Source organism: Falco rusticolus, chromosome 12 (genome assembly GCF_015220075.1).
Source record: "Falco rusticolus isolate bFalRus1 chromosome 12, bFalRus1.pri, whole genome shotgun sequence".
NCBI lineage: Eukaryota > Metazoa > Chordata > Aves > Falconiformes > Falconidae > Falco > Falco rusticolus.
In genome coordinates, this window is record NC_051198.1 from 2,342,250 (window position 1) to 2,486,428 (window position 144,179).

The following is a 144,179-nucleotide window of genomic DNA, read 5'->3' on the forward strand; positions in this document are numbered from 1 at the left end:
AAGTGATTGCATAGGCAAAATCTGTCTATGAAGTTGCGATCTTCGTGATTTCTGGTCTCCAATCATTGTTGTCTCTGGATCGTGGCAAACAGATGATGTTCAAGTTTTATTTGAATATCTGACTGCATTGGAAATGAAGCAAAATGAATTCAGCCATCACTAATAATAATAATGCCAAACCCTTAGGAAGTTTCTTTCCTTCCCTGCTTTTCCATAGTCTTGTTTATAACTTACTTTGTTACACAATTGTGTTTAATCTGAATAGTTTAACGAATGGCTTTGGAGATGAACCTACAAAATGCTTTGGTATTTTGTGAGCTGAATCACAATGATTATAGTTACCGTACATATAAATGTCCCTTTAGACTGTAGATCTGCCCATCTTGGTGCATACAAAAAAGTACAGAAACTGGACTTGATGAAGAAGAACATGTCTCCACAAAATAGTTACTGTTCTGGCTAGGTAAATGCAGCATTTTAATTGTATTTATAATTTTTGCTCAACCTGTTGTGTATTAGTAACTTTTCCTCACAGCAGTAACCAACAATAACCACAGGCACTGAGCTTTATATTTAATCTAATTTTTGGAAAAATTGTTTAGCAATTAACGCTAATAGCTGGCTGATACTTGCATAGCATCCAAATTCAACTATACATTTGCTATTCACAGAGCAGACTTGCAAACAAGATCTGGCACCCAAACAGGCCTGTGCTAGACTGAAATTATTCATGTGCAGTTGGATAAGTAAACAAATAAGGAATTTGGAGACTTTTTAGATTATTCAATTTTTTTTTTCATTTGATATCTGCCTTTTTAACTTGGAGCCTCCTGGGATGGTCTTGAAACTAAGCTTTTAGGCTTAAAAGGTCATTTATTTGTTTCTAGGATATGTTATTGGTACTCATAATAAACTAATGAGATTTAATAAACTCAGAAGGATCTCAAAAGGGGGAAACTATTCTTCAGTATGGTGGGTACATCTAAGCAAACAGGTCCTATACACTGCTGTCAGGCTGATGCCCCTGCAGAGTTGTGCTATATGGCGCTGATGGCTCGGTTCTGCTCTTTAGTGAAATATTATTTCCTTGAATTATCCCTTTGATATTTTAAAGTCCCAGAGAAGGTGTGTGTGAGCGCTTAAATGGGAATGAACACCTTTACAAGGGTGACATGAGGTGAAAAGGGGAAGAAGTACACAGGCTGTGCCGGCTCCTGAGCTGCAGAGCATAGAAAATGCTCAAAATATCAGATGTGTAAGTTGAAATTGCCTCAAGGCAGCTTAATCTTATACGGGAGGAATTGGCATAGTGCATAAACCAAGCAGAAATGGGCCTTGGCAGCAGTGGAGGAGCAGCAGAGTCTCTGGGACAAGTTGTTCTGAACAGTTTATCGCCCATGTGAGCTCACGCTTGCTGCGTTGCTGACCTAGGGAATGCATCTCCTGATTTGATCTCAGCCTGATATTGTCCTCGGCAGAGCAATCCTGTGCTCTACTCAAAACTGAACTGGCCTTTCAGGGAAATCCTCGATGGCTGCTCCCTGCCTGGGCTTTGTGGTGGTAGGAAGGGCTGTGGCATCACCCCTGGTATGGTGGAGGCAGGCAGCAGGAGCAGGCCTAGGGCTGGAAGCGGGAAGAAAACAGTTTAATGAAAATACTGCTTTCTCAAATACAGGTCATTCTCTGCTTTTTGTCTCCCTTTCTGTTCCATCCTGTGTCCCCTGCCCCCCTTCAGGATGGGGCAGACAGGTTTTGCAGTGGTCTGAGCCTTGGACGGTTTGGTGCCTCAGGATTTATTTCTGCTTTGTGATCACTTCATGCTGGGACGTTGCGGTGGGGTTATTTGGGGGAGAATTAAAAGGTTTTTGTTGTTCTTCTGGATGGTTTTTGGCGCTGAGAAAACCTGTAGCTCTTGCAAAACGTTCAGCATCCTTGAACTTAATCACTATCGTAACATCAGACCTCACTGGATTTTGGCTTGAGGCTTGCATCCGGAAGTATTAAAATGCTTGTGTTAGACAGGAATGTTACCCTAGATATAAATTTCCATATAAAAACCTCTACTTGTCGTTTCTCCGTATATTCCCCCTGTTTGTCTCACCCTTATTTTTTTTATTGCTGTTTCTGCTTGGCAAACACCGCCACGGTCCTAGCTGCGTGTCAGTCTTTGAGGGAGCTTCTGCAGGGCAGTGAGGTATTAAAATTAATAATAAAAAATAATAAAAAAATTAACAGTCCTGTGGGCTCTCTAGGGCTTTTTGTCTCCCTTGTCTGTGCCTGGTGGAGGAAATGTGTGAGCAGTGGGACAGAGCTTTGGGTTGGGGGTGATGTGGGGAGAATCCCACAGACTTCTCCCTGTGACTGGGTGGCCACAGCTGCAGCTTTTCCCTCTGCAATAGGGCACCCTGTCCCTGCCTGGTCTCCCCTGTACTCTCCCAGTCCCACTGTGGCGGGCAGGATGGCATTTACACCTTTAAAACCTCCACAGCTTTGTATTGGCGAAGGGCTGTGTGGTTGTTGGCTCCAGCCTCGGAGCTTCAGGGCATGATTTCAGCCATGTCCATGGAGACCAATTTTCAACATCAAAACAAACCAGCGTAAGTGGAATTTATATTACCTTTTAAAAACGCAAGTCAACAGAGCTGAGGACTCTGCTTCGAGGAAGCCTCTTGGGTTTGTTCAGGGAATTACTACAAATATTTTACATCCTTTTTGAGACTCTAGGCAACCTTGGGAAGTGTCTGCAGAGGACAGCTGCTGAAACACCTCGGGTTGCATAGCTGATCAGGGGATTTTTGGGCCTGTGGTGTGAGAAAGCACCCCCCCAATCACCAAATATTTCACACTGCTTGAAAGCACTGTCTAATTTTCAGAGCCAGGCTGATATTTATAAACATCTAGGTAGTGTTTTCCCCTCTCTGAAGCACAGTGTTTTCAGCTTTGGTGGTGGTGATGAAGAGCAATCAGAGCAAAAGCCTGGTCCCCTAGTGCCTTAGTGTGTGCTAATTTGGGTAAGCCCAAAGATGAAGAAATATCCTACTGTCCAGAGATGGAAGACATCCCAGCAGCAATGTCACAACAGTGGAAGGGTTGAATTCAGGTAAGAAAAGGCTGCAGTGGAGGATGTGTTGGGATGCTGCCCAAAGCCCGCAGAAAAAGCAAGCTAAAGATGGGTGAGAGTGGGGTGTGGGTGCTCCACCCCCTCCAAAATGTGCCTTGAGCACTTGGTGCTGATTATCTTTGAAACTCAGTTACAGATGCCTCAAGCCAGAATCTGGAAATTTTAAGAATGTGTTTTGGGTTTTTTTCCCAGGCTGGTTAGAGCTTATATCATCACACAGTATGGGGAAGAGAAAGACATACCAAGCTACTGGGCTTAGCACTTGACAATGGCCTGGTTTAGGGATTTTGGCCTAGGTACAAGCATCAGATTATGTCAAGATGAATAGTGACTGAAGTGCTGACGTTATGATAGGAAAAGGCTATGCCAACAAGCTGCCAGCTTAGGGGTGAATTTTAATTATCTTGGTACCTTGCAGGCAGGAGGATTTGAGTGGGAAGTTGGTACTGGCTGGATCCTAGTTTCTTTAAATATCAGTACTGCATGTATGTATCATACATCTGTAACATGTATGTGTACATAAGCTTTCTGGAGAGCTTTATTTTTATCTTTGATATTGGTGTGATGTGAATGTGGTGCCTCTTTAGCTTTTCTTTGTGCTTGTATGCAAGCAGCCTTTGTGCAAAGTGCAAGCTGAAGTTTCACAGGAATGTCACCATGGCCTCTTAATTTCTGCCATCTCCAGAAACAGGGGAAAAAAATTCTTAAACTAAGCAAGGAAACATATTCCTGAAAGATGTTTATTTGTTATGGAACTGGGCAGCTTTCAGTCTGGTGTGATGGAAACTGTAACAGCCAGCAATGTCTCTACTGTATAGTGGGAGGTGGGGGGGAGAGGGAGGATTTTCTGGAGAGGCGGAAGCTTCCTAATAAAAGTGGGAAGCTGATCTATAGCCAGTTTGCCTAGAGACAGTGGGCTCTCAAAATGGTGATGCTCCTGCAAAGGTTTCACTGCAGTTTCAGGCTGTTTGGGAAAATGATGCACAGCTCTGCCTTGCAGTAAGACATAAGCAGCTTGATCTGCTCTGTTTGCAGAAAACAGAAGAAACTGTGGCCTTTTGTGATATATTAGAAGAAACTACTGCTTGATTGTTCATGAAATTTCAGTGCTTTGAGATGTTCACTGTATAATTTAGGTCTTCCCTCTTCAGCATACCAGAGCAAAGGCAGAAATCTTCCGACCCTATTAAAGTTTCATGTTACTATTTTTTAGAACAAAATCACTGGCCTCACAGTGAGCACTCAGCATGTTGCTTCATGTTTTCCGCTGCCTACCTACCTTTGCCAGTTTTTAAAGCTCTCATGAAACAAAATAGCCCTACTAAATATTGGGGGGTAGTCTTTATACTGACCCTGGGTTGCAAAATTATGTGGAACCTGGTTCATTATAGGAAGAGAAAGCAGCAAATACAAACTTCAGCCTCAGGCTTTAAATCACTTCAGGGGTCAATTCACATCTAATAAGTGTCCACAGATGTGTGTTCCTAGAAACAGCATTACTTGCAAAGATCTGATTCCTTCCACCTTCCCCCAGGCAGTGCCTTTAAACTGGGCAGAAGTTAATTTTTTTCCTCTTCAAGCTGATTTTTGTTTCTGCAATTGTTTGCTGGTCATGGAGTTTGCTTCAGTGCTTTTGCGGCCACTGCTGAGCTGGGTGCAATGGTTGGTCACCAAACCTAGCGATGGCAGTTCACCATGGACTGACTGCAGAGGTCACACAAAATATCTTAGTAGTGCAAATGATGGATGTAGCATCAAAATGCTTTGCGGAGGCTATCTCCCTCTCTTTTGGGTGTGATTTTTGAGGTTTTTACAATTTGGTGTCATAACAGACTGTGCTGATGGTAGAGTTTCTGACAAAGGTGTGTAACAACTTTGGAGCTGATAATAGCAAACTGCAAATACTTCCCTTGTGCCTGCAGGTGCCAGGGGAAGAGCTCCTGTCCAACACAGCCATATATTTAATGGGTCTTGGGAGGCTTTTCTGTAAGCTTGTACAGTTATTTTTCAGACTGATCTGAGCTTTAACATTCTCAGCATCCTGCCATAAGAAGAGGCTGGGAGGGGATAGGACCAAAACTGCATGCTGTGTTTCAAGATGTAGTGGATTTACACAGCCATGTAAATGTTCTGCTTCTTTCCCTGCTCCATCCCCAATGGTTTCTGATGCTGGATTAGGTTTCTGGAGCTGTGGTTTCCTTTGAATGGTCTGTCATAACCTTGACAATAACCTCCTGAGAGGTAGTGGTCGGTTCAGAGGCCTTTGCTGTTCAGATAAAGCTGGGATAACTTTACCCTTGTGTGTGTCACTTTGTTTATCTCCTTTAGATTTATTTGGCATTTTTTGCTTAATATTCAGAACACTGTAAAGACCCTATTTTCCAGAGGATGCTGATCTTTACCTGAACAACTGGATATTGTTAGCAAAATTTGCTGTTCCCCCTCTTCTATCCACTCTTAATTTGAGGCAGGTCCTTTCATACGTTGCCTGGAAGAGAAGCTCTGGCACAGTGATATTGCCAAATTCTTCCTCCAGGAAGATAATAGAAAGTTTCACTTCGATTTTCTGCTGTGGCATTATCTTTTTTGCTCGTTCCTCTAAAGTGTGGGTCATTCCTTGGCCCCATCAGCCTCCTGGGAGATTGCTTCTGCTCTGATTGGAAGAGGCTTGATTTGCTAGTCCAGGCATTTGCAAGTTGCTCTTTTGGCCTGCCTTGTTTATTTTAACGTGTGACCTTCCAGATCTCAGGAACATTTATATTTTACTCATTCTCATACAACCTCAGCTTCTCAGAGGATGACTTATTGATTTTAATAATGCCTTTTACCCTGCTGTTTTGGTATGCTGGCTTTCCCTCTGCAGCCCTTGCTCTGAGCTTCCAAAATCTGTTTGTTTTCCTAGTTTCCATGCCGCCTGCAAGAATTTCACTCTTTTGACTTCCCACTTGGGTGTTTGTTGTATATATTCTGTATAGGAAACATTCCTATATATTGCACATAGATACTTCAGAAACACTCAAAGTGCAAAAAGAAAATGTGACCCTCAAGAGGAGGTGGTCATAGATTCAGATGTTTCTAGAGTGGCATTGGCAGGATTTAGACCTTGAGGTGTCTGTGTAAACTTTCACGATTGTGGTTTCAGAGTTTAACAGCATAAATATGTTGCTTTTGTCAACCCAGCTGGCAGGCTGCTAAATTTGAAAGCCTTTCTGTGTGCTTGTTCGGGTGTATGGGTGGGAATGGTGCATGCCTTTACACAGGGAGTTCTTGTAAAGCAGAACTGCAGAGGCTTTAGGGGGTATCTTTGGGGAGGGAGGAGGGAAAAAAAAAAATGTTTCATTAAAGTTATGCAGTGAAGTGCACCAGAGTGTGTTTCCAGGGCAGGAGCTGCTGAAGTGCTTAGCTGAGAGCTGTACGTTTTGATTTGAAAGGTCTGATCAGAAGCATGTTAGCAGTAATGTTTCCCCTGTTTTAATATATATGTACTGTGTGGTTATGCAGAAATTACAATAATATTATATTAAAATTAAAAGATACTTCTTATCCAGACATATTTCTGGGAGGGAGCAGAGATGCAGAGTGCTGATGTCCCTTCTGGGACTGTTGGGATTCTGGATCAGAAAGTGAAATGGTTTCTCTCTCAAGTGAGAGCAGAAACAGTGTGTGACTGTGGTGACTAACAAAACCTGGAGCTCACCGAAGTCTGGTGTTCTGATCTGCAGGAAGCATTGCGGTGTGTCTTGGCCATGCAGCCCCTAATCCAGTATCAAGGTGTCTTCTGAGATACCAGAGAATAAATCAGGGGAAGGCTTTAATACTGCTTTGTCATATTGTTGCTACACTATGTTGGCAGCTTTTTCAGCTGAGAGAATATACACAATAAATGGGAAGCTTTAAAAAGAGTTAACTCAGAGATCACTTAAGAAATTTACTTGTTCAATGTACATAATATGTATCAATATACAATTGGACTGGTTTTTTCCCATGCAAAAATGATAAAAGCTGTTGTACTGTCCTTCAAATTTGCTTTGGCAACTATAAGCCAATTCCATTTTATTAAACAGCTCTCTTTCCTCCTAATATATACAGAAATGTTTGCGGTATAAACATCTTAACTAGACATCTGCTTTTCCCCAGATATAAAACACAGTTAACTTTTTGCCCTGTTTCTGTTCACTGGGGCTGATAACTTTTTCTGCTGGCCAGATGAAATAAAATTGGTTTTTGTACCAGATGCAACACAGTTCAGTTTTGCATTACGCAGGTGTTCCCCCAGCTGGGAAGTGTGGAATTGTGCCATTTTGCTGAGATGATGGTGAGGTTTAGAAATGTGAGGGCGTTAAAAATAATTCTCTGTGTTAACAGTGGGCTTTGTCCCTGGTGGGCTCCATATGCTGAACAGCTGACTGGGGCAGCAGCTGTTCTATATTTTAATAGGAGAGTTATAAAGTTAGAAACATGGATGATCATTCAAAACATAAGCAACTCTTTGCAGTCATGGAAACAGGATTCAACAATAAACTTGCATTTGTGAACCTTCCAAACAAAATAATCCCACTGCACTGTGTTCAGGTGGTCTTGGGGAAGTGAATGAACTTGCATTTCTATTTCCTTAAGTTCTGTTTACTCAAAGTCCTATTTTTTTTTACTTTTTTCTCCCTGTTTTCTATTTCTGAGAAGATACTAAACTTTGCATGTGATCCTGATTTTAGATTATTCTCCAGCAGTGACAGGGATTTATATGTGAATCTTTCCTGGAGTGCGTTATTGATAATGGTTGTGCCGGTAGAATATAGCAAAGGCTGAGCAAACACTTTGCGCTCATATAATTTCTTGGGATTTCAGTGTCCTTTTTAACCCAAGAAGCTGTTCAAACTCTTGTTGTGTGTTTGCTGCAGCTCAGTCTCCTTTACAAGGAACACATGAAGTTATGCTTTTTTGGAGAATCAGATGAACCTGTGGGTTTTCCTCCTAACAACACAGAGGTTTTCTGGCACAGTGCAGTGTACAAAAGCTCTCCTTGTTTGGGCTCTGAACTATCTTCTCATTTTGATTATGGGCTTCTTTCAGACACTCACTCCATCAGGTACCGCACCCCTATCCAAAACAATACCAACCACCCCCTTCCAATTTTTGCACAGCCCTGCTGTAGTCCCTGGATTGCTCTGCTTGCCTGCTTGTGTTTTGTTTTGGAGGGGCTGCTGTTATTTCAGCTCCTTGCTTCCATAAAAGTGCTGTGATTAATGTCATGCATTGGAGAGTGGTGCCCACACCCAGTGACTACGTGTAGGTATCAACCAACACATAGCAATACAATGGCAAGCGGCTCCTGAGCCCTGTGATAACCTCTGATGTGGCTAGCTTGGGCCATAAATGCTCTTATATAGCCCTGAACACTGCAAACAGATGGGGAGCAGGATGGTTGACAGGACAGTTTGGGGGGGGGGGGGGAAGGGTTAAGCACAATCTATGAGAACAATGAGATATGGAGTAATGAGTGGGCTCAGTATGGATTGGGCATGTGCATAAGCTCCAACTATCTCTGCTGTTTGTGCCATTTCATAAGTATATAAATGTTGTGGTTTATAGGTATATAAAAAAATAATCAATTTTGGGTCATTGTCAGATAAGCAGAGATTGAAAAGCGCTGGTGATAAAACTGGCAGAGAATGAACATAGAGTAATTCCTCAGGGCAGAATCTAGCAGCTTGGGGATGTCAGGGATGATTTGTGGGTGCTTAATTCACTACAGGGACCAGCCTGGTGCCCTGAAAGTTCCAGGACTGAAGGAGGTAAAGCTACTTCAGCCTCCTCTGGGCACCTACCAAGAGAAAACTGCCCATCTTAAACCTAGAAACAACAACAAAATTGATTGTTTCTTGGAACGGGCAATGCTGAATTACACAATTTGGCAAGTTAAAAGTCAGTGTAAAAGAACAGTGTTAACGCTGAGGGCAGAGAGGGGGATGCTTGAGGGCCAGGGCAGCTTGTTTGTGAGGACAGACTATGTAGAGAGAAAATGTTAGTTGACAAACTGAGTATGGAAACGAACATGTGCTGTTTGCCACAAGAATTGTGAGGAGGAGGGGGAGGTGGTCAGAGGCGTTTTGCTCAGTACATGTGTGGGCTGAGGAGCTGCCTTTCAAACCAAGTGGATTTGTAGTAATGATGAATGGGGAGGAATCCCTTTGGGGAGAGGAAGGAGCTTCCTACAAGCCAAACTGATACAAAGAGTTTTCACCATAGAATACACCAATTAAATCCCTCTACGAAGCAGCTGGGGCTGTATTGGTGAGCTGCTCTCTACAGAGAGGGATGAAGGCTACCTGGGTCTCACCCCACAGCTCTGGGGCCTCAGGCAAAGAAACGCAACGCAGCGCCAGCACTATTTTCTGGTCTATGCTACAACCATGTGCTTTGACCCTTTTGGCAGATGAAGTATTTGTTTAAAGCCACAAATGACTGCCTGAAGGAATGATCATTGGATAATAGGGTCTTGCTCTGCAATTTGTCTGAGCGTGGGGGATGTGTCACCCTAAACCAGAGCAGTTGTGGCCTGTTCTAAGTTTTATATTCTGGAGTGAGTTTTTGCTTTCTTGCTGTGCAGGACTTCTGGATGCCAAGTCCTCCAGCAATGCTTATTGCCTCTCTGGGCACATCCTCTGAAAGCAATCACTGAGGGTGACTGTAAATACGAATCAGTGGGTCTGCATCACAAGGGGGTTTTTTTGTATAATCTATGCACTATTCACAAATATGCAAATATTTTCTACAGAAAATGAATTTTAAGTAGAAAAGAGGCTCCTTCCTGTAAATGAGCAACTAACTAGCATTATATGTATGTTGGTGTATTTTTTCTTCTTTTAATGACGGTAAACCTGCAACTCAGTAGGTAGTATGTTTGTCCCTCTACAAAGGAATTGTGGTTTTAGTCTTCCATGAACTAATACCATATGGACAGATATCTGGTTCATTCTGACTGCAGAACTTGACGGGGCTTTGCTGACTCCCACAGTAGCTGACAATTCAGCCCTCTAATGCGGCCTCAATAATAAACTACCTTAAAAAAGACTAAATACAATATGGTAAGTGATCTTTATTAAAAATTTTGTACATCAAAAGATTAACTACTATGTTTTAATCAAGAAAGATTTTACATATTACAAAAGATGTTATTAGTTCTTGAATTAGAAATAAATTTTATGAACACTGTACATGATAAATCTGAGTTGTAAGAGCAGGAATAGGACCGAGTGCCTGAAAATGATATAACTTATTATTGCAAATGCACTCAATTATTAGTATACAACATAATATTTCTGGAAAAATAGCATGTTAACTTCTGTCTGAAAATGCTGTATTCCTTTAACCAGTAACTACCAACAGTGCTCTGTCTGGAAACGCTGTATCCCTCTAACCAGTAACTACCAACAGTGTTTTCAGGAGAAAGCATGGACACATGTGCCCTGCGTGCTGATTTTCCATTTGGAGTTTCTTTCCCTGTCGGAGAAATTTTCTTCCTATGGTCTATTTTTCTTGGAGAGAGCAGAATGTTATTCTGTGGTATGGTTAACGCAATCTGCATATAAAAACCCAATGCAAAATGTTTCTCACAATGTAACTTTGCCTCCAACCCAGATTACAAAAACCAACTGTGATAGCACATAAATGTCTACAGAAATAGATTTTTATTGACCATTATCTTTTGTTACAAAATAGTTAAAAAGAAATATATTTTAGCTTATCAGATAACCATTACTTTGTGTATCACTCATACTACATTTTTTTTTTTCTTTTAGAGATTGTCAGTGTAGCTGCATTAGCATTTGAAATAAAAAGAACACCTCATAATTGAATGACCTTATTTGGCTAGGAAGGATGTGTGAAGTTTTACAGGATAGTATGAACGTACAGTTTTCACACAAAAGTGTAGTATGTATCTAGTCCAAGAAAGGTAATAAAAAAGATTTAAATCTTTATACAGAAAGTGACAATGCCCATGTTATACTATGGAACACATCTACTAATTTTGAATTACAGGTGTAATGTGTGGATTAAAGATATCAACTTACTAAACAAATCTTAAAAAAAAAAAAAGAGCAGAATCTATAAATAAAATAGTAAGTGCTTTCTTTAAGATAATATTCTTTGGCTGCTTTAAGTGCCAGTGAAGGGTTATTGAAAACCACTAAAATGCATAAGGTCCCACTATTATTGTTAATCTTAACACCGAGCTTGTACGATAATTCAAACTGTTGACTGTTAGCATCTCCAGGTCCACAATGTGTTCTCTTGGTCCTGATAGTGATTTCACCAGTACAAGCATTGCACTTACGGCGCTTGTTTGCTGGAAGAACAACAGAAAAAAAAAAGTTTAATTCTGTCGAATCTAAAACGATTTCCTAGTTACTAGCATGAAGAGAGTGCCTGTGTCTTACTACACAGTAAAAATGCTCTGTCTCAGCACAGAGATATATAATGCAAGTATTCTTTTAACATTTTTAAATGGCCATGACTAATCTCACACCTGGCTTTGCTGCAGGGAACACTTTACCTGACTAGGGCTCAAAGGAATAAACTGCACAGCAAAATCTGTTTCTGGTTATGCTGCCTCTTCTAAAGGACATGAAAAGTGGTAATCTATCCCAGGATGGTCTTTGTTTTTATCCCCATCTATCAGCTTTTAAAATATATGGAGAATAAGTAAAACAAGAGAGATCTAATATCTTTAACAGTGATGTAGCTTGTTCAGTGGAGGGAAACTCTATCTCATGGTTTGTAGTCCAGAGGAAGTCGTGCTCCCCTTATAAACACTGGGAATTTTTGCAACTGGTATGCCTATTGCCATCCCCATATTGTACTGCTCTGAAGCTCTTTTCTCAGTCTGGGATCGTGCTGCTGGGGAACATTGACAGGCCTTGTCTGTGGCATGCTGCTAGTCCATTAAACAGTTTTGTAATATACTGATGATAATAAAAGGGTAAACTCCATCTCTCCCTTTACCTACTACAAATATTTTCTCACCATGTCAAATAAGGGCATACAGATGAATCCAATCCATCTGCTGTATCTGAAACTCAGCTCAGAGTTTTACTAAAACAATGGGAATAACTTTTAAGTAAGCCTTTGTTTACCACAGTCCCTTAGCAGGAATAAACACACGCTTCCTTATTTAAGGCTTGCGATTTCTTGTTGGGTGGCAACAGAAGATTGGAATTGTTAGTCTAAAGAAAGTCAGTCTGAAGGAAGGCTAGGTTGGGGTTTAACCCAAACTAGAGCTGGAGTGATCTTTTTTTTTAAGCAAATAACTGCTTGTATTTTTGGGGTAGGTATGGGGTTTTGATCTGTATTAAATCCAGAGAAAAGCACTGGATTATAAATTATACCAGAACAAGTGAGATACACAGATGAGTAGTTCCTTGTTCCCATCTTGGGGAAATGTGATTTACATAGGCAATGCCATATCTTGGTACACTTTGTGGATGTACTATCAAAACTTCTGAATGTTCAGATTTGAAGAAAAATAAACAAAAGTGAAACCCTTCCAATTAATGTAGTTCTGATTGAAGCTTTTTGTGCTGATTGTTTTACTGAGTGCCAAGCCACATATGAAGCAAACAGGATTTCCCAGGAATTTGTAAATATTACAAGTGTCCAAGAAAATCAGATTTCTTCCAAAAAAATCTTAAAAAGCAGATGTTATAGACACTTTCACTCATGTGTATCTACTTGAATGCGTTATACCAACAGGAAATACTGCTATTGTAAGTAATTTAAACTTTTGTGGTTTTCTGGATTAGTTGCAGCAACATGGGGAAACAGAGGTTTAAGCATGTCTCAACACAAAACCTTTGTAAGTTGGCCTGAACTTAGCGCTCTAGAAATCAGTGCCCCATCTCAAGCTACTATTGATTTCTTTACTTTTTTTATAAAAATGAGAAATGTGATTAAAGTAATTGTAAAACTTTCTTTTAATCCTCCCCTAAATACAGGTATGTGGTGTGTTAGTACAGAGTGAAAAGCACAGAGATATCTCATTTGAATCCAACATGGGTGTCCCAGGATTGCTAAATGTTCGTGATCACTACTAGTGTTAATTTGAAAGAAATATTTGGCTCTCAGTTCAGAGGTTTCAGGTACAAAAGTAAAAGGCTTTTCAATATTAGGAAACTAAGCACATTTAATAAGGAAGCATCAAAAAGCTGATAAACCTTGGGATGCTGTGATAATCTTACAGGGGATGTTTGATGGGTTTGTCAAAATGGCAAGATGCTATAACACTTAGTAGCACTGGTGGTTTTTATAGCCCGCTCAGGGTCCAACTCCCACTGATACTTACTCTCAGGTAAAATTCTCCATTTTCGTTTCCAGACTTGATCCGGAATGTGTTAATAGTATTAGGGTAAATAGTGGTTGCCTGAATCTGGAAGATATCGGAGGGTACTGTTCTGTCAGAACGGATGCTCATGTATTTGTACACAACAGAGTAAGGCAGCTCTCGGCAAATGGCATTTGATACAGGGCAGACACAGCGGCTGAAAAACAAAAAAGGATGAAACTGTGATAGCTGCAAACAAATGGTACTTGCTTTCTGTTGTATTTGGTCATATTGCCTGTTGAGGAGGATCCTGAAAAATGAAAGACATCTTTCTCTTACTTCTCAGATGTAAGGACGTAGGGCTCTTGACAAGGATTTCTTGGGTAACAACGAAATCCTCCATGGTAATTCCAGCAAATTTCATCCTCTCTGCATTCATTCGTAGTCTCGCATTCATTTATATCTAGGAGGAAGGAAAAGGGGCTGTGTCAAAGCAGATGGAAATGGGTTTGCTGAAAACCCACAATGTCTTCAAAATAACAACAAAAGGTACCTGCTTGTCATCTTTACCCTGCTTTTCTAGGGCCTGGCTATAAAGGATTTCTCTATGCAGACATGTTTATTGAGTGTTAATTAAGCCTGAAGATTTTTTAGTTGGCTGAAGATGCACGTTAAACAAATGTAATGAAACTGTAGAAATACTTTGGCAAACAATGATGTTATAGCAGCAGATATCTTGTAGACAGAGAAAGGTTTGAAGGAAGAATTGTGATTTCCTGCCTTCTGCTGGTTCTCATCTTTAGTTAGATGATGAAACACTAGCAATTAAAGTGCTTAGTTAATGGATACATTTTAACTAAAATAGCCTTGAAAGGAATAATGAAAACTTAAATTATTGTGTAAAGCAGAGCTGCTTCTTTTGCTTGGGAAAATAACCCTGAATAGAGGTGGGGACTGTCAGACTTGCACTACATTAATGCTCTATTATCCTGAGTGTCAGAACCCCACTAGTGTCTACATATATGGTATCCTGAAATTAACAGTGTCATAGAAAGGGTTTACTTAAATGTAATCTCTCGGAAGGCACAAACAGATTTTTTAGATGGTCAAACTACCCAGTCCACAATATTAAGTATCAACTGTGGTTCTTAGGAAGGGATAGAAATTATTCTGGATTTTTATAAAAAGCTATTAATAAAAAATGAGTTATTTCCTCATCCCTTCTGTCAATAATTAGCACACCTATTTATGTCTAAAAATAATGACTGTTAAATTGGGTTCTGGATCACAGAAGCAATAATTCTTGCACTTAATATGTTGTTCTGCAATATTCTCTAATAAGATGCAGAGATATTTAACACCAGTGAGGAAAACCTACAAACTTCAAAATTTTGTCATTCAGTGGCACCTGACCAGAACATTTCTTTTTCTAAACACAAATTATCTAAGCTGCACAAGTCTTGCTTTTTTCCCCTCTCCTGTTATCAGAAGAGCTGTATCTTTAATTTCTACTGTGGCTGGATTTAGGAAAAAATGAAACATGATATAAAGCTGTGTTTAGTGTCTGAAAAAACAAACAAACAAACCACAAAAAAGGCCTGATTTTTTTCCGAGATATTTATCTCTGAAACTTAGACTTGCTACCTAGACATCCAAGACAAGTTTTATCTAAGGGTTTCAACAACTGAAATTTTCCTAGTAATCTCAAGGACTTAAGAGTTTGAGCTGAAGGAATCAAATAAGAATTAATATAAGATAGACAATTAATCATCAAATGCTTTATCAACCTATCTTTTGCTAACATAATGATAATTCTGTCCTGACAAATATTTAGATAGCAAGCATTCTTAGTCTTGCCTGAAATGGTGTGATTAATAATACAGTATTGAGACTGCTAAGATGAGACACTTACCTTGACATGTTCTGCCTCCTACTACCTGGTATCCCTCAGGACAGACACATGAGAATTTTCCTGGTTCATTGACACACTGATATTGACATATATAACTTGAGGTTCTGCACTCATCAGTGTCTGCAGAGAGCAAGCGATATTAAAGTTCTTGGGTTTTTTTAACATCTACCTTGTTACAGAACTAAATATAATAGCTAAATGCTGGTTCTAACAGGAAAAAAAGAATGAATTCTGTCTAAAAAGAGTAAGTTATCAAAAACCTGAAATATACTGCTTAATGCCTCAAAGTTGCAAACAGAAGGGCTAGTTCTACCTGTGTTTTATTGATAAACTTCCAAATGAGAATCTTGGAACTGAGGAAGCAGAAGCTAAACTAGACTTCAGAACATATTTGGGAAAATAATTCTTGAAAGAATTTATACTTCTAGTATTCCAAAATGTGAGTACTTTCACAACAGACACACATGTGAGGTTAGTTCATAAGGCAACAATATTGCCTTTGTACTTGTGCCCTATGCTAATGGAGTAGCTCTTTGGGAAAGAGAGGAAGGCCACTTTCTTATCTTCAAATAATATTCAGTGTATACCATTCTCCTTTGCTTTTTTTATCCTTGTGTAACCCTCCGTCCCTTGCTAGAGAAGTGTAGGGTGAAACAGATTTTAACAGTATATGTCTTTAACAGGAAATTAAATTAAACCCATCAAAACTAGGGAATGGTTTGGAAAAAAGCATAACTCCCTCCTACTACCTCTGAGGTTTGAGCCCAGTTCTTGATTTTATGTCAGGGATGTCCTTGGAGGCTGCATACTTGCTGCTCCCTGTTCTGTTCACTTGCAAGGAGAAATAGCTTAAGAAGCTTGGAAAGGGAGCATCTGTAATAGGTCTGCTGGCTTGTTTAGGAGGGCAGTGGTAAACCAAAACGACCTCTTTGGCTCGAAAAGACTGGTAGAAAGGATATGGGCTTTAAGGGTGAGATCATCATGTATCCAAAAGGAGATTAGAGGACCCCTGTGGAGGCTCTGGCAGAGGAAATAGTGTTGATTGTATAATCGTCAGGAGACACGCTGTTTGTATACACAGGCTTGAAAACACCTCAAAAGCACAATTGTCACTTCCTTAAAATAAAAAATTTGAGGTTTTATTTTCAGAGGAACCTAACAACACACAAAATTACACTTGTTTTTGGTTTGCATTCCTTTCAGATTCATTTAATGGTCATCAGCATTAGACCACACACAATTCAAGTGAGTTTGTGAAACAAGTATTCAGAAGCCTTATTCTTCCCAGCTGTGATCTGAAATGTAATGTCTGTCCTGTTTTGCACTTACTATTAGAGATACCCATATCTGAGTGTACCTGAATGCAGCCACTAAGGTGTGCATAGCAACCACATTTGCAAAAATCAAACAATAAATTTCTTAAGGGTTTTGGCTACAAACTGCACCCACAGGGTGGCTCCACTTGAATTCTATCCCTTAGCTCAAAGAAAGACTTCTGAGAAAATAATTTAAAAAAAATAATAAAATGCTCTTCCAAGACAAAAGAAAAATTGCTTACCTTCACAGTTAATTCTGTCACTGCTTAACTCAAATCCTGGATTACACTGACAGATGAAAGAACCCAGTATATTGTAACACTGTTGTGCACATGGGTTATTGGCATCACATTCATTTATGTCTGAAAGGAAAAATTACAGATCTTTATCTTGTGTAGCTGATAATTAGGCTGATTAAAGGGATTAGTCCTCAGTCTGGGTCTATTGCTTAGCAGAAGCTCAGTTGACTGTATCAATACAGATCTGCAGTCACTGGAACAATGTCAGATCTATGCTTTACATTCCATGTAGAAAAAGAGTGTTTTTCCAGGAATGAGAGTTATTCTAATGTGTGATGAATTCTTCCAAAAATGTTTAGTGTGGCTATTAAACTCCACATTCCAGTGTCTCTTTTTCAGGTATGAAATGCCAAGTCTCTATAAATAATTGATATAAGGAACATATACTGATAAGGCCTCTCAGCATGCCATGGTTAAGATTTGAGCTATTTATTACTCTAAAATTTGTTCTTTTAAATTCCATTACAATTATAACATAAGCCTTTGAGGCCAGTAGAGTTTTGCAATGCTGTAAGGCCTAGACCATATTGGGGGAAGGTATGTTTCTGTGCTAGACTTTTTCCATGATGTGTCCATCCTAAGAACATATGTGAGAACACTATGGTATGAGAAAAGCAATTTTTAATAGGAAGTTTATATAACTGTAATCATCTCTGGAATCTGTAACACTTGTTTTTCATAGGCTGTTGACTAACTGCTGCTCCTCTGTAATTTTCTCTGCAGATTTTAGTGTATTTTCCCTTGTATTACTTCCCTGCATGATTTTAATTCATATTTGTGTTTATCAGATATAACCATTAGTAGAGAGCTGTGTCTGGAAAAAGATAGAGTTCATGGCTTTTGCAAATGCTGATATGTCAGCAACAGTCAGTCATTTATAGATACACCTAAAAACTGACAAAGACGACTAAGATCAGGCATTCACAAAAACTAAACCAATGAGAAGGATATTAATTCTCTATATGATGAACCTCCTAGTCTTGAAAATGAGTGGTAATAGAGGAAAACCGATTACAGCATAGTTTTATTTTTTCTTCCTCTCTTTAGTTAATTTCTGGCAAGAGTGCAAAGAATGTACATCATGACAATGCTACCAGAAGGAAAAAAAAAAGCTAGGCAAAGCCACAATTCTGTTTGTTTTTCTTCCAAGAAATATTGACCCACTTTCAATATATGCAAAAGCTGTAACACAAGTGCAATTGGTGCAGCTGTCAAGTACCTCTTCTGCCAGATGACTGTTGCAGATGTGAAAGTCTGTCTTGATGCAGCAACCATTCATGTACAAATTTTCTTCTTAAGATTTACTTCACCTTTCCTTGTATGAGTATGCTTTACTAGGCTGGGAGGCCAGCAGGTTAGAGAAGGGGTGTTTTGGTGAAGCACCTAACGCATGCGCAGCTGTCATGGATTTGTGAGTGTAACTGAAAGAATACACCTTGCATTTGAGCCATGGAAAGGGTCAAATAAGTAACAACTTGTCACATGATTACGTTGTATCCACGTGCAACTCTTTTTATACTATCATTTGGTGAAGAACAAAGTTCCTCTGGCTTCTGTGCTATGCAGTGTGCCAGGGCACTTGGTAATACATGGCAACACTTGGAAGTAATGGTAGAAGTTGGAAAACCCAGACTGGTTTTTTATATAAAAATATGTATATAGTATAGATTTTATATATATAAAAATTATAGCCATAAAGGAATTCTGACCATCTCCATCACCAACCTGTTGATTTTTTTTAATGGCCATTCTCTCTGTACTTCAGCAGACAGTTACTTTTTATTATTAGTCTAATTCTTCTAGAACAGAACTTAGTTTCAATCTTAACAGAAGTCTTAGTTTATTGCAAGGCTTCCCTTAGTGTTTGCCTTCTAAAGGGCCACTGTCCTTAGTGACACACATTTTCATTTTTAACATTATTTTCCAGATAGTCTAATGTGACATACATGCTTGCTTTCCTCACCACGTTTATCACGTGCTGAGGATAATCACTTAACTGCAGAGGTACAGTATTGCTTCTCCTGGTTTCCAGTCCCACCCTTTGTTAGATGAACTGGCAATAATATCATGAAAGCCAATGACAATGCAAAGCAATCCAGAAGTGAAAGAATAATTAAATCTAAGATTAAATAATTAATATAAACTTCCAGGGTTCCAGTTGCCAAACTAGATGCTCCTCAGAAACCTGCTATGCAAACAAAGTAAGAGGCTTTCGATAAGGCTCCAATTTTCTTTCTAATCCTTCTGTACTACTTGGATCACTTGCAGTAGTGCCTGTCAATACAGCAACTGATATGTCTTACTCTTTGGTATTTTTTTAAGGGATGAAGATACTTAAATTTTAACTGTGGCAAGTCATCTGTCAGTATTTGTGAACTCATGTGTAAGTACATGCAGAGAAGTTCTTACCTACACAGGTGTGGTTGTTGGATGCTAACTGGAAACCAGCATTACACTGGCAATAATAGGAACCAGGAGTGTTCACGCATCGATGGTGGCAATATGGAGGCAGGGTGCATTCGTCAATATCTGAGTAATCAAAAAAGAGAAATTAATTCAAATGGAGTTATGGTAGTTCACTGTTGATGTCTTGTATCTGAAGAGACTGTAGAGTTTATTGCTCTTCCTGAAAAGATGGGAAAAAAGCTTATGTGAGCTAGGTACTGCTTCCATGGATATTAACAGGAATGGTACTTTACTTTTTCTTCCAGTAACTTTTGTAAATATCAGTTTTATGCTGATTGTCTTCCAGCCACTGAGATCAATTTGCATTCTAACTCTATTTTTATATTCAGCTCCACAATACTGCTTAGTCTTGTTTATTTTAAATAGGTAAAACTCCAGAGCTTTTTGTTCTGCTTTTCAACCAAGATTTCTCATGATCAGACATAATGCTGACCAATACAGTGAATGTGGCTTGTAGGTCTCGTTTTTCCAAAACCTTGCATCCAGCACTCCTAGCATGTGCTAAATCTTTTCAGCTCCATTAGGAAGAGTCCACATTTTCTGTGCAAGTACAGGGGAATGGCGAGGATAGAAGATTAATGGGCCTGAAAAGGAAACAGGTTACGCTTCCACAGGGATTCCCCAGAAACAGGCTTGCCTCCCCAGGGGGCTGCTGTTGCTCCGTTGCCCCTCCGTGCCTCTCCTGCATACCTTTCCATACAGCAGCACTAGCCCCTTGTGCCTGACCGAGGAAGGTGAGCAGACTGGCTGCAGTTGGTGCTATCTCAGGCAGTATTAACTGTCCACAGGCTCTCCTTGCAGATTAGCCCTAGTTTTGAGGTGGAGCAGGCTGCTTTTCCAAGTTTCAGCATTCCTAATGTGCATTGGAGCTGGGTTTTCACCTGCAAACCATACAACATGTGCAACAGCCCATTCTTGTACCTGTCTGCATGTACTTGCATTCTCGAGGAGATGCTGCCTCTGTTTTTGTCTGAAAAACTCATTATTTTTTTATTATGCCATAATGCTGAGGGTGCATGTATGTGCAGCAGCCATCTTTGGTTGTGACCTGCTTGAGCTTGGTGAAGAAATCCGTGCCGTGTTCTGTACATGTACACAATGTGAATTTCAAAGGCTCAATGCTCAGACAAATAAGGCCAGTTTTCACTGGAACAAAGAAAGGCACTTCCCATATCCATGCCAGATCTTGAGTTTCCTACCTCCAGCTGTTTCCACCATAGATGTGTTTAAAAAGAGGCCAAGACTTCTTTTATAATGAGGAAAGTGTTTGTTTTAATATCAAGTGAAAAAATAATCTTTAGAAGTTAACCCTTTCTTTGTCAAATTTTCAGTCACTGTTTGGGGCTAAACTTAGCAGTGGAGGGTTTTGGATGGTTCTGAATGAAAAGGCTTATGCTGGAAAATTCCTGGCTATCTGTACAGTAGCAATTGTTGCTGTAACTCTCTTGCTGCAGAGAAAATTTGGAAGTAGAAATAGACTAAATTAGGAGGCACAGTAAATCTCGTCCATCCTTGACTTTTACAGGACTAAGCTCTTACAAATTGCTGTTTAAAGATCTGATTATACAATACAGACACATGAGCAATGCTTTGCTGCTTAGGCACTGCATTTATGCACACAAATGCTTCCAGGATCTGACTTTAATTCAGTGGGAGTTTTCCTTGCAGGATTAGGCACATCAGCTCCATGCACATCTACAGGCAAAGCATTATCTAATCAATTCAGCTAAATCTTCTGTTTGAAGTAATGCTGGAAAGTAATTCATTCTATCTGCAGTCTCATGTTTCAGGAAAGACTATTTTGCAATATGTGAAGAAGCAAATTTTACAATAAAAATCTCTCAAAAAAGACAGAAATTATTAGTGAATTTACATTAAAATAAAATCAGTTGTTAGAAATGAATCCTTTTCTCCCTCTACCTTTAAGCCAAAGTAGTCTGGAAAAATTTCTTTCAAATTTGAGAAACATTTCCTCCCATATGGAGAACCTCTATCAAGATCTGGCCCCAAGAACATTTTCTGGCAAAGTTGTTATAAAAAAATCCCCAAAGACAGGCTTTATTCTGAAATGCTGACAGTACTAAGTGTAGGGATGGACTTACAATTTAGGTCAGTGTGTAATATGTAACACAGGTGTTATTCTTGGTTTTGACCTAAATAGGAGAAGGGAAATTTCGCTTTCCAGACACCTTCATGTATAGATTTAGATGCATAAATGTATTCACATGTAGATAAAAGGATGTATCATTCTGCTGCTTTTCTTTTCAGTGCTGTAATTGTCCTGCAAAACTTTCAGTTAGTGCCATGGGTCTTGACATTAAATGTGCTATTGCACAGCATTAGAAAAATCTAGATAAACCCCACATTTAAATAGGAAAAAAATAAATAATCAATGACCTATCAAAACTATTCCTCTACTTACATTCCAAACTACTCATCCTATTCTTGCACAAAGAACTGAGAGGAATCGGATTTATCTGTGTTTATACCGATTTGACAGGCCAGTTCAAGGCCTGATCCACATCTCTTTAGGAAAGAGATAAGAATTTTTGGGTTGATTTCTATGGCCTTTGGCTCAGAACCCTAAAGAAAGAGCTGTGCCCAGAAATGTAAGTCAGTCTAGATGTGTACTGAAACTTCCCCCATTTCCTTCCTGCAGCTCTTGTTAGGCAGTGACTGCTTATGCAAGGCTTTTTGTATGAGCTTAAAATTAAAAATTCTTAAACACTTGCAAATGCAGGATCTCTAATGCAAAGAAAAAGAGGAAAACCTGAAGTTCTGTTGTTCCTATTCTGCTGAACAGGAAAAAACCCAAAGCAACTGGAACATGTTTCTTCTAGGCTGCAGAAAACCAGTCTTGTGTCTTATAAGAGGCAGTCTTGAATGCTGCTTCATGATGTATATATTTGATTCTCTTATTTCATAGTTGGTTTTATTATCTCTGACAAACCTAAAGCTTAAGGCTGAAGTGCCTATAAAAGCAATTCGTCGATTGAAATAATGATTAAAGAGGTGTTAAGTAGAGGCTGAAGGAGGACTGAAGGAACAGAATAATGGCACCTTTGCATAATATCAACAAATAAGAATGGAATAGGAAAGATGCAGTGTTCACCCTGCACTTGGATTTAATTTAATGCTATACTTATATAGGTCCCAAGGGTGCTAATAGTTTATTTTGGCACAAATAATAAAGTGTAGTGGCTTATAAGTTGCAAATATCATATACCTGCATTCAGAGTTTCAATCTCTTTCATTTATACTTGTAAAACTGAGTACTGAAACAGACTGTGCAAGGGGACTTTGCAGAGCAGGGATTAGGTCTGTGTGAAGGTGGTGCTTTGTCCTGCATATCTGTCAAGTCTCGCTGAGGTCAGTGCAAAGACATCCTATAGTTTGCTGCTGCAGTAGACTTAGGACGATATCTGGGACACTAGGCAATACCCCAATGCAAACAATAAACACAATGGTAACTATTAGGAAAATAAATCTTGTGAAGTTGAACTCAGTGTTGATTATACTTCAGATAGTCTCTAGTTCTATGTTTTAGTGATTAATTACTGTGATAAAGTGATTATTCCATTGTATTTCAAAGTTATATAGCTATTTTACAGTATACATACCTATACACTTTACAGTTGCAAACTTTATTTTGATTACAGATAGCGAAAGAAAATAACTTAATCTAGAGCAACACTTACCAATGCATTGGTCCCCTCGTTTCTGATAGCCTGGAGGACACTGGCAGCTGAAGGACCCTCTTAAATTGACACATACTTGATCAGCTCTACAATTATGGGTTCCAGTTGCACATTCATCTATATCTTTATCGAAAAAAGCAAATATTAGTCATAAAGTTTACTTAAAATATTTAGCCTGTTGAAATGCTTTACGCATCTTCAAGCTACCTATAAGTGAAGGCAGCAAAGTTCAAATATACTCCAAAGTTGTCATCTTGATGCTTATTCCATTTGCAAGCAATGAAATGTTAACAGATTTCTAATAGCTTTTAATTCTGACACTGCATTTGTAAATATTTTCAGATATGGTTATTTTAAACTATCAAATACTTCTATTTGTCAAATGCCGTTACTATTTTTTACTTCTAACTACAGAAGTTTCTGTAAACTTCTTGCAACTTTGTCATGTTTTAATAATTTGACTTTTTTGTTTTATTTCCCATGCTGATTGGCTGTTGCATGCTGAATTACTCTGGAAAATTCCAGCAAGCGTAGTTCAGTCCTTTCTCAAGAATGAGATGAATTAGAAATATGTTATTTTGCTGATATTAAAAAGGCTCTGATCTCTTTTGCGTGATTCCCGTACTCCATACTTTGGGCAGGGGCTTGGAACTTGGTATGTGGTGGCCTTCTCATCAGGAAGATATCTGCCTCTTGTCATTCCCCTGAAAACTCTACTAATTCAGTCAATCTGTTAAAGTCTTTGGAAACAGTTTATGTATGTTTATATTTGAACAGTACAGCTAAAAATGCAAATACTAGACTGATACTTTTCAGTGTAATTCAGGCAGCTTTTAGTTCACACTAAATGCAGGTTTATACAAGTATAAACCCAACATTTTGATTTTGCCTGTTCATTATAACTGCTGGAGGTACTTGATTATAATTAAACTGCATGTGCTGACAAACAGGTTGCTTAAAATGGAATTACAGTTTGCTTTCTCATCTGAACATCCAAAACGCTGGAAAGCTTTTTATTGTAACCTGACACAGTAAGTGAAAGAACTTTTTAATTTTGGCATTGTACACAATTTGGAGACTCTAGGCTGAATAAACAAATTCCTTAAAACTTATGATCTCTAGTTTACAAATCTCAGCTGACCTCTCTATTTGTATAGGCACTGGGGACGTTAGAACATCACCAGTGGCAGATTCTGGGTGGTGCTTTGGAAAAAATGATGGATACTTTCTCATAGCAAATGAAAACAATTTTGACCACAAGATTCAATAAAAAAAAAAGCCATCAACAGTTTGAATTCTCAGTATTGGCCCTTTCCACAAATGCCCAAATATTTTACATATATCTTCTCCTTATCTGACAGGAGACATAAAGTCCTTTTATGTTAGCCTGGTCTTTGTATTTCTGCGTAATATCGGTCCTAAAGCTGCTGTGTTGATGCAGGACTTGCTGACTGCATTGTTCTGTACTGACAGCTGAAAAGCACATTCTCAGGTGTAAAGACTTTCAGAGACTATAGCTGGCTGCCTCATACCAGCCTGACACATCATTAAATGTTTAAGCCAAAGCATGGTGGAGTTCAATGCAAGTCTTTGCAGGGACTTCGCTGGGCTTTGCATGTACTCCTAGTTTCTACAAAAGCTGAAAATAAAATGGCTATAATATGCATGCAGTTCAAATCCTTTTTGTCACAGAGTGTGCTGGAACAAAGCACGCTTGATCTTTAGGAACTTCATATGTGAGTAAACTTAACTAAGCCATCTTAAAAGGTAACTCAAAATGTATTAAGTCCTTGTGTTTATCCATGGCTCGATTTCCACTTATTATTGTATAGAAATTAAGCTAAGCTACTCCAGCTAAAATGAACCAAACTAGATTGACTTATGTGCTCAGGGTCTTTGATTTTTTCCCAATGGTAAGTTCAGTTTGAAAGAAAAACAGTTATTCAAACATAGTGTTTGACTGCTAGCTGCCTCCTTGTTTGGAAACCTTTGGAGGATTTGATGTTGTGGCCAGGAAGATCTGTGTTAATGAGAACAACTTTTTCTTGAGACTTTTTGAAGGAATCCTTTAGAGCTCTCCTGATCAAGTTAAGATCCTGAATTAGGTTGAGTATTAGCTGTGACTGTATGTCCTGTCTCTTTAGCATGCCATGAAAAGGCATACAGCTATGTGGCATACTGTTAGTGGACTTCAGCAGAGTTTTATCAGTGGTGTTAACTCTGCATTTGCATGGTAGTTTATTGCTATTTGGATTGTCTTTTGGGTGGCTTTTGTTGAAATGAGTCCCTAGGCAAACTACGGAAAAGATACATGGAATGAAGTATTGCTGAGAACTCTCAGAGAACTCCAATTCTCTTCCATCCCCCCCCCCCCCCCCCCCCCCCCCTCCTGTGAACTTTACCAAACTGCCTAAGGTGGGGAAGTGATGGACAGGACAGCAGCCTCTAGCCTTCACTGGGGAAGGGCAGTAGGTTGCCATGCTTGGAGCAGTTCTGCTCACATCTGTGCAAAGAAATCAGTAATGTTAGAGGAAGGCTGATGGCCTAAAGATCATGTTTAAGCGCTTCAAGGAAAGTATCGTGGGAGAACAACAGGCAGCTAGAAAGGTTTCAGTGCTGGAATGTTCGGTTCTGAAATCTCTAGTACTGTAATAATTAGATATGCCTACTGTTGTGACTGATGCAAGGGTGAGGAAGTGAGTGGAAGACTTCAGCGCTGAAAGCAGTGCCAAATGTGAATTGAATTGGTGTGACACCAGAAGCAGCCCAGCCATTGTGGAGTACTGAAAGAAGCACTGGTGGATTTTGCCATATGATGTTGCTGCACAGATCTCTGCATCTATGCCTTTGAGTGAGGGCCAAAGAGAATTCTCCTGCTTCTTGGCACTCACTGTGACCTGAATTGTCCTCCGTTAGTGAAAGTCTTTCTTTCTAACTGTCCTGAGAGTTATTGGAGCACTGAAGAATTGGAATTCATAGGAAGTAAGCAACATCAGCATTGCAGGTCTCCTTGGGATAATCAGCTCCATTTTTTTTTTTTTTTTTTTTTCCTGAGGTGGCAGTAGTTATCTATCATACATGTGTGCCCACACACACACTTCTCTCCCTATATGAAATAGCATTACACTGGTGGTGCCAATATTCATCTGGGATTCCCACTTGTGTTCGTGGTTCTTGAATGGGTAGACTGTCTAACTGCAGTTGTTTAGGATGACTGAATGCTGATCAGAAGCTCCCAGATTGTTTTTCCAGTTATGTCCCCTCTGTATGGCAGCTGGTAACTCCCAGGTCTTTGTTCCATTACTCTAGTAGCTTTTTCCAGTTTAAATCAGGCTCTTCCAATCCATTAGATTCCTTTCTTGTTCATTGCAACTTGCACAGTGCCCTCTGATTCTGTGACAGTGAGCTGGAAGATTCATCAATTCCTGCTTTTAAGTCTGTATCAAGTGCCATAATGTGGGGATGAGATAGTGGTTACACAAAGCACGTTTTCCCTTAAATTCTACCATCTCATTCCATTTGATCTTCTGTGACAAAATCACTGAATTTAAGTGCGAACAGTAAATGAGGGTATTTGGGATCCATACTTTTGGTTTCTGCTTATCATAGACACCCATGACCAGACTGATGTGGTATCTGTGAAGACCCAGCAAGCTGGGGCAAGGGTGTGACAGAACATCACAGAGCTCACCAGCCTTAATCCTAAGAGCAGGATAAATTTTTCTGACCTTTCCCCTCTAGCATGAATACTTAATAATGTGTTACGTGCATGTGTATTTATAATAATTAAAAAAATTAAAACAAGACACTCCACTGCACACACTTATGTCTCTGGGGAGAGGGTGAGAGAACAAACATGTGACAGATGTTTGTCATGTTGCTTAATGCACTACTGGAAAGCACTCAAGATACCACAGTGATGAGTGCAGTATAAGAAACAGATCTAGAAAGAAAATAATGGGCTTTTACAAGCTCATTCTTGAGCATCTTTCCTCTGTATCCTCTTTTCCAAACTTGGTGTCATCATGATGAAGTTTGTTTCTGTAAGTGTTTCAGCAACTGATGCCATAGGCTGAAGCTTCTATCTTAAGCGTGTATCTTGTAAGCTATACCTGAAAATACCCTCAACTTATTCCTCATCAACTTTGTTTAAATTTCATTTCTAGTGTTACACATACATTTGTTCATCTAGGTAGGCAATGTAAATTACCTTGGTAACCAGTAATGAAAATTATCTTTTTTAACATTCCCCTTTTTTTCTAATAATTTCTAACTGATATTTTCCTAATAGTGGTTAATATTTTAAAAGGTTGTACTGTTGACTACGGATAAACAAGAGCTGTAAGTTTGTATTAAATCATTAAACAACCTGACTGGTATTTGATTATTGATGCATGCAACCTGTGAGATACTGATTAATTCTTAACTGGTTGTATCTCTGATCCAAGATGTTGCTCAGATCTTTATTCCCAGACAGTTATTCTCTGGACAGTTACAGCCTATGTAGTTGGAAAATTTCCTCTGAAACAGCCTGGGTGTCTGCAGATTGATCTTAATTGAAAATGGAGCTGGCTTACCTTCAGTGTCTTGATCACTGTAATAACTGAACTCGGATAATTATGTAGTCTTTCCATAAGTCACTCAAAAGCAGACTTCTTATGGGATTTATTTGTACTTCAAATTATAAAAATTTAACAAAATTTGTCAAATGTGTTTGGATTGAGTTCTTTAATTTCCATATGTCATGGGTGTTACGTCCAGAATACTACACTGTAAGAATGTGACAGTTTCAAAGTCAAGTACTCGAGGAATTGCAAAACACAGAATTCAGGTTCTCTGAACAGTGTGAATTTAGATCCATTAAGTATCATCACGCAGTCTTTCATTATGTAAATCTCATAGTCTGTCTTTTTCCACAGGTTTGTGCTCAGTCAAAGCTTACCATTCCCAAAATGGGTTAGGTGGTATGGACCTCTATAAATTGTCATGATTACTGTTTTATTAAAAACCTTAAATTTGATTTAAAGAGTCAGAGTCAATAGAGAAGTGGGGGGAAGAACACTGAATTAAGGACACTGGTCTCTCAATTAAATTACATGTAAGCCCCACTGCTCTTTCAGAAAGGTTTATGAAGTGCTCAACTCTACTATGGTAAATATGGCCATCAGGCCCCAATGACTCATTCTAATACAACCAGGGCTATTCTAGAAAGTTCATTTTGGAAGACTTTCAGATTGCTAACTATCTGCAGGCTAAGATAATACTCTGATTTGCAGAAGCTATTGTCTGAAGTTTGCAGGGTGCCACAGAAATGATGCGAGAACCACGGAGGGCAGCAGAGCTTGCTCCTGTATTCCTTCAAAATATAAATTGACTTGCATTTCATAGTTCTAATTCCACAAGCCTCACTAATAGCTATACCCAGTGATTCCCTCACTTTCCAAAAATGTACCCGCACTCCCTCTTGAAGTGATTTACACAATTATGTCCTTCCATTGCTGATGTTGGCAGCCTGCTCTGTATTCAACCACCAGTTGTGTACAAAAAATTGTCTGACCTGCTTTTTAGTTATAGCTTTCTCTAAATCTTGTGTATCGTCCCCTGTTTTAGAGCTAGTTAGTTTTTCCACTTCTCTACAGCAGTCCATTCTGTCAGGCTCTTATCTACATCCATAAAGTTCTTTCCTAGTCTCTCTTTCTGAACTACAAACCTGGCTCCATTCCCTTCATGCTGTGACTCATTTTTCCCAAACCCCCTGACTCATGCTGCTCACTCACTTATGCAACCGCTTAATCTCTGTAATTTTCTTCATATCATTATAAGAAGTACATAAATTCACAAGATGCATTTCACTAGTGCTTCAAACTCTTGCAGGAAAAGAAAATGCAATCGAAATCTACCCTTCATCTTATTTAACCCACTTAAACGTCTTCTCCTCTAGCGTATACCTGTTACATTGTGCTCAGAGCTGGAGAACTGTATTCTTAACTCGCTCAAGTATGTCTTGCTCCTGTGACTGGAGTGCTCAGCTTCCTGCTGTTCACTGGCTCTCAACATATTGCAATTTACTACAGAATTTTCATGCTCTCCTTGTTTGGGTATATATTCATCTGTTCAAACAAGTCACAAAATCTATTCTGGTCTGTAGAAATTTAGTAAGCAGAATATTCCATCAGATACAAAAGAGGGCTCTTAAAATGATCTTATGGGATTCAAATTCTTATTTCTGCCCACACCAATGGACCAGCTTCTGAATGGCTTATACAAATCTAAACCCAGAATGATTCCACCGATGTCACTGTTGCACTTGTCATTGACTCCAGTAAAGCTGTTCTCAATTTGTTTTGAATGTAAATGATAAATATTTAAGTTAATTGTTTAAATTTTTTTGAGTTCTCAGTATGAGTGAGAGCAGAAAATGACTTGGTCTGTTTTTTCTAATAGATTCATCTGAACTGAAAACGCTGCCTCCTACATAAGCAATGGCACCAGTGAGTCTGATATCGGACATACAATGACCTGCACAGTACTGCAGGTGGTATGGACAATTTACTTCTAGATTCTGTAAAAATCTTTCACTTTCTGTCCACTTCATTAGTTTTCCTTCTGTCTGTGAGACATTCTATATTAGTATTTTTCGGAAATAACCAGCTGAAGGTAAAATACTTGAAGAAATTAGACCGCTATAGTTCTTCCATGCATATAGGCTTACTTTATTTTACTAAATTAAGTTTTCTGTCCCTTATTTATGTTTCTTATATTGTTCTTGCAACTGAAGCCAAGCTCACTGCTATGTCGTTTCCTGGATCCTCCCTGATCCTTTCTTACACATAGGAACAACATTAGCAACCTCCAAATTCCCTGGTTCCCTCTCCAGCCTTAGCAAGCTATCAACAATTTCTGTCAAAGGCTTTTCTATTTCCCTTGCTACTTCCTTCAACATTTGGGATGTTATTCATCTGGGCTGGATGCCCAGACAACTTTTAACTCATTGGTGTTGGGAGGCTGCGCTTTGCGGTGGTAAATACCAGCACAAAATCTGTTACATAACATCAGGTCAGCAGGTACCAAATGACTAAATATTTGGAGAAATTTCTCACTTCTGGAGCAGCAAAACCTGTTAATATAGAGACCCACACTCTAACAGTGCAGTCACTATCCAGTAGTGTCATGAGGTAGCGTCTATAATTCTGTATAACTCTCTAGCAGCCCATAAACTCCCCCTTTATTGCTGTTTTTTTTTTCTCTTTCCCTTTTAAATTTTCCTTTGGCCCTTTCATGTTAAGTATATTGGACTGATTGCCCTGGTAACAAGTTTTCACAGTTGAGCGAAGGTAACCTGCACTAATACTTGTTTGCACAGGAAAAATATATGTAAGAGCCAAGGCCTACATTTAAGCAAATATGTGAGGCAGAATGTTTAAATAAATGAGGTTTTCATGAAAAATAGCATGACTTCTTTTGGTGTGCTGAAACATTTACCCTCTTAAATTTGAGAGTACAGCAAAGCAAGTTCCTTATAGATTTGTCTTTTAGTACTCCTGGACATCATGGCACAACAAAATAGACCTAACGCAAATCATTAACATAGAAAATGTACCAAAAACCCCCTTGAATGCAGTGCAACTTACAGATCCTCATGTGATTTCTGTATTTGGACTGCAAAAGGGTTAGCAAGTACCATGAATTTGGAGAAGTGACCCAACCATGCTGACTTCATGAATAGGATCCTTTTCCTGTACCTTCCTTCCATTAACTCAACAGAGTTAAAAAGGGATCAAGCTGTAATAATCAAGTCTGGACTGCAGTACTTTGTCACAGTTATGTATTGTCTTTGGTATGTCCAAACTGAATTAACTTATCAGATAGAATAGCTAAATAAAGGAGCGAGCCATAGCTTTCAGCGCTAGAACATCACCCACATGTTTGTTTGGGAGTGGCAGGCAGCTGAAAAGGGAAAAAAAATAATAAAATCAATGACTTTGAATTAATGCATTACTTCCTTTCTCCTCCACTTTGCCTCCATCTGTGGTGCTACTACCTTCCTTCTCTGGTGTATGTGACGCAGTCTGTAAATTACACCACAAAATGTAAACGGCTTTTACTTCTGAGGGTTGGTTTGGTGGGGTTTTTTTGGTTTTTTGTTGTTGTTTTTTTTGGTTTTTTTCTTTCAAGATGGAGATGCCATGTGCAAATGAACATGCTTTTTCTATTCTGTACCTTAACTTAAGATCATACTTATAATGGTTACGTTCAGGACATTTCAGTGGTGACAAGGCAAGGGTGCTTAACCTGAATCAGTGCCCAAATGTGTTCTGCTCCTATGCCTTCTGCACAGTAGCTGTCCGTGCTGGAAGTGGCATGGCAAGTTGAAAAGCCCAGTGCTATATTACAACGTTTTCTATGTTGTGCTCTGTACTTTTCCAGGCCCCCACCACTACAAGCTGTGGTTCAACACAGCTTGTGGGAATGCATTCTGATAAAACGATACACTTCATTACAGAATCACAACCATAGTGGATTAAATGAATGTGACACATAAAATACTGTTCAAGTAATACAGTAATTAAAAAGATTATTACAAATAGAAGTGGTATGGCTAATATGACAACAATCTTAATCTGATATAAGGCCATAAAAACTATTCCCAAAAGACATTTAACAATAGTACTTTCTATCCAATGTTACTTCAATGTGTATTCTTAAAACAAGAATGCAGAAATTAACATATGTCTTTGTGTTTAAAGTGTCTCAAATGGAACAGTACTTTTTCCCAATAGAAGACCACAATGTTAACTATTAGCCTTCCTGCTCAATAAAAAGAAAAATATTCCATGTTTTTGATGGATTTATAATAATTTTAAATTTGTATTTTTGGCTTTACTTCTGCTGGGATCATAAATAGGGCTATATTTGCTTTCAAGTTACATTACACTTGATTATCGGATTGTATCTGCAAGTCTCAGAGTGCTTCAAAATGTGAGTTGTCACAATGGTAAACTGTCTGATTTATATTGCAATAGCTTATTTTTACTTTCAGTGGAGTATTTCCTGCTGTTGCTTTCTTGTGACTTTATGCTAGAGGTCTCACAACTTGTGCTTTTTGGTTCATGCCTGCCTAAGTGAGGATCACCCACCCATGATGACCAATACACTTGGACTATACTCAAAAACAACAAGGGTGGATTAAACTATTCCATTATTGCAGATGAAAGAGTTCTCCCCGACATCTGGCATATCATCTTCAAAACTGATATGGAACATTTCCATAAATTCAGCTTAACATTGTTTTTGTGAGTGTTCCAAAGTATTTTTAACATGAAGAAATAGCATGCAAACTAATTTCCTATTTGAAAGTAAATGTCTTGTTCTTATTTCTAATTCACCCAGTTATTAAAAAGAAAAAAAAAAAGAAAAGATGTTCACTTAACTTGAAGCATACTGTTTTGTTTATTTAAGTTAATGGAAAAGCTAGTCAGTGTTTGATGTAAAGCTGCCCCCTTGCTTGAAAGAAAACCAAACAACGGGTTATGAATTATGAATACCTCCTAATAGTTTCCAGAATTATCTGAAGGATGTATTTTTTTTCTTAATTACGTACACTTAAAAGTTCCAAGTTCCCTATTCATTTCCATTTTGTTTATTTCTCTCCTTGGAAACCTCATAAGTATTTTCCTTTAGCTAGGCTTGACTGAACAAAAATATTACTGCTACAACCTGTAATATTAGGGAAATAAAGACCTGAAAGCTCATTGTGGTTTTTAATTAGGAAGTTGAAGAATCGCTCATTAAATCTTGCAAGCCTTTTCACAGCACTTACACTGGCAGCTGCTGGGTCCTTGCAAAGGAAACCAAAAACTTCCACCCAAAAAACTGTGCTTCAGAGCACGCTTTAAAAAGCAACTTTTATTCTGAGACAACACAGAAAACAGTTCCAGCAAAAACCTCTTGCTTTTCTTCTATGTTGGCACATCTTCAACTGCTTTAGTCCTAATCAGACCATTCCTCTTGTGAGGAACCACAGTGTCTCCTCATGGTGAGGGAGGCATATCCATGTGGGAGTTGCTGGCAAAGGTTCTGCAGTGGGGGATGCAGTCAGGTGAAAACCTCATCAGTCTGTGTGGCACTACCATGGTTTGCATGTCCTTCCGCCAGTAAAGGCAGCTAGTGATCAGCTGAACAAAATCTAATTAACACAGCAAGCAAGCTGATGCATTGAGCATAACCCATGTGATATCCAACCCTAGCCTGAAATACAATAGCCCAATTTTTTGCGTTGGTTTTTTTTTTTTGGTAGTGAATGCATAGTTCATCAGTGCACAATTTGCTAACTTAAGAAACAAGGGACCTTAGGATATGAGGGACTTAAGATGTAAAGGCAAAGGACTTAAAGTATCTGATATAAGGGTTAATTTTATCAATAAAATCTTATTCTCCTTCAGCTTTTGCAGGCTAAACGATCTGTTCTAGGAATTGTAACTGTGGTTCCCAAGCTGAGAACACTTAAGTTCAAGTCAAGTTCAATAGCAGCTATCAGAAGGAGAAAGCTTATCTAAATGATGATATTGTTTTTAGCACTAATCATCCTATCTGTTGGCAGTACCAACATGCTGCAATCTCTACAGCTCCCTACGTAAATAAGCAGATTCCTGATACCGTTCCAACTTCAGAAATGCCTTTGAAGGCATTATTTAGTTATGAATTTTTCCTACATGGTTATGTGATACTTTTAGCATGTTCCTGTATGTACCCACAGATGCCTTGTTTTGAAGAATATATCTAAAGCTTATTCACTTTCAAAGTATAATTGCCAGGCACTGGTCTGTATTTTAGCTTCTTGTGAAATAAAACCTGAAATGGTTAAAACAAATTCACTTTCATGCCTTCTACAACTTTTAAATGATAGAACAATGAAAGCAAATTATGGAAATAGTACTTAAAAAAAAAATCAGTTGATTTCGTCCAAAATATACTCTAGGGATGGGAGGAGATTGAAAGAGCTGGGATAGGAAAACACAATGTTCAGGTTGCACAGTTCAAGCAAAGTGGATGTGCAAAAGTTAAGATTTTTGTGGCAATATCAATTTGACTATGCTACAAACAAGCGGTGTTATATGGTACTGATCTAACAAAACTATCAGAAACAGTATCTTGTAAATTTGTCTGTCTGGGCTTATAAATTCACATTAGTTGGCTCTCTGTTTGAACATAAGAGGAAAATCCAATTTTCCATGTAATTCCTAACATGAAGAGTGCTTAAAATGAAGTTTTAAAAATTCTTTGTTTGAAAAAGAATAGATACAAGAGGCAAAGCCAGGATCAAAAGAGAGGCAGAGGCACCAGGGGGGAAAAAAATACTCTATTTTTTTAAGGTAAAAGAAAAAAAAAAAAGGCAGTATGAATATTTATGAAGGACAAAAAATGAACATCAAAGTTAAAAGATGTATCATGATAGAGGTGACTAAGTGGGCTCTAAAGAAAAAAATGGGAAAAAAACCCCAAGGCACATACAGAAGAGCCGTACTAATGTAGCTGCTTTTCACTTATAGTGCTTATTAAACACTTTATTAAACACTCAAGACTAGCAGTGTGATCTGATTAGATCACCAAGGTGTTTGCAATGCTCCCTTTTTGATCAGAGAGCTGGCAACTACCTGCCAATGTCTGTATTTTGCTGCTGTTTTCCTGATTTACAGTATAGTTGGAGCTGTTAGAAGAATGCCTAAACTGCAAGTGCTGAGAGGGTACAGTGCACGCTGTGAAGCACAGGAGAATGTGTCCTGCTGTGATTGATACACGCCTGGGACATGGCAAGAGCAAGACAGGAGCCCAGGGGAGGTTATGGTGGGCTGTGGGCAAGGGGAAAGTGGATGAGAAGGGTAACTGAAGGAAGTTGAGGGTGTGCAGTCTACCGAAGTTTGTAAGTTGGATTGGTGCTTGGGAAGTATTTGTTGTTCTTTCAAAAACCTGACAAAAAAAAAATCTTAAAACTGAAAATTATTATTATTTTTGGCCCCAAACTAAGATTTTTCTGGGGTTCGGCCACTTTTTTTTTTTCTGTGTTTGGGAACAAAAAAGAAAAAAGACACCAAAACAATACTTTGTTCTTTCAATGAGCCAGCAATAAATAAAAACTAACATTTTAAAACCCAGAAGTTTCCTTGGGAAGAGAGTGCTATTTTTTCTTCCAAAATTACTTTGCCTTAACATTGGGATTGACTCTGCTCTCAGCCTAAGGATGCGACTTCCCAGCTGTCTGTAAGCAATCTAAGTAGCAACTGAGACAGCTTTTCTCTTTTTTTTTTTTTTTTTTTTTTTTTTTTTTCCCCCCCCATCTGGTCTTTGGCTTGGAAGTTACATGGGTTTGCCTCAGAATAGATGCTCTGCTACCATAATCCTGGCACCTTCTATTGAAAATAAGATTTCGGCAGTGTTTCCTAGAGTTAGTAGGCTATTCTTGAAATCTGCTTTGCAGGACTGTTGGTCCAGTGAAATGCAGCAACCTGCTTTGGTTTGCCTGAGCACTTGATTTTATTTTATTTTTTTATACCTTGTGATATTCACAGACTTCTGGCGAAGCTTAAAAGGTTAGTTTGAGAAGGGAGTGGCTATCATTTGTTTAGAAAATAAATAGAAAAAAGTAGGCCAAATACCAGTAAAGTTCCAGTTTTAAAATATTAACCTAACACACAACATTGCTGACCTGAAAAGGTCACATGAAGTAGGAGAAAGGATGTATTTAGACTGATTGCCAGGCAGGACATGGAATCTCTCACTGACTTGGCGATAGATACTTCAGCTCTATTTGCTATTAGTGCTGTTTCTAATACTCCTTGTTTGCTAAGTTCTTAAGTTTGACAAGATCCATGCTTTATTTTCCCGTATTTACATGTATTAAGCAAGTGTGTAAATCCATGCAGAGAGTATCCAGGGCCTATACCACCCCCTTTTTTCTGCTTCATCTTTGGTTAGTAGACAAGATGCTCAGAAACCTGGGAAAAATAGAAGTTTTGAGGGCTTTTCCTTTGGGGTATGCTATCAGATAACAAGGTTATTTGTAACATGTTTAAACTTGCTAAACACGGTGGAATAGGGCCCTTTGCTTCCAAATTTGTCAGCAAGTGTGAAGAAAGAAATGACTACTTAAACTATGATAGAGCTGTTAAAATTTCTTCGGAAGAAATCATGAGACTTAATGAAAATGTAAGCAAACTTTTCTAGGGTACTTGGCTAGCATAAAGTAGAAAACCTAACAAGCAGATAAAAAATTGCTGCCACATCATCTAAGCACATCATTATCACTGCTGGATGAGATGAAAGGTATTTACAAATGAGAGTCTGCCAGAACAGTCAGCTCAAGCTTGATCCAGCTCCAGCTGTAATCAATAGGAGCCTTCAACTAAACCAGAGCTTAAAGAACAAACTAACTTCTTTTTGAAATGTATTATGCTTCGAATTTTGCAAAGTTAAAGCTGGAGCTCATCACAAGTGAGGCACACAGGGATTCAGTGCCTAACAAAGCCCCTCATTTTACTCCATGCATTGTTTAATGGTCTTCAAAATTATACTTTCCACTCTGTCTACTCAAGCCCCTATTTTTCTTTCTCCCCCTTAAATCTCCCACTTTTACTTTCCTCCTGTTTTTCTTCCCCTATTCCTCTGGATTGTGCCCTTCTGATTTTTCAAGGTAGAGACTGTGCCTTTGTGAAGAGCAAAGCGAGTTTATGGCACCCTATTAATTATATTTATGAATCATATCTAACTGAATTTTTCCCATAGCCCAAAGGTGGCTGTTTGCCCAAAGGCACTGCTCCTTTGGTGCCTGTGTTTTCTATTTATAAGGTGTATTTTAGTTTACATCGGAAGATGAGGGAGACTTCTGCTTGATATCGCTTCTGCCAAATGAAACCCACAGAGAAGCTGTGGCCAAAGGAACTCTGTACAAAAGTTGTCTGGGCTCTGTAATTTTGTTCACGTGGGTACATGGTAGTATACATTAGTTGCCAATAAAAACAATCTAAAATAGATACAGCCCTGTGCAAGTCTCAAGATGATCTTAAAATGTACAGAACACAGGTAAATGAGCACTGGGAAAGAAACACACTTTGTCAAAACGCAGTTTGGTGAGAAAATCAGCTTTCACAAGATGGTCATGAAAGGCCAAGAAGCTCCTCCAACAATCCCTTCTACTCCGTGCAAGTTGATGAAATTCCTGAAAGAATAGTTTACGACCAAATTAAAGAAAATTGTTGTTTTTGAAACTATTTGTGGTTGTGACAAAGTGAGGCGCTCCCCAGAACATGTCGATGTTAAGCAGGCGGTACAGCCAAGGACCTAAAGAAGTTAACCATTTCAATCCTCAAAGGCATACTCTAGTATTAGCTACGGCTCAACATCAGGGTCTTTCGGCGCTGCGTCACTGGCAGGTGTTGAAAAGCACCAGCAGCATGGAGCCTAGTATGGGTATAGAAGGAGATCTACTGTGGGACAAGTGCTAATACAGATGCCCGTCCAAACCAGGCTTTTTGCCTCCAGAGACCTGCAGGAATAACTAGAAATCTGCTTCGCAGCTGACTGTAGTCTTCCCCCTTTGCAGGGAAGGAACAGGCCCTGGTGGATTCACTGGACAAGTTTTTAGTACTCTGTGGCATGAGGTGTTTCTCTCGCTCCTGGCCCCAGGAAGAAAGATGAGTGGGAAGCTTTAGGCTTCCTTCCTGAAAAGGCAGCATTGAGGCCCTTCCTTCTCTTCGTCGTTTTTTCAGAAGGTATTTTGCTTGGCTTTCAGTCTCTTCCATTCCCTCTTTAAAAGGCATGAGGTCCCAGATTTTGATTTTTCTTGCAAATTGAGTGTATGAGCTAATTGCCAAGGATATGTAGCCTGTCTGTATCTCAGCATTTCTGAGGGATGCCCAGAACATTATCAGTACATTACTCAGCATAACCGTTTCATTGCCCAATTGTCTCTATCTTTAAGTAGACAGTCATAAATGCTTGATTAAAATCAAATCTAGCCTTTCCATGACCATTGCAGAGGTTAAATAATGAACACAAGCCTACAGGGGAATATAAGGGCCTCATATGCTGTTGAATACAGGCCAGTATTGGTTGGTCAAAATAAATTTTGCTCATAAATTCTCACAGGATGGGAGAAGAGATTTCTCAATTTAGACTTCCATCAAAGCTATTGGAAAAAGTTGTCAGTCACAACCAAGGTTTTCATAGAAGTCTTCTGCCTCAAATGCCTTCCAGATGGATTTAATTCCAGTATGATTGATTGTCCATTTGGCTTTGCAGCTGTGCACTTCAGGGGGAAAGTCCATACCATGCTCATTCATCTGCTGGATGGCAAAAAAAAATATGTCTAGTGGCTCTTCATGGAAGAGCTATCTTCCAATAACTACTGAAGCAAGAGATGAACTGAATGACGAAAAGATGAATCTACAGGAGACTAATTACATCAAAGTAATTAATGCCAAGAGCAAAGAATAGAATTCAAAGGTAAAGCAAGGAGATAGGTACCTAGGTATTAGTAACACGGTTGATTTATAGTAGTAGTATAGTAGTAGTAGGAAAAGTAAACACCTACAAGCACCTTAATTCCTTACCAATAGGATAAGGGGGAGAACTGCTTAAAGTTCTAAAGCTAAAGTGTTTTAAAGTAAGTTTTCGGATAAATTTACGAGTCCTATTACTATTTATGCTACTATGATTTTTGTTAGCTTGAGTAACCTAAACCATTGTTTGCAATATTAAGCCTTCTCCCAGGCAAATCAACTCCATTGTGTAAGCTTAAGAGGTCTAACATAGTACTTTTATTTCTCTGTGCTGTTAGCTTACAGAAGCCCTCACCATGGATAAGGATTTACTGTTCTGCTGATATGCAAACTCTGAATAGAAAGACTGGACCACTTTCAAATAACCTGCAGTCTCAGAGAGGAGAGCATGGAGGACTTCAAAGAACAGGAAGAACCAGTCTGATAGGTAATGATATTTGTGGCCTGTAAAAATTTGTAAAAGTTTTTTGTAAAATACAAGGTTTCCAGAGAGGGACTACTGAAGGGGTGGTGGTAGTGGGGAAGTTTTTTAACAGACTGTAAATATGTAGGCTTAAGTGGCTTGAAAAATTTCGTATATAGCACCTAACCAACTCCACTGATTTAGAGGCTGGTTTTAATTAATCTGATACTACCACTCAGTATGCAAAACACTGGTGGAAGACTGATGACAAGATTGGTTCCTAGCAGTTGGTGGAACATCCTCTGTAGCTAGATCTGTATCTAAACTTATTTAGTATCTAACAGACTTATCAGTAAGCTTTGGAGATTTCATGGACAGGCAAAAAGATCAATATGAAAGAAAAGAAATACAACGTCTCAGTAACAAGACAGGATCTTCTAAACTGATTTCAAAGTTTCAAACACCTCAGCAAAATGAAAAGTCAGTCGTGAAAGTTCTTGTATCCTATTATTTTCAAAAGGACTGGGAAGTGTTCAGTGTGTTTTAGGATCAAGTCCAAATGATTCTTAAGGAGTTAGGTCTCATTTTCAATTAAAGGAAAACAAAAAGGAAGCAAAGCATAATAGATAAGTAATGACTGAATACATATTAAAACCAGAAATCTTTTAAAAGCAAAGAACAATGATGTCTTATCTACAGAATGTTCAGTAAATAGTGTGCATATTGACCTAAAACTCTTGGGCTTGATTTATTATTACTTTTATTTGTGCAGTAATTTTTATTTACCCCATAAGGCTTCATACTTACTACATGTAAGCATGCTCACCCAAAATGTCCGGTACTAGAGAGCAAAGCCTCTCAAGCCAGAAAATGAATCTGAGAAGTTCATGGAAAGAACCCTCTGTGAACATACAGTTACATGTCATTCTGTCCCAAACCAGTCATGTTGCTGCATCATTATGCTCCTCACAATGAAGAAAATGTGTCTGATTTTCAGATCACAATAATTTTACAATACAATTTCTAGAAGGGATAAGATTTTACAGAGAGGATACTGAGGAGATGATTACTTTAGTCAAGCCAGGGATCACTTCCTACAGAAGTGGCATGAAGTATCTAGTTAGTAAAAGTGACAATATTTTTTCATCTGGCACTGTAAGCTGTTCACAATCACATTTAGTCACCATAAATCATAAACTGTAAAGTATCTTGTTTCCTAAAGAAGCAGCTTTATTTCATTAACATTTTGAAACTCACGTTGCGATGCTGCTAATTGTATAGTAAATTATCCAGGATCACAGTGTGAATTGCTGTTTTCAGTCAGTTTTTGGCACTTGTTGCCAGTTTAAGTAAAGAAAAGAGGAAGAGAGAATAAAGAATTAAATAAACACAAAAATGACATGAAAAGTATCTAAAAGGGACAGCACTGCTAGATGTGAGACAAGCTGGGATACTCCGGAGAATTATCTGAAAACTATGTCCCAGCAATGCAACTGCAAGCTGAGTAAACAGCACTGTTCCTTCAGATCAAGGCTACTCCCTCCTATACTTTCAAGCATTTCCTACCCACCCGTGAACGGGATCAGTCTGCACTTGGTATTGCAAGCTTGCTCTGGCAAGTTTTTTAGTGAGGGTTTTTAAAATAAAAGATCCTAGCAACAAGGTGAAGGACTAATTCAGGACAGCATTCCTATTCAGGACAGCATTAAGTAATTGTGTAAATTTAGGCATGTGCAAAGATGTCAATGAAATTGCTGGGATCCAAGGATGTGCTTTAAATACTGGAACACAACTAAATGGGTCTTAATATTGACACCTCAAAGTAAAATCAGTCTCGATATACTTTCAGTACTTGAAAAAGTTTCGTGGGGACTAGCTATGAATATATCTTTGCATTTACTCAGAGCTTTGCATGTTTAGAAGCATAGAAACTGATCAATGAAGCTTTACATTTTGTTTCCTGGTTTGTGGATACATATTGATAGGGGTTTTTTTTTGGTTTTGGTGGTATGTTTTTTGTGTGGGTTGTTGTTTTTTTTTTTTAATAAACTGAAAAACCTGCAGAGATCCACTTGTAGCAAGAGTTGGGTCATGGGAGGTTGGGAATGACATTCAGCTCACTAGCTAGTCTGCTGCCCATGCAGATGTTTTCATTCAAGCCCAGGGCTGCCCCAGAATTGTGTTACTTTCCCTTATAGAAAGCACTTCCTCACCTTCACCTTTTGTAAGAAAACAAACCAGTCATTGCCACATTTTATAAAAATTTCAGTTCTGAAAAGTACAGTAAGACGCAGCCTTAGTAAGAGGTAAACCCCAAGTAAGTGTATTTTTTAATATTGTTGAAGAAAATAAAGTAGGAATGCAAGCCAAATGTTTAAAAGCACAAATATGGAAAGTTTTCTCAAGTGAGCTTTTTCAATGCTTCTGGTGTGTTTCAGAAAGAAACTTTCATTGGTGACTGGCACCTGCTCCATGCTACAGCCAAAAGAAATAATAAATAATTCTAAATAGCTGGATAAGTAAAATTGAGGGACCAATGCAAATCACCTAGAAGTATAATGGAAAAATTAAGGGAGGGGGGAAGAGAAGCCTGCATCTTTAGCACATCTCTTTTGTCTGTCTCTATCAATCTGGGGTGAATTGAAAGAAGGAATTCTGACTGGACCTAAGGAAAACCTTTCTCACCACTAGGGCAGGGAAGAAGTGGAACAGGTTGCCCGGAAAGATTGTGCACTCCCTATCCACAATGGTTTTCAAGACCTGATGGGATAAACCTCCCTGCTCTGAGCATGCAATCTCAGACCTGACTCTGCTTTGAGCGGGGTGCTGGACTAGAGACTTCCTGAGGTCCCTTCTCACTTGAATTATTCTATGATGCTGTGAATGTACTCTAAGCTATTAACCAGAATGGAGAACTGTACCTTTCTTTCCTCTGATTTACAGACATCTTCAGGCAGTAGTTGACTCAAGTGAGTTTTCTGATTAAAACATTTATGGAGACCGAGTCACAAAATGTTGTTTGGGTTTTTTTTTTGTTTGTTTTGTTTTGTTTTTGTTTTTTTTTAATGCAACGGAAGCACCAAACTAAATAAATTCAGGACAGCTGTGAACTGAGGGGGAAAAAAACCCAAAACTGTAAGGAAGCCATTTGGTCATCACTGGTCTAAATTGTGAAATTAGTGCTAAGAATAGTTAACAATGGGACATAAGTGTTTAATTTTTCAAATTAAGGACAAATGATAGGAATGGAAAAACCTGCATATTATCATTCCAGTTTTTAAGGGCTGTTGTCTACCCAGCCCATCCCAATTGCATCCCAACGGGACAGTAATGCTGTCTTGAATCTGAATTTGTGTGACAGAGACAGTTCTGTAACTCTGTGCCATAAAGCTGGAGTGCGTGTTAGTTGGTGCATTGCGTGAGCTTCTGCGGTGTTCTGTGAAGACGGTCTTGAGTTGATCCAGGCAGATCCCATGGCTGTCCTACTTGGAACGTTACAGCCAAATTAAAAAAACATTTTTGTGTCGCCTTTTTGCTGTTTTTCATATTTTTAGACACTTAGGATCGTTCTTTCTGGCTGAACCCCCTGAGTGGCCATTCAGCCTGTGAAAATCCCAATTGGTCCCTTTGGTGTCTTTAATATTTTGCTTTCAGCCTACTGATCATAGCTGTTGTAGGAGTGTGACTCCACCCTGAGGACAAGGCACTGTGAAATGGCTCCTTAGCCCCTGTTTGGTCACAGATGAGGCATGTGTATGGAGCCCCCGGGGCTCCCACATCATCTACGAGCCAGAATTTGCTGAGGCCAGTTTTTGGCTAGGTTGGACGTGACTGATACTAAAACAAAGAATCAAATGCAAAGAACGATACAAGCTGCTGCTGCTGCTTTTGTCCCAAGTACAACACTAAACACAGCAACAGTGTTGTGTAAAGTTGAGTGCTGCTTAAAGTATGCAAATGCATGTGCTGCTAAGCTTGTTCAAGGCAGGACAGGTTTCCTTCTACATGCAAATGTCCAGAAGAATGGAGTCTAAGTAAGGCCTCTGAAAGCGGTGGCAGTACAAAATGATGTCACTGAATTTCAGCATTGCATGATTTCCCCCACAATAACAAACCGTGAATTCCTATGATGAAAATGTTCTGGTATTAATACCTGATTTATTTTTGATATAGAAATATTTTAAATTGCATTTGACAGCTAACAGTCAGATCAGATTATTTATAAAACACTTTTTCTTAATTACAGAAAACTTTGTCTGAATTTCCCAAAGGTTTTCAACAAAACTGTACGGGTTTGCGTGCTCTAAAAACAGTCTGAACCTTCTGCAGCTTGAAGGGCTGGGAATGGTTCTATTACCATACTGAACATCTGATGTCCACCAGACCGATTAATCAAAGCTTTGGGGAAAAGGCTTTATGCTCAATCCACAGGTAGCTGTCACCAGATGGAGAAAGATGGAAAATTTAGCAGGCTGTTCTTTCTCAAACTGGGAAGCATGAGACACCTCAGAAGGGTACAGGTATTGCCAATCAACCTTCCAACAACCAACCTCATCCTGACATTCTTTCATTATTAACAACTGCCTTAAACATACACATTAGGTTTGTTATCTCTTTCAAAAATTGTTCTTTTTAAACTTCTGGTCACAGTGTATAAAACATCCAAACCTTTGTTTAATTAAGTTCTTAAATTGTTAGCCTTGCTCATATGCTATAGCAGTGAGTTCAGAAAGCATTTCCTTTTCTGGGGTCCTCCGACTATACTACCTTTCAGCATCACAGATTAAGTTTTGAATTGTTGTGTTTCAAAGTGGGAAACAGCAATTGCAAATCTGCTTTCTCCAGTCCCTTAATTCTTTCTAATAGTTTTGCCACACTTATCTCTTTTCTTGACTGTTAAAAATCTCTCTTCATCCTCTAACTTGCTTTCCTCTGCCGTGATCTGCTCCTGTTTTGCAATATTCCCCCTGAAATGGGCTGAGCAGTATTGTGAACAGCCACACTTCTTACGAGCTGTTTGATAGGTAAGAAAATCAAGCAAGTGAACTGTTTCTGCATCACAAACAGCCACTTGCGTAGCTCGGGCTTCTCTGCTAGCTGGGGAATCCCCCAGGAAGCTTTCATGAGGGTGGAGAAAGCAGAGACAAGATCAAGACTAGTGCGCTAAAGCTGTGCTTGGGGGAAGAGGCTGAGGGTTTTCGAGGGTGTTGCTGGGTGGATCTCCTTGGCTAGTTTCTGGTTTTGGCTTTATTACATGGCTGTGCTTTCAATTTATTTCAAAGGTGCCTAGAGCCTTATAAATCTGCATACATAGTAAGGGAGAGACTCTCTTAATGGTGAATACTGAAATTTGAGTGTAATCTTAATGGAGAGAACGTTTTGATTTAAATACGTAAGGAAGCAACCTTTTCATAAAAATATTTTCTAGAAATGGGGAATTTTTGCTTTTATAGGCATACAGAGCCACAGCTCCTGATAGAGGAATACTCTACCTTGGAATAAAAAAAAAACCACAAAACAAAAAAACAACGAAACCCCAGCCCTCTCCCCAAAATCATAATTTTCCACATGCTCAATGATAGATTAAAATGTATGAGTATATTTTCTGGATTGTTTAAATAATGGTCAAACAATGTTTGCAATGGGAAAAAAACAGATGGCTTTGTCCTGCACCCAACTTTTGCAGTGCACAAGCCATATCAGGAGGATGGTAATAACTCTTCCAACTCATGCTCATTTGAGCTGTAATGCTCTCCTGCTTCTGCAAACACCAGCAGCCCAAGAGGTGCTCAACCAGTACAGTGTTGTTGACTTGTGCCTATTTTTATCTGTTGGTACGGTGATTTCTGCACTAGGTAAAAAATACTGGGTGTAGAAGTGTTGACAATATCTTAGGGTCTTGCAACCATTCCAAACTTCTTTTCTACTCAAGTAACATACAAAGAGTGAGCTGGAAAAAAATATCTGGCATGATCCAAGCCAGATAAGATTGAGGAAGACCTAGATGCAGAGTAAATGCAAGCAGGATGACTTCAGATAAGAATGTGTTTTTTGCTTACCCCTGGGAAATGGGAATGACTTTTGTATTCTGTACGCTCTCCTGACTTAGTCTCCAACAACTTCTGGGAGGAATGAAGTAAGCTATCCTCCACAGCCTACAAAGGCAGATCAGTGGGTGCTCCCAAGCATTGCTTATTTCTGATGTGACTATGCACTAACTGCAACACTGCCTGTTGGAGTATTACTGATTTTAACTAGCCCTAATTGTGACAGGCAATACATTGTTTTATCTGGTTCACTTTTATAATCTAAAAGTAATGTGGAGAACTTGTTCCTGAGAAAGAAGTCCCTTGAGAACAAATTAATCTACTAAGAAAGTGTTTTAAATACTACAAGATATAAAAGTTACAGGTAAGACCTAGTAACACAGGTGCAAAACAAAATGGTTTCAAAATCGATGTAGAACTCAGCAATTTTTTTTGTCACTTGAAAAAGATATCTATTTCCTGAAATGATGCTATCTTTATCAACTTAGATGAACCTTCTCCAAATACTAAACTATATTTGTTGCTTCTAAGTGCGTATTTAATTCCACCTCTCTTCTAGTGCAGCCTAGATACCCAAAATTCTCCATGGAGTAAAGTCTCGACAAGAAAAAGATTGCTTTTTCTATCTTTCTGATCAAGATGGTTTTATAAGCTAAGTCAAGTCAGCTAAAATCATGCTTAAGTTTCTGCTCCCTTTGCTATGTTTTATTCCTTTCCTCTGTGCAAGTCTGTTATTTAATGTTAGCCTATGGGCAACCTTGTTAAAACCATACAGAAAATTGTTACCTGTCAAAAGTCCTTGCATTTTCCAATTCTAATTACTTCTGTTAGAACATGCAACTGTTACAGTATTGATAAGGATTTCTTTTTAAATTGTTAATGCTAAGAGATATGCGGTAATTGATTGTCCATATTACTGTTTTTCTGGCATCATGGTATTTTTTCATCCCATAAAATGTCTTACTTCCCCTCTCCCCCCAGGTTTCTTTAACTCTTGTGAATGTTAATTACTGAAAAACCTAAACCTTCGTATAAACACCAGTTTCACACAGCAATCTGACTTATCAAAGTTTTTCTTCTGATGGAAGTTACAGCTAATAGTGAAATTCAGATGTCAATAGTATCAAAGTAGATGAGATTATTATCTCCTTGGTGGCCAGCAGAAGGCCAGTTCCCCTTTACGAAGACCATCTTTTTGAAAGTAAAAACTCATCAGCAGACAGTGACCAATTACTCTGAAAACTTAGGCTGAAGATTTTACTGGTGTTGATGGACAAAACACATTCCTGAAGTCATTCAGCCTTGAAACTGTAAAAATGACCATACTCTCCACTGCTTTCACTATCTATTGAGGTTTGATTGCACACATTATGACCAGTTACGTGTTAACAGAAATCCTACCCGTGCAGACACATGCATATAAAAATCCTTGAACAAGTTCTGTTTGTACTCAGGAAACCACATAGAACATTTGCTCAGGCATGGACTAGGCACGCTCAAGTGCAATGTCAGATTTACTTATATCTTATCATACCGGGTCATGCATTAGACTAGAAGTTTACTTCAGATTAAATTCAGCTTATAAAAGAAAGCTCAGCCATGTCTTCTCCTTTTCAGAACTGATTTAAATAGATGTAAATGATGTCTAGATATGTCCACTCGAAAGGCATGGATTTTTTTTAATCAGGAGCTAATAAAGACAGATTCACAGCTTCCCAAAGTAAACATCTCTTCCCAGGAGATAAGCCTTCATACACTGAATCCTTTACCATATTTAAGAACTTATTTCTGTGGTTAGCCATCTAGGATCATCACCACTATCCCTGACCAAACAAGTACTGTTTTTCCCAGCACCTGAAAACTAGTGTTTTGACAGCAAGAAATTAAAATAAGCAAGCTGCATAAAAAAACCCCAAAACAACCAAAGCAAAACAACAAACCAACCCAAAACAAACAAAAAAAACCCCCAAACCAACTCATAACAAAAAAACTCCCAACAAACAACCCCCATCAAAAAACAAAACAACAAACCACCCCACGCCTTCTAACTGCAAAATAGTTATGGGGCATTTTTCAGTTACAGGAAGTTACTTATTTAAGGTATTTGGTAACAGCAACAGATAAGGGCCTACTGAATAACTAGTTCTAAAAATGCTTAATTAAGAGATTGGGATATATTATGCCAAAAAGGGTCTAATAGGTCTAATTCACTTCTGGATGTGAAGAACTTTTTCTTAGCATTGTAGCTTACCAAAGTGCGTAACACATGTTGTTCTCTTAGTAACTTTTTTCAGCTTCAAAGCTACAGGTTTTACCGTATAATTATACATAGAGATTAAACATTTCTCCACTATACTTACACCAGAACCTACTTTTAACATGATTTCAGATCAACAAATAACATGTGAATGAGCATAGAAGGTATTTTATAATAACTACATGTATGCTAAACTATAGCTCTGTAAATTGCTAATCCCTCTTGTATTTTTAGTAACGTTAAAATGGAAATGAAAGAAGGTACAAGCAGGATTCTTCTGCATTTAATACGTTCTTTCATCTGAGGTTTTCTTGTATATCGAATTATGGCAAATAGCTTTTTCTCGAAAACTACTGCTTTCTGGATGCTATGAAAACAAAACTTATGAAATTAAAGTTGAAAACAAATACAGTATTTTTGAAATGTCACAGTGTTTATCCATTAACTTTCTATGGCTGATTACATATTTCATATATTCTTGTCACATACAGAGAGAAGAGGTCTTACTAGACAAGTTCAGATCTTTCTGTCTTGGGGATAGAAGCAATTGAACTTTATGACATTTATGTGGCAAACTTTCCTTTGATAAGATGACAGGATGTTTAAATTTTGTATGAATTACTAAAGAACATGCATAAATGATGACAGTCCAGAAAAAATAGCTCAAAAAGCATCACAGAGGACAAAACAGAATAAATATTCTTTAAGTACAACGAAAGGAGACGGCCAATCTCAACTTCCAAGAAATCCATGAACAGTAAGTTCTTACTCTGTTAACACATACACAGGACAAAAGGGTTGCTATGACAAAATGCTGTAACAGAACAGTTGATGATACCACAGAATACGCAGAATGTTTACGGTGCAACCTGGTAAGGTGAACTCAAAAATTACTTTCTCATTGTGGTTTGCACCAAACCAAAAATACCCCATTAGTATGGGGTTCTATAACACTGTTTGTATTATAGACTCATTGGCCTTGACAATAGGAAAATGGCAAAATAGCAAGCCTAAACAACATAATCAATTCAAGTAACAGTGGAGACTGGTTCGCTTGGCTATAGCGCAGCAGATACTCTTCCTTAGTAAAGGATATGCAAAGGAACATAGGCATCACTAAGTGGTACAGTGAAGAACCAAATAGACCACTTCTGTATTTGCAGGAAGCTTTGATTTTCCCATAGGACTATTTTGGCACACACAGAAAGGCAAAAAGAAACACCAGTTATCATCTTCCTTTGCCAGCATGAAAAAGAAATGAAGAAAATAACTTGTAAATAGAACAAAATAAAGAAAATAACAGTTTTGAACTTCAGCTCTTGAACTAGTTTTCCAGCTTGCTACATTAGCATCCCACAATTGGAGATGCTCAAGAAGTATCTTGGACGCTTAAAAAACTGTCTGTAATGCTGAGATCCTTCAGAAATGTTCTAGGGTTAGAAAAGGTGATTTGGTAACCCAAAACTCAAAAATGAAAATAAACTTCAGATCATTCCATAACATACGAAGTAATCTGAAGCAGGAATCAGGTCTGAAAACAGATAAAATAGTGTAAGTTGAGAGAAAATTACCCTGAGCAAACACCTGGAGAAAGTAGGCACACACCACCTTTCTCAGCAGGCTAAAGAACTACAATGTAGTAGTCCAGGATGAAATAGCTGGAGACATGCTCAAAGCAAACACATTGAGAACATTGCTAGATTCTTTCATGGAAGTATCTATCATGGGATACCAGTATCATGGGAGAAAGAATCTATCCACAAAGTGGCAACAGCGTCACTGTAAAATTATCCAAGAAGGGTGCTAGAAATAGCTGCCAGGGTGCTCTCACCCTGTATCACTGCAATGCTGTAGACTGCAATTTATTGACAGCAGGTATTGAAACAGGGAACAAAAGCTGGCCCGGGCTCCCACAAATCATGTTTTATGCTCCCTGATGCTACTGAATCAAACAGAGAACAGCTGTCATTCCTTGTAGGTTTTTCTGGCTTTTAGGATGCTTGTGTCTGAGTGTTTGCAACAGAAACAGGGATTTCCATGAAGAGAGAAATAAATACTCTGTGCCTTTTAATGGGGTGCCAAGCATACTGGGATGCCCAGTCAGGATCAGACATAAGCACATTCTCAGGTTCTTCCCCTTTGCTATCTGGTGTTCCTGGTTGCATTATGAAAGAGACCTCCAGCTTAGAGAGTGAAATCTGAAGGAGGACAGATGGCTGGAGGTTTGGACCTTTTTCAGGCCATGTGCCTTCTGAATACATTTGCTATGTTTTGTCTGTCAAAACATTAGCATCCTCAAAGCTACTAAGCAAACAGGCTTTACAAACAACAAATCAAACCCAAAAGTATGACAGTCAATGTGACTACTGTACAATCCCATTTTTCTTGAGTAAGAAGCCATGAGAACTGCTAATGAGTTTACTTAAACTTGAAGTCTAGCGCTTGCCTGCATAATCACAATTCAGGAAACTAAGGTAAATACAACTTTCAGAAGCTTGCCTGAACTAGGACACTTGGTGTGATTAGCATATGGTAAGAATCTTTAGCTACAACGTACTGAGCATATTCCTGCCAGGGTCAGAATAATGGAAAAGCAGTAAGTAACTGAAGGAAGTAAAGAGTCTGCTAGTATTTATGCATGTGATGGATGTTCATAGTAAAATGGTCAGACAGAAAAGGGGAGTATCTCTCCAAGGTCTTGACATGACACTCACAGCTGTGCAAATAGCACAGATGGGAGATGATTCAGACTGGCCAAATTTTCAAAATGCCCAAAGCCAGGCCCTCGGGCCCTCAAAAGAAGATGTTTTTTGTGGCCTCCCCTCTGGTCCCTCAAGGCTACTAAAGAGATGCTCCAGAAAGGGCTCTTTGCAGCAAAATGCAGCCGTTTCATAAATTAACAGCTTGAACAATTAGTTCAGGATGAGCTGATGAAAGATGATCTCTGTGATGTACCCAAATGTGCAAGAAATTAATTGTTGTCTATGAGCACTCAGCACAAAGAGCTGTGAAAATGTCAGCTTGTATCCTTCTGTGGATTCTCTTAGACCTGGAGAATTCCTCCTGCTTTTTTAAGTAATTAATATTCAAATGGCATGTGTAACCAGGTCAGGTTCTTAGGGTGGCTACTGCTGGCAACAAGTATTCTCTGCTTGCTGAAGTACTGCAGCAAACATATGTACAACATATGAACTGTGCCTGAGTAAGCACTGTGATAAACTAATGGCATCCTAAAACAGATAATTAGATCATTATTTTTCCTAACACTGCCTCTCTACTCATCCTATCCTCAAATTAAACAGATCTTGTTCCAACAACTCTGGAACTTAACTTGTCACAACTCAGACTCTTTTAAAAGTATCCCTGAAAGCATTTGTTAAAGTACTCGCTAAATACAAAAAGAAAACTTGGGATGGTGCAGTATTTTACAAAAATATTAAAAAAAAATTCCTAGCACCAGCCTAAGAAACTGTTACAGGTGTATTTTAGGTTATATTAACAGATAGCGTGGACTTACAGGAGCAGATCACAGGTTGGTGCAGAGGCTCCAGTGTCCCAGTACACACATTTCTGAGGGTCTCTGGGCAATCTCCAGTCTGGTCCCGGAGCTTGAATGCTCGTTAGCAGTTGCGGTGTACTAGCAGCACTCCTGCAGTGCATTTCAGGTTTAATTTCATCTGAATGGGATCTGTTTGTATGTTCCAAGACCGCTCAGTGAGGCAAACCAAAGTGCATTAAGTGGCACTCATTAGGAGGTGCATTTCAGAAGGGCAGTCTGCACCCTAGCCAAAATGTCAGTGAAGAGCTCTCTGCTGGAGGCATGTCTGGGCTCTCCAGCCTGCACCAGTTCTGCAAAGGGCCAGGCTGAGTGTACCTGCACTTACCCAGTGTTTACATCCTTTATATGCTAGTTGCACATCCCCAACATATACACAAAGTGATTTCTGTATGGAAAAAAACACATCATGAACTGCTTTCCCTGGTCCCTCTGTCCTTGGGGTGGGGGGAGAAAAAAAAAGAAGAATCTAGAGGTGCAAAAGTTAGGCTTATTTCACTTATTTACACTATGTTAACTTCTTGAGGTAAAAGCCTAGACTGAGTACAGTAAGTTACTTTGAAGAGTACTGTGAAACTTAACAAACCCTGTCCCCCAACCCCTACCGATGAAGAGATTCCCAGCATGATTTTGCAGGGGACAAATAACCACAGCACAGAAAACAAGTTCATTCCTTTCCTTCCTGCACAGAAAAGCAAAAAAGCAACCAACATCCGCCAAGTCTAGGCAGCACTGTCTGGAAAAATGTGCATCTCTCTCCCACTCCTCCCTTTAAGAAAGCATAGATACCTTTTATTGCAATCCATCTTCCCACCTGTATTTTTGGGTCACAGTAGCACAAAGGATTATAGAGACTGGAGAAATACTAATATTAGTATTTCTATAATAAATAAAGAAGCTAATCCAGCTGAAGAGCAAAAAAGTTTGCTTACTTTATTGCTTCTATTACCAGCATCATATGAAGGCAAGAAAAAAAAGAAGTGTTTTTCCCTTTCTCAAGTTTATTTGGTACCTTTGCTCGGTCTTTTCTTTTTTCATTCAAGTGTCATTAACATTCTAGGAAAAGCTAGTAATTTCTTGCAGACTAGATTTGACAAAATTGAATTAATTGAGTGATTTTCTTTTGATTTCAATAGGAGCCGACTCAAGTCACAGTACAAATACAATTCAGTCTTGTATGCAGGCAACAGAGTGCAGCTATTTAATTTTTTTTAATCAGGCAAAAAGTATCTGTGAATAATAGCTAAGTCAGTAATTTGCTTAAAAATATTTCTTACTCTGTTTTTTGCTTTTCCCAATTTGGGTGATAATCACACGATGACAGGTCAGAACATCTGAGCAGCTTCCTGAAAGTGCTAGCAGGTGCTATGTGTTATAATCTACCTTATTGACCAATTCAGCAGCCCTTTGTTAAAGGCAAATTTAGAAGTGACTATGAAATGTGAACTGACTATATAGTGATGGGGAAAAGCAAGGATTAGTTGAGGTCAATAAACTCAGAATTTCAGATACAGTGAAAATGTTTTAAGTTGAAGCACAAAACTTGTGCTCTGTACATATTCTACATAGGAGATCTTCCTCCAGAATAAATATACCCTCATCTTTTCATCAGTCTTGGGGGATCCTGGTACTTACTGCTCCTGTTCAGTATCTTAATAATTTCGCAGGAGATTTTTGCTACCCACACGTCTAACATCAACACAATTATACAAGAACATGCTTCAGATCACTAGTAGTTACAAAAATGATGTATATCATAGGAAACTGCTGTCATTTCCATGGAGCCATCTTCTGCAAGGCAGTGTGCTTTGCTATCAACCTGCCACCTGTGTTACTAATACACAACGTGGTCTCGAATAGATAACAGTATGCATTACAGAGAGAAAATTCTCAGTACTGATAAATACTGTAGTTGTTACTTGTTTTCTTCAGGTCAGAAGTTAAGAAGGCATTAAGTATCTTTTGTAACTCAGGCCCATGGCCATGTTTTGGCAGATAAGGTGCAGAGAATCATGCACCCCTCTGAATGTTTCTCATTCCTGGGAACAGAAACAGGATCTGGCCACACTTCATGCTTTACCCAACGATGAAGCTCAGCACATCACTGAAGCCTCTTAAGTCCGACAGGACCAGTGTCATTGATGTGTGTTTATTCCAAGCACCAAAACCAACGTGAGTGTGTTTGGCCTATCATACCCTCACTATTCGGTGTTTAAAAAGCGAGTGGACATTTGTATTAAAACAGAAGGCCCCTCGTACTCTAGTATGATGTCAGTAATACAGCTCCTTAGAGCATGTTGTTGTTTTAAGCAGAGGTCTCCACACTTTCATATTGGTTATAAAATAGTGCTGCTGGACTGGAAGGAAAATGTCATACATCTGCAAACAATTAGAAGGAGCTGGACTTCATATTTCATTTACTAAACAATAAAACAAGCTTAAGTGTGACTATATGTGTAAGTTACACTCCCTAGGAGCCTCAAGCAGTTATCATAGCAAAGTCTTTTAACCATAATTAAATAAATCCACAGTGGGACCATTGCTGATCAAGATTATCTTTTATAAGATATTTTCAGCAGTGAAAAGCATGAAGATCATGAATTTGAATGCATGCTTTAAGTGCTCCAGAAGTCTTTTATCCTTTCTTTTAAGCACACTGTCCACTACCCTTTCTCCAGCTGGAATTCATTCAGTACAATACATTTCAGCTTTTACAAACTAATATTTCCATGCTTTCTGCATTTAGATTGGAAGTTTGGCATAGGGAAATTAGTAGCAAAAAAAGTCTCATTCAGTCAAGCCCAAAAGATTTCATCGTAGTTTGTGTGTCTGCTAGTTAAAAAAGTTATGGTACTATAACAACAGTTAGTTATTATAAATTAACCAAAGATTTGTAAATTGAATAGAAATGTTTAGTTGCAAGTTTCAGGAAGCCAAAGCATGGAGTAAAATAATAGTAATGTATCACCACCAATCTTCTCTTCTACAAGACAGAACCCTCAGCCAGTTGTCAATCCCTAAGTTAACCCTAACTCTTAACTTTCATTTGGAATGTAAGGTATTGGTACTACACACTTAAACTTCCCTATGCTATCCCCGATTTCTACACCTAAAGCCATTGCAGCAGAAGCGAGGCTCACATTTTGAAGTTTTCTAGCATTTTTAAATAAAAAATGTTGTTACGTGCTGAAGATGAAGCAGTTTATTGCAATTCACCAGTGGAGATGAATGCCAGCCACAGTAACTCAGCATTGCCTGAAGGAGGGAGTAGCTGGTTCAAACACAGGAGTTGGGTATTCTGGTTTTGGTTCTGCTGCTACTTTGCCAAGTGAAATTAAGGGGGGGGGGGGAAAAAAAAAAAATCACTTGCCATCTTTGGCATTGATTTTCCCTTTATAACCCTCAGTGAACACTCAGTGTTAAGGGGATCATGGTACTGACCTCCTGCAGTAGGTTCTTTACTTAACATTCTTGAATTCGAGTGACAGAAATGTTGAATATTAGCAGACAATCCAGAAAGGCAACTGAGGCTTTGCCTACAAAAATAACTTATCCAGCCTCCATGATGATTACTATGCTTCAGAATGACAGGGAATTTACTTACTAGTGATAAATAACGTTCTGTATACATGAATACCAGGGAGAAAGGAACTACCACTGTATATTACAGCTTGCCCTTATTATAGTCACTCAAGTACTGTTTTATATGATTATACTGTCATGGGCCACAAAGTGGAAAACATGAACCATGGGGTCAAGTTTTGCCTTCTGTTTGCACGGGTATCCCACTAATGTGCTTGAAAACCAAGTTTGCGAACAAGGAGTAGAATGCATTTTTATGAAAGAAAACAAAACTGGATGAAACATTTGTTACTTCAGCAAGTATAAGAGTAAACTATTTATATAAAATAATAAATGAAACAGTCTCAGTTTACAGCAGTGCTTATATGCATTCAGGAACCAGACTCACAATTAACATTGCTAATACCCTGAGAATTTTGGCCCTGTGTGTGGTGTATGTACACTCAGATGAATGCTCTTCATTGCCATAGTTTCAAAGACTGGCTAGACCATGACTGGAAGTAAACTGGCAGGGTCTGCGTAGAACTACTTCTATAGAGATCAGAAAGGCACAAGCTGTTCAGATGTTTAGTTCTTACTACTTGAGAAATATGCCTCATACATAGTAAAAAACACTGTATTCTTCTGCATTACAATCTGGTCTAAGTAAAAGTTCATATGGTGGTTGTTTTTTGTTCCATACAGCATTCACTTACTGAATAATACAGTTTTGCAAACCTTTATAAATTGTCTATGATATGAGTTGCTGTGCTGCCCACTTTTTTGAAGTTACTGCCACTCCTGGACATACTTAATACAATACAAAATTACTTGACTAAAGTTGCTTACTTGCATTAAGGGTTTTTTTGAGGATCTGTAGACAACTAATTTACTTATTAGTCTGAAATAGATCGAACAGACTGTCAGGCTGCCACAAACCACAATTTCCGTTACCTTGAACAGTAAGAACATGCATGTGTTTTATTTACATATCTTAAGTGTGTATGTGTCCAGTTTAATAGTGCAACAATATATTCTAGCAAATGCAAGAGTTCTAGGCTGTCATTTTCCAGGCATTAGATTTGTTATCACACACACTCCAGTTATACTGTAAGTAAAACACACGGCAGCTTGCTTACCTTGGCACACATTGTGATCACTTTGCTCATACCCAGTTGCACACTGAATTTGATGAGTTGGGTTTGGAGGAGCACGGTGAGGATCAGCTGGAGTCCGTCGAATGACATTGTTTCGACCACTAGTGGATTCAGCTGCTGCTTCTTCTCGCTCATTTACAATTATTTGTGCTGTTCTAGGTAGACAGAGGTATCCTCCATAGTGGTTAACACATTTCATCCCACCTTTACATGCATCTGGGACTATTTCACACTCATCAATATCTGTGGTTAGCAACAACACAAGTCATGCTTTTAACAGTCGAACCTTCTGAAACAGTCAGTAATACAAATAACACAATGAGACATGCAAGCACACCTCCCTGTCCAAAACAGAGGTGTGTAATGGTAATACTTAGAGAATACCAAAGGCAAGTATGTCTTTGAAAATTATTTACTGTACCTTTGCACCGTTGCCTAACAGGATCCCATTCATAGCCATCCGTGCATTGCTATGGAGAAAAAAAAGTTAGGCTACTCAGTATTCTTTATTTTGGAAAAATAATCAATCATATTTCAATGAACTCAAAGTTTGACGCTAAGGGAAATGCAATGTTTGCGTACCTTGGTAGGGTAGAAAAGTGGCTATTGGTACAGCGTTGCTGTGCAGGAACAACAAGTACCTACAGAGAGAGCCTTTGTCTCAGGAGGTTCCTAAGATATCGTTTGTTGTGAGTCAGTAGGTTTTACTGGGGCTGGAGAACAAAGTGAGAAAAGCATCACTGTCTCCTTGCCTTGTTCCTATACACTGTTTTAAAGCATCTGTCATTGGCTGAATCCTGGAATAGATGAACCTTTGGATTGACCCAGGTGACCAGTATGAAAATTTCAGGAAAGAGAAGCAAGGTTTTCTGAATTTTGATCTGGTTCACTGCTTTCCAACAGGTGAACATCTTTCATTCCTGGGGCCAGTTTGCCAGAGGGACTAAATGGGCTTTTATGCCCCTGTACTTTATACTCTCTCCCATTAGCACTCTAGCAATGGGGAAGGATCCCACGACAGCTGGAAATTCATTCACATGCTTCTTAATTACATGACTCCAGGAACTGCAGTCTAGGAAGAACAATTTATAATTGTGAGACATACAATAAACGGTTAGAATTTATAACAGGGGGACTACTTGGATAAATAAAACTTCTCAAAATTCAAACAAGACTATACTCAGCAACTATTCATATCAAAGCAGACTAGTGAGTTCAGGAAGAATTTTAAATATTCTGCCCTGCAGTTAGGTAGGCATTTTCATTATTCCTCTGCCCAAAACCATTAAATGGTCTAGAGGGCAGTAATTTTAATCACAAGTGACAGTTAAAAAAACCTGATTAGCAAAGTATCACAATGCTACCAACTACAGCAAACATTTAAAATATCAATGAATCAACTGAGGTGTACTATGTAAGTGCATATGCATCCTATGCTGCTTAGGATATTACTTTAATGGCCCTATAGAAAAAAAGAATAGAGTCGGCTAATGTAATTAGTCAGAGTCAAGCAAGCTAAGTCTTGTTGCAACTCCTCTGCTGCAGAGGAGCTATAAAAGTGACAAATTTGACCTTCTGACACCTAGATCCACATGTTCCATGTAGTATCCTCAAGTTATTTTGAGGAACTTGTTACTAACGGACACTGACTCAGCAACTGGACTGAAAATATTTTCTTTATTTGCAGGTGACACCAGTGATCTGCCAAATCTGGCAGTGAGTTGTAACTTTGGAGGCTTTTTCTTCCAAAGGGGTAAGTGGACAGCAAACTCTTATTACAATTTTCAATCTCTGAAGGAATGACTAAATGCTGAGTTGACAACACCAAAGTTACTTTAGCTATGAAAATGCAAACCCAAAGGAAAACAGCTAATTCATGCATTTACTGAATCACCCAATTCCTGTTAATACACAACAGAAGTACTGTCTATTTAACTGTAAGGAGCCAAGTTCCTCTATTACTGCAGCTGAAGGGACTTTTCCAATAGAAAAGGATTTGGCCTTAAATGAATACAATGTACGCATGAGAAACAGTAGCATCCTAAGAGTAAAATTTCCAAAAGCTGAGTATTTTTTTTTGTTAAGTAGTTTTACATGATTGGAGTTGAATGATCACTGAAGCACCTACATGCTAAGACCTCTCTGAAAATGGAGTATAGGAACCCAAGTCATATATGCATGCTAGAAATTTTCCATTGCTATAAACCGAACTATGTAGTCTTATCAGAAAATGCTACTTAATTTTTTGAAAAGACGACATAAATGCAGAAAGGAAGGGGGGAGGGGTCCCTATGTTAGTCTGGATTTTCAAAAGGTATTTAGATCTTAATTTTCCACTTAGATATAGGGACTTAAAAAAATCACAGGACCCTCTAAATAAAAGTGCTTCCAACCTTCAGAAAGAAAGAATAATCTATTGCTTCTAAAGCCGTGTTAGAAGTATTTTATGACAGACTTCCTGATGCTCACTTGAGGCTTCCTTAAGCTCTGTCTTCTACAACAAGGTCCAACTCTGCAATATTTACTTGCTTGAGCCATCCCACTGACTTCAGTGGGATTACTTGTATAAGACACAATCTCGGTCTTTGGCTGTGGTTCTCTAACTTTTTGCATGTGTGCAGAATTTTCTGCTTGTGTGGCATTGCGCTGATGTCTGTACACATATTCAGAGGTCCACCCATATGAAGCAAGTTGCAGGGATTACGACTGTAATCAGATGTGAAAATGCGGGTTTTTCCCTGGCCCAAGCCGATGTAATTGCCACTCCTTCTGTGACATGCATTATGCAAGCCAAAGACTGAACAGAAGCAGACTTAAAAAAAAAAAACCACCAAAACAAACCCTTAGAAAAAGGCCTTTAAATCTCTTACCTTATCACTTGATTACAAGCAGAACCTATTTCCAGTATTCTTGTACAATTTTATCAAGCCACGCAAAACCACTGCTCAAAAGCAGCTCAGAAGTGACCAGCCCGGCGGTGGCTCCAGAGCTCAGATGCTTCATTAAGAGCACCGCGTCCCGAAGTACTTACATTTTGTCAGTAACAGCTTGAAACATCCAAAAGAAAACACAGAAGAATGTTTGACCTAATTATCTGTCAAATTCCATATATTTCAAACGAAGCTCCTAGGGACCCCGTCTTTATGAAAATGGATTAAAAAAATATTAAGACCTCGTAATTTTGTTCAGTTCATCCAGCTCAGTGCACAGACGAGGTTTTCAGAGCAGGCAGTTGCAGCCCATTCTGCTCAGTCTTGTCAACTCCAGCTTTCGAGCACCGTTTCAGTGCAGGAAGAGCTTATTTTATTGCGAACATTCGAACTCGAAAGACCTTTGTATCGCATGGCAAGGAATTTGGCTTTTCTCAAGGGTCACTTAGGAAAGAATCCCCGCAAAGCAGTAATTATCTCGAACTCTATGAAACCTTACCGTGTACGTTATGGTTTCTTCAGTTTCCTGCGACTGTACTGTAATGAGAATGAGAGCAGCCAAGAACATAGCTGTCAACATCGTGAACCTTGAAAGAGAGAAAAACAAATGAGGCGGGGGTCCCTTCGGCCGTGCCCGGGGCGCGGGTCCCGGGGCGCTGCCGCCCGCCGGCCCTACCTGAGGCGGCCGGGACGCGGCCCCGCGCTCCGGCGAGAGGAGGGTGAGGCTCGGCCGCGCCGCCACTCCGCTGTGTTTTATCCAGCGGGGAGGGGGGGGCCGGAAATAATAATAACTAAATGGAGTTTAAAATAACATCGCACTTAACGCCACACCGAGCCGAAGCGGTGCGCTGCGGCGCGGCGCCGGGCAAGGAGCAGGCAGCGCGACCGCCCCGCTGTCGCACGTTCCGGGGTGGCAGAGGGAGCGCTCGATAGAGGCTCACCGGCCGCCCCGGGAGCGACCCGGCTCCCCGCGGGGAGAAGCCTCCGCCGAGCACCTGCCGGACCCGGCCCTGCCCCGCGAAGCCGCCCCGGGGACGGCGGGGCACGCTGCCGCCCCGCTCTGCCCGCTCCTACCTGAGGCGGGGCCGGTGCTCCCGGCGGCACGTCCCCGCAGCGGCTCGGCCCCGTCCCTCCGCTGGCTCCGCTGCGGTGCCGGCGCCCGCTCGCTCTCCCTCTCCTCTCCCCCCCTCCCGCCGTCCTTCGGCTAAATAGAAACGGTCCCGGCTCCTACCGGAGCCCCCGGGCGCCCCCTACCGGCCCCGCGGCGGCCGGAGCCCTGCGGCGGGGCGGGGCGCGGCACGGCCCTCCGCCGCTCCCCGCGCCCGGCCGCGGCGCCCCGAGGCGGGGCAGGTGCGGGGCCGCGCCGCCATGTTGGGGCCGTGAGGGCGCCCCGGAGGAGGCTTGCGGGGAGCGGGCGCGGGCGCCTGCCGGGGAAGCAGTGAGGGGAGAGGGCTGCCGGCCCCGGGGGGCCGCTGCCTCACGGCGGGCACGGCTTTGCCGCCCGCAGCCGGGTGGCTCTGCAGGGGTGGCGGGCGCCTTCGCCACGGGGACCTGTGTGCAGGTACAGGGCGGCCATCGTGTGGGGGCCGCGGGGGTCCCGCGCAGCGGGCTGCGAGTCTTGGCAACTAAGGACGGAGCTGCGTGAGGCTGAGGTGCGAAGGAGGGAACAACACAGCATTTGCTGGTTTACCTTATGTAGGTTGTAGTAGGCCCATTGTAACAGTAGTAGGTTGTAGTAGGCCCATTGTAACCCTACTGTGTAGGCAGCGTATGGCATGGTTGCCGTGCTGAGGCAGGGCCGTGCCCCTCGGAGCACTGCGGTGGCGGCTGGCCTGCGCCGACGGGCGTCACCACCTTCTCCCCCCAGCTTTGGGTGGGCTGGCTCTTGCTGGACGCCCAGCTTGCTCCTTGGAGTGCTTTTTTTTGAAAGCCTGCGTATAAATACACATTTTTTTTTAGTCTACGCTGAATTGTGACTTTGCAAGCAATAGTATGGGGCTTTGATTGGGTTAGGCAAGTTATTTGCAATTCAAAATAGCAAGTCTGATGTGTTTTCCTGCCCGTTCTGAATTCAGTAAATAAAAACCGTGAGGAGCCCTTCCCAGGGGAATGCCTGTTCCTTTAGACACCATGTAAGTTCCAGCAATCGTCACTTCTAAGAGCTGCTTCTGCATATGAAATGCCATTATTTCCCCACCCAGTGGGAAAGTTTCTGGACTGAAGGGAGGGTGAGGAGCTGTTACAGGGATTTAGAAGCTCTCGTAGGTGGCACAGTTACGACGAGGAGCAGCATGCCAGGGCATTCTTTCTATGGAGGGATAAGCTGGATATTTAAGGCCCCAACTTTGCTTCTTGGGGCACTGTGCCGTAGTAGTGCAGCTCTATATCCCACTAGTTGAACACGAAGCCTTTAACTTAAAGTTTTACCTTCTTAATGTTGACCATGAAGGGCCTGGAGAACTTGAGGTCTCCTGAAAAAACAGCATACTAGGTTGCAGACCTCTGGCACTGCTGGCCTAGAGAATAACTTTCCTATATAATCCCTTAAATTATTAACAGTAAATTATATTTGATCTTACATAAAACATTAGCTTCTTTTTTTATCAGTTCCATACAGTGCACATTAGTTTTGTCTCTGAATCAAGTAAGTTCTTTTCTTACCTGTTTTAGAAGCGGCCAAGCTGGTCTTTTCAGAATACTTTTAGCTGTAGCAATGCTGCACCTCTCTCTTTTTTTTGTTTGTTTTTTTGTTAGGTAATTATGAGAGAAGACAGGGGGTTTCCTCTCTCGCTGCAATTTCTATGCTTAGGGGTAAGTAGACTCCTAAAAATGTAGGACTTGCAGTCCACACACCCAACTGGTAATTAAAGAGCAGAAGCAACAATAGTCGCCATAGAGAAATGTGTTGCCATAGAAAGTAGTGCCACAGAGAAAATTTAGGTTGACTGCATTTTTAGGACATTTGGTGTTTAACAAGCTGTCTTTTGACACCTACTTACCTGGTCCAAAAAAGTTTTCCTTAAAACCTATATGTCATTTTTTAGAAGTACAGCTCTGAAGTGTTAGATTGGCTCGAAGTTATTGACTCCTGTTAGCATAAACTGGATTCATATTTGTAACCTGACCCCTAATATAGTTTGCGGTGTTACAGTTTCAGACTTACAGAAAGCAGTACAGACATTTCTAATAATTGAATGCAAAATAGCAACAACACTTAGTGAGTTTTGCATACATTGTCATATCTGCCACGCAAAGAGAACGGAATTTAACTTGATGGATTCTGGATTAAGTCAAAATTTTAAAAAGTTTTGTCTTAATCTACTACCTAGGGAAACATTGCCTGTATCACAGAACTGCAGTTGGTTGTTTTCACTCTAGAAGCAGCAAAGCACAGAACATCAGAAACACCGATTTTGAGGATGTACAAAGCCAGATGAGCATAGATCCTATACTTGGTTTCAGACAATGTTATACATTTGATGAAATACTGTATTCTGCCAAGGATAGTTCTTGATCCTTTAAATGGAGGTAGTAGACTCAGTTCGTGATTTTGCTGTTCAGATATTTCTTTACTGAGGCAACTGGAATTTTGCCTTATGTAGGATTACAGGATTTAGACCGTTGGAAATGTTGAGGAGCATGTGGGGTGTTGTGAATGAGCTGCCCAGCAGTAGAACAACTTACATATTTGAAATGTCTGAAGATGTCATGTAAGAAGTGGTCAAGCCATCCATTCTTTCTTGCTGACCATACGACATGGCATTTCTGAGGTCAATCCTTTACAACGGTCCCTGACAGTGCTCCCCACTGAGGGGGCCCTGTGAAGCTGGCCCCTCATTATCTGTTTTTTTTTTCTTCTTCTGTAAATGGTACACTCTATTCCCTACTGCTTTAGTGAACTCTTTGTCGCATCTTAGCTTTTGCTTTCTTTAAAAACCACAGTTTTCATACATTCTTTAACTCAAATGTGTTTATGACTTAAAATGTTCACATTTTTTCTTCGTGGCAGGGCTTGTTGCCACCCCCCATTGTCCTCAAAAACCCAAGGATAGGTAGGCTGAAGGAAGACTGTGTGTGGTTAAAATGTCACTGCACTCCAACTAATTCTGGCTGCTAGAATTGTCCCAGGGGCAATAGACAGCTGGACATAATTTAGAGCAGGCTGAGACTGATACTAGAGGTTAGCCTGAAAATGAGGAAAACAAAATTGCAGTTTAATCTCTTCTACTCCCAGATCTGACCCCCTTTTCCTGTTTCAAACCCAGCTCACTAGAACAGAAAATCAAGCACACAGCGAATTTAAGCAACTTGTATTTGTCAGCTCAGGGGACTATCAGTGTCAATTTAAGATGATTTCTTTTCCCGAGCATGTCATATCAAGTAACACTGGAGTTGTCTAAACTAAGAGCTGGAATGGGGGAGATGTTATTTTCATGTTGGACTCACAGGAATTTTAGAACATAAATTATTTTGATAACATGGCAGGCTGCCTTTCTGCCACAACTGCCTGCAAATGTCAAAATTTTTTCCACGTTTCAGCTTGGAAATGACATAGTGTTGGTGAAGGATAAATTGTGAAGAATTATATGTCTGACTTTATTGCTGATTAAATATGACAAATGTTGAGTTTTATTTGAGGTGAAATTTTACAAGTTTATTTATCTACAAGGGAGGTCTTGTGAGCATATTGCATGTGGTGTGAGGTGTTACTTTACTGTAAACTTAATTTGCAAGAAGAACCACATTAGCAAATTACTCTCACTTTTCGTAGAGAGCTAAGAGTGAGGGGTAAAAATGTGTCATATCAGTTTTTGATCATAGATGTTGAAATAACAAAAAGTTAATAAGGACTGAAATGTCAGTAGCAAAGGACAGAGAACATATTGTCTCCTTCATCTTAGGTCTCTCATTAAAACTAAACATGTATCTATCATTATTACTTGTTTGCGGCTTTGTGTTACAGTAGAGTACATAGGTGGCAGATGATACAGACACATAGTCAGAGAAAACTCCCGACCCATAATTCTTGCAATTTGAAGCATGATAGTTGGATTATAAAATCGACTACCCTAGAATTCCAGCCATTATTTTGCTAAAATTATCTCCTGTATGACAGGTCTTGCATTGGTTTTGTTGTACTGAGGCCATTGGTTAACTGAGGCTAACCTGTGATTTAATTTCTGAATGTCTAATAATATTCTGAGGATATCAAAGTATAATGTTGTTGCCATTTTTTATTTTAACTTTTACTAAAGATCCAGCAAAGGGTTTGCAATTTATCAAGCATGCAGTTTGCTTTTCTTCTGCAATTTATAGGGATGTGTCTTGTATGTATGTTTCTGTAAACTCCAGCAGAAATTTGAATGCCCAGAGAATATGGTAATTGTATTCTTACCCGAGTCCTCTGACAGTAAAAGAACGAACATGTGAGTGAGAGAATGCAAGTGAATGAGAAAGGCATCTCCCCAGAAGCTGTCTGTTTTTTTCATTGGTGCAGTTGCACAGCCATAATAAATTAGAAGGTTGAAGGGCTTCAGAAGTGTAAGAAGTTTTCTGATACAGCTGAAAACAACACCTGAAATGAGGATATGATAGTGTGGGGGAAGGACGAGTTCATTTTTTACTTTCCATGTGTGGTTCATGACCTCTTTTGTCTTATGTAATTGGTATTGTTCGTGACTTTAAACCACACCTGTTGATGCTTACCTGTGATGTTAATTTCAGGCTTCCCTTTGAAAAATGACAGAATATGGTTTACAGGTGCTTTCTCAATGTTTTCAAGGGCATAACTTTGATGCTCAACTTACCAAAAGTTTACTCACAGTCCCAGAATGTTTGTGTTTATGGATTAACCATACAGGTAAAGACTAATGTGGTGAGAATTTTGGGTATGACAAGTTTCCACCTTAACTTTAATTGCATCACTATTACTGTGAAGATTTTATTTTGCTAAGTAATTGCATCTGGAATTTGAACAGTCTTCCTATCTTTTGCTTGTATTGGTATTTCTAACCCATTCAATCATTTTATTCTGTGTAGTAGCTCTTTTCCATTGCGCTCTCTACCAGTGATCTTTCCTTCTCTTTTTTTCATGCCAGATAAGAGAAACAGCAGACCAAGAAACATAAATCGGCGCATATACGTGGCGTTTGTAACGCTGTAGTTGTCATTCCTTCTTCCCTTTTTCTGGAAAACTAGCGTTGCTGCATACAGGAGTTTAAGTCTGATGCTATGCTAGGCTTCAATCAGTTTAGTTAAAAGGAGAACAGTCTGGAACCTTTTCACAGAACTGTGACCCAACTGAGGAAGAGACAACCTTCCTGACACTCAAAATAATAGCTGGAATCTATAGATTTCTTCTGATTAGACTATCTCAGTGCAGTTCCTTGCTCTGGCTAAGAGGCAAAATAGAAATGCCAGAATTCAGATCCAGTATTACCCAGAATAAGTTGGAGACAGTTTTCATCTCTAGTTTTGGCTTCTTGTGAAGCTTTGTGCAAATCATTTAATCTATTTCTTGGTAGACTTGCTGTCTGTGAAATGAAGAAAATATGTGATGCTTGCATAGGAAAGTGGGGTGATTGCATTTGCTTAGATATCTAGGATTTCCAAAGACAGTTAATTGTCTTAGATACCCAGATCCTTTTCAAAGGCTGTGGAATTTGGATGCTTATCTGTGAGGTTGACTTCAGGCAGCAGTGACAGGGCTTGCCATGGGCACCTTGCCATTGCCTCAACTGAAAGTAGAATCAGGCAGAACTTTTATCTACTGCAACATTCATATTTCAGGGAGAAAAATGAGTGTGGATGAGTAAAAAATCTGTGTCCTTTCTTTTATCTTCACTCTATTGTAGGAAATCCACTTACCCTTCCTCTGAGCTGTAGATGTCTCTTTTAGTCCCATAGCTTTTTTTCATTTCTGAGAAAGTTAAATGTGACCTGCTTGGGATAGAATACGTATATATGACTAGTGTAGATTTCCGATTGGCAGGTCAACTTCAGCAGGCTATTCAAGCTGCTAATATGCCCTGTTTTTAATTTTTGCAGTTTTCCAGTATGGTATTCAGCTCCAGATTTCTTTGAAATATTTTGAATAATTCAACTTTCTTTGTCCTCAGTCAAGAGGACAGACTATTCTTGATTTTCAGAAAGTGCTGAAGACCTTCAAGGTAGACATCCGTATTTGAAAACCTTAACCTAATGCTTTCTGCAGAACCTCATGGACCAAGAATGGAGCGTGACAGTGTTGTGATCTTTCAGCACAACAAAAATGAGACATCTCAGAAATGCTGCAGTGGAAGAGGACCTTAGAAGAAGAGATTTGTGGGGCAGAGCTCTTGCTAATGACTGTTCTGCTTTTTAGAATTCATAAACATCAGGTTCAGTAGATACACTGAACAATAATTTGGTTTCATAAGCATCTTCTGAACTCTCTGAGTTTGCTTTTCTTTTCTTTCCCTTTTGAGAAAAAGTTATTAATACTGGAAAAGCAGCAGCATTTCTTATTTATATTGTGTGTGGGTGAACTTGGCAAACAACCTGCTCAGTTAACCTGTTAATTATTGTCCAGAGACATAACTTTTCTGGTGAATATCTGGATGTTAATACTAAAGGATATATGTCAGAGCATTTTAATTCCCTAGAATATTAAACTTACTTAGTGCTAGTCTGTATGCTGTCATACAGAAAGCAGAAGAAAAACAACAGTGGGGATTTTCTTTTCTGTGAGATTAAAGGAGTTATCCTGTCACCCCTCTTTGCAGATACATGTGGTTGAAAGGCATCAAAATTCTGGAAGAGGCTGGAAGATTATTTGACTAAAAGCTGGCACAGAAGAGTCTGTATCCCTATACACTCTCAAAATATGCTCTGTCGGAGTTTAACCACACCAGGGATAACCTCAGTTTTGGGAGTGAGACAGAGGGAACACCACTGCTCTGAGTCATTGAGGTATCCCTTTTAAGTGGCTGCAGAACCATACCAAACATTTTGTCTGTGTAATAAACTAACACATAACTTACAATATGTACTCATTTTAAATTATGTGTAACATGGGAATTCTTTTTTTATTAATCAGTTCACGTTCTTGTTCCCTGGAAACCCAAAGCCCTGACAAATTAATTCCTGCTCATTCACACCTTACCATGCTGTAAGGGCTATTAAAATTTAGAAGACTGCTAACACCGAAAGTGATAAAGGCCCAGAATAAATTGATCGATACAAAGAAAAACAAATATCCCTCTCCACCCCATCCAGAGCAGCCTAGTTTAGTTCAGTTAACTTGCTTATGTCACTCAAGAAACCTCAGAGCTCTGTTTTGCCAACAATAGTCTCAGTGTGTAAGGGGCCGTGGGCCTCTTTGGCACCACAGCTGCAGGTCGTAAATACAGTTCTGGAGATTAAGATATTAAAGTGTCCGTCTTTGGAGGCTGCAGAACAACGCCTGAGGTATTGCCCCCTGCCTCCAAGGCAGCCTGGTAGCTCCCAGGGCTGTCAGGTGACTGTACGGAGCACACTCAAAGAGGTTCCCACATGGGATTTAGTTCTTCTCAGAAATGACATTTCTGCCATTTCCTGTGTTAGCCAGGGAATGTTTGGTGCACTGTGCTTCCATTTCCTGCAGAAGGCTCCTTAAAGTTGATTAAAGTGGTTTGCTGAACGTGAATTCAGCGTACATAAGACAAAGGATAGGTACATGCTTTAAGAAAAGCACTGGGTGCTTTGTGCAGACAAGATTACAGTTGGAGCACCAGCCTGTCCTCATGTCTTTCCATGCATTTATAAAACAGTAAGAAAAAGAGAAGGGGGCATGTGGAAAAAAAATCACTTACATCAGTGCGAAGGAGGGGCATGTATTTACCTGGATCCTACTCAGTGCCTTACTAGTACTTACTTCTAGACTCCTCATTTATTACCTTTATCCCATTTTATGCAGAAAAGGTTTTTGCTTTCTGCCTCCCTTACTCTTGGAAAAAATGTGCCATTCTCCCTGCACTGTTTGACAGGATTTTAAACAGTGAACTATGGTTGTAGAAATTTTAACTTCTAGAAGCAATAATTAGAATGTGTCAGAATTGTAGGCCTTGGTCATTTATGCTTATGTTCATCGTTCATTTTTCAAATGTATATTTCTTAAGAGAGAACAGATTTTTACCCTATACATTCAACCTCTGCAAGAAAACACTAGAGCAGGAAAAGCATAATTGATTGAGCTTGCCTGTGCTTTTCTCAAATCAGAGGAGAGCTCTTGGTTCAACAATTTGTCAGCAAATTGTGGCTGAGTTATTAATTATCCGTCTCAGTTACAAATCCTTCAAGAAGGCATTTAGTATACGAATCTCTGAATATTACTGGAGCTTCTGACTGGTATCTCTAAGTAAGCTGTCACACTAAGAAACATGCCATCTTGAAGATGAATGAATTAAGCCTGTTGAAGTAGATTGTGTGATTGTAAAATAGCTTTTCTGGCACTTGTTCCTTTAGAACTAAGGGGTCACATTCTTTCTCTGGCTTGCACCGGTGATGCATTGAAACTCTTGTGGTCTGACTGCAGTGGCTGAGGAACCTGTTAAGTTTTTGCGAGTAACTGTGCATAATGGCTTTTGGGGACAGGTCTTATAGTTGCTGTTATGTGGTAAATTCCTTGCTGCTTTAAATGGGAGGGCACAGAAACCAATGGAGGTCACTTTGGCCTTAAGGCTGTGGCACTGCAGTTATTAAAAAGGACCTTTCCTTACTTCAGTCCCCTTCTTTATGCTGATTCAAAAGAAGATTAGCCAAAACCAAAAAGAAAAAAAAATGATTACTGAACCGTGATGTCATTTAGTGGAGTCATTGCTTAAGACTGTTTTCAGGAAACTGTAATTATTACTGAACTTAGCATTAATTCAGAATTGGCGCTCTCTCACCCAGTGTGGAAATAGAATGTAAGTGATGTGTGTCAGTGTACATGTGTATTAACGTGCATGTATGTCACAAGATCAGCGAAAACTCGGGGCAGAGGGTTCAGAGTAACAGGCAATGCACTCTGAACTCTGGCAGTTATCGTCCAAGTACTCAAGACTGCTCAGCCACTGTGTCCTGATCTCATCTACAGGGAGACATCTTACTATAAAGGAGGGAGCTCTTTGTGCTTAATACAGTCTGTTCACTTGGAAAGTCTGCAAAGATAACATTTAATTCTGTCTGTTTTAATGGTGGTTTTGCGATGACAGCACCTAAATTTTATGAGTAGAACCATATGAAAATGAGAAGTTTTCTTAAAAAAAATATAAAATAATCCTGTGAATGGGTGAAAACCTTGTAATGACAGTTCTAAGGATTAGACTGTAAAAGCCTTACCAGCTATTCTTCCTCTAGTTTCTACCAAAGATTTTCCTTTCCTTAATCAGCAGGAAATTTTATAAGAGGATATATAATTCTGTTTCTCTGAAGGTAGAGGGTCAAGTGGTTTTACAACATTCCTTTAGAGCTAATAGTAATTCAGAGCTAACAGTCACGTAACATTTGGTTTAGAACACATGTATAAAAAATACTTCTATGTAGAAAATCACAGCTTGTGGCTGTGGCACAAGGCATTACTTTGAATGGAATTACTCTAGATTCTTGACACACTTCATCCAGTTAACTTCAGTTTTCATCTCCAACATGGCTATCATTATTTAGTAAAAGCCTTTTATAATGCAGGAAATGTAGCTGTGATGTAGGCCTAAGTGTAGCAACTTGTGACATTTAAGAGTTGGCCCCTGTGGGCTGGGTTTAAATTGCTACAACACACTTCGTTGTGTAAGTCACATTTAGCATAGTTGGGTGAAGTGGTAAGGACAGTATCTTCTCTACAGCAGAACAAATATTTCCTTGGGGTGGATTAACAGTTTCTCAGTCTTAGGAGTGTTAGGTTTTTTTAAGTGTGCATTTTAGGAAGGTAAATAGGAGCTATTCCAATGCTTCGTTTGGAGTCACAAGACCTTCTTTCACTGCAGTGCTGCCTTTTCGGAATGATTTCCCAGTGTCAGGCAAAGAATATCAAGGTGGCATGGGTGAAAGTGGCATGGATTTATTCGAAGTAATCTTCATTAGAGCAAAGATCTTGACTTTTCCTCCTTCATTTTCCAAGAGGAAATGAAGATCACATACATTTCCTTCACAAAAAAAGTAGGTTTGTTTTTTGTCCACCTTGAGATCTGAATGAAATCTTTATTCCCAGTTGGCAATATGTGACACAGCATACCTTTTGTCAACAGCCTGGGTAAGGGATTAATCATCTTGTGAATTTATTAACAGCAGTCGTAAGTTATTTTACAACTATTATGGATCCTCAGTAATTTTACTAACTTGAATTTAAAAGTATGCGAATGGTGTGAGAGAATTAAGAGATAATACTAGAGATGTTTGCTCACCATTTAACTTCTAGTTCTCAGGCTATCAGTTGTTTACTGGTCTGGACCAATGAAGTGCTAAAAGCTAAATACTGTGAAATGTTAAACTTTGATGAAAGATATGAAGAAAGAAACTGTTTCTTTTGCCAACACTGTGGTCAACAGCAGTGCCCTGACCTGATTACTTAAGCTGATGTTTTTCCTAAATCTGTCATGAATCAGTAATTATCAAGTTTTGCAATACTCAATGATTCTCTTGTGAATAGCAAAAAGATTTGTTATTGTAGGTTGGTATTTTCTAAAAAGAAGTGTTCAACACTTGCATCTGCAAGCTCTATACAGTATGTTTTGCTTTTTTTGCCTGGAGAACTGTGGAATGCCACAGCAAATCTCCTGAAGAGTTTCACAAAATGTGAGGAAAATTCAACCTGGCCTAATCTGGAAGTGACCCCTCTGGTGTCTTTTAAAATAAACTTTCATGTCAGTGTGTTTTTCCATTCATGGTTGGAAGATATCCAGTACAAGTATTCAGTTGTAGGGCTTGACTTGTAGAGCTTCAAATAGGAAAAGGAACTTGTACAACATATTATTATTATTATTATTAGTGGGGTGTTCTCATGGTAATTTAATATGGTAATCCCAGCAAAATGTCCCTTTTCCCTTGCACCATGTGCCATGCGGTAGTGTGAGGTGTGTTGTGGATGGGGTCAGAAAAAGGACTAGGCTCCTGAATGAGGCTGGGAATTCAATCCATGCTTCCCTTGATTATGGTGGCACAACGCTAACAGCTGGCTTTGAAGCCCCAGCAATCCTTGCAGCTCCTAGCCAAATTTCTGAGAAATAAGGGACCAAAATTAGGGGACTTACTCAGTTAAAGGGAATGAGAGATGTAGTAACAGGATGCATTGTCTGTTTAGTAATTTAAAAAGCAGAGGATGAGATGACAAAACCTTTGTGAGGCTTATTTGAAGGATGCTTTTAGTTTACGTGCATGCAGATCTAGGGCTAGACCCCTGTGGAAGTCGGGCATCACTTCAAGCTGCACGTGAAGTTACTGTGGAGCCTGCCATCCCCCAAAGGCTGTCTAAGAAATGCAGCTGAGTATGAGGCAAGTGGGACTGAGCTCCCTATGTGGCAGAGCGCCTGTGGTCTGATTGACACCCGTTGTTTGTTGCCTGATGGGTGAGCCTTAAAGGGGGAGAGCGCACAAGCAAGCAAATCTTGTTCTGACATTGGTGGAGATTTATCCAGATAATAGGGGAGTTGATAGTGGGGGAAAAAAAAAATAAAGAAAGGAAAAGAAAGGAGAAAATTGGAACCAGTCAGTTCTTTTCTGGTGAAAGTTGCTTCACATGGATTTGTGGATTTAAGTAAATGTACACATTAAAAGAATGCTGACCTTTAAAAATATATTTTTTGATAAAATGCTATTGTTGCTGTTTAAAGCGTATGGACTTACAAACAGCAGAAAATACCATAAACCTGTGAGATTGGGAATGCACCATAGAAACCAACAGCACCCTGGCAAAATAAAGAGATGTTTTCCCAGTGGTGTTCTCCATTAAAAAGTCAACTCAGCATAGTTCCTCTGAAATCTGCATGCGGCGATCCTGCATACGTCAAAAAGGTAAATGCACGATAAACCGGTGAATAAAATGGTAACCACTGTGTTTTGCTTTAAAACAAAGAAGGCTTTGAAAAAGTTCTTGAGCCGAAGTTGTGTGTTGTGGATCCATTGCGTAGGAATGCGCTGAACTTAATTCCTCTGAACTAATGAGAAAGATCTCGACATATAGAGCTGCCCTCTAGTGGCAAAACAGCGGCACGAGGCGTGCTTGGCTCCAGTGCTCACAGGGAGTGAGCAAAAGTGGAATGTTTACTGGAAGGCAAACAAAAATGTGCAACTATTTTTGAAGGGATTATATAGTTACAGTTCAAATGTCAGACCAGCAGTGGAGAAGATGGAGTATTAGGCACAGAGCACAGGCATAGTGCCCTCTGGCGAGGCTGGCTTTCACAATTCTCATGCCATATGATGTACAGAAAAGCTCCACAGACTTTATATCCAGAGCTTGTTCCAAAAATTCTCAATGTATTAAAGAAGTTTGAATTTGGACATTTGCTTCAGATCGTTTTGGGAAGAGAGTTCATCTGTGAAACTGGGGTGTAGCTTCATAGCTGAACTTGCCCTAGTCTGGAACTGTTTAAATTGATGGCTTTGTCCAAGGTTATTCTCTGCTAGATGAAAGAACTCTTTCCTGAATGCTACATTAATCCACTTCACATCTAGTTTGCATAGCCTTCTGCTCTGGTTCATGAACAAAGGAACCTTCATGGATGAAATGAGCCAAAATTATGAATCCTCAGAACAGACTTACCTTAAAAAGGAAGATAATGTCTTTATGGAGGGTGCCAGCATATTCTAACATACTATATGCAATTAAACTAATTTTCCTCCTTTAATCTGTGGTAATAACTACCCCCCACCCCCCTTAAGTCAATTTACTGCTTTAAAATTGCATGAAAGAAAAAAGAATCAGAGTAAGTTGTGTAAGTGATGTAGCAAGCTGTTACATACAAACATTATGTCCTTTAAGAGGCTTCATTTGTTGCCTTGTCAAAACAATTAAGTAACCCTCTATACTACAGTTATTTGGAAAAGCCTGTGAGTTTCTGTAAGGACTACAAAGGTGTCTTGCCATGTGATGTTAGGAAGAGCTAGGCTGGTTAGTGAGGGTTAAACTTTTCTGTCCTGGTGTGGTATTTTCTGAAGTTGCAGCTGTATCTTCATCTTCCGTGCAAAATATGGTTTCTGTTCCAATTTGATTAAACAGAAAGTTGGGTAAGTTGAATTAAAAAAAAATAAATCTGAGCCTGGCAAGACTAGGAATCCTAAATGCAAGGATTTGTCTGAAGGTTCAGGTTTGGGGAATAAGAGATTTTCGGATTCACAAAGAGTGCACCACAAGGGACTTTGGGAGTGGCTGTGTTACTCCAGTGTATTTTTGGAGAGACAATGGATACATGTGCAGGAGAAGAGTAAGACAGAGGAGAAGGGTATGAAGGGCTTTTGTTGAGAAGCTTCTTTGTGTGTATTAATATCAGTGTGGATAAAAGGAAAAGTAAAGACAATATTGATTGCAAACATTTTAATCAATGTTTACTGCCTGTGCAGAGTCTTCAAAAGATTAAAGTGAGGGGGGAGGCTTCTGCTCCAGGAAGTCAGTGTAATAAGCAGAGTCTAAGGAGTGTTGATGAATCAGGTTTTCCTTTGTCCACGCTTACCGGGTACATGTTCATCCTATTCATGTTTCCTATGGCCTCTTTTGTTTTCCTCTTGGTGAATGCAATGCTTCTTAGAAGGCAAAAATCAACTTCTGTGGGTGCAGAAGTCCTGGAAGTATGGACAGACCTATGAACACACATGTACACATTCTGGAAAGCACATGCATACATGCATATACACACACATAGAGAGCACGTGCAGCTATGTAAGGACCTGTCTGGTGGCATCTTCTCTATTTGTCCCCATGGGTTCTGTAGAGGCTTCTCTGCGCTAAGCGACACAAAGCAGGTTTGGAGAAAGCAGAAAGAGCAGGTAGCGGGATGGGGCCACCGCATCCCACATGTTGTGAACTGGAATTACTAAAGATAATGGTGCTCCAGGTTATGTTTGGGATTAGGAGCTGGAAGGAGTGCCTTTTAACATGGGTTTAATGTGGCTGTATGACTGGGAAGTCAGAGAGTGCTGCTGGAAGCCACAGTCAGAGACCTCTCTCCAGAAAATCCTGGTCTTCTCTAAACTACTGCAAATGAGGCAAAATTGTCTTTTCCTCAGTGGGCTGATGTTGACTAATCTCTGTGACTGTGTCCCTCCAAGGGCTACTCTCTTGTTTTTAATGTAAGAATGGACGTCTTGACTCAGTTCCTTTGATAAGTATTCTTTGGCCTGTCCTGAATCTGATTGAATGAAGAGGCTGATTGCAGTATCTAACACTGATTTTGGATGTGGGGAGATGTGGGTGCTCCACAGACACTGCTTAGTGATTTCATGGACACTCGGAGGCAGACATGGGATGGAAACTTCCAGGGATAACTAAATCCAATTAGACTCTGTGGTAGTGGTCAGAGAGTAGAATATCTGTTAAATCAGATGCACTACACTGATGTGCATATAATGTTCTTATAATAACAACCTGAGTCTTTAAAACTTATCAGACTTCTGTGCTTAAAATGTTAGGCTCAAGCACATGACAGCTGAAGCTAGTATGTATGCTTCATTTGAAGCAACAGTGAAATAATAATTTGATAATGTTTTGTTACATCTGTCTGTTCACATGGGATATTTTGTTCCCCATCTCACAGCACAACATACCCAGGACTGGGAGGTATTTTCCTTGCTTTTCACATCTGTCCCACCTCCCATACCCACTTGCCTCCCTAAAGTTCAGTGTTCCCTCTCTGTTATTGTGGTTCAGTGCTTCTCATTGATGATAGTTAAAGAAGATAGTTTGGGATATCTCAAACAAAACAAAGCAGTCAACAGAGGAGCAAACAACTGCATTGAGCTTAGGAACGCCTTCACTTTTCATCAAGCCTTCCGGAACTGTTCTGAGGCTGCAACATGAAGTAGTTGCTGGCCTCTTGGGAGCCTGTTTTATTTTGTGTAAGATACTTGATACAGATTATATCTTCACTAGACTACCTGTGGAGGTTAATATGCATGAGAACAACATTTACAGTATCCTTCAGGCATATGGTAGAAGATGCAGCCGTTGAATCTCTAGGGAAGTTCATATTGTCCTGTAGATACAAAGCCAAGAATATAACAGATTCCCAGGAAAGACACGTTCTCGTTCAGGCATTCAGTGGGGAGTATAACCTCTGCAGTGGACCTCACTGTTAGTTCCAACACTGAAAAAACTGTAAGCGTCATGAGCTGTGATTTGTTTTCTGAAAAGGCTTGGCAGATTTCCATGAACACCAGGTATCTGTCTAACTGAATTTGCAAGTTCCTTCAGCTGCCCCCGGGAGCTTGTAAGTTCCTTGAACCTCATTCCTGCCTGCATGGAAGTTACAAGATGTGACTGCTTTGCCAGCAGGACTGGTAAATTCCAAGAACCCCAGATACTGGATTCACAGAAATTACAACCCTGCTGGCCACACTGGTCAAACAAGAAATGTTTTGGAGTTTTGTGAGCCTTAGCTGTTTTTACATGTAATTTACAAGTTCCAATTGTGCATCTACGTAAAGGACTTTGGCACAAACAACTGGAGTCTTTGGTGGTTACAGTCTCAGCCAGCACAGCGGATAAGCAGGACTCAGAGAATTTGCAGTGCTGATGGTTTCTCAGCAGAGCTTGTAGACCAGGTGGTCTCTGTGCAGAACGTTTTTGAGACTGTCTCTCCTGTTGATTTAGCAGAGGAGATGTTACTCTCGTGATCCTCAGCTTCAGGGATGGGGTATAATCTATCACATTATTAAATGACCTTGTACTTTTATTGGAGCCTAAAATGAATGATTCGTGGAGGTAATAAATTCTGCCTCTCAGCTGGCAAGTTTGGAAACCTCTCTATAGTGTCTTGATGTGAAGGAGGATTGGAAATATAAAAATCTAGTTATAAATGAATGAGAATATGAATGCTGTGAATTTTCTATGGAAAGATTTAGATGACAAATCTAGCTTTTGTCAGAAAATTTTCCTCTGATGAGAGAATAGAGATGCTGTATTTAGATGTCAAAGAGAGGGGGTTTTTAGTTTTATAAAGTTAGGGTAAATTGGGTAAAAACATGTCTTACCCAAATGTTTTGTCTCTCAGAATTTAGATGTTCCCTTTCTATTGTAGTACTGCATTTAGAAAGAAGTAACACTGCAATTTTCTTGTAATATCTGACATTTGAAGCATCTTTAGCAAAAGATGCCGAACTTTTCTTGCGGACAGCATTCATTGTATTACAATGTCTGTTTGGACCAAAGGTTCCTACATAATCTTGGCTTGTTTTCCCTTCTTACTCCGTAGATACCATTAAGAGGTAAAAACATCTTTTTTTTGTAAGTGTGTAAAAATATGCACATTGAATCTTGCCACTTCATGACATTTGGAGTCTGCAACCTTAACATTCTTTCAACATTGTTTTTTATGTGTGTGGTTATATACATAAGTGTTTTTATATAACATAAATTGATGTGAACCAGTAGAATATGTTGTATATGTGGCTGCCAGAATAGATAAGAAAATGGCAGGAGAAAAAAAGTTTATAGACAGAATAAGAGAAATTGATCAAAATGGGATATTACTTCTGGCAGAAAAAAACCTTCCAGAAGGCTAAGGCTTCTGAGCCAGTAACCATCCCTTCTGTGACATGGAATACCATTCCTGAACGCGCCACTTAAAACAAAAAGATGTGGTGATGTGTGTCTCTCTCCATCTGTCAGCACCTGCAGTACCCAAGAAAAAATCATGTCCTATGTTATAAAAAATTATTTATCTTACTAAATATTGTAGAGAAAATAAATCCTGTTGTCCTGTTTGCTGATACGTGCTTACAGTGCAAATGATGCTTTCTGAATATAAGTAGGTACCTGAGAATATGCAGTTGCAGAACTGGAATCTAAATGTATAGTTTTGTATTTATTGTTGACTGCATGAAGCGTATGCCAACTGTGCAGAGGGGCTGTTGGAGTTACGTACTTCCACATGCACACATTTTTCTATGTACATTATTACCTATAACTGTGTCTGTGTCATCAGGCAAACAACAGTAAAGATAGAGAAGGAGATTGCTAACTGGATCTGCATTTCCAGTGTCTTCCTTTGTGTTCTTTTTGCATATATGAGCGGTAGAGCTCTGAAGGTATTGCAGTATTGCGGGGAGGTCAAAGAAAACGATCATATAAAATATTCTGGAAATGCTTCCCTTGCAAAGATCTGTCCTCTGTTAGCTGACACATAAGTTGTTAATCTTTCCCCTTTCTCTAAAAAAGGGAATGTGGTAATATATCTTTATGTCAGAGCAGTTTTTCTGTGTCCGTAGTCTCTCTCATTGTAGCTCTGTGCATTCCATTAGTTGAGCTGTGTACCAGTGTAATTTTCTGTGGCCGTCTTCTCTTCTGATGTAACTGTTCAGAATGGTGTGGGCAGTCATCTTCTGGGTGGCTGCTCTGCACATATTTTTTCCATTATATTAGTAGTAAAGTTAACTGGCAGTTGTGGATCTTCTTGCGCCCCTCCCCCCTCCCTTGACTGGCAACTCCTCCTCTCTTTCATAATTACTGATTGAATAGAATTTGCTGGAAGGAGCGAGAGGGCAGATCTCCAGTGATTTGAAAATTGATGTGCATGACACTAAAGTTAATTTTATCAAAGCTATTGATGAATAAAACTTACTTCATGTTTTCCCTTTTTGATTAAAGTTAACTTCTACTTTACAAGCTTATTACTCATCTTGTATATATCTCAAGTATAATGGTGGCAACTGTTAAAAGAGTAATTAAACTTCAAAGCTATGTTATTAAAGACTCAGCAAGAAGACCCCAAAGCAGAAGAATTTGCAGTTAAGGCTATACAAATCCATCCTTAACTAGTCCACAGTGAGTAAGGATTATGTAGCACAGTAATAGCATTTGCTGTACAGAGGATCCCTGCAAAATCTAGACATAATGGACTGCACAGAGTATAGTACACAGCTGAATGTTCCAGGATTATGATTCTGGGATTTATCTTTATTTCTTTTAATAGACACGGCTTTGCCTTAAAGGGTGTAGCTGAAAATCGTTTTAGATAAGCAGGACTCTTCAGTCCAGGATTTTGCCTTGACAGTCATCTGTAAAAAATGTTAGCTGATGTTTCATTCCAAAATAATGAACAAAAGGCTTTACTCTGCTGTTAGAACTGGGTTTATGAATCATCAAAAAGTGCATTAACCTACGTGTGTGGGTGGCTAACCGCAGTGTGTGCCCCAAGCTGTTGCTCCATCAGGACTGTAGAGTCATCCAAAAGGGTGGACAACTTTGCGTGCCTTCCCTGTATGTGCTGAGGTATGGTCCAAGTGGGAGGTGGATTAACCAAAAGTGGGGAGACTGTAGACCTCCGTAGCAGTTACTCATACCCTACTGTCTGAAATGGCATCACTGGAGCACATTTCTTGGGTGTAACTGATTTCATGAGCCTAACAGAATAAATACAGCATCTAAAATCTCCAAGTATGCAGTCAGGAGAGAGGGGGCCCTGTCATTTAAAACAGCTTTCTACTTGCCGAGATACTTGGGCAGAAATTCAAAAGATGTGTAAACTTCTCTGGAAGCCTCATTTGTGTCCTTAAAGTAAGAATTACAGATTCTCTTGTTTGATACAATGACCTGTTTCACCATAGTCACCTTCTTTTCTTTCCTCATTGCCTAGGCTCCCCCCTCCCCCCACCAATGTTTTTTTGTTTCTTCTTTCTCCCATTTCCAGCAGGAATTGTGTAACAGTGTGGTAAAATCTACACAAATATTTAAGAACAACCACTGTTTTTCATATCCATATTCAGCTGCCAGATTTTCAAACAAGGTGAAGCTTAAGGAAAGCTCTACTGAGCAGAGGTACAAAAAGAAGGGTCTTTTCATTACTAGTGTAGTTAAACTGTGAAACTCCTTGCCTCAGGTATTATGGATACTGCAGCTTACGTGGGTTCAAGGGGGTACGGGACAAGTTCATGAAAAATAAATTTGTTATGGATACTAAATGCATGGGAATGTATGTCTTGGGGAGTTCATGAGCCACAAATTGTTGGAGCCTGGAAGAGTTTGGGAAAGTACCACTGTGTTTACCTTGTTCTTGCATCTTGTCTTAATTACTGCCAGGTGAATTAGGTGGATCTTTGGTCTGGCACCATTACGATATTTTTTATTGTAGGCAACACCTGCCTCAGATAATTTTTGTACGTATAGAGATTTCTAGGAAATACCAGTCTGGATTTTATTGCCTTCAAAGGCAGTGAGGACAGAGTGGGAGATGCAACACGTTAGTATTTAATTACTGGTTTATCAAATGCTTCCTCCTTCTCCCCTCTTTATTCTTCTCCCAGGTCATACTTGGCATAAATGAATGTGGTGCTCTGTGGTTAACAAACCTGGTGGAGCATCACATTTGCATGCTGGCCTCTGGCAGAGGCTGAATCAGGGAGTGGGAGCAAGTATGGAAAGGTAGCTTTCCATCTGAAATGACAAAGGTTTCCCAGGGCAAGAATTACTGGATACTTTTTTGGCAGTGAGAAAAAGGTAAGTGAGGAAAAATACAGTTAATGCCATTTTTTTTGTGACTGTCACTGCAGGCTGATTAGACGGTAGCTGAATTGGGACAAAAGTGTGAAAGGGGAGGAAAAAAAAATTGGGGTTTTTTGAGGAAGAGTAATGGTGCCTTTTTGCCTCCTTACCTTTTTCTAGTGGCTTCAGTGTGGGAGCTCAGAAGCTGGCCATAAGCACTCAGCAGGGAGGAGGGAGGCAAAGAAGTTATGGGGAAAAAAAGCAAGAGGAACCCATTGCTGCCTGCTGGTGGGGATGCAGAACGAGACCTTCTTAAGCCCTCTGTTTTCACTGTGAAACGTCATGTTCAAATTGTGTTTCCAACTATGCATCTTTCTGTTTGGGTATGTTTGTTCCTGTCTTTCTGCAAATCCTCTCTGGAGAATGCATAGACATTATTGGGGTTCTGAGAAGCTCGGTGGTTTGTTTTCACAGAAAGACTGTTCCCTTCCCTCCCTGAATCAGCTGAGCTCCCGTGGGGGGGAGGCTTCCTTCCTCATCCACTCAGATGAGTCGGTATCTGTAGGCTGTGGATACAGTTAGCCTGATGCTGTGTGCTGCAACGGCAGCAGCCGTGGCTTTTCTCTGCTGCAGCAAGTGTTGCCTCTTGACGCTGCCTCCCCTGAGGGATCATTAGCAGGGTGGAGGCTATTTTCTTTCCTAGAAACAGGAAGAGAAGAAGAGGATGAGAGATGGGAGGCCTAAACAATCTAGAATTAGATTACAGTGTGAGCTCAATGACATCAGCTCCCTTCAGGCTTCCCACCCATTTGCTTTCTCACAGCATTTCTGTATAGGCTGATTGGGATCTAAAGATAACCTATATTACCATGCTAATTCCTTGGTGGTTAACTGGGTCTGAAACAAAGGCCCAGATCTGCCAGTCCCACTCCCCAGTACTGGGAAGCCTAATGTATAGGTAACTGCATGTTGCCCTGAACAGATAACCTAGATATATCTAACAGGCCAAAAAGCACTAGGTTTCAGAGCACTTCATAACTACTGTCAAGGGATATAGTCACCTTGAAGTCTAGTAAATTAAAATTAAACCTAAAAAAGTAATAAGTTTTGCAGCTTTTGTTTTAAGAGTCTCTCTTTCTCTCTCCCCCTCATTCCCTTCTTGGTGGCTATATGGCCACAAAGTTGTTAAATTCATGGAGTACATTCACATTTAGCAAAACTTAAGATTAAGACTTGTTTAAAAACAACAAAAAAGCTTTTTTAAAGATTGACCAAAGAAAAGTAAAAATTAAATGACTATGAATTAAGATGACTAGCTGTGTGTGTGCTTTATGGCTGTAATAATTTCTGAGAAGGATGTACTGTTATCGGTTAGGGTTGGCATGGCCTCTGTCTAAATGAGAGTCTTGGGCTTTGGGAAGAGAGGGTCGTAACTGCATGCCAGGAGATCAGAGCACAAGTGGCAGCAGGCAGCACTAACTGTAGAGAGCTCAATTCTTTTTGACTTTTCAAATAAATCTGTGATTTTTGGTGTATGGACATGGCAGAAGCTGTCTAAAATTACCACAGCACCTAGACCAGTATCTGTCATGTAATTCTGCATATATGGGTGGTGTAGGATCACTTCTCTCTTTTCCACATGTTGCCAGCTGCCCAGGTTAGCGTGTCTCTTGCAGGAACAGGTATGAGCTTATGGAATCAATGAGCATTATGAACGGGACCTATTTTTGTCTCATCTGGTCTCATTCTCTTTTCTCTTCTCTTCTCTTCTCTTCTCTTCTCTTCTCTTCTCTTCTCTTCTCTTCTCTTCTCTTCTCTTCTCTTCTCTTCTCTTCTCTTCTCTTCTCTTCTCTTCTCTCATATAAAAGACTTAATACATACCTACCTATTAATTATTACTATTAATATTTTCATCCTTTTATTGCTAGCTCCTTTATGAAGCAGTTATTCCTCACATTTGTATGTGCTTGACCTGTAGAAGTATGTCATTCGTTCATATGTGATGTGCTGGATACATTTTTGGCACTAGAGAAGGTCAAAGTAAAAAAAGTAATAAATAAAATATGTGGTATATTTAACCTTGAATACGAAAGTTTTAAAAAAAGATTGCCAATAGGGAAAAAATAAGTGCAAGGCCAGTGTTTCTAAGTCTTGGTAGTCTTGAAGTATTTTCCCAGGAAGGGCAAAAAAAATGGGCTAAGAAACTACTGTGGTTTCCTTCAGACTGTTCCCTCAGAACCTTAGTGCCAGCTGGAGTCAGCATGGATCTCCATGTGCAAGAATCTGGGATCTGCATGAAGGGAAGAGATTGTAGGTGACTATTTAATCTGATCACAGATACAAACCAACACAGGTGGTATTGATTCCCCAGAGGGGCTGGAATAAATTCTGTGTCACTGCATAATCTGCGATGTTGTGAAACTGGCACTTACCTTTCTGACCTTGCAGACAACATCTGCTTACTCAGGCTTCTTGTCTTACTCCTAAAATTACTCTTGCCACGAGCCATGTTTCCTGCCTTTTAGAAGGTGCTCCATGTCTCTGCATGTACGGCAGCGCCTTTAGACTGCTTTTGTGCTATGCAAATTTCTTTCTCAGTGGAATGGTTCACTCTGAGGATTTAACCTGGTCCTGTGCCAGCACTTCTCCTCTCCAAATACATGGATTCTGGATTGAGGATTTGAATACAGATTTTGCTTCCTACCAATGTAACATAATGAAACACACCTTTGGTTAAAAAAATGCCTACAATTTGTGGGGTGGAGATGAGTTCCAGATCCCTGTTCTTATTCAAAGTTTGTGGCCAGCCTAATCTCTATGTAGAAGTGGGTAAAACTCGTAAGGAGACAGCCAGGAGGTTGCATTTAAAGTTTTTGAGCTTCAGGTCTGAATAAGAATAATGAATAAAACCATGTCAGTATGTTATGTCATAATTAAGTTCTTAGGCATTCACTTTCCCCTCAGAGAACTGTGGAGATGATGTTCGTTCTGTCAGAGTGCAGATTAAGATTTGCCAGGTTATCTTTCTGAACAATGAATACAAATAAGTTCAGTGATAGGTTTGATGTCCTGCTGTACATCTTCCTGCTTCAGTTTATCCAGATTTCTGCTGTAGGTTGGTGATCACAAATTCATGTGGGATGATATATGCTCAGAATAGGGATATGAGAATGCCAACATATCCATGGATGTACTGGAGGGTCCAGATGCTTTGCTCAGAGCCAGTGCTCAGTTTAGAAATTGTGGTATTAATAGAAATGTGTTGGTGAGGGTTGTTGTTCTTCAGGTGAGGTCTAAATCAAGTCTCAAATTACTTTTGGAGATGCAAGAACCCAAAAAGTAGCAAAGATCTGTTAAATTAATATTTTATAAGTGGCCTTCTACTTACCCATTTGTCATACACATTTACAATTGGATATGTTCCATTCAGTTCCTGAGTGAATTGTATATTAACATTCTATGCTGTCCTTTATGTATTCCCATTCAGTGTGGCTTCTGTTTCATCAGCGAAGAAAAGATTCCTCTCTCTCTCCTTTCTCATTTGGTCTCATAGATATGTACATATAAATCAGTATGCATAGTTTTGTGCATATATTATAATAATACAAAACAGATTGTAAATAATTTTGCAGTACTTTGAAATAAGGTACAATAGAAGTGACTTGTCATTATCACTACCTTTGTAGTTTAGTTATGTCTTGTAAATCTTTTATGAAGAGAAATACATTGTTGAGGTAACCACCGCAGGCAAGAACAGTCCTCTTTCCTTCAGTTTTTTCTCCCAATCTGCTTTTAATCGCACTGTCCTAATCTGGGAGGGAGTGAGGTGTCTCACTGAACAGTACTAATACTAGAGGGAAATCTAAAGGTAATACTGCATTTTTGTGAGAGAGCTGTCAAGTTCTGGTAGGGGGACATTAGCACATGTCATTATTACAATATCGCAGCTATTCACATTAGAAACTCATAGATGCTTGTTTAGATGCTGAAGGCAATGCATTAGGAACTGATGGTGACTGATTATTATCCAATCAGTTCCTGATGCAGTATCTGCGACATCAAAAACTCTGCAGTGGTTTTGGTTATGTCCTAATTATTTCAGTTGCAGTGTCCCCGTGTAACATCCTTTACAAAACATTTTAAACTTCAAATACTGAGGCTTAACAAGGCCAGTGTACTAGGAAGAAAACTGCTTAGTTGCACCATTACGTTTTTTAGGAAAGGTATACCTTTCTTTTATCTAGGAATTACTAAGAATAAATATTACCAAGAATCACTCTAGGTAGCACTGCTAGAGAGCATTATACAGCTTATACAAGTTCTATTTTCTTACAAACTGTTGTTTGTTGGTTCAATAGTTTAACACAAATTAGTCAGCAAGTGTGTTCTGCTTCTAAAAAATGCAGGAAATGATGTAGGCTTGCGGCAGGGCGAGTCTGTAAATTCAGTAAGTGTTTGAATTGTGAAATTCATGGGAAACTATAACTTTATGCCAGCATGTATGGACTTTCTGTATGCAGCATTTTGGCAAGAAGAACTACAGGCCTAATGCTAATATCCTATTTCTCACACATTTTCTGGATCTAGAAAAAGCACTACTTTTGAAAGGAATAATCTGGTTTCAGACCTGGGTCTTGATAGCTAGCCTCTGTATTTCCACTGGATGGGTCTATGCTAGCTATGTCTGTCCATTTGCTGTAGGTCTTACTGTACTGAGAATAAGTAACACACGCAGCATAAGCAGAATATGGTCATCACAGCCCTCAGACATCAAGATTTCTGCTTTCACCCACTTCTCTCTGAAAGAACGCCGTCAATGATTTTGGAGATAGTTGGGTTTTGTATTTCTGGGACAGGCCTAAAAAGAGATAATCTAGAATGCATCTGACTAAACCGCATGTAAGTCGCTCCTCTCCACAGAGGTGCCCTGGCTACGTCTAACCAGCAGGCTGAGGTTCAGTGTCCACTCACATTGTGGAGGTGAGCTGGAGAAGGGAAAGCTGAGCATGGCCTGGGCAGAGACTGTTTCAGCTGTTAACGCGCGGACGTGGAGATTCAGGTTAGAGCTCCCTATAACGTGCCACAACAGAGGCTGATGCTTCAACATTGTCCGTGTGTCTCTGAGCTGCCAACTGTTTCCACTCTGTCCAGTTCAAAGTGAGTCTCATCTTTAGTCACACCATAGATCAGTTCCAAGATGTATTTAATTTTTTTTTAAATTAAAATCAGTGTCTTCTGAGTTTCAAGGCTGAAAATTAGGCCTGGTTCAACAGTTTTCAAACATTTGATCAAAACCTGTGTTTAGCCAGCGAATGTTTTATTTGTTTGTTTGTTTGTTTGTTTGTTTTTTCTAATACCTCCAAATACCTTTACTTGTAAGAATGAGCAAAATGAACCTGAAATGAATCTTCAGATTGCAGCCTGTTCTTGTCAGCTGTTAAAGAGTGTCAGTCCGTAGCTCAAGCTGCAGGTGCATGACTGGAGCACTCGCTGATCTTTAGAAATTCTACAGCATTTTTTGCAAGCCATGTATAGTGTAAGCTGGTAACTTGTTTTGTTACTGCTTCCATAGTACAAATGCCATGCAGTCTACTAGGTCTGTCTGTTAAAATATTCTGCAATCTGTGTCCCACAGTGATCTAGATGTTTTCATTAACTTGAACTTTGGGTGTGGAAGAAGAATCTTACAGTGAATAGAGGAATTTAAGGAACATTTTCCAGGGGAAAGCAAACCATGTCAGGTGACATTGGTGACTAATGAGAGTGATAATAAGTCCATATGAACTTCATGAACAAAGCACACTTTTACATCAGAGGTACTTTGTTAACAGTTACTGAGGTAGAAACAGTATCACTTCACGGTGGCTGTTTCAAAAGGTGGATTTTCTTCTAGAATTTTGCAGGACTAAAAAGAACCTCTGTCATACCTGTTTTTGCTGAGCACCAACTTCTGTACAGCAGAATGAACCATCTTTTATCAGGTTGCTTTGATCCTTAGTGTGACATGAGTACTTTTTGGCAGACTACAGATTCTCTCCGGAATCTCTCACGTGAATAAAACTTAGGGAGATATCTCTAACGATTGGCTGTCTGGAGCTTTCAGCCATAAGACTGTGGTGAAATGAATTTTATGTGCACTGGCTATATATAATATTCCTTTCTGCTGGGTATCCGTAGGCTGACTAAAGCCATCTAATGTTAATGAGATTCTTGCATTGATTTCTGCACCTTTGGACTGGGCTGTAAGTAATGAAGTTGCAAGCACTGCAAATGTGAATAATAATATTATAGTTGTGGCTAAGGAGCTGGTGTATTTGTTTGACAGCTTAGGAAAATTATATGTGAGTGGCATTTGGTAGCAAGGAGGGTCTCTGATTTCCATAATACTGAATATATGCTTCAACTTAACAGGATTTGTGTTTGATTACTTGGTAGCTAGTTAACTCTAACGATCTTGAATATCCAGCCAGAGTCAGTGATGACTTTATCATGAAACTGTGATGATTTCTTAAATTAATGGGGTTGAATTAGAGACAGAAGAAACTGCTTTAATTTGCCTATTTATAATAGTTTATCTAATTACATTTAGAGGTAGGTAAGAGCTAAATGAGATGTATATAAAGGTGGATTGTACACAATAAAAAATTACAGGAATCCTGACTGGTATGAGTTGGGACATTACCAAGGTCATAAATGTGGGAAAAATTGATTGCCATCGTTTTGGGTAATGGATGGTGATTATGGTGGAACACTAATCTTTAAACTTGTGACAAGACAGGGATGAAATGAAAAGTCTGGGCACGGAACTTTGTTTTAAAAACGTCAGATGCAAAGGATTAAACATAGAAAAGCCATCATCTGCCCTACAGTTTGGGGGCAGACCAATGTTTTCAGAAGGTATTTTTACAGCATTTTCAGTGGGGTTGAAATGAGAAGTGATTTCCGAAAGGTTTGTTAACTTGGTTAACACAGCTTCTTGTGCTGCTACAGGGTGCTGCAACAGTGAAGCTGGGAGGTGTAGGAGTTCCCAAGGCAGAGTCTGGAGTTCAGTGTACTTAATGGTTTGAATGAGCCACGAGGTTAATCTTGTATGCATGGTGTGTTTGGATTTTGTGTACTGCCACAGTATCTCTTGGTTCTATAATTTAGGTGCCACACAGGTCTACTAATCCATTAGAGCAAAGAAATTGCTGTGTTTAGCATAATCCCAGATACCACTGTGAGAGAGTTATTAACTGCTCACAGTTGCCAGCTGAGATTAAGCCAATTCACAGCCATCCAGGTTAGGCCTGCAAGTGGATTCATGTCAGCTAAGTTTCTTCCCTGAATGTCCTACGCAGGAAAAAATGGCATAATTCCACAGACAACACCTGGTACTGTGAAGATCTGTCATTAAAACATTCAGGGTCTCTGTGCATCTTCTCTGAGAGAAGTATTATTAAGCAACTCCCATTTGTTGAACTGAGACCTAGTTTATTCGGTGATCTTTGGCATGCCCCAATCTGCACGTAAACTGATAAAACAGACTTGTTCTTTCTGGTTCAGCCTCTGCTTATTTGGCTTCTCTTGTATAATAGGGAATAAAATAAAATACAAATTCAAGGAAACTCTCTAACTTGTGAACAAAAACCATTTATGTAAAGCATCTAAAAATGATTTGCACGTTTCTTCAGCTCCTTACACTTACCTCCTTTTATGCTCCTGTAATTGCTCATCAGTGCTTTCAAACCAGGGTAGCACACCTGAGCAGAGAACTGTAACCAAATCCTGCTTTTGTGTCTGGTCGTTACAGAGCTCTGTCAGTAAATCTCATGTGTAGAAATAAAATGCCAGAACTGCACACGAGAACAGACAAGAATCAAAGGAGCTGGATGTACTGAGACATTTGATGGAATCAGAAGAAGAAAAGTAGATATTGAGAGATTCTTCTGAAAAAAAAAAGCTGTAAGGAAGTTTTCTGAAGGATGAAGTAAAATACTAGCTTGTTTCCTAGAGCTTATTATCTGCAGAACATGGTAAGCAAAATCATTCACTTTATGTTTTGTCATGATTTGCTGCAACAGCAGAATATAGTAGCAAGGAGAGCCAACTGCTTTTTTCCCTGCAGGCTCTATGGGCAATATTCTGCTCATAGTATCCTGGAGCAAACTAGCATCACCCTATGCACAGCACATCACTGAGGGCTGCATTGCACTTAGGAGGACTGCAGAGCAGTTGTAGCAGCAGCAGCACTGACACCATGTCTGCACACCAAGCCTGCTCCATGGGGTTCTCTGGGGCCGCTCCTCTGCAGTGCAGTGGAGGGTCAGGAAGGCTCTGGCTGACAGAGGGGCAGGCTGTGGGGCTGCTGGCAGTTCCTGGCAAAATCTTTTACCCTGTGCGAGCCCTCTAGCAAGCAACGGGGTATGTTTGGATCAGACGTTTTTGCAAGGTTGGGCTGCTTTCCTTACCTTGCGCACTAAAACCGTGAGGCCCATAGAATACAGCCTGTACCACCGCTGATTAAAGCTGTTGATTTTTCTCTGGGAGAAATCCTGTGCATAGTGCAGCCTTGGAGCGTACTGGCAGGGGAGCGACTCAGAAAATCGTGAGAAAAACCAGCCTTCTACTGGAACAAACCAGAGGCAGGCTTGGCAGGTGGTCTGATTATGTTTGCTCAGCCAGTTCAACAGTATTTGCTGGACAAAAGAAGGCATCAGGTGATACAGAAAGTCCCAAACAAAGCTGCAGATGAATACAGACGTGACCAGACTTTCTCATCTGTTGCATATTTGTGAAAGCGGAGGAAAACTTGTAGCTATAGGAGAAGGCACAAGAGCTAGAAGGTGTATCTCTTCTGTTGATTCTTATATGGCAGGCTGCTAAACACAAGGCTACTGCGAATCTGGATTTCTTCATATTTCTTTTGTAGTACTTACACTGTTTTCCATTGGTGATGGGTTAAACCCATTTGGGTAAATTCTTGAACTCCTTTTCTTGCTTGGTAATTTTTGGCCTGCACCTTTTTCCTGCTGCCATCCCTGTATGCAGTACTAGCTATCATGCAAATGCAAGTTTGACATGGCACTGAAATCATAGTCAAATAGTGGTGGTTGGAGGATAGCTGTTATATTGTGATTTTTTTAATTTGAACCATTTAGGCATCAAAATGTATGTTTGTAGAACTTCGCTGGAGGTAGAGGCTCCAAAGGAACAGGAGGAGACCATTTCTAGATAGGAATTTAGGCAAGCATTACTACAACATGGTGTAAATAGATACAGATTAATATTACAAACAAAAGATAAAAATCCATTTTCAATTTTCTGCCTCCTAACTTCTCTATGAGTGAAAAGGTGTGCCAAGTTTCTGGAAGAATTGGTGTACCTTCATCTTTTCTATGGTGCATAAAAACCTTATGGTAAAAGAATGTTAATCTTGCTCCAGCGCTTGTAATCCTGTAATTTAAAATCTATCTCATACTGCAAAGGCACAGAGGGGACAAAATAATCACACACAGGCAACCTCAATTCTGGTACTTTCTATTTTTCAGTGCCTGCCTCTTCAACCTTCATGATCTTTTGACATAGCTTTTTCAATTTTTTTTTTTTTAATGTGGGTGTAATAAGATTATGAAATGAGACTGATTAAAAGAGAGTTTAGAACTTCAAGCTCAAAGATCAAACAATGAATCATCAATATTTTTCATATTGTAGTTTGCAGTGAAAATGTCTAATGACAAGTTCAGACGTAATGACAGTTGTGCTTACATTTGGAGTTGGATAAATAGTAGGTGGTGCTCCAGTTCTACATGTTGCTAAAAGTAAATAATCAGACTTTTATTTTAAAAAATCAGTAAGTAATAGATAGTATTTGAAACCTGGGCAGCTCTGCAGGGAAAGAGTTCTCTAGTAGTTGGTGGCCGTCATTACAATGTTGACTTGGGGCAGCTGCAGAAGAGTTGGGTTACCAGTTTGCACATTACCCTTACTGGTGGCAACTGTTTATTTTCTTTCCTTTTTTTGTAAAATAGGCTTTTTAATATGTGCTATTTAATATTCCACTATTTCAGTATGATGGGTTTAAACTAGGTGTCTAGCTTTAGTGCTAGGTGACAAATTTTTATGTCTTGTTTAAAAATATTTGCTAATAAATGGGTAGGTGGGAATAGGTCATTGGAGTAAGGATGAAAGGCTTCTGAAGCAATCACAGAAGGTAATGCAAAAACTTGTATTGATTTCACTGGGGGCCAGATTTTGTCCAGAAAATAATAAGTGCACATTATTGGCATTGGCATAATTACTGCAGTTTTATGATAAGATCTTGAAACTTGCAGAAAAAATTGTGTTTCTTTTTCACGTGTAATATTTTAGTTTTAATTTAATTTAATACAATGGCAGCATTCTGAAGATAGAGGTCTGAAGACATAGGTAATTCTGGCAGTATGACAAGATAACAAGTATTTAGAATTATGTCAGCAACTTAAAACATACAAGATAAACCCAAAGAGCCTCTTAATCAGAACAGTAAAAAAAAAAAAAAATCATATAAAAATAACCAAGGGATTAAAATTTTAGATTAACCTAGAGTGATTCTAGAATCAATTTGAGTTAGTTCTTGGAATGAAGCTTTGATTTCTTTCTCAGGGCTGGATTTGCCAGCATAGCTTCTCTTTGATGCATTTCTTTATGAATCTAAATGGATGGGCAGATTGCATATTATCCATCAACAGCATTTTTGGAAATGTATGGCACTGTATTGATATCTCTGCAGGGCTTGGGCTGACTAAATAATTGAAGATGGATTTAAAATATTAGAGTGGAATAGCCAGATAATTTTTTTTCTTAAATCATACAAGGTAACTGATGTTTTTATTGCACACCACATTTTACAGCTTATTAAAACAGCTTCTGTGAAGACACAGTAGACAAGAACAAATTTGCTTTAATAAAAGTAAGGATAATTTATAAGGGTCTGATTGGGGAGAATGCGTTGGTTCCATTTGCAATTCTACCTCCAGTCCCAGAACTAATAGTTGAGGCTTGTGTTGAAACAATCATGATATTGAAATTAAATGGAGCTTTGCCATTGTTTTGAGTTATTCTAGAATATCACCACAGCTTTTATTTGCAGATGCTGACATGCCAGTTGTACCTGCATGCACAATTATCAGCCATAATCATGGTTGTTGCACATGCTTGCCCTCATCATTTGTCAATTAACACTTGTTTGAGAAGAATAGATTGAACTCATACCTTTATTTCAGTCTTTTTGTAAATCCCAATCTGGAATAAAGGTAGTAAGTCTACTGGAAGAATAGTGGTATGCTGGGAACTGCAAAGTCACATAGCAAGGCTGTTGTGCAGACTAAATATATATCTCTCGTAAACAGGGAGAACAAAGGAGATGTAAAATGAGGAAGTAATACAAAAAGTGTGGGACTCACTTTGGAATTAAAAACAATCCAGCTGATCCTTTTCAGTAAGGAGTGGAGCCAGCTGTTGGATTTTGTGGAGTTTTGCAATGAGAGCTCAAACCATACCTTTTTCCTTCCTCGATGTCATGCTCTTGCCTGTTTTTCTACCCAAGTAGTCTTTTCTCCATGTGCCCTCTTGCTGGAATAGCATCCCTGCACTTGAAAACACCACCATCTTCTCCACTGCGCCCTTACCCTGGGATAGTAGCAAAGCAGCAAGATCAGAGGAAGAGGCAGTTTGCCTTCCCCTGTGCCTGCAGTAGCTGAGGTGAAACCTAAGTGATGTTCTTGCAGCCCAGGTAGATGTTTGACTTCTCGGCAGGATTGCAAGTGGGGATGATGGGTCTTCAAAGTGACAACTGTTGTCTAAGAGTCCCCTAGCATAACATGAACTGAGCAGGTCAAAGTCTGTATCAAACTTGCAAACCAGATGATGGTTGTGATCCTGCTTGCCTCTGTCTTCTTGCATGAACAGCTCAGCATCATCATTGATGTTCTTTCATGCCAAGCTGTCCTCCTATCCAGCATTTATATGAGTTCTGTTGAGGTGGAGTCAATTTTCCAGAGATCTAGCTTCTGGAGTATGTAGGCACAGATTCTGGTACACAGTCACTGGGAGGTGAACTGTGCCCATTGAGTTCAGTGTTATGTTAACTCTGAAGCACTGGGAGGCTGTGTGCAGACAGCTTCTCATGAGCTTTATTTGCATCGTCTGTATTGTCCTTTTAAACTGCACAGTCTTGCTCTTCCTACACTGTGTAGTTCATGGTGTCATCAACTTTCTGAGAATGGGGATGAAAATAAGGCCATGTGTAGGTATGGCATAAGATTATTTCTGTGCACACATAAGCTTTGCACTTCTGAGCAGGATCGACACCTTGATGTTTCAAGAACATATAAGAGTTGCTGCCTTCCTGAGCCCTAATAAATATTTGTCCAACTCCGAATCTGTTGAATATCATTCAAACAAGATGAGCTAAAACTTCCCAAATATGATATGATAGTTCTAGGATCATTTTAAGTGAGGAAAAAAAAGTTACTTTTTTCCGTTCTTGACGGCCTGCATTGCTAGGCATTCTCTTACCTGAAAAAGAGATGTTTCCTTCAAAGTGGCTTATTCTTGCTGCCCCTGTGTCCAAAGCTTGATTTTAGAACATTCAGCAACCAAACAGCTCTTCAAAACATCATCATTTAAAAAAAGCTGAACTTGTCCAGTGCTGTGTGACTAATCACCCATGAAACCCGGTTGTGATTCAGGTTTGGTTAACAGTAGGTGTAGCCTATTAGTGGAGTATTAAGCCCTCATGGTTGAAATACAACCTGTAACTACTTTGTCCTTTAGTATATGGATGTTAACAGGAGTTTTCCAGTGACCCAGTGGGTTAATTTATGTAGTGTTTATGCTTTTGTTTTCAATTTTTAGCTCATTAAAATTATTAGGAAAAAAGCTTAATGCTTTTTCATGCTATTAGGAAAGTCAGCTACATGCTATTTAGGCAATTTGGATTGAATTCAGCTCAACTCAGCAGAGGTGCAGACGATGAAGAACTGTATACTTTATAGTTACTGTGTACAAAGATGCCAGATTGTAGAATCTCTATAGGTAATTGTGAGATTGCTATGAAGACATCACATTTGCCTGCAGAGATTTCCCAGTCTGCGACTTTTATCCAGGTTGAAGAAGAGAGAGAGAAGTATTTTCTTTCTACTAGTCCATGTATTTTAAACTGAATTTCGAATAAGATGTTGAAGAAGGTTCTGTTGCTGAAAGACCAGATGTAACTCCTTAGAAGTTTTCAAAAAGTCTAGATAACTATATTGCTAATAAAATATCATTTTAGGCTCTGACACTCTACATTCCCAGTCTGTGTGGATCCCTGTCTTCCAAAGGTTGCATTTTGGATGCTTCTCAATCACCTGGAACTTGGTCTAGCTGAAACTGAGACCACCTTTCCTCCACATTTCCGTGAATGAATACTTCTTGCCCCTGACTCTCCTACTGTTTTTAGGTCTCTACTAGAGCAACTGTAATTTTCCCCTTTCCTTCTCAACATACGTTCTGGTTGTAATCAAATGGCAGTGATTTCTTTTCTGTAAGCTTTTCTCTCTGTCCTTTTTTTGTCTAGATATTTGTGTTGGGAAAGAAAGGAGAGAAAATTTTTAGTCTCCTCCAGTCATCATCACCACCCCTTTGATTGCTGCCAGCCACATGGAGGTTCTCTGGTGCTACTCTCCCCTTCAGTTGATGTAATTCTCGCCTCATTTATGACTCTCCCACTTGTTATGTCTTGTTGTGCATTTTTACATTTAAATTAGGCATTCTTTGAGGCACAGATTATGAATAGACTTGTACTGTGCAAGTTTTTTAAAAAATGATATAAAATACAAACAAATGCAAGGAGATTAACTGTGGACTGAATAGTTTCTAACACACTAATTCCAAACAGTAAACACAAGAAATAAAAAAGATAACCCCCCCTTACTTTAACCTACTTTAACACTCCTTTTGTGAGTAGCAAAGAAGGCTATAAAAACCTCAGCTTAATTTACTCTGTTCTGGTGTGGAGCTTTCATTTTAAGAGGTTTGTTTTTGCCAATGCTAAGTGATCCAAAGAATTTGAAGGATGAGGAACAGATCTTTGGTGTCTTTTGCTGTGAAAAATCTTTAATGTGCTTTAGAAGGAGACTAAAGACCTTGATTTCTTTCTGTCTTTTGGAAGTGAAAGGATGTTTTGTACCAAATTCCATGCAAAAAAGTCGCCGTAAGATGTGCCTCACAGTGACTGCTTTTACAGTATAAACAAATGAAAACCAGCTTGTGTCCTTGCTAAGCAGATTATCACGAGAGGTTGAAAAGGTTCTTTATAAAGAACAACTCATTCTCGTAATTTTTTGTAATGCTAGTGGGGCACTAGGAAAGTGGAAGTGAACACACAGAGCCACATTTGCCCTTTACCACACCCTTCAGAATCAGAGAAATCATCTTGTATTTTGTTGAAAAAACCTGAGGTTACAGAACATCTCAGTTTCTCTGCGACTTATGCATGTTTATTCTTTGTGTTCAGCCTCTTGTCCTATCTGTTCTGTCCCTGTATGTCTGCTGCCCCTCCTGACAGCTGCTGGCAAGGCTTTGCACAATTAATGGAGGTGCATTTTACCTGCTCTGTGGTTCCTTTCAGCACAGCATCATCTCACTGCAACTTTCAATAGAGCCAGTCATAATTTTTTATAGAGTGAGCGAATTAATACATATGTAAGAGGGAAAACCTCTCCTAAATACCAGAACGAAACCTTGCTTCTGTTGCTGTTACTGAGAGCTCTGCACTGACTGCCTGGGATCTAGGATTTGTCTCTCCCTGTTCAAAACAATCAGACAGAACCCAACTGAGAAAACCTGCAAAACACCCCTGTTAAATTATTCAGTCTGCTCTACAAACTAATGAGTATAGTCAGCCAAATTTCATTTTAAAGGGAAATGAAAATTCAGACTGAAAACTGTGATGCTGCGTTTCAAGACAACAAAATTAATTATTGTGCATCTCTGAAGAAATCTGTAATGAGCCATGAGACCAAGCTGTTGCTGCATCCCTTTGTATGCCTTTGATGTAAGGAAAAAAAAAATTGGCTTTGTATGCTGATTCACTTGTAAGCACAAAGGATATCTTCATCCTCAGGCTCTGAAACTTTCTGATGTTATAGTTAATTAATAACGTTAGTATTTGCCACCTAGTGACTTCAGGGTATTGCATTAGAAAAATCATCATCCTAAAAGTGCAAAAGTCAGTAGATTTGTATGCATTTAATGATGAGTCACTACTGATGGGTTGGTATTCGTATCTCTACTATTTTTGCATTCTGGTTGATGTAAAATGCCTATTCTTCTGTTGTTTTACTCAGATGTACCTCTGGCAGCAAGGAAAATAGGAACTTCCATAGGGCTTAGCTGGTGCACTGACTGTTATTTCTCGATGATCTACAACAATGGTTATTCGGTAACAGCTGGGCCATGTCTTCTTTAGACAAAGCCACTGTGGGGCTGAAACCTCCCATCGCTGAAGCATAACTGTTTCCCTGGTAACGGTTAACTAGCACGTGTTTTATTGTTTCAAACTGCTTTCCTAGGGTATTTGCAGGTGGTAGAAGATGCTTTCTTAAAGAGGGGTCATAACCTTATGAACTTTCAGATGTTGCAACAAATTGGGGGACAAAAACATTTTTTTTTCTTTCAAATGGATTAAGTAAATCTTATTATATAGCCTTTGCGAGACAGATGTAACTCACAGTTTGATTTTTAGCTTTATATCCAGATGCTGATACAAGCATTTCTGCTGTCAAAATTTTGTTTTTGGAATGTGAATTAAGACCGTATATTCCAATAGGAAAGTTTAAAATAAACACAGTGAGAATATGCAGACATTAAGATTACTGTGACTTTCTTTTGTCTTGGCTTTATTTTAGCTGTGATTTGTTTGCCTGTATGTATTTCTTTTGAATTTGCTATTTAAGTGATTTACTTTTAAAATGCACTTGGATCTACCAGGATTCTTAGGTTGGTCTGATAGATCTTATGTAAAGAATGGTGACAATGAAAAAATAACTTGCTTGGTATTTTAAATTGGAAAGTACAGAAGTATACTTAAAATGTACGCTTAGATGCAGAGTATACGTTCATATGCTTATCAGTAAGTAGGGAAGCAGAATTTCATAAAGAGTAACTACAGCCTCATTTTTTCCTATACCAAAATTAAAAGCACCTTAAAAATGTACTTACTGCATTGATAAAAAAACCCCAACATTCTGTGCTACACAGGAATGTTTTGCGTTACAGAGTTGTTACAAGGAGACAGTCCCAGGACAAAAGAATGACAAGTAACATGTGACATAGAATAAAAATGTGCTTAAATTTTAATAAATTCAGCAAAATCCATTCAGAATCTAGTGGGATGAAGAGAGAGCTCCCTCTCCTGTCTGTTTCATAAAATTTATAGAAGCTATTTGCATGTTTACTTTAAGGTATAAATAAAAATAATGTTTAAACAACATGCTGTGAAGCTTGTAATAAAAGGATTGTGTTCATCTTTTCAAAAACAGTGAGCAGTGGTTAAATCTGACTCTGTCCTTTTTTTGAGACATTCTGAAATTATTCTGTTGTGTTGGCAGTGTGAAGTCTGTTGAAAAACTACTGCATAATACCAGACGACCTGTTTTGTACAGTGTGCTCTAAAACTAGGCTGAAACAAAGCTTCCCAAGCTTGTGCAAGAAACTGTCCTGATTTTAATGGAATTAACTCGCAACCCAGTGGGCAAGCCCTCAGATTCGTGGTTAATAATTATTTTTTTGTTTTATTTTTTGGTATCTGGAGAACAATCAGGGCCTTCATTTGTGGTTTTTATTTAATGTCACATTTTATAGATACAGCCTTCTCAAAGGTACGGAAGTGGTAGGTGTTCCTAGGCCAGCCCATCTGCTCCCTTTGTTTGAAAGCACGGACCTAGCTGGGGCTGCGTGCCTTAGCTGTGTCCCAGGCAGGCGTGGGGACAGTGAGGACAAAGTTCCTGCTGCTTGCAGCTGAGCTATTCCCAAAGATTTACAACAGATACATAGCAGTGAAGAACTGGAGGCTAGTGGTGACTGAATTATGTCATCAGAAGAAAGCAAATACATCATATTAATACCTGGCTGAAAACAGCACCTTATTTATTGAAATGCAAGTGTGAATATGACTATGCATTTTCAAAATCTGATAGTGTTTGTGGCTTTTTATTAAAACGCTGTTTTTTCAATTTGTAACAGATTTTTTTCAGAGAAATTTGGGCATTCATGTATAGATAAAGTAGCCAGTGTGACTTGGTTGCTAGCTCTTGCTTTATTCATAGACTTAATGCAGGTTTCTTCCTGTGTCTATTCATGAAAGTCTCTTTGCATGTCTTGTCTCTGTTCCACATCACATCTTTGCCACGGATACTAGGTTTTTAATAGGTTTCTCAGTCTTTTTGGTGGGCATCTCATGACAGCAAGAATCGCTCATCACTAAGTCAGGTGTATGTCCACAGGATGAAACTCAAATGTCAGTCTGGTCAGCAACCACGGGACCGGACAACGTGTCCGCTCCCCGAGCCCTAACTCTGGTGAAGTCCCTCTCTGTGACCTGCCTTGGGACAAGGGAGAGGGCAGGAAAACAGCTCCTGGGCCAGGGGGCTCCTTGTGCCGTGCCGGGCACAAAGCAGTTTGATAGAGCCTAAGGGATTTTTGGGGCGTTCCTGGAGGAGACTGTTGGGAGCTGTGGGGAGCTCAGTACCTGGCTGTATCGAGCCCAGGTGACAGAAGGAAAATTGCCTGTTCCCCGAGATGGCTGTGTAGGTCCTTGGGTTTGTGCTGAATACGGGGATGGGAATCACAGCTTCTGCAAGGATACATCACATATGCCCTGAAGTGATGGGTGAGACCACTGCTCATTTTTTACCTATGTTCCAGAAATACCGTGCTTAATGACTTCCTTCACTCTGGCTTATGACTGAACTGCATGAAAACTAAATGAAACTGAATTTTTTGATAGATATGTTTCCTGTCATGGTCTCTACATAATATGTAGCAGACATTTGAATTGCAGAATGGGAAGAGATCTGAGGCGAGATAAGTTAGGAAGGAAAGCAACAGGTTGTACACTCAGCCTATTCCCCCCTCCCCCCTTTTTTTTTTGCGGGGGGGGGGGGGGGGCGGGGGAAGGGGGGCTTAAATAAATTAACAAATCAATTAGCCATATTTCAGGCCAGAATTTTTGCTTTACAGTGAAGAACGAAAGAATAATGAAATAATTATCCTCCTTGTTCATTGCCTTACTCAAAGCAAGTTTTTAATACACAAACTAGATAAAAACATCCTGACATGCAGTGTGCCTTGTACAAAATGCCCTGAGCTATATTCTTCAGGAGCATCACATTAGTTACGACTTTACCTTAAGATCAGTGTGGTATCAGTTAATAAATAATTATAATGAGAGAATTTTTGACAAAACACTTGTTCTGCTGCAGGTTATCTGGCAGTAGATTAACAAAACCTAATAATCTGTGTAGTCACATTATTCTGCGAGCCTGTGACTCTCACTATAAACCAGGGTTGATTCCTTTCCCATTTAGTGCCAAACTAATTTTAAGTCTTGTATAAAAGAACTTCGATTCCAGACATAGCAATGAATCCCCATTGAATTAATTATATTCTGTAAACTTCAAAACTGAGTTAAGTTGTTTCATTTTTCATAGTTCTGAATAAAAAACAAATGAGGCAATGACAGAGGCTGGAGTGTTGGCAATCAAAAGGTTGTATTTTGCTGTGTAATTACTTTCTCATTAATTCTAACTGTTGAAGAGCAGCTGCTAACTGTTGGTACCAGTTTATGACTAAAACAATGTTCTTGTTTAACAAACGAATTGACATTATTTTCGGGAAGAAAGCATTAAGAATATTTACAGTGCTATAGCAATGATTAATAACAGTGCCTGTCACATATGCACAGTAACACTATATTTACCAGCAAGCTCCCCCCACCCCCGAATTTAAAAGTCCAGACTTACCAGTAAACACGAGTACAAGCTGTTAATCTTTTATTTGCGTTTCTCCAGACTTCAGTATTGCTTTCAATCTGCTCGCTAACATTTGTAGTCACTTTAGCTAGTTCTGTACTGGGATAGATGCTGACTGATGTGAGCTTGGAAATGACTTAAAAAGAAAAGCCTGGTAAATGCTGCTTTATGCTCAGACCTTTCTGCCTTTGCTCAGTTACTTTGCTAAAGCGATCCTCAGACTGGGGCAGTAATCTAAGAGAAGATTAATTTTTCACTGACTGCAAAAGAAGGCGAATGGAGAGGAAGAGTTCTCTCCTTGCTCTCAGATCCCCGCTGAGGTCCCCAAACTGCAGCGCTGACACTAGCGTGGGGGCACAACTTCCTAGAGTCAGGCCTACTGTGCTGCTGGCTGCTCCCGGGATGTCAGCTTCCAAGTTGTTTCTTAAATAGAAAAGCATGCATCTGCTCCTCAAAAGTTTCGGAAGCACCAGAAAGATAGCTGGGAATTACAAGTAAAATACAAGTTTTCTATAGGAAACAGCCTGGCAGTCCACACTTTGTTATTCACTTGATAAGCAGAGTCTTTTTGACAGTCCTAACCTTCTAAACCATAGGTCCTGCTGAGCCCAGCATGAGTCAAACGCTGGGTACCATCTGTCAGAGCTTTAGTGGTTTTTTTTCCCTCTCTCCTCTTTTACTACAATCTGCTAAGAGGGGTGCAGAACAGGAGTTGCTTTTCTACACTTAAATGAGAAAGTAGGTAAATTCAATAAAAAGCATTAAAGAAATCCTGCTGTTCCCAAAAAACTCGGTAGGCACTGGGCAGGAGAACAGAATATTCTGTGTTCCTAAAGATTTTAAAAACAAGTATATAACATGCCTTGGGAAGTGGGGAAAAAATCTGAAATCCCAAACTGAAAAGATAATTTTGAAAAGCTAAGTTATATGAACCGTGGTATTAGCAAGAGTTTTGAAGTGATGCACAGAGGTTTCAGCTTTTTTCCTAAAGAAGCACTCGTAAAGGATATTCCAAATTTCCCATTGATGGACATTTAATAAGAGGAGCTGGCAGAGAAGAAATGGCCCCCTGCTGCACTGTAAAAGAATTACCAAGGGGACATTTTTATGTCTCATTAGTTTATATTCAGCCCTAAATTGGCACCTGTTCTGAACTTGGTCAAAGTTTGCTGGAACTGCAGAGACACAAATGAGTATTTCTCTTTAACATGTTACTAACAATTAATCAAAACAGAGGGGTTAGCAGGTTATTACAGGCATACAGGGACACATGGAAAGAAGAATATAACAGAAGAAGTGTTGTAGTGGTGTGATTTTCCGGTGCTGAGGGCCGTGTGAGACGATGTATCTGAAGTTACCTATATGGCTCTACAAGTGTGGTCACCATGCCTGCATGGTATACCTGCACAAATTGCTATTTTAGAGTCAAATTCCTAAGAACCATAGTGATTGCTGATACTGAGGAGGAAGGAGTGGGAAATTGTTTCATGTTGTTGATTTTTGAGCTGGTTGTCCACCAGCCTGTGCCTTTTAGGGTAGCTGTGGGACTGAGGTCATTTTGTATTAGTTGCTACAGTGTTAGCTATATTAGCTCCATGCCAGTAACACAACCCTGTATGTCGTAGTCATTCCTACGGGGACATTTAGTGGCTTTCTTGTCTTTTCTCCCACTGCTTTATAAACTGAAGGAGATGTTTTACCTCTGAGAAGCTGGCTTTCTGACTCCAGCTGGGCATTTGTGTCATCAGCACTCAGTTTTCACATGAAATTATTGTAATCGACCATAGAAAGTGGGTGTATAATTGTGCATGAATTTTTATTCAGGGTCTGAATTTTAAGAAGCAGAAACTCTTAAATATGTTAAACAACATGCCTAGATCTCCTTTTACTATATTATGTCGTTCCAGCTCTACTGACTGCATCACATTATTTCAATTTGTGTTTATTTAGCAGAAGAGGTGGATACGTGGCTAATTGTGAGCATAGATTGAAAAAGTTCTAATGCAATTTAATTGTCCCCTTACGGTTTCTTTAGTCACAGCAATTCCATATTGCCATTTTAAAAGGTCATCAGTGCAATTGTAATGAGCATTTGATTCTGGTCTCATCGCAATTTTATATTCATCCAATTTTGCTTGATACACTGGCAAGCGCTGGGGCTGGCGCACCTGCGGGGTGCTGATCAGCAAGCTTCAGAACTCGGATGTTCACTTTGTCTCTTCTTGTGATAAGGGTCATTAAACATACCCTTTGTGCGCAAGCAGGTAATCTACAAAAGACTGTTGTGGTGTGCCTCAGAAGCAGTTTACATAAAGAAGTGACTGGAAGGGCTTAGGCGTGGGCAGGTGTACCTGTATATGATGTTGCCTTTGGATGCCAGCTGTTACATATGGTTTGAACAAAAGCACGTGGTGATGTCATGACTTGTGTAATATTAGGGGGCTGTTGCGGTTGTATGTAAAGGACATAGTTTTACAGATTCCTTACTTCAAGTGTTATCATCCTCCTTGCATATGTTTGTTGTGGTAATACACAAAGGCAAACCGGAGCTGAACCCCTTTGTCCCTGGTGCTGTGTGAACACTGATTAGCAGAAAGGCCCTTTCCTGAGGGGCTTCAGTCTACGCTGGCAGGGCACACGGAAAGCAGGAAAGGAAAGGAGGGGGAGAGAACACAATACAGATAGTGAACAATGCGTTACCAAAAATTACCAGTCATAGCTGTTGTTTTTAATTATATATGTTATTTTTATCTCGCCATTAATCTGTATTTTTCGCAAGTGATGCAGTGTAAAGTGTGTGTTTTCCCATTGTGTTACAGTGCTGCATTAGCATAGCGATACTGTGATAGAGGATGATTCTATGGCTTCTTACCCTCCTCAGTCTCTTGCTGAGCAACATTTACATTTATGTATGTCCTTTTGTCGTGAACATCTTTGATTAAATGTACAGTATGCTGGATTGCATGTCTAATCACAAAAGTGCTTTAGGCCATGTCTCTTCCAGAAAGAGCCTTACGAGTTGTTTAACTGTGAGCAAGTATAACATCTGACAAGACCTGCTTTTAAAGATGTATTGTGAGAGAGAAATGAAACATCTCCAGGTAGATAGCTATTTCAGAGATGGTGAGCAAAAGCAATAGTCCCTCCCCCCCTCCCCTCCCCTGCCTCCACATGCACCACAGCTGCAATAAGCTGGAGCACCTGTTCTTTGCATACTCCTGCTGGTTTGTGCTGTTTGTATCTGCTGCCAGTGGGGTCCCAGGAGAGATACAGGAGCTTTTTAATGGAACAAGAAAAACTGGGAGTGCATAAGATGTGCACTTTCACAGCAGTTGTCTCTCTCTTCTTCAAAAGACCACAGTTATGAGGTCAAATCAAATTCTTTTGCTGTAATTAATAAAACTGCATGAGAACTAGTTACACTTCAGCGTGCCAGACTCCATTTGTGAGAAAGGAGAGCTTTTCTAGTTAAGCTTCTGTACTTTGTAAGCATCACATTATTCAATTTGTAAAAATTTGTATTAGCATTTGAAGCATTTAAACCAGTGTAGCAGTCACTCTGGGATATCTAGTATTTTGCAGATATTTAGTAAGTGACATTTACTTTAATAAGCTAACATTTATATTCCATCAGGATTACTAAAGGTGTGTGTGAAGTGCTGTTCATTTTCCATTCTTGGCAGACCAAAGAGACTTTAATTTAAAATAGTTATTTAAAACAGTGGCTTGTGTTGGTAAAAAGGGATGACATGGAAAACACAGAATATTTTTAGCCCATGTTGTATCTCAGGTGCTACAAATGCTATTTTTCTAACATTTTGTCTGAACTAACTAAGACTTGGTAAATAGGTGTGATTTTAAAAACAGAGTATTCTCTCCTTTGTTATGTGGGAAAACTTTCTATACTGCTGTTGCTTCCTAACTTCTTACAAAGTTACTGGCTCAAATGATTGGTTTGACATAATCAGTTTTGGTTTAATATAGAGTTAAGTCAGTCTACAAATAAGAGGTTAAAGCACATAATTTCTATTGAAAATCTGGACTGTGTGAAAACTATAAATTCATGGCAAAACAAAGCAAACAACTGCATCAAAATGGTAGTACTTTATAGAGATGCTTGGATGGTTGTGGGGTAGAAGCACCTCTTTATATGTTTTCAGTGTCATAAAATGTAAACAAGTGATCAAAATTAGAAGGGGGACAGATGAAATAGAACCCTTAATAACAGCTCAAAAGATCTGTACTGTAAATAGGGGTATGAAAGTAGCTCTATAGACTATGACCCTAATGGACGCTTTCTTCAACAGTGGCATGTTCTTAAATTGCTTTGCCATTTAAGGCAACCTAAAGAAAACTTTCTTTCTTTGTAGGCCTGACAGTGTATGATCTTCATGCTGGCCAGAAATCCGTTAACCAGAAATTTGCTGTCTTTACAAGAAGAGCAACACAAGAGCAAAGGTAGTTTTGGACTTTATGTTCTCTCCTCTGCCCCAGATGCAAAAGGCAGTGAAGCATGACTGTAATTTTGCAGTGGAGGGGGTGTTACTGGGAAGCTCTCATATCCTGCTAACCCCTAGGGTGAAGCTTTTCATCTCCTCGAGGCTGTAGACTGAGGAAGGCCCATGCAATAGTCACCGTATGTGTTTTGTTTCCTTGAAGGACAGTGCAGTTTGCAGCACAGATTCCAATAGGTGCCAGTGTATTGTTTTGCATCAATCTTTTTTTCCCCACCTTCATAAAAAAGGGTGGTGAAGGAGATGATGGCAACAGAAAAACTGTGGATCAGGGCAGCTTCCTGGTACCGGAGTTGTAGAAGAATAAGACTGGAAAGCACCAGGATTTCTGCTGAAACACTTGTAAACCCTGAGGAGCTGGTGCGGGAGAGGATGACACTTATATCATTTTGTGCTCTTTATGTGTCGTCAGAGGATGTCAGTTGATTTCATGAGAAATACTGCTTTAACATGGGTTTGAATTATGTTACTGTTGCCAGATCTTCCCCACGTTAGACAGAGCCATTTAGTGGTTATTATTTATTACTAGAATATTAGAATTGTGGGAGTCTCTTAGGCTTCTCTTTAAATTTTAAATACTCTAGGAAAACCTAACTAAGTCCTGATCCCATAGCCATTAATTTTAGTGGCATAACTGCCACTGAGTGAGCCTTGAGGCCTTATGCTATATATATATCAAGTGATGTTTTTAGAAGACAGAAAGGGAAAATATCGTTTCTGGAAAAATACACTACTGAGTCTTTCTCTTTTAGAAGCTAAAATCACACCTTAAAGTTGACTTGGAAACTAGTTGAGTCAATTTTTGTTCAAATATTAAAATGAATTAAAAAACCCCTTTTAGATTGCAGTCTGCAGAAATCCCAACAGATATTTCTGAAGTGCACTAGAAAAGGAGAGTTTATCTTAATTTGTAAAATCATCCAGTGAGTAGTAAACAGAACTTTAAAATTTGCTGTCAGAGTAAACTATATTTTTATGGCATTAAACACATAAAATAGATGTTTGTCATGTATTATCTTCTTGTGTTGTACGTATCAATTAGTCCAGTGTGCTTTATGGGATTATACACTATCTCTATTCTTTTCATGCCAGATGACATAAGAATGCTGTTAGAGGTATGGGGTGATTAAATTTACATATGACTAGGGAAATTTACACTGATATTTGACTTTCAGTCTTATGCAAATTACTAGCATCCAATTTGGCAGAAGTAAAATTACTGACCTTTCAAATGTTCATTTGCCTTCAAGTGTCCAGTGGGATCAGTATAGGCATTGCTGCCTATATTTTATACTACTGCATAATGCTTTGGAATAGTTTGAGTTCCTCACTTCCTTCCCATGGATGCTGCTAGGTATTTTCTACTACATGTCAGGAGTTAATGCTTTCTGATAGACTTTTAGGGTTTTTTGTGCTTTGCCTTCCACGAGTTGCTTAGTCCTCTTTAGGAAAAAAATCTCGCTTTTACTTGAAAACATCCTTAATTAAATAATGATGAGGCAATTTTCTTTGCATAAAACTTTTTATCTTGTAATCTTCTCTGGAAGGGTCTAAGAAATGGAAGAGTTTTGAAAAAAGACTTCTTCAGGTGGTCTCCTTCCACTGGCCTGAAATTTGTCTTAATATTTTTCTAAAAATAAACTGAAAATAGGAGCCCATTCTACTTCACTGGTAAATAAGAGCCAGCTTCTAGACTGCAGTCATTCAATACACAGTTTCAAGTGACATACCAGGCACCTACACGTTCCCTATATGAATTTTATGAATAAGACGAAAAGGAAATTTTAACAATTTGAAAAAAAAATTGAAATTTCATCTAAAGGTAGTCATGAAATTGGATGAGTGTAGTTTTCATAACAAAGTGTGTTTCATCTAACTTTTATTGTAGTCCAACTAATATCACATTGAATGGGGTGGACTAGAGAAAATAAGCAATGTCTTCTAATGATTCTCTGAGTCTCTCTTCCATATCCCCTGTTTTGACCTGATGAACCTTTTATTCAAATTTAGTCAATCTGGCATGTCAGTTGTAAATTTTCAATTCCAAAATTGTGTTTTATTGAGTTGAATTGTCAGTATGAACAGAAAGGCATGATTTTCCCAATTAAGGGAGGACTAATTTCTGAAGTAGCTGTAGTTACAAAATGCTGGTTTTGGCAGACAGAAAAACTGAGCACAATGGTCACACCATTATCTAATTCAAAAAGATGAAAAAAAGATCCCCCTTCTCTTAGACAAACAGGTATCTATCAAGGATACTAATTTCTATATCTGCCTTTCCACAAAGCTAATGCAGTCAGTTAGTGTTTAATAAAAGCCCAGGCACTAAAAAAAGGTTGAAAAGAGGAAATCTGGAGAGAAAGAGAGAGAGTGCCCTATCCAACAACGGACTTAACACATTTGATTAGAAATAGCAGTAAGGCTGCTCTTACCTGTCTTTTATAAACTCACTGTTTTTCCCTGTGTTAATAGAGCTAAGTGCTTTCAAAACTTTTTGTTTCAGTAATCTCTGATGCCTGGTTTTACTTCTGTGAATCTGCGGACATTAATTTGCTATTAACAGCAATGTTACCTGCTAGAACACATGATGTGCCAGAGCAAAATAATAGGAGCAAGTTATTAACACTTCAAGGTTGACCCGCCCTTTATCCCAGAATTCGTTCTGTATGTCGTCTTATTGATCTGACTCATGCAGCTTTTTGTCACCTGGGAATTAACAATTCGATGTTTTATTTGACCATTTATCTCTTTAGCAAAATTGTTGCAATCTCTTTGACCTTTTAAAATGTTTATGACAAGGTGTTTGCAGTTAATTGTGCTCATAAAAGAGTAAAGCTCAGATCGGGTCTAATATGTGCAAGGAGCCAGCCAGGAGTTCCTTACAAAAACATTCTAAGCTGTAACATATTTCATTTATTTGCAATATAATTCAAAGAAATAAAAATTTCCTGTACCAGGAGGACTGGTAATAGGCACATCCTAAGACCACAAAAATAACACCACTGTATTCTCTGTTCCTACGTCTTTTGTGGGGGGAAGAGTCAGCTGAGGGTAGAAATTATAAAAAAATAGAATTGCATGTTAAAACTGCAGTTTATAAGTAGGTGCATATATGTTTCTTGTTGTTTGCTGTTGGTGCCTTCTGGGGAAACACCCATGCTTGCATTACCTAAGCAGCAATTTTGCTGTTGCTGTGTGCTGTTTAAGTCTGTATAATGGAGAGAGCACGGTATATTGGGCTGAGATTGACAGATCAAGCCTGTGGAGTTTGTTACTGGCAATGCCTTCCCATAATCACCGTCACAAGGTGTCCTAACCCTCTGTCCAGCTGCTTTGTCTTGTACCACCAACCCATGTCCTCAGCCACCACACATCTCCAACACCTCCAGTCATACTCACTCAGTTTTCTGCAGGCACCTTGTTCCTGCCCATGGCTGTGCAAAGATATGGTGGTTCCTGGGCTCTTTCTTCTGTGCACAAGGGCATGTTCCAGGTAGGGAAGATGATTGTAAGGCTTTTTATCCGAGGGCTGCAAATACAGGATGGTAAGGGGAGCAGCGCTGGCCACCCAGAGGCAGGGCTGCAGCTAGAGGACTCTCGGTGCAGGGCTGCAGATTTGGCAGCCCAGGGATACTATTACCATTTCATGTCCTAGGGCTCTCTGTTGCACAGAGATCAGTGCAGCCCCTGTCTTGACCCGTACTCAGCCCCTAGAAGAGCCCACCTCACTCTGTTTGGCAGCACTGCTTATGATCTCATGTTAGGCACCCCAATACATTGCTAATCTGGTATAAATCTGCATCCTGCCAGTAGAATTAAATGAGGTCACTCTGATTTTCTCAGCTGCTGCATGGGTTTATGCCTCCTACCTTGTGTGTCTGAATATGGCAATCTATCTGAAATGACTGCACCCACAAAGCATCAAAATTATGTAGTAAGACATTGTGAAAAGAGTTAAGTTCAGTGGCACAACTGCGTGAAATTTCATGAAACGACAAAAACCTAATACCAATACTGTGAAAATAAAACCAGTCACTCAAGAATCCTTGAATTATTTCCTTAACTAGTAAAATATTTTTATGTGCGTTCAGGAGTGACTTAACTCTAAAAGTCTATTTTTGCCTTGTATGTACTACTGCTCTCATGTTATCAGGGTGAAACGCAGTTTTGTGGCTTTTCCAGCTGTGCATTTCCCACTGCTAACCAAGCACGTTCATTGTACTTTCCCGTAATTTTCAAGGCCTCACTTTAAATGATAAGGCCTGAGGTGCTTGGCTTATTCACATCTGCTGCTTTCCTGGAGGTCAATCAAACAGTTCTGCATTCAAGAAGTAATGGGGTCTTACAAAGGAAAACAATTATTTCACTTGAAATCTATTGATCTGGTTTCTGTGGTTCATGTGGTGTTTTGGGTGCAGAACAGTTGCTTGAAACAATTTGAGATCAATTCAAGTGTAACTGAATCAATAGATAACCATAACTGAATTGCACTACTCTTGTTTTTTATAAGAATATGGTTTTTGCTACCAACAGTAATAGGAGAATGCTAAGTGTAATCAAAACAGAAGGTTGAAATTAGAAGCTCTTATGTATTAATGACAAAAAATACTTTTAGCATCAAATTTCAGTCTAAAGAAAAGCTGACACATGAATAGCGCTATGAAAACACTTATTTGTTATCTTTAAAAGTGCTTTTATAAAAGCTTTCCAAAGAGTTGGGCTAATTTCTTTTCCATTCTGAGTATCAAGTCATCTGAAGCTAAATTTGCCAGATTTATGACATTTTACAGAATGTTGCTATCTTTAAATCATTTTGCTTCAAGAACGCAAAATTTGCTTTTTCAAAATTACATTACCTTCACAATAAATGCTGGTGCTAGAAATGTGTGATTTTATAACCAGGTTTCCTTTCTATATTGCCAGCACAGTTTGTTTTTATTTTACTCATTTTTCTGTTTGCTCCAGTTGTCTTTTCTGTTGAGAGTTTATCGAGGCAGAAAATTTCTGACCATTCAAAAGAACTTTGAAAACAATGGATGAAGAAAGGCAGGCGGGGTATCAAAAGATGCATTTTGACATTAACAGTTTGTCTGCCGGCAGAGCACTAGCTGACAACAAAACGAATGGAGCAGGGGAAGCTTTTGTTAAAGCAGTTATTAAACATTCCACATAATCATTTAGTCCCGCACTTAGAAAAATATTGTTTTGAAAATCCTTCCTGTAAAGTGCTGAATGCCAATGTAAGTGTGGTGGACACTAAAATAGGCACGTTTGTTTTCAGCTTTGTAGAATGTTTCTGCAAATTATGTATTTTGGAGGGCTAAGAACTCTATGTGATCTACAGGATGAAGATCATAACTAATTTTCTGAATCCTCCATTTCTGTGGGCAAGGACAGCAACCATAGGAAAGTAACGCATGGTTAGTAAAGAATAAAAAGTGTCAGGCAAAAATTTTAAAAGCCTTTGTATTCTTTTCTGAAATCCATTTCAGTAGAGAAAAAGTGGTGCTTTTGCATCTTGCTAGTTTGCTCTCCTAAATTAATTATTGGACAAATGGCTGGTAGTGGATTTGGGGAGAAATCTGCTCCATTACAAATGTACATTATAATAGATTTTCACAAAAGATGGTTAAATTTTTAGTGCTGTTTAAGCAAGCTTTTGAATGCATAATTGCACCTGGAAAGAACATTTTGGATAGGCACGTTCAGATAAACTGCTCATTTTGCATGCAGCAAGGCCTTTTGTATACAGAAAGATAGATACCTACATGCCCTGAACGTTGCATGCAGAGGTGAGATTGATTTAGTTCTGTGAATCTTAGTAGTGTGAACTGCCTTAACCAAATCCAGGAAGCTGCTTCAGATACTCTGTTAGGAATTTAGCTAGTCATTATATCTTGCCCAAACTTACCAATTTCAGTAAAATGTTCTAATGACAGTAGTGGCAAGAAGAAAATATCATTTAATAATTATTTTAGTGCCTTATGCACCATCAGCATGGACTGGTGACTGCCTGGTTGTACAGGGGATTTTGTATTTTTGAAGACATATTTTCCACTCAGATTCATTATTAGACCCAGGTTGCCTGACCTAGCTCAGCTGTACGGTAGTAAGAGGTGTTGCAGAAATGGGTAAGAGACGAGCAGCACATAGTGATGAGCTGGTAGTAGAAGGGGAGACAGAGAGGGCAGGAAAAGAAGAGCTATTAGAGTGAGAAGACAAGAAAAATGTACTAAACCTTTAAAAAGTGCTGCAAGGCATAATTAACACAGAGACAAAAAGACCTGGGAAAAGAGAGAGTCGGTAGGCATAACAGTGACTAAACAGAGCCACTGCCAGAACCAGCGGCTCAGTATGCATCACAGATGCTCAAATGCTGCATAAATATACAATTTCACCTTGCCTAGCTGTCCAGGTTAATCACACGGTTTGTGCAGTGGATACCTAAGAGTACCCTGCTGTGATGTTGGGTAGACAAACAAAATTAACCCCAGAGTCTAGTGCTACTGTTGTTCATCCAAACTTCTGCCATTCTCGTTTTCTCTGGTGCCTTAGGACTCGCTCTGACATCGTTACTGGTACCCGGTTCACTGCTGTAAGACAACGAGGAGCCAGCGACAGGGTCTTTAATATAATGTCTGCTATGAAAGTGAAGTTGTCATGGGAGAGGTCCCCAAGTCCTGGTTCCAAAAAGGGTGGTACAAATTGTTTAATCCACAAGAGCTACTTTATAGGAAGACTGGCATAGACAGTCCTCGAACCACAAATTGATGGAGGCTGCACTATGTCTTTGCTCTATCATTATCCTTTCCTGGTGGCATCTGCAATGTGCCACTGCTGGAGACGGGACCTCAGGTTTAGTCTAACTGGTTTGGCTATGCGTATGTGTTGCAGTCCCTAGGAGAGGCTACAGGCGCTGGGCAGTGGCCAGTAAAGGCTTCCTGCTGTTGTAACCTAGAATTAGGTGCAGGAGCTGTAAGAGTGCACAGACTGGTCACTACTACAGATAGTAGTTGTACTGTGCCTGGGTTGCATCAGATGATGCAACTCGCATAAGATTGAAAGAAGTTTTTGTAATGTAATAAAATGTACAAAGAGACTAAAGTTTTGTTTATCTTAAAACTGGAAGTCTAAAGTTAAGCACAGCATTTCTGCTGCACTGGATGAAGATGGAGGCAAACAGTATTTATGACTTGTTGCTCAAATTATTGTTGCTAAAAAAAAAATCACTCTGTACAAGCTGTTAGTGCTCTGTTTCCCAGAAAGATTAGTGGTCTGTCAATCTCAGGTCTTCAGGCTGAGCTCAAAAATGCAGGCAAAACCTATTTTTTTTCTCAAACCAGATAACACTCAAGGCTGCTCTCAGTTTTTCAACATTGCTTACTGACTGGCTCTGGAGATGACCTGTTAGATATTAGAGTTTCTGCTGAACAATTGTTATGATATTGAACAGATGTGGGCATGGTGGGTCCACGACTTTCAGAAACTTCCATTGCTCAGGAGAAATAACACATCTCCTCATGCACTGGAAACCAGCCCTGATCATCGTACAATTCATAATTAAATTTCCCTCTGGATGTAACTTCCTCTAAATTTAGGGATAATCTTCATCCATCTCTTACCTCTTGGTGTGTTCTGTTTGAATGACTCCATAGCTGCTGCAGGGCAGAAAAGAGAGCAGAGATCTGCAGCGCAAAGTGGAGAGAAAAATTGTCCTCATAAACACTGACATGTGAGTGAGGACTGTGCCAGACTGCGCAGGCAGTTATGTGCCTATCTCGTGTACAGACCTTCAGCGGTATCTGTAAGTACAACCTTATGAACAGATCTTCCCCATTAAGGTTCCTAATCTGAGGAGTGATTTTGGAAAAGAAAATTGGAGTTAATATTCAACCTCGTTTTGTTTCCTTTCACCTTTCTTCATTTGAATGACTTCCAGTTAATTGCAAAGTTGAATTGTGCTAGCCTCAGAACAAAATTACTATGAAGTAACTACCACTAAGGAGAAACGGTCATGTTGGTTGTTTTCATTTAACATACCAAGTGGAATATCACAATTCATTTAGGTAATAGACTGCTACAAAGACTAATTAGAAACTGTGAAAGTCAGGAATCATAAGGAGTAGTGAATCTTCTAATTAGCTGGGGTTTAAAAGCTGACAGAAAATCAAGACACTGAGGGTCACAGTGTGGAAGAAAGTACTTGTCAGAGGTGAACAGATAAATGCTGTGCCAGAGTATGTGGTTTTCCTGCGTGTGCTTTTTCTGGTGGCATTCGAATAAACACACAGATACCACGGTCTACTTGCTATCTGCCTTTATGGCCTAACGGGTTAAATGGAAAATATAGCTTATTAGACTGACTGATGTCTTTCTCCTTTACCTGTCGCAAGGCAGACTTAGCCAGTCTGTGACATTACAGCTCTCATGTTGTTTATGGGATAGACCTTGAAGGAATGAAGTGGGAGTGATGGAGGAACAGTGTATCCCGGGGCTCCCTGTGCGTTGGGCAGGCATCCTGGACCTCTGTGATCTGCACTCTGGTCAAATAAATCCCAGGAAAAGCCAAAGTCCGTCCTGAGGAAGTTCAGGAACAAACATCCTTCCAATTAGGCAGAAGCTTGGGATAGTCAGAGATTGCAGTAGTCAATCCCAAGGCAGGTTATAAATATTTACTAGTCTTACTGTGAAATGGGCAATTATTAGTGAAGATTGGGTATTTCTGAGATAATGTGGACTTGTCACCTTGATTTATTGGCATGTTTTCTAATTTTACCGTTTGGGAAACCACTTTACCTTTCCTTTACGATAGTTACGGTAGTTTTATGATAGTTTGGGTGCCACCATTGTTCTGTCAGCTCCAAGACAGGTTTTCTAGCTGTTTTTTTTCCACTGTGCCAGCAGTGATCATCTGCAAAGGTGTATGCAGATGGTTTTGTATATTTCTGATCAAAAGCTGCGAGATACAAAATGTATTTGCTTTGAGCACCATTAATTGTGCTTTTTGAAAGCCTGGGTTAAAAGCATCAGGTCTACACTACAGTTGTAAGTAATATAAGAATGTAATGTAAGAATATACTTATCTTTGTATGACTAATACAACAGTACTTTTTCTATAAAATATATTTAATACTTTAAGAGAAGCGTGTTGCTATTAAGTGCATGGTATGGAAGGTGATCAGAGAGACAGCTGATTCTAATGTAAAAGATATAGTGGTTTAATTCAGGCTGCTACCTGTACATGGCCAGATGACATTTTGGGTCATCTTTCTTTCCTCCCTATGTTATAGAAAAACAGTATCTTTATTTTTCATCAATGTTGTGGAAAATATTTTTCACACTGTTGCAGTCTTTTTCACTTCAGAGGTCTCTGTTTGACAACTTGAAGAGCTTTATTCACATGTAAGGTGGCCCACTCTGGGAAGTATTTGCACTCAGGTTGAGAGCAGATTATAGGAAAAGTGGGGCAAATGGATAAAACATCAGGACACAGCTTCAATATTTTGGGTTTTCCAGTTGTTCTTTTCACCTAAACCCTATATAATTTTGGAGCTATATGAGCACAAACATAGAGTGACAATGGCAGGCTATACATTGGAGAGGAATGCAAGCATTTGACGATTAGGTGGTTCTCAGAGATGCTGTTTTTCAGTCTCTGCTCATTATAAAACAACAATAGGAACCCAAGAGGAAGATTGCAGAGCAAACAAATGCCTATGCAGTCACTTTTGTCCAAGTCTCTGCCGTTTTTCGTCATTGTAGATGCAAAGTGTATCCAAATAACCATTTGCAAATCATTAGTGATTGTGGTACCCTACTGCAGATATAGTAAAGGAAAAGGCAGCTGAAATTTATATTCTAATAGTGGTTTTTGCCATTCATGTCTTTTAAATCTATAAAAATGCTTGTAGCTGTATCATATCACTGTGGTTTTTAATGATTCAATACCAACTCAGGAAGCCTATATTTGGCTGTAAGAACACCATCTGAATGAAATCGGATAGAATATATTCTAAATTAATAATGAAAAAATAGTGAATAAATGTTCCTTGGCTCTTCGGCCTGTCAGTATCAGCACTTTGTGGCCCTTGTCATTGTTTGAGTCCTAAGGAAGCAGGTTAATCCAGGACAGCTGTCTGAATTTGGGACTTCCCTGGATTTTTTAGTCTAGCCCTGGATGTTTACATGTTCTACTGAAAGGCCACATTTTTTAAACCAGATGGGACAGAAGGACTTCTGCAAGTACAGACATTTGTGGAGAAGTGCTTGTGACTCCTGTGTCTGTCCTGCTCTGTATCAACTCTTGTATGCTGGGTGGAAGGAAAAGGGATTGTGAACAATTATCCTAACTAGAGAGTGAAAATTTGGGAAATTTGGAATGTATGGATCATAAATAATTGAAAATTCCTACTTTCCTCCCACAAGGAAGACCACTGCTCTTTCCCAGACTGCAGGGAGGCTGGTAACTGATGGGAATAGGAGTGACGAGAAAAAGGAAAGCATTTACATGGTAGAAATCTGGTGCTAGTGGAACCTGGGCATTGACAGTCAGTGCCTTTTGCTGTCCAGGACTGACACACTTCCTAGAGTCACAATAAGAAAAAGATAAATAGAAATTCCCTTTCCAACAAATTTAGCATCTTAATTAATTTAGTGAAGTGTAAGATTACAAACTGCATTAAGACGAAATAGTAACTATGTGGTTGCTAAATAGAGTCATTTTATAATGGAATTGAGTGCCTTTAAACCCCAGCTTTTTCCTTGTACATATATGTTACACATCTAAGTTATATACAAAATTTTAACTCTTAGATGCCTGTGCTTGAAGTTCTTTCTTGGTGGATAGTCCCTGTAATGCATTTATCCTAAATTTATAGGTATTGTCTGTAATGCTGTTTTATGTGATTTCTGTTTGGGAATTAATATTTTACCTTTCGGAGGCAGCAGTTGCTGTATGTGGAAAGTGGAACTTCTGACCAAAGAAAGAACTGCCTGGAGAGACTGGACAGAAGAAAGTTGCTGAGGTCCCTTGGCTTACCACCAGCGTGCTGTGTGTAGCGCAGATGGTTAAACAGTGTTACAAGGCTAGAGCCTGATAATTCTGTTTTATGACCATCTATTTGTTTACCACCTCTTTGATGTGGTAGTGCTATAGCAAGTATTCAATAATTTACATACTGTACAATACAGCCAAATATAAATGATGCATTATTCTTCCATTTAGCCCCATTTGAATTGATTGATTACCAAATCTTCCATTTATCATTTATCAGCATTGCGATTATTTATAACTTTTGCTGAGTTTACAAAGTAATGCATCAATCAAGAAGCTGAGTTGCACTTCCCTGATTTATAATGGATATTTTAATGATCATTACCTGATCCTTTTATTATTTATTTATTTGTCAACAATGAGCTTGAAAAGAGTAGCCCAAAGGTATAAAGCTAAAGCTGAGAAAGACGCCCCCCCTCCCCCTTTCCCCCTCCCCTGCTTTGCATTATTGAATTTAATATTGTAATTTTTACTTCAAAGTGTACCACAAAAAGTAAAAACAATGCTGTTGGTTTTGGTAATGAGATCAGTGGTAGCTGGGAAGACACTGGGTCATTCAGTTTCTAGCAGGGAGAGGAGCAGAACGCTCTGCCTGGCTGTAAGCGCCGGTGCAGGGGCTGCGAGCTGGGGCACACCAACTCCCAACCAGCCAGGTAGGTGTTGTAGCTGGAGACCAGCCAAACACGCTGAGACCCAGCCTGTGCGCCTCCAGTCCTGATGCCTGGTGAGTCACATCAGTAGTGGAGATCCACTGGCTGAGGTTTCGCTTACTCTTAGGTGTTGTGGGTTTTTTGTGGACGATATCTCTGTTGTAACCTGTTTTGCAATTAGAGTGCTTTTCCACTCTTTATGTAGGGTGAGAGCTAAACACATTATGCTGGAGACACTGGTGTGCCACCCGCCCGCTATCCTTCCCCCGAATCCATGTACAATCTTTCTTCACACGAACCAGCTCTCTGGCTTTCTCTGCAGCTCAGGTCGGGCTTTCCTCCATCCCACCACCCTCCTGATCTGGTGGCTGTGCCATGGGAAGCTTAAAGCAGCCAGACCTGATACACTGAGCGCTCAAGTTTTCCCTAGTTAAAACCTGCAATCTCAATTCATTCTCTTGAATGAAGCAAGTGACACAAGTGATAAATTGGAGGCTAGTGAAACAGAGACTATGGGGGTGCTGGCTCTCTTAAAAATTTCTTATTTGAGTTGCAATATTGTTAAAATTCATTGAATAGAGAAATCACAGAATAAGTCCTTTTTGGCTATTGATAGCTTTCATGTTTAACCACTGTGCAACCTTTTGTGGTTTGGGCTCACCTAATTGCATTCTTGTTAAAAATTGCACTAATAGTCAGTAGCACAACAGAAAAGTGTGGAGATGTATGCTGTGTGTAGCTCGCTGGGTTTTTACCCTATCTGCTATCCTTATTACCATTTGCTCAGCTAAAAGAAAAGATTGAACATAAAAAACTGAAGGTCGTCCATACAGTTGTCTCAATAGCAATCTGTGTGACTTTAACCCTGTTGAGGAAAAGTAATTACCCTTTGGCTTCTGATGACCTCAACTAACCTTTGTTGAAGGACCAGAGAAAATAAAGGCTGACCAACAGCCTGCCCTTCCTGCCCTGTGGTTAACCTGCTCTGGGAATGAAGAACACCCTCAACAATAGAACGTGAAAATGTTGCCATGGAAATATCATTGGAAGAAGAAACAAAAATCTATTACAATTAATAGTGTTTTATTAGGTCACTCCTATAGAACTGTTTAATCCATGGAAGTTGCTCTATCTTAAGATCTGGGGTCAGAAAATTTCAGGAGGAATAAAAGAGGGAAGGAGAGGGTACGTCTTTAAAAATTCAAGAGCTGTTGACAGAGCTGGGATGGTTTGCGTGAGATAAAAGAATCATTTAGATGTTGCACACTGTAAGTATGGGAAATGATAGCAAAGAATAAACGCAATTATAGTAATTCTGAATGATAACTGCCAGCTATCCAACTGGCCAGGAAGTATATTGATACACAAGTATTTTGGGTTTGTTATACGGCAAATAAAAAGGGTAATTTTTTTTTTCGTATTTTTTTCACAATAGTAAGGCCTTGCCTGGAGAACACCGGGTTATTTGCAGGGTGTGTGCTGCTTTTGTGTATCTGGCATTTTCAAAATCAGGTCTATAATGTTTTTGGTTTGATTTTTTCCCCCTCCTTTTTTTATTTATTAAATTTGACACTTTGTGATACGTATTACACCTCTGTTAAATTGATTGGTCTACTTCAGTTTGTGTTAGGCTGAATCTTGTGCTTTTCATTACCCCCAGTAACTGGTAGTTTCAGTTGGAGCTGACAGTGCTGTATATTTTCAGTAGTAGTTTAGCAGTTTCTAACAATATCAATGGTTCTTTGACCACACAAACCCAAAAAATTGTGAAGACATCAAAAATCTACATGGTGCTGATCTACAGTATTCCAGTTTCTAGAGCACGATAAAGCGTTTCAATCAAGTAAATTCTGTGACATTTCCTTATTCATGTGAAAAATTACAGTCCTTTAATTAATGTAGGAAAAAGTTTAAAACATGTATTTCTATACGTGTGTACCTAAAGAATTTTAAATTATCATATTGCTTTTAAAAGAAACGAGAAAATTTAGCACATTCATGTCAGGACAGTAGTATGCATATATTTTCTGGTATTGAAAATGAATTAAAAATAACACATTTCTTACAACAGTCATACACCAGCTTCCTCCTTTTGGTCTTGTTCCCAAAACACAAATATTTAAGATGCTAAGAAGATGTCAGCTGGAATACTTTCATTATTATTACTGCTAATCTCACCGTTAGTGCAAACAGTAGCAAGTCTGTGCCCTAACTGTGTATTTCTTCTAATAAAACCTGAAAGCATGCTAAGGAAATGAGTTGCAGTAAACATCATATTAAGATGTTTTCTTTTAAAATGGTAAATAAGATTTTTTTCTCCAGTATTTTTACGTGCCAGCTTTTATTAATACAGTTGTGGATTTTCACCATGAGAGTATTCTTCAACTTAAGTATATTTTCAAATGGTAATTTGAAAAGAGAACGTGTATTTATTTGTACATGCAAAAGACTTTGACATGAAGCATCAAAATACCTTTCTGTATGGCAAATATGATAATTTTTCTAATCTTTTCCTAATTGTAACAATATTATTCAGTTTTTAAAGTTTGACATTTGAAAATTTTGACCATGGAGTGTACTATGTCTATTTGCAGAATTGCAGGTGATAGTGTGCCCTGCCTTTTATTTATAAAATGTAAACTTCTTTGTTGCTTTAAAATGAACTGTCTGCTGCTATATTCATTTACAACTGTGTGAACATTTTAAAAGGCTTTGATCAGGTTTATGAGCTTGTGTTTCAGGTTGTCAAAACAGTGTAGGTCCAGGATTGAAGGCAAAATGCTTTCATTAATTTTCAACAATAATTTCCATGTCACTGGCTCCAAATCATTGTTTGCTCGTATAACTCACCTGGTTGTGGTGCTGTGGAGAACTGTTACCTGTTTCCTTGACTGTTTCACTTTTTCACTTGGGCTGGTGCCAAGGTTTTCATGCTATTCCCTCTCGATTTCCAAATGCTGTATGTCCATGGCATTGTGGCTGAAGCTCAGAACAAAAGTCAAGAAAGTCCATCATCATCCGTGGAGTTTCTGTTGCTCTGTTTATTGAAGAGAGAGAGAAAGCAGGAGGAGGAGAATTACAATTGTTGCTCAAAGGTAAGCCTATTGATAACCTGCTCTGTTCTCAGTACTTTGAGGAGTTTGAGAAATCCCCTTAAATTATGCAAATAATTTTATTTCTACATTAGAAGTTGTCATTAAGGTGGCTTCACTTGTGGATTGTGTTCTGTCATGCTTTAATTGGCACATAGCCTACATCTTTTTCTATTTTAGCCTAACATAATTCTAAGGCCTTAGAAATGTTTTAATTTATGAAGATTTTAATTTGTGGGATTAATAAAGACAGAGGACTGAAGGATCCAGGAACTGTTAATTGTTACTGGTTTTGAGTGTTTACCACAAGAAAACACAACCTGACTGAATTAGTAATGAACTGTATATACTTATTCTTCTTTACAATGTGTTTCATACTTTCATTCTCTGAAATATATTGTTGTCTGCCACTGTCAACTGAATGGGAAGTTAAATACAAAGTCTATTTATAGGGTATTATTTTACTGCCTTACTGTTATTCTGATATGTCCATACAGGTGTATGTTATGTTATGCTAAGCACAGTATAACTTATATGAAAGAACTAGGTAGGTAATATCAAAGCAAAATAGTAAGAAATGTTTTTAATTCAAGTGCAAAGTCTGGTGACATGCAGTCATGTTTTTGAGAAAACAGAATCCTATTTATACTTAAATTTTGTTCACATGTTCATTGATAATTTCACCATAAAACGTACAGATGTAGTTTGGTAGCTAATGGTTAATCTCGCTAGCATTTTATCATACATGTGTTGTGGCAAGACAGAAATGAAATTATTTCTGTGTTATTCTGACCTGATAAATTCACAGCATCTATAAAATGCAAGGCTTTTAAACATACCACAATTCTTAAAGCATTAATTGGTCTAACATTGCATAACTGGTGTATTTAACTAGTGGCCTCCTATTGTTCTATAGCATTATCTAAAAATGTTGTGCCTTTCAAGAGAAAGACTGACAATACCATGGTTTAAATGTTGTATAAATGTTATAGAGAGAAAAGAGAATTGATTCAGTCTTCAGTGGTAATCGCAGCAGAAATATTAATTATAACAAGATTACTTCATGGCAAACTACAATATTGAAAGTACTGAATGAACATCTGATTCTCAGAAATCTAAATACAGTCTGAATATCCGAGGCATTGCAAAAATGTTTATGGATTATTTTAGCAATTTGCACAAACTACAGAGGAGGTATTCTTAATAAAATAGTACGACATTTCTGTAGCAAATTACTGTCACTTTAAAGTCATCTCCTAGATATTTATTAATAGTACAGCAATAAAGCATTGAATATAGTTTGGATAAGTGTTTATTGGTAACCTGCATCACACAAACAGATAAGTAAATCTTTATCTTGATGGTTTTGTTTTTAAATCAACAGCAGTATTAGATATCCTAAAAGTTACCACAGTCATTAAATACCTTATAGTGCTGTATCCCTGGTAATCCAATTTACAAAACTATATTCTCAGCAGAAACTCCTGGGGTATACAGTAGTTCTCTTCAGTAAGCCCTTCCTGCTTTTTCTTGTCATGAAGCAGTGATGGTACATTTTTATCCTGTTGATAATTTGACTCTCTTTAAACTATTTCTTGTTGACCCACTGGATTGGTCTTTATTAGGGTGGAGGTAGCTGGAAGACTGAAGGACTGCAGACCATGTATCTTTCTTCCTTTTTTACTGTACCTTAATATTCAACATAGCATCATTATTCTGAGGCAAAAAGAGAAAAGCTGGTCCATCATATATTCCACATATTGCTAGTCTTTCCTCTATGTCCTGCAGTGCTAGAGAGGGGATTATTGCTGCGGAAAAAAAAATCTGGCCATAGTGTAGGAATAATCACTGCAGTCCAGCTCACCCCCACACCTCTTTCTCTCTCTCTCCTTCTCTCTCTCTCCCTCTGTTTGAGGCCCCAGCTGATTCAGTCTGCATCCATCCATACATAAATCATTGCCCTTATTCTATTGGTTACATGGTACATGGCAAGTATTGATTTTTTCCGTTGCCTCATTGCTGGAGAACCCATGGTTTTTGTGAGACTGAAAATGCAAAATTTTTTGCTGGAGATCTTGTCAAGGTACAAAAATGACAAGCAAGGAAGGTGCTATTTTAAGGTTTGTGTGACTTAAAAATCTTCACCTTCTCTGTTCTACTCTACATTTGCCTGTGTCCCCAAAAGTCGTGGCTTGTTTAATCACTGCTGCTTTAGGTAGGCTTAATGGCTAAGCAGCAGGAGAATAAGCAAACAGAAACAGGGCCTGGCCATTCTGAGGAAGGCATTGCTTAATTATTAAAAGTTTAATTATCTTCTGAAACATTAACAAAAAGGTAAAGAATAATCTGAAAATAATTCCATCTTAAGGGAAGAAATGAATCCTAGGCACAGGATGATAAATGGACATTTGTTTCTCTTCTGCATAACACAGAGATACAATATTGTGCTAAATTCTTGAGGTAAGTCTTCATAGCTTCTTGAAATCATATTTACTAACCCTTCATCAGTATGATTGCTGCATTTAATTTTTCTCAGCATTCGAAGCTGCCAGAAAATATCTTACAAAAGCTGGCACCTTGTTTCCTCAAAGAAGTGTTTCTGGGTTATGATACAGATTATGAGATGCTCTCCTTCAGTAATAGAGAATTCCCTGGTATGAGACTCTCTTTTAATAAAAGCCTGATCCAAAACATACTGGAGTCAACAGGAATGCTTTCATTCACTCCGTAGGTGCTGGATCAGCTTCAGATTACACAGAAGCCAGTATTTTCCTTTTTTTGGAAACTGTCACTTTCCCCTGTTTTGAGGAAGGGGTGAAATGGGTTAGGATGGGTGGTTACAGAAGGATGTAGAATATTGTTATATTTAATCTGATCACATCTTTTAAGACCTTTAAATGAGGTGTATTGAAATCCGTGTGTGTTTTCTTTGATGTCTGTAATGCAAAATCTGACCTACACCTGCCCTGCGCCATTCCAAATTACTGTATTTTGCTTCTGTGCTTTTTTTGCATTTGAAAGCCACTGCCCATGCTTTTAACCTACACTGTCTTTAGACTCCAGCCTTTCACCAAAAGTTGCGTGAGCTCCATTTTTTTTTACCTGACTTCTGCCAGCTGCATTTCCAAAGCAGGGGATATTTTCTGTCTGCTGTTTGCATGCAAATCAGATACCTTAAACAGTAATCCAGCTTTAGAGCTTTTGTGTTTCTAGGGCTGTAAATACTGAGCATAAAACCAAAATTATCAATAAGAAATTCCAGCCAGGCATCTTCACTTGCTGTATGGCACATACAGGAGCTGAAATCGTAGTGTGCTGCTGGCCCTCTGGTTGAGAACCAGGGCTGGACCGTTCAACCAGCCCTTCCCAGAGCTGGCTCTGCTCCTGCAGCCAACAGCCTGCACTGACCAAAACCTGGGGTCATGCTGGAGTGAGCAACCTCCCCCGTGTTTGATGGGGGCAATTGCGTCCTTACTAATGCACTTTTTTCCTCCAAATGTAAGTTGCAACTGTTTTGAAGGTGTAACTTAAAAAAAATAATAAAATAAGACTGGAGGAAATGAGACTTGGATTCAAAATAATTTATAACATTTTTGTTTAGGAAAAAGGGCAGGGCATTACCATCAGCAAATGAGCTTCTCGCTTTACCAGAAATGTAGTATCACTGAAAAATTTGCCTTTCGTCTCACTGTAAACAGAACTTTTCTACTGGTTTTGTATACACACAGCCAGATCTTCATTATATTCAATGGAAATTTTTGTAGTAATTGAAATGAGAACACTTCTTGTGTAATCTTTGTGATAGTGACTGTGTACAAAAGGGTTTGTTACATGTCTGTGTATTACTTATTCAAACCAATTTTCTGGTTTAATTTCACTCCTTTAACCTTAGTAAAAAAGGAGAGTTATTTGGCCAGCTGAGGTATCCTCTTTAAGCATAGCACCAGTATTTCAGTGGTTATAACACAAAGAAAACATACTAAAGAAATATTAGTCTAAATCTGAATGTTACCCAGTATGTTTCACCGGTTTCTTATAGAGTATCAGGACAGAAAATGATTTCAGAATTTGTCTCCATTTTCCAAGCTTTTAGGACTCATCTTCTATAGGGGCATGGTTCTCTTGTATATGTTTTCCCGGAGCCACCCAGCCTGAAGTCTGGGCCTTCAGAAGGCAATTGGCCTACCTATGTTAAAATAGTGTTGCTGTAGTCTACGCTTATCCTGAAGTAGGGTGTTTTGCATCACAGCTCTGGGTATTTTGGTTGAAAGCTTGGCAGACACATACTACACAGAAATATGTTATATACACACTCCTCACCATCACCATTCTTTATGGTTTTATCTTCCTTTGAGATGCTGCATCGTGTTTTCTGTCAGTGTTTTGTGTAGAAGGATGGATGCTCTGCTCAATGTAGCCAGCACACATGCATCACACTCACCAGTCGCCATGGTGCTGGTTCAGGTACTGGCTGAGGTAGGTTTTTAGTATGGCTTGGAGTTTGAACATGCTAAAGTTGCTGACAGCGAGGCAAGAATTGGTCTTACTCACTGTGTTTTTGTAGCAGAACTGGCTGCAGAAATCCTTCCTGGAAGTTCCTGATGCCAGATCAATGGCTCTTGAAAGGTTAATTGTTCCTATAATGGAGATTATTGTGTGAGGGTCTGGACAAGGGAACACCTTGGATTTCTTCCCCTTGAACCTACATCACTCGAGAGTCCTGCAACAGTTCTTCCAGTGTGTCTGGGAAAGTGTCTCAGCATTGCCAGTTGTTTCCAGAAAGTAAGTGGACTATGGACAGCATGATCGCAGAGCATGGACCAACATGTTCTCCTTCAGATGTTACAGGGGAGGCTGTGCCCACTTCTCTGCAGGAAAATGGGCAGTGATAAGAAATGTGATGGGATTTTCTTCAAGCTGGTCAGAGACCCCTAGAAAGGGCAGTCAGGTGTGCCCTGGGCTGGTATCGCTGCCTTTGGTGGACACTTGTGCTTGCTGATAGACACACGTTTGGCTGCACAAATCTTCTGGACAGCTACACCGTGCTCCCATCCCAAAGCCCAAGCTGAACCTTTGTTGTGCACCCAGCAGCCAAATCATAATCATAATCATAACCCTTTTCTGTCCTGTTTGTAATGGCAAGATGGGGTTAGTGTAGCCAATTCAGCCAACATTTTTGCATATCACTTTTGGAGGAAGGCAAGTATTGATTTATTAATTTCCATGAAGATGGACATGAGAATTAATGAATAACAACAACAAGAGGTAGAAGGGTTTTTTTTTCCTGTAGCAACCGATCATAATATCTTGGTTGAAAATACAAGTGAAAAGAATAGAACTGCAAAGCATGTTTGTGTAAGATAGAGCTGAAGCAGGCAGGGACATTAACCACCCCCTGAGCAAAGCAGGCAGAGCAGCTGCCCTTTTCCCCATGACGAAAAGCCATCAGCCTGCCCTGGGAGCAGCCCGCGCTGCTCTGCATGGGGTCACACACAAACACCGCATCCGGAGTTGGGACGAGCTGCTGACAGCCAGGGCCAAGCTAACCCAGTCTCTCTCTCACCCATCACCAGTGACTTGCCATTCCCACTGTGCACAGCTGTATCTCTGCTAATGAAACATCAGAAAATTATGAGTCTATTGGGCAAGAGCAGGCTTACATCTTCAAAGGCCTTCATAAATGAGGTTGTGATGTGGAAAAATAAGTCTTGCCAGTACCTCCGTTTCATAGGTGGAGAAATTAAGGAACACCAAGAGCTGGCACTGAAGCAGAGGTTATGTCTGAGAGCTCCTGCCTGTGACACACATGTGGGAAGAATTGCTAAGGAACCATGCGTACATGTGGAAGTTTGACCCCTATAATGCTGCCAAGGGCAGCAAGGTCTTCGGTCGTTCGCTTAGCAAGCGTTAGTCACAAAAGCATTTGGCTCAGCTCAAACCTGTGTGTTGCGTTTTCTTAAAAATAATAATAAAAAAATCCCAAACTGAAAAAGGGAAGGAAATAGAAACACAAAGTCCTTTTTTCAGGAAGGCCTGCCTCTTTTTCTGTTTTCCTCAGCCTGTTATTGTGTAAATCACTCTCTTATACCCAGCAAATTAACTGCACGTGCTGCAGCATGCTGTAGGAAGTCTGTTGTGGATTTATCCATTTAAATAGGAGTGGAATACAGTGCCACTTCATTTAACCCATGCTGAATGCTGCATAAGATCCCAGAAAGTTATTCAGCAATAATCTGAAATCCCATCCCTGGGAAGAAAAAAAAGGCAAAAAAAGCTTTGGACTATACAGTTGGAGCCTGTAGTTGCAATAAAATCCAGGAAAAGGTTATTTTACCTGAATTTATCGCTTAGCAACCAAGAATCTACCTCATGAGATTGCGGTTCATGGGTTACCAAGTAACTGGCTGTGACAATTACCAAACAGCTGTCCCAGGAATCTACATAGCCTTTAACCTCCGTCAGCTGAAAGATGGGCTGATGACAGCTAACAAACAATAGAAACACACCCTAATATTTTATTTAAGAGCTGAGGGAAGCCACAGCTGTATGGATCACTCAGCCAGCTGGATTTAACTGCTGCAAACTGCATGTCCTGTCTTCAAGAAACTGCTCTATAGCCACGCTCTGTGTTTAAAGATGCATTTGGGTCTTTATCGTCCAAACTTTGTGTCAAATGATTGAATCCAAACTAGCAAGATAGGTTTTGCTATTGTGCAGGAATGGTAAGTGGCTAATTATAAAGTGGGGCTTTTGTTTATGCAGCCAGTGATTTACAAAATTTGCTCATTAATTAATTGTGTTCATTTTGGGTTTTTTCTGAAAGTAACTGTTCCACTGATTAACAGTGAGAGGGAGAACATTAAATATCAAAGTAATAAAGAAGTAATTTAGAATGAGGCAAAAAACATAATTAACACTGGTAAGATAAAATTAAGGAGAAAAAATGTTGAGCTCGGATGTTGAGTAGAGCTTCTTGATAATGAGGTGGATTATGTCTGGGGGTGGTCTCCCAAAGGAAGCAAGGGAAACTACCATCAGCAGTCTGTGGAAGTAAGCTGGAAACAGTGGAAAGCACTGGAAATGTTGGATGTACAAATGCAGGTGTCAGTCCTGAGCGGTGGCAATTGCTTTCCCCCCTTCCATTTTTACTTTCTGTGATTTTATCGTGTTATAAATACCAGTCAGCAGACTTGCAGCACATTGGAAATGCAACATTTTATGCTGGCGCTTTAGATGCCCTGAGCCTGGAGAGATTTATGGGTATGCCTTCTTCTACAAGTTCTGAGTGGCTCCTTTTAGTTTAAAATAGAAACAGGAAAAAGGTTTTTGAAAGTTAAGGGCCCCGTTCACATTTACAAATCCCAGGCATGCAAACTGTGGCTGAAATGGCAGCGAGCTCAGTTTCTCCCTGCAGGCTCGGTGCAGGTATCCAGGGGGAGAACATTTGGAAATCAGCTGTGCACTGCTACTGCTTATTCTAGTCGAGATATTATAAACTGCTTTGCTACACATTTGGGTTTTCTTTTTTTCTTCCTTTTTCTTTTTTCTTCTTTCTTTTCTTTCCCCCATGGCATGTTCCATATGCCACAATATAGTAAGAACTGGCTCAGAAAATTGTTCACTAGATTTCCACTGGCAACAAGTTCACAACGGAAATTTTCCCCCAGCCATTTATGGCCAGCAACCTCCTCCTCGGTTCTTTAACTGGCTGGTCAAATTAGACCAGATTTCATTTGGCTATCTCTGCTTTTTAACATAATTTTTAAAACAAATTTATAACATTTACCCTTTCACTGCACAAAACTATACTAAGTTTTCAAGTACTCAGGCTCTAGAGGAATTTTGGTTCCTGAAATAGGTTAAAACCCCCAGTAGTTGCATCAGTGTAGTTTCTACTGATAAAGAGATGTCTCTCATGGCATGAGAGAGTCCCACTGCACATACAGACAGCTTTTCAGAGCGAGTCCATGCTGTCCTGCAAGAAGGAAATATTGAGCACTGTGATGTGCCTGCAGGTACCAGTACACACCTGCTTCTGTTAAGCAGAAGTGTGCAATGAGGTGTCAGCAATAACACCTTTTCCCTCAGAACTTAAATTAAGCCTTTATATTATTGGTTGATCCAAAGCGAGCGATAGTGAATATGTGAATGCTTAGAAAATGAGCAAAGAACTTGGAAACATTTATTAAAAAAATATTGAAGCATGGAGTCTTGTTGATATGAATGACATGTCATTGCCATCATTACAATGTCTTTGCGTATCTGCTACAGATGTTTGGCCAGGCTTGTAAGCTCTGTTAACTGAGACGTCTGAGGACAGCAGCACCACAGTCGTAAGCAACTGAGTGTGTTTTTGGGGAGAGCAGAACGGGTCTCAAACTTGTCACTGCCCAGAGGGTGGTTCCTTTGGTGCTTTTGTGTATCCCTTGAGCTAAGTACCAAAGGTGCTTTCACTCCTAAGCTGATTATCGGCTTATTTGGATGTGAAGGGAAGGGTGGGAGATCATCGCAACCATCTTGCTTGCACCCTGACTTGCTAGTCATTTGTCTCCGTGGTGGAATTTGATATAGGAAGGCTTTGCTGGGACATTCTTTCTGTCTCTTGATGACAGATCATGGTTGTCCTGTTTTCTGGCTGGTAGTTGGTTGGTTACGTTGACAGATGTTGCAATGATTCTTTTGGCAATATTCTGTTGTGCTGACTGTTCAAACAGGAAATTCAGCTTTTAGTGTTTGCACATGTTAAATGTTTGTTTTAGTAGGAATTGGCTCTGACAGCAGGCTGGTCACACAGTGTATTTTTGGAGCAGCAAACTCTGGAATTCTCAAAGTCATCATCCCATAGGTCTGCTGGTGCTCAGCTTAGAGCCCTGCTCCCTGAAGTACCACAAGACTGACTTTTGAGGAGAGGAGACATGAGCTTTTGAGCTGCAGGTTGCTGCTGTTTCACTGTTTTGGTGATGGGTGCCTGGGTGTGCTTGATGGCACTCAGTTCAAATCATACCATGGTACGACACTTTGGGAGACTTCGTAAGGTTTGATGTATGACAGTGTCTGTGCTGTCTCTGTTTTCCCTATGGTTTCTGAAGATTTGCTTTACCCAGCTGGCTTCGTGTCTAATGTTAACACAGGTGAACAGGAAGGGGGTTGTGGCTTGTGCTGCACAGCAGAAAGTGAGGACGTGCTCAGGAAGCACGGCAAGCAGTGCTTTCCTCCTAACAAAGACTAGCTGGAGAATTTAATCTGAGGAAGTGACATTTCCATCTGAGTCTGTTTGGTGATAATCTTGTTTCGGGTGACTGTTTTTTGACCTTGGTAGGCTGCTTCTTTGAAGGACAATCTGCATATGCTGGTGTGACTGAGTGTGATACATTTTGACTTGTTTACTAAAGTTTCATCAAGCAAAATTCTGTGAACTATTTATTTGAGGGCTGAAAGTGTCTGTTTCTTGTATGCAGTGGCACTAGAGATACCCTGGCTAACATTTGTTGTGTTGTTCTTCAGAAAAAGTTTATAAGATGTCAGGAGTCACAGCATTTGCTTCTCTTAAGTATGGTGTCTGTGCTGAAGACAAGCACATTATGAGAAGTAGCTTCATACTGATTTGTGGGGCACATGGTGGAGGAGAGGTTTAATCTGGTCAATAGCTCTCCAGACCCCTGCACCGTCACTTAGTAGGTGAGAAACAAGTGGCTGTGAGTAGTATGTGAAAGCTGCTTTGTGTCTTGCCAGCTTTTTGGACATGCTTCAGAGCTACAGCTATTTTGAGTAATGGAGCTTGGAAGTGGAAAAAGGCTTTGTGGCTAGCCTAGCATATGCATTTCTGAGAAACACATTTGGTCCCTATATGGTTATTTTTGTGTAATTCGTCAGGAAAAAAACTACTGTTGAGGAGAACATGCTCAGGTGAGTCAGATTAGAACACACACATGTATTTGCAATGTGCACATTTGCACACAAAAGTGATACAATTACATGAATAACTGTGTGCACATATAACAAAAAAATTTCTACTTTCTGCTTAAAACAGTTTAGGTACAAAATAGATGCTACTCATGAATTTATAAGAAAACCAGAAAAGTTTGTTAGCTAGTGAATCTTTGAAAATGATACACCTGCAAGAAGGCAGAAGAATCCTTGAGAATCCAGTGCTCATTAGCAGCGATGAAATATAGGAAGAACAGTGAAATATATCCTTCAAAAACTGACATTTGTCTATTCTGGCATTTGGAGTGATATTGTCAGTTTGGAACTTGCATTGATTGTTCACCAGTTAGTTGGAGTTTGAACATATGTGGCTCCTGAAGACTTAGTGTCTTGCATGTTTTGACAGTTTTACTGATCAGCAGGATTTTAGATGCTATCTTTCTATCTTGATTTATTATTTTTCTTCCCAAATGCACTCATCCTAATCTCTGAGTAACAACACTGGTTCTGGAAGGGGCACGCTCTTTCCAAAAGAAACCCAGAGGTGTTTTCATATATGTTGGGTGAAAGTGCATTGCAGGAGAAGGCACTGTCTTTTAACAAAGTTTGGTTTTAAGCACAAAATAATCAGAATTCGGATGTTATTAAAGTAACGTTTTTGTGAAAAGGAACTGGATTTAGAAAAATGAAGCAACTCTTCAGCCAGACCCATTATGAATTGCAAAAGCAGCTGGAAGATTTGGCCAGAAAATCAGGGTTGGGGTTTTTTTCTTCGTCAGAGTTTGTAAGATGTTTGGAGGGACATAACATTTATTTCTTATTTCTCTGAGTTTCAGTCCAGGCCTTGGAAAAACCCATCTGACAGTGAGTTTGTTTGTATATTTTACATTTTTCCCCTAAGTATGCTAGGCTCATTAGCAAGCCTTGGAAAAAGCATGCTTTGTTAAAGTTAATATGGAAAACAAGATACTAAGGGCTCAAATCTGTCTCCAGAATATAAATAAGCATAGCTTCCTTTGGACCAGATTTTGACCACAGCTATACTGGAACCCTTGTTTCAGGGAGAGTTACGAATGTGCATTTGCTAGGAAATGCTGCTCCTTCAACAAATTTCCTAACAGTGGTCGCTAAGTTTATGCCTCCAGGATATACACATCTACATACAGAATGACTGCGGTGCCTCTGGAATAGCTGCATAGCACCGTGCCGCGTGAACAGGACATTGCTTATTGCTGGGGGGGGGAATAAGTGCCCCGCAGATCCAGTGCAGGAGGAGTGTGGATGTCAGTGCTGTCCAAAGCCTCTCCTGTGCCAGAAGGTGCTCGTTTTCCTTTCTGACCCCCAGCGCTGGCCAGCAGCGAGCAGGCACAAGGGGCGAGCAGTCTGCCGCTGGCTGTGGGCTTGTTCCTCCCTGGAAAAGTTTCCTGTTTCTGTGGATTCAGGGGAAACATCTTCATTTTTATGGTATTTTTTTAATTAAAAGATTGGATTTGAGAAGTTATATCTAAGCACCTCTTAACCCCTTGGCGCAAGGGGGATGTATCCTCATTAGTTAGCATTTATACTGCTTTGTTAAGCCAAAGTCATTCCTACTCACTGTCATTATACTAAGCTGGGTTTTTTGGTGATCTCCTAATTCCAAAAGTAGAATGGCCAAATAAGCCTTGATTAAAGCAGTCCCTGGTTTTAAGCCAAGCATATAGTAACACGAGAATATAAAGAGAGTGGAGCTGCAGTGGTGCTGGAGAGCTTGAATTGCTGCTTGAGAAAAATAGAGTTTCTTGAGACAGGGCATAAAATTTTTTCACTTAAAATGTGCTCTGGAGCTCTAGTCCTATCAAACTATGGCATTTACTTGGTTCTTGAGCTAATAAGCAGAAGAGCACTTTGCTCTGAATGAGTCTGACTGAATCTCTGAATGAATCTGACCGTGACACTAGGTGACACCTTTTTTGATTGCTGAAATATTTAAGGCTGCTGCGGTACCACGTGGCAAACTCTGTAAAATAGTTTTAATTATACACTGTTCTGGCTGTAAGTAGTTATACTGTAATCTACCTGCGATAGCAGAAACATCCTCCGTCTTTACAGAATATTTATTTTTGTAGGGTTTATCAGCTTTCTCTGTTACTTTTTATCTGAAATCACCTTTTGTAACATCATTTAATTGCACTGAAGATAAAAATATCCTATTTGTGATATTAAAGGACAGCTAGATGAATGCTAAAAACTCTAAGGTAATCTGCTTTTGTGCATGTGTCCATAGCAATTTTACATGGTGGAAAATAATGCCTTTTTGTAGTCTTCATAATCTCCATTTTGTGCAGCAAAACTACATTTAGCTCAGTATAGCTACCTATCAACTTAACCTTCATGAGCACATGCATTTTATGATAGTTTTCACTTACAAGAGTAAATGTTATGTCTCACGTGTTGCAACAGTACAGCAGTGTGCAGTTCGGTCATGTGATGCTGTTTACTAGAAGAGCAATCCTCTTCCAACTGGAGGAGGTTGGTGGGGGAAAATACTTTCATGCAGACACATACTTGCAGCTCTGAAATTGCAGGAGAGTAGGTCTTTTAATGATGCGGTTTAACAAATGAGTAGGAGTCCTCCCTGGGGCTCTGGGACCAGCAGAATTTGCCTTCCACTTTCCTCTCATATCCCCTTTGGCTGGAGCTAAAGCAAAGTGGACTGGTTTAAAAGCACGAGGAGCATACACGGTTAAGTGTGCAGATAGTGGAAGGAATGGTCTACTTAAGTATCTGCTCAAACATTTTGGGAACCCTCTGTGTATTTGATTAAACTTTTCAGTAGTCAGCAAAGCTTGTCATGAATGCACGTGCAGCAAATCATTCATCACTTCTGGGTTTTGCAGCCTCAGAGAACAGTCTGCCTTACTGCATTCGCATGCAGCACTACAACTTGGATAACTCTAACCCAACATTTCTGGAAAAAGCAAATTTTCGAGTTAACTGTCAGGTCTGTCTTCAGCTATCTGCTTGTGACTTACACAGCTTCTCGCTTTCACTGAGGCACTAGTGTCTTTATTTTTATATCCTTTGTATGAGATAATGAAGTGTCATTCTTCCCGTTTTTTTTTCTTGGAGAATTGGGATTCAGAGAAATTGCAGAACTCTCCAAAGAGGAAGAGGGGTTTATTTCCCAGTCCATATCTTCAGTCACAGACTAGTAGTCTTCCTCATTTCATTTGCTCCAAGAAGGTTTTAAACTTCCTTTTTTATAATAGGAAATATATTTTCTTGTGCTTACTAGACGCTAAACTATTTCATTCTGACTTGGTATTTGTCTGCAGGTGTTTGTTTATTTTCTTGAAAATTGTAGCCGGAGAGTCAGAAAAAGCAGAAGAGTGGACGGGAAACCCTTGTTAGAAAACAGTCATTACAGTTGTTGCTGTTCCTTCTGCAGAAGTCCTGAAAAGATCTCTCCCATAATTACCTCATAACTAATTTGTCTTGTTTCTTTGCAGAAACCAGTACACAGTAATTGCTTCTCAAATGCTCCGATTGCTTCTCTAATCCATATTTAATGGATATGTAGTGGTGAAAGATTATCAGCAGGCAGGAAAGGCAGCATTGTCTGTATGCAAGCTTAATTTGGTTGCTATCTGGAAAATGGCAGTGCTCTGCAGCAACAGGGCGTGGGAGAGGGAGCGATATGAGGGAGGGATGTGGCACCAAAGGCTAGAAAACGGGCAGAGGACTGATGGCCAGAGAATTAAACCCTGAGTATTATGCAGCAGTGGGCTCGCTGAGGTGAGGCACTGAAGGAAGCCATACTCAGGTGCTGCCATACTCCAAGAAGCAGAGGCAGGAGATGTGCGTTGACCTGTGTAGGCAGTCCTACTGCAGATGTTGGAGCCTGAGTGGATCCCATAGCACTGGCTGGAAGCTGAGCAAGACCAGCTCGGGTGGACATCGGTGGCGTGTAACCAGTCCTGTTGCATCAGGACCATTCTGGAGGATGGCGCTGAGGTCCCCCATTCTTTTCTCACATCCTTGGGGTCAGCTGAAGAGACCTCTCATGGAAACCTTTAGGTGAACTTCCTGACTCTGCTCATTAATGATATACGAGGTTTATTTTCTTCTTTGTCTAGAATTAGCTGAAAAGAGGGATAAAAGAAATTACTCAGAAGAATTAACTGTCTGCACCTGAGGTGAGAAGGCTTCTAGAAAATTCAAGGTGAGAATTGACTGGACTATAAATGAGATTTAGCATGAGGATACCAAGTTCTCTGGAGAATCGAGATGCAGAGGTACATATTACAAACTAGCTATGAAGATCTAGAGGTATCTGAAAGTCTTTGGGCAGTTCCTTTCTGTTTTAAGATGGGGGTGCAAAGGATCGCGCTTGCATTCTTTCCAACTGCTGTATTTGATGAAGGGAATTTCCCTGAAATTTAATTTTTCATCCTTGTGTGAATAGGTTTTGCCAGAAAGGTATTTTTCCTTCTGTATTAATATTAAGGTAGTAAATTGTCTGTCCCTGTGTTCACTCGCTAGCCTTCCTTTTTTTTTTTTTTTCTTTCTTTTTTTTTCTTTCCCCTCCACTGGTTGCTCTGTAATTTAAGTTCATCTTTCAGGAAAACCATATGTTGGATTAAAGACAGGGTATTATTTTCATGCATTGTAATATACTCTATTACCTCTTCCATTATAGTGCCATGTAAAAGTAATTATTATTCCGTGTGTCACTGTGAATACATTTAAGATTCTTTAGGTCTTCTCTAGCAAGAGTTGATTCCTGATTCACCAGTCTCATTCTTTTTTTGTGTTAGAACTAGCCGAGTATAAACATTGTAATCTTATAAAAGACTTTTAAAAATATGAAAAATGCATGCTAAAAAATAATTAGAAGATTAACTAGATTGCATTTCAGGAAAATATTAAGCTAATGACAGTAACTTATTTTGCACATTATAAAAAATTCAAATGAATGTAATTAATTAGCAACAGAGAGAACAGGAATTCCAATCTGACACAGTGATGCTTTAAAACAGACAAAAGAAGCGGTTTGTACGATTGCGTTCACTTTGACACTTGTATTTCCTCTTTTGAACAAAGGTTGAAGCTAGCTGGCTTTTAAGAGTTTATGAACTTAAGTTTTTTCAGCAAGTTTAAACTGATTACACTAACTCCATAGAAAGAGACTTCATTTGATAAGTTTACTTTGTTGTTAATAATCTCTTCCCACCAAACCTCAGCTGTAGCCGTATTAAATAAAAATATAGAAAATGGTATTGTAACCTCACCATCTGCTGTACAGCTTTGGTTTTTGTTCTGGAGTCCGAGTTGAAATACATTACTTGAAATCGAGGGTTAATTCACTGAAATCAGATGGGACCCCTGCAGTCTAATCCATAGGAACTGGCCAATTCTTTTGAGTTTTCTGCGTTTGATTAGTTGTACTGTAATTAAAGAAATTGCCAGTAGTCTTCTGCCTGGAAGTGATTAACCCACCAAGTGCTCATACCTATATTCTCTAGGTATCTCCAAATAATATAAGGCTTCATTTATGTTCCTTGGTAAGGAAACAAATGAAAATTGTCTACGGCCTTAATACTGTGGTTTGTGTGTTAGAAGCTGTTCTGTCTTGTGCCTCAGTGATGTCTGTTCAATTCTTTCTGATTATGCTGCATTTTAATTAAAGAACTAAAATGCTATTTGTATAAATGGAATGTGCTTCTCAGCATAGCCATTAACCATGGAGAGAAAGAAATCAGATAATGATGAGAGCCACCTAAGCAGACAGAATCTGGCATGTTGACCCTGCACACTCATGGAGACGTAGATACGATTGCTTGAATTTAAGCTAAATTTCTCTTGGGCTCTCCAGAATTACAGTTTTCATTCATTGAGGTACAAAAAGGAACAAAATTGGGGTGGGGGTGGGGGTGGTGAGAAAGCCTCTTTAAATTCTGACTTGTTGATGATGACTATGATTTTTGCTATTAAAAAATGCAGATTAAATTGGTTTATTTCCAAACTGAAAGAGCAGCAAAATGCAAATCCATCCCTATGTTAGATCTCATTGGAAGGAGGAAATTCATAGACTGTCCCCCCCAAACCAGTAAGAATGTTATGCCTAGTGCAAAATTCTCCCTGTGCAGGGGTCTAATTGCTGTCGACTCAATGGGAGAGTCCTTGTGAGTTTAGTGGCCCTGGGCTGGACTCCAGTGCCTGGATTAGGAGGTAAAATGCTAACCTCTGGCCATCTGCTGCTGCTGGCTGGGGTCGCGCAGAGCCCAGCCGCACGCACGTGCAGGCACAGCACAATCCTGCTGTGCTGGGACATGCTCAGCCTCTTTGCATTGCGTTACCTACCAGGTGCTGGAGTTCAGCCACGAGATTTATTTTGCCTTCTCACTCCCCTTGGACTCTCAGCATCTCTCCAAGTTCCTTCTAACCATGACCAGTGGAAGGGATCAGAGAGGGGAAAAAAAAAAAGCGAGTTTTCCCTCCGAGATCGATGCAGCACCTGGTGGGATAATGCACAGAGTGCAGCTGCAGCACCGCTTGGTCCCTGCCGAGTGGCGGTTTCCACCAGCAGCCTGCTCCCTGCTGAGATAACACAACAGTAATGTCGTGACACATTGTGTTAAAGATAATCTAATTTTTTCCAGAACAGGGCAGAGAAGGGCTTGTGGAAAGGGGCAAATGAAGAAGGATGGATAAGGTGGGTTTTTTCTTGGCTGTCAAATGTGTTCTGGGAATATTCCTGGGTGTGTTTTCATGGTAAATAAGTTTCTGCATAAGCCTAGATCTTGAGCTGCCCTGCACATTAGTGAGGCAGACACAGATCTCTCCTGTGACATTCCTACAGTCTATCATTTAACTGTTTCTGTCCATAAAATAAGGATAAAAGCAAGATAACTTTTTGTAGTACGCAAATTAATACAAGTTGCTTAAATAAGTAGCATGGTGTGTCATGTGCCTGCGTATAATTGACAGATGACATACAAAATTTTATGAGTTTCTGAACTGTTACACACTGATTTGGGTGACACCACAAAGTAAAATCCCCTGTGCAGAATTCCTAAGTTAAAAAATCTGTAATTGAAGTTTTTCCTTTTGATTAACTGTAAATTGTATTGTTGTCACAGAAGCTTTTCAGTGTTTTCTTAAAAGTACTTATTCTCATGGAGTCTTTATTTAGCTTAAAAATCACTTCTAAAAGGTTCAGCCACCTTTTCACAAAGAAAAAAGAGCCAACACCAAACTAACAAACAACATGATTAACAAAGCAAGACTTAAAAGTCAGTACCAAACTGAGTGCATATAACTAAGTTCTATAGATCTGTAATAAATCGGGCATGAAACAAAAGTGTGTTAAATATGGATACTGAACCTATATCAGCGTTGCTATTGATGTGTCAACTGGATATCGCAAAAGGGAGAAGCTGCAGAAGTGAAAGCTTTGAAGCGAACCATTTGCTGAGCCAAGGTATTTCATCTGCAATGTTTCACAGAAAAAAAAATGGTCTGTGTAGACTAGTTTATTCTGAGAAATAGGAATATAAATGCTATGGGAGCTTTTGATGTACTTTTAATACTAGGGAAGAGCCCAGAGATGAACCAGGTCCTGGTTCACCTGTGCTGGCAAGTTAGGCACAAACTCCAACCCTGTTTTAACTAACTGATGCATCCCTGTGGTTTTCATGGACTTGTGGAGCTCGTAGGTCCCAAGGAAGTGGCATTTGGAAAAGCTAAGACTTCAGGAAAAAGGCAATAAAAATGGAAGCTCTTTAAAAATGGAAATAGGTTCCTTGCATCTTGCTGTTGGCGTGATCGCTCTAGTGGATAAGTGGGAGAAAAGCAACGGGTGTAACTAAACGCTTGTGTACCAATTGTAGAAAGTTTTTCAAAAGTATTAGCGAGTGGCTTATAAATAGGTTTTGGTTACATTTACTATTAGCTACTAAAATAGGTATTAAAATATTTGCTGAGGTATTTACAGGAGCTTTTGTATTTGATCACAGAATTGTATTTATTGTATTTTTATATTTGATCTTGGAATTTTTCAATGCACAAACCCTATTCTTTCTCACCGAAGGTAATATTATGTAAGAAAATCACCCATCTGTGGACAGCAGCAGCATTTTCTTGTGACTTAACGTATCACACTGTCCAGCTTCCATAGCTCCTCCACAACTATTTGCTGCAATGCATTTTAGTTGCATGCATCAGAATTTGTGTTAGTCTGTAATATGATTTATAGTGATGGGCTTTTACAGTAAATAGAATTTATGGCTTCATTTACTGTGGCATGCATATTGAAGTTCTGTATAGTTTCATACAGAAAAAGCTGCTTACACAGCATTTGCCATTGGCTGTTGATTGTCCTCAGGCTGTAAGAAATAAGTAAGGGATTAGCAAATAAGTCAAGTAAATTTGTGTGGGAAGTATTTCTATATTGTGCAAGACAGCACATTGTGTATTTCCCCTTAGTATTACAATAATTGAAGGTTTGATAGAATCCAAGAACTGGTGGGGTCCTGTAAGGTGGTCATACGCAGTTTTTATTTGCTGCGGTTTTCAGCAACATGTCTTGGCTGACAAGTGAATAGAACAGAGAAACAGCATGAATTTTGGTGGGCTCTGAAGTTGTGGGGGTGTCAAACCTGGGGATGAGATGGTCTGATTTGCACTGCTGAGCCTCTAATACCCCCAAGTGCTGGTAAGTGGAAAAAGGAAAACAAAACTCAGGGGCAGAGGGAAGTTGCCTGTTGGATCTTAGTTGGCCTTAAGAAAAGCTGCAGTTGAGTGCTTTTGCCAAAAACTCTCAGTTCACAGAGAGACAGTCAAGGCAGAAGACACTTGTGATTGAACAGGTAGTAGAGTCTAAAGTCTAGAAGGGTTGATGGCTTGTCCTATCTTGTGCAAAACCGTGTGGCAAAACTGGAAACTAGGAAAGATCTCCTGCCTGCGAAACAGACTTCTTATCCTTTTGTTTTCTCTGTTGTGTCTGTTTTGATTGTAAATTCTCAGGAGGCAGAAGCTGTCTTTTACCATAAGTTACACAGTGCTTAGAACAGTATGTCTTCATCATGGCTGGTACTTCTAGGAATTATAGTTTTTCCAAATGAATACACATCATGGAGAAATAATAATACTCACCCTTACTGAATGTCCTTTCCAACATCCCAAGGACTAAATGGAAATAGAGAATAAAGCTACTTTTCTGGTTCTAAAAATAATTCTTCTGGGTCATGTGGAAAATCATTGTGGAGGTTATTTCTGGGAGTTCAAATGTTCAGTTGTTCTGCTTTACTTTTTCTAGGAATTACTGCATGGCTGAGTTTCAGCCTCTAAAATTCTCAAAAAGCTCATGAAAAGAACTGCTGTGTTTCCTTTGGAAAAACTGGATGGCAGCGTAAGGAGAGAAAAAAAACGTGTTAGAATGCATTACAGCTTTATTGAGATTTGGAGATATAATAGGGAGTTTAGGATGTACCTATTGGTGTCACAACTCAAACTGGACAAGGTATTCATTTGGGGATAGACTTTATTATTCTTAATGTGTTGTGACCTACGGTGAGGATAGAAGTACTGCTCAGCAATAGAAACATGTAAGTGGAAAATCATAAGGTTTTCCTTGAGAAACAATGAAATTCCTCAAAGGTTAGCAATAAAGAAGGCTGATGAGATGACTGTTTGGATCATCTTCAAAGTTGAGGAAAGGCTATTTGATGTGCTTAGCCAAGGGGGCACAGCCATGAGCGAGTGTTTGTGTGGGCCTTGGTGACAACAGTAACCTGTAAAGTTTGACCAAAAAAAAGATGGCTTTCCTGAAAGCTGCTGGCAAAGTCAGGATGCTGAAATAGCAAGACTGCTGACCAGCAATTCCTGCACTCTTAACTGTTTGCCAAAATGTATTAAGTTAGTTGGGTTTTTTTGTTTTTTTTTTTTTTTTTATAGTCAAAAGCTGAAAATAGGAAAAAATAAAACAAAACAGCACTGGCCCATTGTAGAGCAAGTCGTTTCCTGATCCTGAAACAGTTGTCAAACCACAGGTCATCAGCACTGCAGCTTGGATTCTTTCTCTTGAAAAGAAGGAAGTCAGGACTGATTAAACAACAGATAGGTTACTTCCAAGTACACCCAGCCTTTTAAAGGCTACCTTGCTCTTTTCAGCTTGTATGCCAACGTATATGTTTATTAAAAACCATACAAACCAAATAATCAAGACAGGAGCTTTCATCCCTTTGCCCACTTTAATCTTTTTTCAGCACAAAATGTTTTTTTGAGTAGTTACATCATATATGGGAATTTCTATTTTCTGGTAACAAGAAAGGGAGATGTGAGGAGGGCAAACTTAGGAGGAAAGCGAGTGGTGGGAAGCTCTACAGGCATTTTTTTATTTTCTCCAGCTCCATCCTGTCTGTTGTGAGTGTCACATGTTAATAGAAGTAGGGCAAAAAACCTTAAATGGTTCCATACATTACTTGTAATCTGTATGCACTGAAGAGAAGACTCTGACATCCATGTAGAACTTCTTTGTGTCAAATAAGGGAAGAAATCAGCTCACCTGTCAGTACTCATCTTGTTTCAAGAACTAACATTTTATTTCATGTTCTCTTGCCATGTGATATCCAAAGACAAGGGAGGAGGACACTGCAGCACTGCTCATCTTTAGATGAATCTGTTGTACAAAACTTGGCAGGATCTTAGCCTGAAATATTAAAATCTATTTCTTAATATCTGGAAACTTCAGGAGCACAGCATTAACATTTCTCCCTATCCTCTGTCATGTCACCAGACTGAGAAGATGCTGAAATATGAGCTGATCGTCACCTTCCTGAGAAGAATAGAGGCATAGCCAACCAGTAACAAACACAGAAATCTGAACAGCTGAAAAACTGCACCTTCTGCCTTAATTAACTTACTTGGCTCTAATTTGTAGTCTGCCTTAATACATGCTTAGCAATGAGGTTTCCAGAGCTGAAAAATGTTTGCAGTATGAAACGTAACTGTCTAACATGGTATCAAAACCTGATAATAAATTTAACACCCTGGGAGGCAGAGGTCTAGGTCAGAGGAAAGGTGACTTAGGACTAAGTAGAATTAAATGCTGGAGGGATTTTGGCATAGTAAAACTGCTGTAAGCAGGAGAAAATTAGGACTTTACCAAAGAAATCAGGGGGGAAAAGGTTTTTACTACTGGCTTTTAATCTTCTTGGCTTCTCAAATATATATAGGGAACAGAGACTAATTACTAAATAATTTGTAGTGAGAATTGGCTGCGTTCTGTTGCGTTAAGACATATGTGCGGCACTTGCTTCAGTGTCTTCAGCCAAAACTTCCCTTCGTGCTGCTGCTGTTCAGGATGCTGAGTCCCGGTGACTGCTGTTCATTGTTCCAGGCACGGTTGTTTGTAAATGCTATTCTCTGAATTAGGCCCAGTCCTGCTAAAGGAGCTATGGAAACTCGGGCAACCTTGCATACGAGCTCATCGGGGCCTTGGGCTGGATGCTGGAAATTCTTGTTTCCATGAGCAGTTTAAATCCTGTGGAAAACTCCCACTGACTTTGCAGGGATTATCCATTTGCGGAAAGTTATTTTGAGGGAGGTGCATTCCTTTGTAAAACGGCTGGCAACAAGTCTGGGCAGCACTCAGGTCTCATTTCTGACCATGTATTTTTGTTGGTCTGAATTTGTCCTGTGCCTCGCACAATGGGAATGTAGCCCATGACTAGAGCTTGCACTTTCCATTTTAGTCTAATAAAAAGTAATAACAAAAAAAGAAAGCAAGGCTTGAGCGCATAAGTGTTTTCAGATACTGGACCCCTTGGGCTATATCATGTTGGTGTCTTTGAACAAGTCTCTGTAGAGATCAGAGTGCAATTCTGCTTGAAAAGCGTAGACCCAGCATGACCTACCTTTTGTCAGGGCCTTTGGACTCCCAAGTGAGGAAAGTTGCATTGTAAATGGAAAATAAAATTAGGTACAGTGCTTTTTTTTTAATTTTCTGAACATTGTTATTATTTATACTTTTTTATATTTTAATACCTTACTGTTTTATTCATAGTTGTCTTGTGATCTGATTCATCTCTGTATTTTCAGAAATATTCCAATATTTAATTGGAAGGTAAAGGGGAGAATTCCCCATGCTAGCTTGTTTAAAGAATGTTATCAGCTGTCTGGTCAACATATTTTCTGTGATGCTTCAACACAGAGAACCCTGTGCTGCATTTAAAATAAAGAGTTTGCTAGTAAAAATACACTTCTTCCTGAGGTTATTTAAAACAAAGACCTACATTTCTCACATCCTACTGTTGTCTGAAATACAAAATCCCACCCTATATCGCTGTGCCAGAAAATGTTAGCAGATAAAGTGCAGAGCAGGTCACGGTATTTCTAATTCAGATTAATGACCCCATCCAGCTTGTCTCCTTAGCAGGAAATTAGAAAGTGCTAGGAAGGAGAAAATAGTGATTCATAATGTGTGACTCTCTGTATTGGCAGTTGCACTCATTAAAAGCTAAGGTATTGTTTTGATATAAAATAATTGAGACTGACTTATTTGTGGGATACGGCAGTCTCAGCTCATAGAGATTCCTTGAGAAGACTGCTGGCGCAATGCCCAGATCAAGGAAGAAGAGGTAACTGATGGCTGTCAGCCATCCCTGGCCAGGTTAACTGCACAACTGTCTTCTGCTGCAGAAATGACCACAGCTGCTCTTCTTGAAGAGCCTGAAAGAATAAATCCCTTCAGGAAGGTTTTGAGCAGTCAAGGAGAAAGCAATGAGAAACCACCTAAGAAAGCAGCTGATGTTTGTTGCATAATGCGATACACGCGGTCATGTTTAGGTGCAGGGGTTGTAGCTTGAGGAGTGTAGAAGAGCATGTCAGCAGTCGGCATGACTCCTAGATTTTGTCTGCAGAGGCTGGGTCTAAAAGAGGTCTTAGGTTCTGTGCATCCCTGTCAGCCAGAGTCCAGGGTACGGCTATACGCTCAGCTTCGCTCACCAGCCGCAGTCTTCCCTTCAGAAGGGGAAGCCAGCCTTCCTCCAAGTTCCTGCTCACGCAAAATGAATTTGTATGCAAAAGAAAGTAAAATTTTTGCTTGGAGAAACAGTCCCAGTTCAAGGGCATTTATGTCCAAGCTAGTGTGGAAGTGTGGGATGCATCTTCAGAGAGCAATACTCATGCATGTCCCGCGGTGTGGAGTGGGAAGGAGCTCTGTGTGGGGTGCTATGCAGGACTTGCAGCTCCTTCTTTCTCCCTCTCTTCTCTAAGCGGTGTGCAGGGCACTGTGACAGGTTGGTTGAACTGTGTAATCTCTGCCCCTGCAGTGAAAGCTTTGCTGTTAGGCTAGAAAGACAGCAGGGCTTTGCTGTTGGGCAGGTGAGGTTCCGGCTGCTCTCAAGAAATTCTTCAGCGATCCTGAGAAGGAAGGACGAAACCTTCTGGTCTCTGGGGCAGTGCTCTAGCTCCCTGATATTAGGGTTTTGCTTCTGCATTTGAGTTCTTTTCCCTGCCCAGGGGCATAGGGCTAATATCTGGCAGGTACTGGTTTGAAAGACGGCAAAAAGGAGAAATGATGGTAGCAATGTGTCTGGCACGCTAGGCAAACCCTTAACCAGCAGGCTGTTTGTACAGGGGCACCACCTCCGGCCATGGGCTAAAGAGACGAGACTAGCAAACTGTCATTTCCCGAGAAGCTCAGGTCAGTTTGTGCCTGCTAGTTTGTTAATGCGCAGTGGACTGACACCCAGCATGGCAAAAAGGACTTTTGGCTCAAAGGGGACCAGAGGGTGTGAAATGCTAGTGTATAGGAGGCTAGGTTGTCAGAGGCTAGCGTGCGATTGCTCTTGGACTTTTAGATTTTCAGCACTGGCATTGGTAATCTACATTCTGCTGAAATCCTGTATTAGTTGTCTTTTTTATTATTATTATTCTAGATTTAGCTTGTAATCTTTAAGAACTGTAGTTGCTAGATACTAAAAGGTGGCACCGTGCACGGCTTAGTGTTGTCTTGATTGAAATGCTGAGGTCAAAGGCCAGCAGAAGTCAAAGGTCCCTGCAAGCTAACCATATGCATGGGCTTGCTGAGCTCTTCTCCCTCTGTGTCATGAAGACAAATGGCATTTTTTAAAATTCTTCCAATGAACTAGCATTCATTTTCTGGCGTCTCTTCCTTCTTTATTGCTTCCTAATGAGCTTCATTCCCATCACCTCTAGCCTTCTGCTTTGCAACCTGCATTCACACCCATGCATAGAAGAGAAGCAAATTGAACAAATTAATTAAGTTGGCCTGTCTAATGAAATGGGCTTTGGTGACTTCTGGGGTTTTGCCTCTTGCTTTTTACAGAAATCTTCTCTAAATCTTTGATAGCCATGGTTGCTGGGCTTTTTCTGTCCGTCGGGTTGGCAAAAGCACCAAATTTTCTGTGTGGTGTCTCAGATTTAGCCGAGAACATTTCCTTCTCTGTCTATATTTTCATATATATTACATACATGTGTGTTATTTTTACTCTTTATTTGTATATTTATGGTGGTTGTTTTACCTGCTTGTTTATTTTTTCAGCAATGGAATTTTTCTGAAAGTGCTTTTCAGGAGCTATTTGGAATAAGAGCTGTTAGTTGGAGAGGGGATCTGTGCTATTACAGTCCACAAAACTTCCTCTCAACCCTGGACTGGTTGGGGTGTATTTTCTCTCCTGTTCTTCCCATGCTGCTTTGTTTGCTCTCAGACGGGTCAACTGATTCAAAATCAAGTGTTAGCTAGATTATTATTTAAAAAAACAAACCAAACTGGTAAAAGCTTGTGTGTGAGCTGGCACTTAACATTGCCTCCTGAAATGCTACTATTGAAATCTTCACCCAGATATAGTTGTGCTTATGCATTTTTGGGTTTTGGTGTTTTTTTCCCCAACAGTATCACTTCTTTGCACTGGAGAAAGGCAGTTGTCTGAAACTGTAAAATTCTGCTAATTTCAATGAATTGTGGATAAAGTGAAGATCTCGCTGTGCATGTGTTTTTGTTGCTCATTGTAACTCCTTTCCTCTTGGCCTCGGGTGAGGCTCTTGACCTTTGTGCTGCAGGCTGCCTAGGTATAAAATGCATGCAGCATCTCTGTGTGCAAATTCATTACTCTTTACGGAGCTTTGGGAGATGCTGTAGCATGTGAAGGAGCATAGAGAAACTGCTAAACTCTCAAAGGTTAAGTGTAGATCTAAGCAAGGACTCTTCCACTCTTGACCATTTACTAGTATCAGCTGTTGTCTGTAAACACCCACTGCATATGAAGCAGTCGGCGCGAGGCAGCTGTTCTTTCGTATGAGATCAAATGTTACCACCAGCCAGTCCAGGCTTACCCTTGGAGAAGACAAATAATGACAGCCACCTTTCTGGTTTGTATCAGTAATACTTTTTATTCCTCATAACATGTGCCCTTTGCTGCATATCATTGCAGGGGTTTAATTCTGGTTATAGATGACTAGGACTAATTGCCTCCACCTGATTTTTACAAGATAGCGGTTTAATTCAGCCTTTCTAACTGCTGTTTCCTAACATAGTACTACTATTACCAGATGAAAGTGCTGTGGATTATTTCCAAGGAATATGTGAATAATTTTAAATTCCTCTGCTGAAACTACTTCGACTGAATGTTTTCCCTTCCCAGTCTGCTGTGTGTTTTCACTTTGAAGTAATAAGTCTTTTGGTATCTCGTCACCTTGACTATTTTCTTCCTTTTTATTCCACAGTTCATCACTTCATTATACCTGAAAAACAGTGATGGTCCTGTGAAGTGATGGTTATATAAACACTGTTCTGGTGTGAAATAGTGCCTGAAACTTCAGTGGTGGCTAATGGAGGGTCTAAAATGTCATACATTGAAATGTCGCGGGGAATCTGAACCTGATTCAGCTTCCAGTGTTGGTACTCTCTTAACTTTAGTAGCATTATTGCACAGTGAGAAATACCAGTTCTGAACTCATCCTTCTGTACCTCCTAATTTATTGCACATAAGTGTGTCCAAGAGGAAAAGTACAAGATTTTGTTCCCGCTTCTTCTGTTACGCAGTTTATCATGTAATGTTTTACCATTCTGCAACTAGAATATGTGGAGATGGATGATAAATATGGAAATATGAATTATTTTACACACTTGCTACAGTGTAGTCCAGATGATGGGTTTATTTCAGTCCCTGGATGTGAAATGGATAATACACTCTCTGAAGGAATGAAGGTGATCCAAAATAAAGCAAAAGCCAGCAACTGGGAGTTCGGACTGAGAGAAAAGAGGTTCTCAAAAATTCTTTCAGCTATGTCCTCTTCTGTTCTTGTCAGCTTTTTATATGCTTTTCATGTCTTTACATGCTTCTACTACCCCAATGATAGAAAGGCCATAAACGGCTCTCTGTGGGAGACTTAAAATGCCAGAAAGTGCTGCTGAAGATGTAGGCTGGGTCTGTGTGGCTAACAGCGTTAACCTTCGGAGTGGCAAGGGTGACCTAGCCTCTAGGTGAGGCTTTGGACAGGTCCCTTAGTCCTTCTGCATTCAGGTTCACTGGCTCCAGCTTTCATGATTGAAGGACCTTCTTCCTGGCTGGAATTTACTCCAGTCAAGGTAGGAAGAATTCAGCTTATTTTGGGGGGGCAAAGTTTGTTGTTGACAATGAGGATCTGCATGCCTCAGATTGTTGCAGTCCTGACAGCGG

The 144,179-nt window shown here is 39.6% G+C and overlaps 1 protein-coding gene across 2 annotated transcripts; it reads right to left on the bottom strand.

The window, feature by feature from the left end:
- Positions 1–10,786: 10,786 nt before the first annotated feature.
- Positions 10,787–59,783, bottom strand: EFEMP1 (EGF containing fibulin extracellular matrix protein 1). 2 transcript variants are annotated; one of them, XM_037405890.1, is made up of 11 exons: positions 59,670–59,783; positions 59,095–59,182; positions 56,087–56,135; positions 55,648–55,908; positions 23,131–23,253; positions 19,376–19,495; positions 16,910–17,029; positions 15,352–15,471; positions 13,779–13,902; positions 13,461–13,656; positions 10,787–11,468 (listed from the first exon to the last, which is right to left on the bottom strand). In XM_037405890.1, exons 2-11 carry the CDS (start codon positions 59,173–59,175, stop codon positions 11,310–11,312), a joined length of 1,353 nt encoding a protein of 450 aa, XP_037261787.1. In that variant the 5' UTR covers positions 59,176–59,182; positions 59,670–59,783; the 3' UTR covers positions 10,787–11,309. The 2 variants fall into 2 exon arrangements, with proteins under 2 accessions (XP_037261787.1, XP_037261788.1); XM_037405891.1 differs by lacking the exon at positions 59,670–59,783 and adding an exon at positions 59,272–59,609.
- Positions 59,784–144,179: the final 84,396 nt, after the last annotated feature.

Excerpts from the sequence above, each read along its gene's own strand:
- EFEMP1 (XM_037405890.1), bottom strand. The coding sequence starts at position 59,175 with ATGTTGACAGCTATGTTCTTGGCTGCTCTCATTCTCATTACAGTACAG. Across the intron at positions 23,254-55,647 it reads TGATCACAATGTGTGCCAAG|ATATAGATGAATGTGCAACT; the intron begins GTAAGCAAGCTG and ends TTTTCGATAAAG. Across the intron at positions 11,469-13,460 it reads ATGGAGAATTTTACCTGAGA|CAAACAAGCGCCGTAAGTGC; the intron begins GTAAGTATCAGT and ends TTGTTCTTCCAG.